This window comes from Quercus robur, chromosome 11 (genome assembly GCF_932294415.1).
Source record: "Quercus robur chromosome 11, dhQueRobu3.1, whole genome shotgun sequence".
Taxonomy (NCBI): Eukaryota; Viridiplantae; Streptophyta; class Magnoliopsida; order Fagales; family Fagaceae; genus Quercus; species Quercus robur.
In genome coordinates, this window is record NC_065544.1 from 41,458,725 (window position 1) to 41,602,903 (window position 144,179).

Here is a 144,179-nt window from a genome sequence, read left to right on the forward strand (position 1 = left end):
AGGGTAAGAACTTCGTCTCCGGTCACAATTTGCTTGAACAGAGTTTGCTCAATGCTTGTGCAACTTGTGAATTACTTGACGGCCCTTAAAATAATCATTTTATATGTTTAGGGTTATGAGAAAAGAAGACCTAAACACATAATCACGGATTCCAAAAAATCATATCAAAATTCTGAATTTCTTAAATCTCGACATATAAGCTGTCGAGCAAGTGTCGAGCCATGGGCTGAATAGCTTCCTTAAGCCTTGATAGATACAGCTGTCGAGCCAGCTATCAAGACTTAATGAATTTGCACTTCTCAGTTTGTTTCTTGGATAGACTTGATGACTTTAACACTTGATCTTGAAACCTTGTTTCTTGAAGTATTTAAACACATCCTAGAGCTACCCAATTACAAGTAAAGTGCGTTTTATCAAAGGATTAGCCAATTACATAAAATCATGACATATGTTCTTAACATGTGAACCACATATATCCTAACACCATGGTTGGTAGCTCTGAAGTTAGGATACTTTTCCCCTCTGTCTCATTTCTCTTTATGCATTTGAGGGCTTCTCTAAGAGTTTCTTGCACCTTTTGCCCTTTAGTTGAAGGTTTTATGTTTGGGGGTAGTAGCTTAAGTGTAGTGTTAGCTAATCTGTTCCCCTTACTCCGTTAATCTGTTGATTGGTTTAAGGAATTAGTGGGTGAGTAGAGAGTGATGTCGGAGGTGAGATCCAGTGAGCTTAAGATGGGGTTGTCGTCTAGCGACAACCTTGTTGAGGTAAGGGAAGACAATGTAGCTTTTGGCCTAAAGGAGGTCAGGGCCTTTTCTACCCTCAAGGAGGAGTATGGCCTAGACACTGAGACCCTCTCTAGGTTTAGGGATAGGTTTCAATTTCTCGAGATGGTTAGGATTCCGTGTCCTTATAAAGAGGAACGAGCCTGCCACTTTTCACCTGGGGAGGTGTGCTTCTACGAAGCTGCTTTCTAGTGCGGGCTTAGGTTTCCCGTCCACCCATTCATTATGGAGCTTTTAAGTCATTTCAACATTGCTCCTGGGCAACTTATGCCAAACTTATGGAGGATAGTGATCAGTTATTTGCAGATATGGCTGGCTACCATCGAAGGAGACATGATCAAGGTGGATGAGTTCACTTACCTATATCGTTTAATAGAGTCCAAAGAGTATGGGTACTATGAGTTGGTGCCCTAGGTCAGGAAGGCTAGGATCATCACTGATCTACCGTCATCCTTCAGATATTGGAAATCTCGATTCTTCTTTGTGTCTAAGGATGATTGGAAGACTCCTTCTGATGAAGTTTAGGGTGAAGTCCCTAGGTTGTTCCGTCGTTGGAGAGTTTCGAGTCTAGGTGCATTGTCTTTGTGCAAGTCCTCTTTCATTCTTTGTTCTTTTCCTTTATGTATATATATATATTATCGTTACTAACTTTCCTGTTTGTTGTGTCTATGTAGTTAAGAAGCATCCAAAGCTCAAGAGTAGGTACAGGCATTGTGTCGAGGCAGCTGTAAAGTACGCGAAGACGATTGACGATTTTGACAACTTGGTTGACCCACAAACCTTGGCTCGTCATTGCCTTGGTCCAAAGCCTTCTGCCTACGTTCTGCGTGCTATAGAGATTAAAGAGAAGAGTAAGTGTCCATTTGCTTTGTTGCTCTCTTCTCAATTTTTTTTCTTTTTTAACTAAGTGTTTCTCTTCCATAGAGATGACGACGAAATTCAACCAAGAGATGTTCACCAAGATGAGGGCGAAGAAGAACGAGCTTATTTCCAGCCTTTGGAAGAAGGTGGTGTGAATTGTGGAGAAAGGGACTCCTGCCACCCTTGCTACCTCCGTCCCTAAGGTGACAAGGACGACTTCTCCGGCTATGTCGGTGGAGGAAATTACCCCGCGGATGAAGAAGCCACACATGGCGGATAAGGGGAAGGAGAAGGCTTCCTCACAATCGTCCAGTGTTTGGGACGATGCTAGCCTTGCACCGTCGAGGGCGCAGGATGCCTTCACTACTGTCGAGCTGAAGGCCCTTTTTAGAGTGCCCTCCAACAAGTTAGTGGGTCATCACATCCATAAGCTCATCCAGGTAATACACTTGTGCAATTTGCTTTTCACTTTCTCTCTTTTCACATGGTTCTGAAAGTTGGAACTTCCTTTCAGGTTTTAGGGAAAACCATTCACATAACCTCAGAGTACACGAGCTAGGAGGCTAAGGCTTTATTCGCGGAGTCCAAGGTGAAGGGTATGGAGGTAGAGCTTTCAAAGTTGAGGAAAGACCTTATCTCAATCATGGATGAGGCCAATACTGCCAAGGAAAAGGCGAGGGTCTTGTCTAATGATTTGAGGGCGGAGAAGCAGCTGACCTTAGAGAAGGATGAGCAACTCTAGGCTGTAAGGGAAAGGGTGAAAACTATTGTCGTTAAGTCTGTCGAGGCTTTCCAACAGATTGACGAGTACAATACTGTGCTCTTCAGCTATTACAACAAGGGCTTCAAGCTCTTGTGGCGATATCTCGTCAAGCACCCTACTAACGTGGACCTGGAGAACTTGGACTTCGAGGCTGTGGACAAAGAGATGGCTACGAACGAGGCTGTCCAGGCTGCTCAAGTTGCTGTTGTTGCTCTCGAGGGAAATGTTCCAGAGCCTACTGAAGCTAATGGAGGAGAGCCTGGCATTTGAACCTGCAAATACTTATGGTTTTTTTTTTTTTTTTTTTTTTTTTTTTTTTTTTTTTTTTTTTTTTTTTTCTGGTGCCTAGTACATTTTGGGCTTTTCATTCTAATGCCAAAAAAATATTTCTTGCCTGGTGTTTTTGGGATTTTAATTCTATCTCCAGAACAATATTTGTTGCTCGGTATTTTTAGGCTTTTAATTCAGACAAAATATATTCATGTTTACCTGCTTACTTTCCTGCTTCCATTGGTTTGTTCTTCATTATGCTTAACACTTTTTATCCATATGTGGTTCATGCTTTTTGCATGCATCTTTGCCTGTTTAACCTTAGATTAGGCTTACATCTGTCTAGGCGGAATTTCATTACTTAGCCAGTTTTAGGTGAATTATAACCATTTAAGGGATTGTCACTTGGCCTCGTTAGTAATTTACATCCGTCTAGGTAGAATCTTATTACTTAGCCAATTTTTAGGTGACTTACACCCTTTTAAGGGATTGTCACTTGGCCTCGTCAGTAATTTACATCCGTCTAGGAGGAATCTTATTACTTAGCTAATTTTTAGGTGACTTACACCCATTTAAGGGATCTTGTCACTTGGCTTCGTTAGTAATTTACATTGGTCTTGGCGAAATCTTATTACTTAGCCAAATATATATATATATATATATATATTAGACTTCTTGACTTGTATACAGTGCATTGAAATGTTAACTAAATAGTACTTTTATTGCTTTGTTTCAAAACATGAATACAATCGTCCATTATATTTATTGATGGTACCTCTTCAAATGCTCAATATTCCATGGTTGTGGTAGTTTCTTCCCGTCCAGCGTTTCTAGGTGATAGTTGCCTTGCTTGGAATAATGGGTGACCTTATGAGGCCCTTCCTAGGTTGGGCTAAGCTTCCCTTAGGTCAGGTCCTTAATAGCAGGTCTGACTTTGCGTAGGACGAGATCTCCTATGTTAAGTCGTTTGAGCTTCACTCTTTTGTTGTAGTACTCTGCCATCTTCTATTGGTACCTCATCATCGTATGGGATGCTTCATCTCTAACTTTGTCCAAACAATCCAGGTTGACTCTCAGCTGATCATCATTGCTGCCTTCAAGGAAGACTTCTCGTCTCATGCTTGTAATTCCCACTTCTACTGGGATTACTGCTTCTATGCCATATGTGAGTCTGAAGGGGGTTTCTTATGTTGGGGTTCTTACTATAGTCTTGTATGCCCATAGGACATTGGGTAACTCCTCTGGCCAAGCGTCCTTTACATCTTCCAACCAAGTTTTGATGATCTTGAGCAGTGTTTGGTTTGTCACTTCCGTCTGACCATTGGCTTGCGGGTGACTTAGGGACGAGAATTGGTTCTTGATCCCTATCCTTGAGCAAAAGTCCCTGAAACTTTGACTATCAAACTGTCGCCCATTTTCCGATATGATCTTCCATGGTATCTCGAATCTGCAAACTATGTTCTTCCACACGAAGTTCTAGATCTTTGCCTCCGTGATGGTTGATAGTGCCTCTGCTTCAACCCATTTTGTGAAATAGTCAATAGTGACCTATAAAAATTTTACCTATCTCTTACCTTGGGATAATAGACCGATGATGTCAATCCCTCATTGGGCAAATGGCCATAGGGAGGCTATTGGTGCTAGTCTCTGTACTGGGATGCATTGAACATTTCCAAACCTTTAGCATTTGTCACATCTCTTGACGAACTCCATTGTGTCCTGCATAATAGGCCAGAAGTAACCTGTTCTAACAATCTTTTTTACCAGGGATCTTGGGCCTACATGGTCTCCACATATTCCTTCATGGATCTCTTCCAGAATGTATTTGGCTTCACCCTCGTCGTCGCACTTCAGGTAGGGCATGGAGAAACCTCTTTTATACAGGGCATTGTTTAGGATTGTGAACCTGGTTGCCCTCTTCTTAACTTTCCTGGCCTCCTCGACGTCCTGTGGAAGCCATCCATCCTAGAGGTAGGACGAGATTGGGGTCATCTATTTGCTTTTGCTCTGGATTGTGAAGGTGAGGACCTCTTCAATGTTGGGACGTTTCTGGACTTCCATTTTTAAGTCTGTACTCGTTGCTCCTGCTTTTGAAGATGCTTGCTTCGCTAGCTCGTCGGCCCTCATATTCTAGCTTCTGGTGACCTGTGTGAATTCTACCCAATCAAACTCCTATGCCAAATGCTTCTTTAGCCTCAAGTATTTTTTCATTCTTTCCTCTTTTGCTTCATACTCCCCCTTTATCTGCCTCACAAGCAACTTGAAATTGCTTTGAAGAAGCAAGTTTTTGGCTTCTAGCGCCTTTTTGACCTTTATTCCCATTAGTATTCCTTTGTATTTAGCTTTCTTATTGGTGGATGGGAACGTTAGCTGAACTTTGTATTTGAGCATCTCTCCTTTTAGGGTGATGATAATGACCCCTACTCCGCCCCTCTTCTAGGTTGACAAACCGTCAATCTAGATCATCCATCTTTCTGCTTCGTCCGATGGCCCATCCTCATCTGGGATTATGAATTCGACGATGAAGTCTACTAGTGCCTACGCCTTAATAGCTGTCCTGGGGTGGTACTCAATGTCGGACTGGCTAAACTTGATTTCCTACTAAATCATCCTTCCTGCAACCTCAGGCTTATTCATGGATTTCTTTATGGGTTGGTCCGTCATCATTAGGATAGGATTTGCTTGGAAGTAAGGGCGCAGCTTTCGTGAAGCTACAATTAGGGCAAATGCAATCTTTTCGATCCGTGGGTACTTTGCTTCAGCTCTTTGGAAGGCTTGACTGACATAGCAAACTGGGAGTTGCGTTTTGTCTTCCTCCTGAATCAAGGTCATGCTCACGGCTGTAACTGACACTGCCAAGTATAAATACAGGTTTTCTCCTTCTTTGGATGGGCTTAAGAGGGGTGCATTGCTCAGATATTGTTTGAGCTCCTGGAAGGCCTTTTCACACTCTTCCATCCAGGTGAAAGCTTGCTTCAGTGTCTTGAAGAAGGGCAGGCATTTGTCCGTTGCTTTAGAGATGAACCATGAACCCTAAGAACTTCCCTGACGCTACCCCAAAGGTGCACTTGCTGGAGTTCAACTTCATTTGATACTGCCTGAGAGTAGTGAATGTCTCTTGGAGGTCGTCCAAGTGAGCAGACTCTTCCTTGCTCTTGACAAGCATGTCATCCACGTACGCTTCCATCTTCCTCCTGATTTGTTTGCTAAACATTTTGTTTACTAACCTCTGTTAAGTTACTCCATTTTTTAGTCCAAAGGGCATTTCCTTGTAGCAGTAGAGCCCTTGGCTTATGATGAAGGTAGTTTTCTCTTGGTCTTCTTCCACAATTTTTATATGGTTTTACCCCGAGAATGCGTCCATGAATGTCAGGATTTTATGCCCTACTGTGGAATCCACCAGCTGATCTATCCTTAGTAGGGGAAAGTTGTCATTTGGGCAGGCCTTGTTTAGGTTCGTGAAGTCTACACACATCCTCCATTTTCCATTTGCCTTCTTTACCAGGACGACGTTGGCTAGCCAGTCCGGGTAATAGACCTCGTGAATGAAGTCCGCTACTAACAATTTGTTGACCTCGTCCATGATTGCCTGGTTTCGTTTTGGAGTGAAGACTCGTCATCTCTGCTAGACGAGCTTTCTCTCGGGATCTACATTTAGCTTGTGTTGGATGATCTTTATGGATATGCCTAGCATATCCTCGTAGCTCCATGCGAAGACGTCCAGGTTCTCCTTGAGGAATGGGACTATTTTCTTCCTCATCTCTATACTTAGGGTCATCCCCACTCTTGTAGTCTTCGTTGGCTCTTTGTCTACCAGCTCCACAGTTTCCAAGGCTTCCACATTCTCTTCCTCTTTCTCCTCGATCATCCACATATGGTTTTCCTTTACAGCTAAAACTGCTTGGTAGCATTCCCTAACTAGCACCTGATCTCTTATACCTTGCCTAGACGATTTGCCTTTGGGATCTTTACTTTCAGGCAATAGGTGGACGTGGATGCCTTCCAACAATTGAGTGTCGGCCTCCCAATGATCATGTTGTATGAAGAAGGAAAGTCTACCACCAAGAAGTCTAGTTGATGAGTCAGTTGTCATGGGTAAGACCCCACTGTAACCATCAGTGTCACTATGCCTTTGGGATACACTTTGTCCCCACTGAAGCTGACGATAGGGGACTTGAAGGGATGCAATCTTCCTGGATCCAACTTCAACTATTGAAAAGCAGAGAGGTAGATGATGTTTACAGAGCTATCGTTGTCTATAAGGATTCTCCTGATGTTGAACCCCTTTATCATAAGCATTATAACTAGGGGGTCGTCATATGGCTACTTCACTCCTCTAGCATCTTCTTCTGAAAAAAGGATGTCCCTGTCTCTCCATCTCTACTTCAGGGGTGGTATCCTATGGATGCTGTTCTCCTGCCTCTATTGTGATTTCTTGAGGGATCTGAACAATCCTCCTATGAATTGCCCTCTTGTGATCATCTTTATCTCCCCTATCGCACTCTGTGGACGATGGGATGTGTGGTCCTCGTCCCTTGGAGAGGCTTCGTGTTTGTCCTTATTATTATCTTTGGATTTGCTGGAGTCACCTTTCTTGACATATTTCTACAACTTCCCTTTCTGGATGAGTTCCTTTATTTGCTCCTTTAGGTCTCAGCAATTTTTTGTGTAGTGGCCATGATCCTTGTGGAAATGGAAATATTTCTTGTCACGTACATTGGGTGACGAGTGCAATGACCTTGGTCATTTGAGGTAATGTTTATCTTTAATCTGCGCCAAAATTTTATCAACAAGCATAACTAAAGGAGTGAATTTTACCTTCCAAGGGGTTTTATCATCCTTTCATTTGTTCCTGTCAGTATTTTGACAATTTGTTCGCTTTCTTTTTTGCCCTCGGCGTTCATGTACTTTTGTGCCTTCAGGAGCATCTCCACCATCGTCTTAGAGGGACTCTTCGCAAGTGAGACCACGAACTCCCTGGACTTCAAACCAGCCTTAAAGGTTGTTAGCTGTACTTTGTCATCCGCTTCATCCATCTCTAAAGTTTCTTGAGTGAAATGCTTCATGTTTGACCTTAGGGTCTCTTTTTCTCCTTGTCTAATGGTAAGCAAGTGGTCTGTCAACCTTTTTAGACGTTGTTCACTGACGAAGTGGCATAAGAAATGTTAAGGACATATTTTGTGTAATTGGCTAATTCTTTGACAAAACGCACTTTACTTGTAGTTGGGTAGATCTAGGATGTGTTTAATACTTCAAAAAACATGTTGTTTAATTCTAGTATTAAAGCCATAAAGATTGGACCAATAAACAAGTGAAGAAAAGCTGTTCACTAAAGCTGGACAGATAGCTCGACAACTGCTCGACACCTCTCGACAGCTAGGCTATGCATCGAGCTTTTTAGTTGATTGTTATCGCAATCTCGACACCTCTCGATAGCTGATGGATCGATCGAGAAAGCTCCTGTCTCCTCGACAGCTTCTTGATAGTTTCTCGATAGCTGTATCTGTCGAATTTTAAAGCTCGACACCTCCTGATCGGTTGAGGTTACGGGAATTCAGATCTTTCAAATCTGATTTTCGGCCCATGTTGACATGTATGTGTAGGGTTTCTTTTCTCATAACCCTAGACCTATATAAGGCTTATTTTAGAGGCCGTAACATAAGAGAATACAAGGAGAACATATACAAAAGGTGACCGATGCCTTATTCTCTTTGAAAGAAGCTACTGCATCTTTACACCTTAGGGTTTTGTAACCAAGTGCTTCTTGATCTTCATTATTGATGAAGTGAAGAACTTTGCAGCTAACATCTTCTTCTAGTTGGTGTGTTAGTCACGTACTGGAAGCCGTGCATCATTGGTTAGTCACGTACTGGGATTCGTGCATCAAAGGGTGGTGTTCATATATTGAAGAGTTCAGAGAAGCGGTAGAAGGTTTTTGCTATAAGTTCATCTATGGGGATTGTAAAGTCTAGAGACAAAGGTTTTGTACTAAATCTGAAACCTCTCTTTACTATAGTGGATTGCTTTTCGGGAAGGTTTCCCCCTAGGTTTTTATTGTAAAACTGGTTGGTTCATTGGTTTTCCTGGGTCATCATATCTTGTTTTATTTATTTTTCCGCTGCATGATTTTGACATGATATTGATGTTTGTTGATTTTAACAAGTTTTATTCATAATAAATCTAATTAACAACTTGGGTTTAAAAACTTGTTAATTCTATCAACTGGGGTCTATATTTCCTAACAAGAAGGAATTGCCCAACTGCTCAAAATTGTCGATGGACGATGTTGGTAACTTCATGAACCACTCCTTCGCAACTCCTTTAAGAGTGGTGGGGAAAGAACGGCACAATATCTCTTCAGGGGGTTGTTGAAGACCCAAAGTCGTCTTAAAAGTATTGAGGTGATCCAGAGGGTCTTTTAGCCCGTTGAATGGCTTGAGCTGAGGTAGAAGAAACTTTGACGACATTGGGCATTCCAGGACCACCGTCGTGAATGGTGAATCCGTCCTCCTAGCCATCCTATCTAGGCTTTGGTCTATTTTTTCCTTAATTGCACTCCTCAGCTCGTCCATCTCCTTTTTCATTTCCCTGATAAGGTGCAAGCTCGGTCCTTATAGAGTGGCGGGTCATCGACGAACATTCCTTCTTTGGCTATCTCCATTGTCATCCTGGTTGGTCCCAGACCGGTTCTCGTCTTGCTGCAATCGCAGCCTCATCTCTTGGTTCTGTCTAGTAAGCTCCTTCACACTAGCTGTGAGTGTCTGGATTTGTAGAGCTAATGCTGCAGAATCTTGGGGAATGTTGGACTCTGTCTGGACTTGTGAGTTGAATGGAACTACACTCTTGAACCTAAGTACGAAAATGTGTACCTTATTTGGTTTTAAGGAATGTTTATATATGGTTCCATTGCTTCTAGCTGTTGTGGCTTTAGTGCCATTTTTGTAACGCCTCTGAGCTCAATAATGTAGGTTTTGATGGGCTTTCAATGGTCTGACAGCTGGTTTTGTAATTGTTTGAGGTATTGAATATTCCATTTAAAGGCTTGCGTTCTTTCATCTATGACGTGGCAAGATAAACAAAGGTGTCTGATGGGTTCTTTTGGGCAAAAAGGTTTGTGATCCTATGATTGGGGTTTTTACTCTATAGCGTGGTACAAAATTCTGGGTTTATGATATTAATTTTATGCATATGACATTAATTTTAGTCTCTAGCTACGGGTCTATGTATCGTAAGTCGTAACAAATGCGTTGTATATAGGGCCCAGACTTCATTGACCTTAAAGCGTGACTGTCCCGATTGATCACGATTATTGACTATGACGTAAACCAAATAGTTGTGATATAAATGGGATAGTTAGGTGGATGCTATAAAACAGACAACAAACTCTTCTTTTCTTTTCTTTTTTTGAATTTTTTTTGAAAACGACAATACGAACTACTCTTAAACAGAAAATTCTTTAGTGCTAAGGAGTTCAAAAACTAGAAAAGTACTGGATAAATCATTGAAGCAAATGATGGAAATCTGTGAAATTTAGTAATATGAAGGAAATTGTCATGAAGATCAAAACTTATTAACCTACTTCGCTTTTTCAAGCAAATTGGTTTCATTTAGGGTTTTGTTTAGTCGAATTTGTTATTTATAATAAGTTTTCTTCCTATATCTTGGGATAATTTATTTTGTAATTTTTCTCAAAAATTTTTTTCTTCTTTTTGGAGCTTTTTCTTATTCACTAGCATAATTTTGTGTCTAACATGAATTAGGGTTTATTACGATTTCCTAAGGGTCTCATAGCCACCCTATGATTTCTTTACAATTTATATTGCAGTTGTAACTTATAAGATATATAATTCAGAATTTATTGTATAAGAGGTTTCTATACATTTCCTTTCTCATGGATTTCAAAAATTATCCTTGTGAATTAAAATGCTATTATTTTAAGACAGATATGTACTATTTCTTTCAACTTTTCTATCATCTGTATATAATGGATATAAATTATTTCATAAAGAGTCCGAATTTAGTAAGCATGGGGTGTAAAACTCATGTTTTATACCATTTAATGAAAGATTGTCACATTAGCATTTTACTTAAAATTCAATACATCTTATTACACTTAATAACATTTCAATAAACTCTCAATTTGTTTGGATTTATATATGGATATTGGAATTGATTGAGTGTAGTTATATTTATTCTTAAATATATGATAAGATAATGTAGCATGTTGGAATTAAAAGGATAAAATATGGGTTTTACACTACATTTTTACAGAATTTAATCTCTTCTATAAAGGGGCTAATAAATGAATAATTGTGCAATGGTATGTTTTACTCATATATTACTCAATCCAAAACCCAGCCATTTTCCACCACTATTTATTTTATTTGTATATTTCTTAATCTTTTCTCTTTTAATTTCAATTTTCAAACCATAGGATTCGACTTTTCTATTTATTTCGTAGTAATATCTCTTGCAACTGTTTTTTTTTTTTTTTTTTTTTTCTTAATCCTCTTGCAATTGAAGATTTAGGTTTTATGTAGAACTTTAGTACGTCTGTTTCCATGAGGAATAGAGTTTTGAATATTTGTCATTCTTTAAGGGTAACTTCACTCTAATAGAAACGCTGTGACCATGTTTTTTTTCTTGGACATTGTAGAATCTTTTTTTTTTTTTGTTTTTTAATTTTAAATTAATAATAGTGTGCAAATATGCATGTTTCATCTTTCCACAACTTCAAATTTTGTAAATCATGTAGTTTCACTAAATTTTGAATTTTAGCGAGTACAAATATATGTTGGCGTCTATGTTTATTTTTTTAGCCTGAGATATTTTGATCTTTTACCATAAGTCATAAATTTTTTTCATGGGGTCAAGCTGAATATATCAATAATTTTTAAATCAATAAAATAAAACACATAAATTAGGCAAAAAATGTAAATGACGCCCTCTAAGTTTAGCTAAAATTCATTTGGGTCCTCTAACTTTACTTTCGTTTAATTGAGTCTTCTAAATTTTAAATTTATTCAATTTAGATCTTCTGTCCAATTTTGTTGAAAATTTGTCCTTAAAAAATTATTTTCACATGAAAAAAATATATAAAAATATTTTCAATATTTTTTAAGTAAGAATTTTTTTTTCAATGTATATTTAAAGCATATCTTTAATATGATTTCTTATAATGTTACTTATCAAAAATAAATTTCATCTATCAATTCTATATATTGCAAGACAAACTCACTAGTTATGTATAATTTTCTTTCAATTTATTCTAATCACAATTAATATTCTTTGAATATTTTAAATTAATTATTTTTTGTTAAATAATTTAAAGATTACATATTATAATAAATTTTTCAAAAAATATAAAATGTATACAAATCAAATAATTTTAGAAAAATTAAATAATAAATGTGTCTTTTAAATGTCTTCACTTATAAAATGCAATATAAGAGAAATATAATACTAAAAATACTAAATAAATTTTTTTTTCCTGCAGATGGATGACAAATAGCTATAATTCTACTCAACATCTTATTATTGGATATAAATTTTAACAAATTCACCAATAGATTAAATTTTCTTCGTATATCCTCCATGCTTACAAAATTTCCATAAGATCAAAGATCAATAACTATGTCATCAATCAAATGTTAAAATTTCAAATTTCTGTAGTATAAAATTATTTATAAAAAATAAGTTTATGGATTGAATGATAAATAATATCCAATTGGCATGAAATTTGACATGAGAGTAAAAAAAAATACAATCCAATAATTTAATTTTCAAAGTATGTAATAATGTTAATTTTCATAATAGGAGTTGTAGCTTTCACAACATTCAAGTTGTTCTTCAAACTTTGTCCAAAGATAAAAAGAATTAATGAATACGAATCTCTAACTCTCTAATTAAATACAAAATAAAAAAAGACTTGGCCAAAATATACTGTTGGTCTAAACTTTAATTAACGAGAGATTTTAGTTCCTAGTGTTTAAAGTAATCTCTTTTAGTCCCATAGATAATGGCATGGCTAAACTTGAAATTGACATGTCATCACTCCACTACACATTAAGAACATAAAATAATCACATATCAACCTGCTTAATATTAAACTAGTTTAGTTGGCATAAATTCAATCCATTTAACTCATTTCTAAAAAAGCACTTGATTAATATTGTTATAAATTTTAATGAACAACTAATTTTATACAATCTCATTACATCAAAATACCTATTAAGCATTCAATTTGAAGTTTACTAATAACATCAAATACTTAAAACATATCGTCCAAAAGTTCAAAATAACATCAGAGCACTTTATAAATAATAAGTCCATAATGCAATACCATCCATCTAAAAATAAGTTTTTTACATTCCAGAAGTACATACACTTTAACTCAAATTCAAAATAATATAGTTCCACAAAATATAAGATTCATCTAGAAATACGTTTTTTACATCCCAAAATAAGTACATACACTTCGGCCCAAATTCAAAATAATATAATTCAACACAAATATAACATCTACAAAACTCGTCAATTGCTATGTATAAAAACTATAACATAGTTTATGTATTTCTTATTTTCTTTCTAAATTTAAAATATAGGTTTGATATAATAGGTATATGAAAAATCTAAAAATAATGAAGATTAATTTATTTATTATACGAGTTCAAACGGACTATGGTAAATGGGCAATTTCGAGTTGACACAAATAAATTGGCTGTCAAATGTGCCAATTACGGGTCATGTGAGTTGACCTACTTATGACACATTTCTTATCATGCCGCTTTTGAGTCTACCTATTTTTGGTCCAAACCCGCTAAGGTATAAGCTTAACCCATAAAAATTTGTGTCCTATTCGCGAATCTTGTCAAACATTGACACCCCAAACACGTTCTGCCTTAAATTTTTCAAAAAAATGTTGTATTCTCGTATCTATATTTGGTACCTGTATAGGTAACTGTGCAACTTTGTATACAACTCTCAAAAAACCAGTAAAAAGCTCTTCTAAATGCACAAAATTTTTAATTTCTTTAGCAACAAACTGTAAAAGCAATATCATGACAAAAAAAATTTTGTAGTTCAATTGGTAGTACTCTTTGATGTCTTCAACATTTATGGTTCTTGATGTTTTCAACATTTAGGATTCAAACCCTTCTTTTCCTAAATATTAATTGCAAAAAACAAAGGAAAAATGGACATCATTCTCGTAAGTATTGTATACATTGGGTGTGCCGTGAGTTGTGGGAGTAAAATTACTAAAGTTGCAAGTTGATGAGAGTAAACATCAAAGAGTCATTCCACAAGAGAGGGCAACGGTGCACCTATTTTTGAAACTTCCTTTTCATGAAAGATGGCTATATTGTTTGATCCCAAGATGTGCTGTGCGATAATGGTGATTTTGCCAGTCAATGAAAGACTGTGTGTGAAGAATATTCACTACAAGGACAAGCCAGTCCCGTCGCCTTCGCTAAAGGGGGCACCGAGATGGCTCCTATATGTTGACATTGAAAATTAGCCACGTATGCATCGTCACAATTGGCATTTATAGGGATTTATTTTATTGGTGTAGTCAAGCCATGATTGTATAAGCTTAACCCGTAAAAATATGTGTTGTATTCGCGAATCATGTCAAACATTGACACCCCTAACATGTTGTGCCTTAAATTTTTCAAAAAAATGTTGTATTCTCATATCTATATTTGGTACCTGTATAGGTAACAGTGCAACATTGTATACAACTCTCAACAAATCAGTAAAAAGCTCTTCTAAATGCACAAACTTCATTGACACCCCTAACATGTTGTGCCTTAAATTTTTCAAAAAAATGTTGTATTCTCATATCTATATTTGCTACCTGTATAGGTAACAGTGCAACATTGTATACAACTCTCAACAAATCAGTAAAAAGCTCTTCTAAATGCACAAACTTTTTAATTTCTTTAGCAACAAACTTTAAAAGCAATATCTTGAAAAAAATAATAATGTAGTTCAATTGGTAGTACTCTTCGATGTCTTCAACATTTAGGGTTCTTGATGTTTTCAACATTTAGGATTCAAACCCTTCTTTTTCTCAATAGTAATTGCAAAAAACAAAGGAAAAATGGACATAATTCTCGTAAGTATTGTATACATTGGGTGTGCCGTGAGTTGTGGGAGTAAAATTACTGAAGTTGCAAGTTGATGAGAGTAAACATCAAAGAGTCATTCCACAAGAGAGGGCAACGGTGCACCTATTTTTGAAACTTCCTTTTCATGAAAGATGGCTGTATCGTTTGATCCCAAGATGTGGTGTGGGATAATGGTGATTTTGCCAATCAATGAAAGATTGTGTGTGAAGAATATTCACTACAAGGACAAGCTAGTCCCGTCGCCTTAGCTAAAGGGGGCACCGAGATGGCTCCTATATGTTGACATTGAAAATTAGCCATGTATGCATCGTCACAATTGGCATTTATAGGGATTTATTTTATTGGTGTAGTCAAGCCATGATTGTATAAGCTTAACCCGTAAAAATATGTGTTGTATTCGCGAATCATGTCAAACATTGACACCCCTAACATGTTGTGCCTTAAATTTTTCAAAAAAATGTTGTATTCTCATATCTATATTTGCTACCTGTATGGGTAACAGTGCAACATTGTATACAACTCTCAACAAATCAGTAAAAAACTCTTCTAAATGCACAAACTTTTTAATTTCTTTAGTAACAAACTTCAAAAGCAATATCTTGAAAAAAATAATAATGTAGTTCAATTGGTAGTACTCTTTGATGTCTTCAACATTTAGGGTTCTTGATGTTTTCAACATTTAGGATTCAAACCCTTCTTTTTCTCAATAGTAATTGCAAAAAACAAAGGAAAAATGGACATCATTCTCGTAAGTATTGTATACGTTGGGTGTGTCGTGAGTTGTGGGAGTAAAATTACTGAAGTTGCAAGTTGATGAGAGTAAACATCAAAGAGTCATTCCACAAGAGAGGGCAACGGTGCACCTATTTTTGAAACTTCCTTTTCATGAAAGATGGCTGTATCGTTTGATCCCAAGATGTGCTGTGTGATAATGGTGATTTTGCCAGTCAATGAAAGACTGTGTGTGAAGAATATTCACTACAAGAACAAGCCAGTCCCATCGCCTTAGCTAAAGGGGGCACCGAGATGGCTCCTATATGTTGACATTGAAAATTAGCCATATATGCATCGTCACAATTGGCATTTATAGGGATTGATTTTAATGGTGTAGTCAAGACATGGTTGTATAAGCTTAACCCGTAAAAATTTGTGTCGTATTCGCGAATCATGTCAAACATTGACACCCCTAACATGTTGTGCTTTAAATTTTTCAAAAAAATGTGGTATTCTCGTATTGATATTTGGTACCTGTATAGGTAACTGTGCAACTTTGTATACAACTCTCAACAAATCAGTAAAAAGCTCTTCTAAATGCACAAACTTTTTAATTTCTTTAGCAACAAACTTTAAAAGCAATATCTTGAAAAAAATAATAATGTAGTTCAATTGGTAGTACTCTTTGATGTCTTCAACATTTAGGGTTCTTGATGTTTTCAACATTTAGGATTCAAACCCTTCTTTTTCTCAATAGTAATTGCAAAAAACAAAGGAAAAATGGACATCATTCTCGTAAGTATTGTATACGTTAGGTGTGTCGCAAGTTGTGGGAGTAAAATTATTAAAGTTGCAAGTTGATGAGAGTAAACATCAAAGAGTCATTCCACAGGAGAGGACAACGGTGCACCTATTTTTGAATCTTTCTTTTCATGAAAGATGGCTGTATCGTTTTATCCCAAGATGTGGTGTGTGATATTGGTGATTTTGCCAGTCAATGAAAGACTGCGTGTGAAGATTATTCACTACAAGGACAAGCCAGTCCCATCGCCTTAGCTAAAGGGGGCACTAAGATGGCTCCGATATGTCGACATTGAAAATTGGCCATGTATGTATCGTCACAAATGGCTTTTATAGGGATTGATTTTAATGGTGTAGTCAAGACATGGTTGTATAAGCTTAACCCGTAAAAATTTGTGTCGTATTCGCGAATCATGTCAAACATTGACACCCCTAACATGTTGTGCTTTAAATTTTTCAAAAAAATGTGGTATTCTCGTATTGATATTTGGTACCTGTATAGGTAACTGTGCAACTTTGTATACAACTCTCAACAAATCAGTAAAAAGCTCTTCTAAATGCACAAACTTTTTAATTTCTTTAGCAACAAACTTTGAAAGCAATATCTTGACAAAAGGAATTTTGTAGTTCAATTGGTAGTACTCTTTGATGCCTTCAACATTTAGGGTTCATGATGTTTTCAACATCTAAGATTCAAACCCTTCTTTTTCTAAATAATAATTGCAAAAAACAAAGGAAAAATGGACGTTGGGTGTACCGTGGGTTGTGGGAGTAAAATTATTAAAGTTGCAAGTTGATGAGAGTAAACATCAAAGAGTCATTCCACAGGAGAGGACAACGGTGCACCTATTTTTGAATCTTTCTTTTCATGAAAGATGGCTGTATCGTTTTATCCCAAGATGTGTTGTGTGATAATGGTGATTTTGCCAGTCAATGAAAGACTACGTGTGAAGATTATTCACTACAAGGACAAGCCAGTCCCATTGCCTTAGCTAAAGGGGGCACTGAGATGGCTCCTATATGTCGACATTGAAAATTGGCCATGTATGTATCGTCACAAATGGCTTTTATAGGGATTTATTTTATTGGTGTAGCCAAGCCATGGTTGTATAAGTTTAACCTGTAAAAATCTGTCGTATTCGCGAATCATGTCAAACATTGACACCCCTAACGTGTTGTGCCTTAAAGTTTTCAAAAAAATGTTGTATTCTTGTATCTATACTTGGTACCTTTATAGGCAACTGTGAAACTTTGTATACAACTCTCAACAAATCAGTAAAAAGCTCTTCTAAATGCACAAACTTTTTAATTTCTTTAGCAACAAACTTTAAAAGCAATATCTTGACAAAAAGAATTTTGTAGTTCAATTGGTAGTACTCTTTGATGTCTTCAACATTTAGGGTTCTTGATGTTTTCAACATTTAGGATTCAAACCCTTTTTTTTCTAAATATTAATTGCAAAAAACAAAGGAAAAATGAACATTATTCTCGTAAGTATTGTATACGTAGGGTGAGCCATGAGTTGTGAGAGTAAAATTACTGAAGTTGCAAGTTGATGAGAGTAAACATCAAAGAGTCATTCCACAGGAGAGGACAACGGTGCACCTATTTTTGAAACTTCCTTTTCATGAAAGATGGCTGTATCGTTTGATCCCAAGATGTGCTGTGTGATAATGGTGATTTTGCCAGTCAATGAAAGACTGTGTGTGAAGAATATTCACTACAAGGACAAGCTAGTCCCATCACCTTAGCTAAAGGGGGCACTGAGATGGCTCCTATATGTCGACATTGAAAATTGGCCATGTATGTATCATCACAAATGGCTTTTATAGGGATTGATTTTATTGGTGTAGTCAAACCATGGTTGTATAAGTTTAACCCATAAAAATCTGTGTCGTTTTCGCGAATCATGTCAAACATTGAGACCCTTAACGTGTTGTGCCTTAAAATTTTCAAAAAAATAATGTTGCATTCTTGTATCTATATTTGATACCTGTATAGGTAACTGTGCAACTTTGTATACAACTCTCAACAAATTAGTAAAAAGATCTTCTAAATGAACAAACTTTTTAATATCTTTAGCAACAAACTTTAAAAGCAATTTCATGACAAAAAGAATTTTGTAGTTCAATTGGTAGTACTCTTTGATGTCTTCAACATTTAGGGTTCTTGATGTTTTCAACATTTAGGATTCAAACCCTTCTTTTTCTAAATATTAATTGCAAAAAACAAAGGAAAAATGAACATCATTCTCGTAAGTATTGTATACGTCGGGTGTGCCGTGAGTTGTGGGAGTAAAATTACTGAAATTGCAAGTTGATAAGAATAAACATCAAAGAGTCATTCTACTGGAGTGGACAACGGTGCACCTATTTTTGAATCTTTTTTTTCATGAAAGATGGCTGTATCGTTTGATCCCAAGATGTGCTGTGTGATAATGGTGATTTTGTCAGTCAATGAAAGACTGTGTGTGAAGAATATTCACTACAAGGGCAAGCCAATCCCATCGCCTTAGCTAAAGGGGCACTGAGATGGACCATATATGTCGACATTGAAAATTGGCCATGTATTTATCGTCACAAATGGCTTTTATAGGGATTGGTTTTATTGGTGTAGTCAAGCCATGGTTGTACTTGTCCCGATTGTCACGATTATTGACAGATAGTTGAAAGCTTGTGCAGTGCTTGGAATAAAAAAATCATAATAACTTGAGATTTTGTAGGAAAATGTTATTTTTTATAATATTTCCAAATTAAAAGAACTTATATTTAATGTTAACCATTTATTATTACTACCTCACCATTATTGAGGTTTTTTTTTTTTTTTTTTTTTTTCTTCAAATTAAAGATAGATGTGATTTTGTGAAGATACCCTTGTATAAGTATTGACTTTTTAGTAACCTTGTAGTTTATAAAATAATGTAACTCATCATATGTCTATCTCTTTTTTCTCTTTTTATTTTTTATTGTTTATACAGATATAATATAAATTTAATTTATAAGGCTCGTTTCATGATAATTCATTTTTATCATTAAATCAAGATGTAAATTAAATTTTAGTATAGGCAAGTTTCGAATTTAAAATTTTTTATTTGACGATGAAAGATTTTGCCAATTAAATTAATTAAAACTCACAATTTTTATCTCTTTTATTGGATGAAAAACTGACCATATGGGTAGCACGTGACCCCAAAAAAAAAATTTTGCATAGTAAGGCCTAATTCATTTATTCACGTGCTTTTTTCTGCCCATTAAAGTGACATAAGAAGTTACACGTCAAAAGAATATTACTTTTTTGGTAAGTAATATAAACATAATTATTAACTATTTTAATAGTTAAGAAGTTACATGTCAAAAGGATATTACTTTTTTTGATAATAATATAAACATAATTATCAACTATTTTAACAATTAAGAAGTATCATGTCAAAAGAATATTAGTTTTTTGATAAGTAATATAAACATAATTATTAACTATTTTAATAATTAAGAAGTTACATGTCAAAAGGATATTACTTCTTTGATAATAATATAAACATATATTGAGCCAATTGGTTCAAACACAGTGTGGACGTAGCATGGAAATTTTACGATATTAAAACACAAATTATATTATATTATATAATCAAACTAATTAAAATAAATATTAAATTTTATTTTAAATTATTGAAGGTTTTGATAATAAAATTTGGTTGATGTACAATTTAGATTTCTTAAAACTTTAGCTATAATTTTTTCAAAATTATTCAATATTTGTGAAACTCTCTTTGATCTGACACGTAAGTATTAAGTCTCATCATTAATTTAATTACTGAAATATATACTTAGGGTCCGTTTGAGATTCACTTATTTTGTTGAAACTGAAAACTTTTTGGTGAAAGTACTATAGTTAAAGGTAAAAGTTAGTTGAAATAGTATAGCAGGACCATGAATAATACCAAAACGAGCAGTGAGGTCCATGAATAATAGCAAAAATAAGCTAAATAGTAAAATAAGTTGGCAAAAATAATTTTTGCCAAACATATTAGTGTTTGTTTGTGACAAGCTGAAAATTTCATCTTATTTGCAATTTTAACTTATTTTTGCTAATATTTATGAGTCCTACTGTATTTTTTGGTACTATTCATGAGTCTCATTATACTATTCAGTTAACTTTTACCTTTATGTACAATAGTTACATTTTAGCCATGACTTAATTTTTTGAAGCTTTTTTTTCCTTATATGTCTCTTTATATTACTTAAGGTACAATTAGAATTTAGAAGTAATTTGCCAAAAAAATAATTTAGAAGTAATTGTAAGGGGGAAGGCATTAATTTTCCTAAAATTGACTTACAAGTTTTATTAAGTAATAATGAATATAAGAACATTCACATCAATTTCCTCAAAAATATTTTCAAAAAGTTAGGGCCATGACCCCTGGATCCTGGGGTGCAACTTAATTTTTAATCTAATGAATGTAAACAATCATAAGCCACTAAGCAAACTGGTACCAAAAAAAAAAAAAAAATTGATTGAAAAAATAGCTATCACAAACCATCACTAAGAAATATGCTTATATGCTACAAAAACTAGGCGAAATAGGAGGTAGAAATAGAATTTATTTAACCATGTTGGTCAAGGTTTTGTTTGCCTATATGTTTCTTCTTTTTCTCCCATTTCAATTGTCAAACTATAAGTTTTCACCCAATAAAAACCATATAGCATCTCTTTATGTACAAAATATTTGGGAATTTAAAGAGAAAAATATTCGAACTGCATGTTAAAAATATATTGTAATTATCTTAAAAAAAAAAAAAAAAAAAAAAAAAAAAAAAAAAAAAAAACCTTATACACCTCAAATAATAGTATAATACCTTGCCGCATATTCATTTTTCTATTTTTTATAAAATAATTAAAGTTAAAAAAAAATAAAAATCATTCAGACGACAACGACATACAGTAATTATGTTACACCTGTCAAAAACAAAGAAAATTACGTTAAAGCCCTCAGAGGATTCTCCTAATTAACGTGGAGAATGTCTATATATACTACTTCATGCACCTACTGACCTACATAACCATAAAGCCATTAGTTCTCTGATCACCCAATTCCTTTCTGCCATCTACCAACAATCTATATCCTCGCATGCAACTTATAAAAGTCATGATGTCCTTAATAGAGAGATCGATTTCCCATTGCCTATTCACCGCGCCTTTCATTATCATTCTTGCCTTGGCTTCTTCTTCTTTCCATGTTGCTATTTCTTCTTCCCCTGCAACTTCACCTTCCAATATAGTAACAATGATGGGACGAGAAGCAGAGGCTCTTTTGGAATGGAAAGCCAACCTTGACAACCAAAGCCAGTTTCGGTTGTCTTCTTGGGTTGGAAACATCACTTGCCATTGGGTTGGAATTTCTTGCAACAACTTTAGCAGCATCTCTCATGTCAACCTCCCAGGTGCTGGTTTAAAAGGTACACTCCACACTTTCAGCTTCTCATTCTTACACAATCTCATAAGTCTTAATCTCAGCAACAATTTACTCTATGGTACCATTCCTTCCCAATTGGGAAACCTTTCTAAGCTGATATACCTTGATTTATCTACCAACCAACTCTCTGGAAGAATTCCATGTGAAATAAGCCAACTGACAAGCCTTCGTATATTAGATCTTCATGAAAATTACATCACCGGATCTATTCCTCATCAAATTGGAAAGTTACACTTGCTCAATGAGCTAAATTTGTCTAGTAACAGTCTCACAGGTTCAATCCCTGTAGCAATTGGAAACTTGAGCAACTTAATTACTCTGCGTCTTTATCATAACAAACTTTCCGGGTCTATTCCTCAAGAACTTGGAAAGCTAACATCTCTTGCTTGGCTTAATCTATGTAAAAACAATCTCTCAAGTTTCATTCCTACTTCTATAGGAAACTTAAGCAACTTGAGTGTTTTATACCTCAACAATAACACACTTTCTGGGCCCATACCTAAAGAAATTGGAAAGTTGGGATTTCTTAGTAAGTTTTCTTTGTACGTGAACAATCTCTCTGGTCCAATACCTGCTTCTATAGGAAACTTGAGCAACTTGTCTACTCTTTATCTATGGGAGAACAATCTTTGTGGATCTATCCCTTCTTCTATAGGAAACTTGAGCAATTTAGCCAATTTAGACCTTAGCGACAACAAACTTTCTGGATCCATTTGTCATGAAATTGGGATGTTGGGATCTCTTGCTTGGCTTAATTTGTATAAAAACAATCTCTCAGGTATAATTCCTACTTCTATAGGAAACTTAAGCAACCTGAGTGTTTTACGCCTCAGCAATAACACACTTTCTGGACCCATACCTGAAGAAATTGGAAAGTTGGGATTTCTTAGTGATCTTGCTCTGTACATGAACAATCTCTCTGGTCCAATACCTGCTTCTATAGGAAACTTGAGCAACTTGTCTACTCTTTATCTATGGGAGAACAATCTTTATGGATCTATCCCTTCTTCCATAGGAAACTTGGGAAATTTAGCCAATTTAGGACTTAACGAAAACAAACTTTCTGGACCCATACCTGAAGAAATTGGAAAGTTGGGCTTTCTTAGTTATCTTGCTCTATTCATGAACGATCTCACTGGTTCAATCCCTGCTTCAATTGGGAACTTGACAAAGCTCACTAAATTGATTTTGTACATGAATAAATTATCAGGCTATATCCCACCAGAAATAGGAAGGCTCAAACTTCTTACCTCTTTAAAGTTGTTTACGAATGAGCTTAATGGCTCCATCTCATTCGAATTTAATAATCTTACAAATCTGCAGTCTTTGGGATTGCATGAAAACATGTTGACTGGTTATCTTCCACGAAATGTTTGTAATGGTGGGTCCCTTCAAAACTTCACAGCATTTGACAATAATTTCATAGGTTCCATTCCAACAAGTTTGAGAAATTGCACTAGCTTAGTACGAGTAAGGCTTGAGAGGAACCAGTTAAGAGGAAATTTATCAGAAGACTTTGGATTATACCCAAATTTGACGTATATTGATTTGAGTCATAATCATTTCTATGGGGAACTTTCTCAAAAGTGGGGGCAGTGCCAAAGTCTGCAAAGCTTAAAAATCTCCAATAATAGAATTTCTGGTGTAATACCTCTTGAGCTTGGAAGATCCATCCAGCTAAATTTGCTTGATCTCTCCTTCAATCATATAGTTGGGCAGATTCCAAAGGAATTAGGAAGGTTGACGCCATTGTTTCTACTTAATCTGGGTGATAATAAACTTTCAGGTAGTATTCCATTGGAAATTGGAATGCTATCCAATCTACAATATCTTGTTCTCTCAGCCAACAATTTAACTGGATCAATTCCTAAACAAATAGAAGGGTGCTCAATGTTGTTGAACTTAAGTTTAAGCAAAAATAAACTTAGGGGGGCTATTCCCTCTGAGATTGGAAACTTAAACTCTATTGAAATACTCGATTTAAGTGAGAATTCACTTATCGGGAAAATACCCCCTCAACTTGGAGATATGAAAAGGTTAGAAACAATGAATCTCTCCCACAATGATCTGTCTGGCTCCATTCCTTACACTTTTGGTGAAATGTCAAGCTTGATCAGTGTTGATATATCATACAATCGATTGGAGGGTCCTCTTCCCAACAATAAAGCCTTTTGTGAGGCTCCCTTTGGAGCATTAAGAAATAATAGTGGTTTGAAGGCCTGCCCCTCTTCTATTCCCCGAAGCAAGAATTATGGTGAGAAAAGGAAAAATAAAGTTGTAATTTTCTTTATGGTTCCTATCTTAGGCACAATGTTTCTATCATTGATTGTATTTGGGATTCTTTACCATGTTCTCAAGTGCCAAGGTAAGAGGAACAAGCTAAACAATCTAAGAGAAGCTCAAGATGGTAATATGTTCGAACTTTGGAGCTATGATGGGAAAATGGTGTATGAAAGTATCATTGAAGCAACAGAGGGATTCGACTCCAAGCATTGTGTTGGAGTGGGAGGGTGTGGAAGTGTTTATAAAGCGGAGCTACAAACAGGTCAAGTTGTTGTTGTGAAAAAATTTCATTCAATACAGGATAATAGGATTGCCAATGCAAAGGCTTTTGAAAATGAGATTCTTGCTCTGCTAGAAATTAGGCATCGAAACGTAGTAAAGCTTTATGGCTTCTGCTCACATGCACGACACTCATTTTTAGTTTATGAGTTTTTAGAAGGGGGAAGCTTGAAAGAGATATTGAGCAATAAAAAAGAGGTAGTTAATTTTGAATGGGTCAAAAGGGTGAATGTGGTAAAAGGTGTGGTTGATGCTTTATCCTACATGCATCATGATTGCTCACCTCCGATAGTTCACCGAGACATATCAAGCAAGAACATCATGTTGGATTTGGAGTATAAGGCCTACATCTCGGATTTTGGCACAGCTAAGTTTTTAAATCCTGACTCATTGAATCAAACTTCATTTGCCGGAACATTTGGATACACAGCTCCAGGTAATTCATTTGTACCTTTCCCTAATTATTTTTTTTCCCTACTGGCATGCATATTCTTCTTGAAATATTTGCCTCTAGCTAGTTCATGTAATCATGTGCCAACCAAAGTGCATAGTGGTTGTTAAATTAAATGAATAAATTCACCATCTCCTAACTGCTTAACCTTTTGGAAGAATTAGTAATATAACCTGGTATCAGAGTAAAAGGTCTTTTATTTATATCACATGAGGATTATGGTTCACTCCAAATATGGCTATGTTTAGTTTATGGGCCAGTAAATAGCTAAGTGATCAATTTATGAATACCTTACAGCATCTTCAATATGTATGAAAAATCAACCCAGTTTATGATAATTAATCTTTACTATAAAATTAATTAGTCACTGAAACAAAAGAAGAGTCACAAAATTTTTCATGTACGGTAGTAAACTAAATATCTCACAAATTTTTAAAAATACAAAATAACACACACACACACACATATATGTATGTATGTATGTAGAATTTAGAGTTAAATCATGTTTTTAACATTATTATTATTGTCATCTCATATATAAAAAATTTCATCCACTCACTTCTATATAATTAAAGATAAACATTTTTTTCTCATTAGTTATATGTAATTCTCCCTTAAATTACATTAATAACAATTAATATATTCTTTGAACAATATTTTTTTTTTGATACATTCTTTGAACATTTTAGATTAAGCCTTTTTTTTTTAAATAAATTATAATTTACATATTTGAGTATAACATTTTTGAAAACATAAAATGTGTACAAATAAAATAATTTCTGATAAATTAAATAATAAATGTCTTTTTTCTTTTTTTGGCTTAATTTCTTTAATGTAATATATGATATACATAAGAATAACAATACTAAATAAATATATAAATATATATATATATATTTGGTTTATTGATAACAGCGTAAAACATGTTTACAAACTTATAAAGATCATAGCATCAATTCTTCTTAAAAATAAAAAACAAAAAAATAAAATAAAATAAAAACAAAAAATCTATGCATGCATATCCCTAAATCTCTAAATACAAAATGTGAGTGATTTTTAGTCACTAAGGTTTAAAGTAATCTTTTATAGGCACTTAGATGATGTAACCATACTAAAACGTCGCAGGTCATCTCCACGTTATACATTAAGAACTAAAACAATCATGTTAAATTTAAAGACTAAAAAGTTTGTTGGAGACAAAAATTATCATTTTAAAGTTTATAAAGAGTTAAAAATTATCACTTACGAACTAAAATAGGCTAAAGTTTAGGGACTAATGGTGTGTTTAAGCAAAGAGTCTGTTTACATTAAGAAAATAGTATTTATTGAAGACAATAGTTGGGTTTAAATGTGCCTTGTTCCCTAGATTTGCATGGTGCAAGAATATAGGTACCATCATTTTAGTCCAAAAGATGAGGAAAACTGTTGTTGAGATAAATTTTTCATTTTCAAGTTATCCACCGTCATAGTAAATGAAGAAGTCAAAGGGATGCAATCCAACAATAAGATATATAGCAACTAGAGGTTACCTTCTAACCATACTCGAAATGGATGAGCTGATTTCTTTTGTTTTGTAGAACTTGCATATACGATGAAAGGGAATGAGAAATGCGATGTTTATAGCTTTGGAGTGGTGACACTGGAAGTGATCATGGGAAAGCATCCAGGAGATCTCATCTCACTTCTCTCATCATCATCTTCATCATCAACAACAACTTCAACTGCCCATGGTATACTATTGAAGGATGTGTTGGATCAACGACTTGAACCTCCTAGAAATCAAGTCGCAAGGATGGTGGTGTCTGTTGCAAAGCTTGCATTTGCGTGCTTGGAAACTAATCCTCAATCTCGTCCAACCATGCAGCGAATTTCCCGGGAGCTATCTATCGAAAGATCACCTCTGTCAGAGATGTTTGACGAGATTACCTTGGGACAATTGTTGGTGTGATCATGCTCAAGTGTATTCCGCACTTTTTCTTTTTCTTTTTTAATTGTACTGCATTAGGATGAGTTATGCAAATTAGAATATTGTTCGTTTGGATCAAATTTATAATATAATAAAAAAAAATTAAAAACCTCTCAATATATGTTGAGATGATTAGTTTGGAATAGGATTGAATTGAATAACAAATGAATTTGAGGCGATTATTAAATAAAAATTAACAAAAAGATTCATTATTCTTTGGCCGGGAGATAGTCTTCTTTGTGTCATAATAATTGTTGTGCATGTATCGGTGGAGGAGCTAATAAATTTTTCTGGGGGGGCCAAACTAACTATAACAAAATTCTTGTGTGTGTACATATATATTCATATATGCAAATTAGAATATTGTTCGTTTGGATCAAATTTATAATATAATAAAAAAAAATTAAAAACCTCTCAATATATGTTGAGATGATTAGTTTGGAATAGGATTGAATTGAATAACAAATGAATTTGAGGCGATTATTAAATAAAAATTAACAAAAAGATTCATTATTCTTTGGCCGGGAGATAGTCTTCTTTGTGTCATAATAATTGTTGTGCATGTATCGGTGGAGGAGCTAATAAATTTTTCTGGGGGGGCCAAACTAACTATAACAAAATTCTTGTGTGTGTACATATATATTCATGTCCTAATCTCTAACCAAGTTTTAAGGTTTAAATCTTTGAGCATTTTTAGGGGTTCAAAAAGTTTTAACATTTGTGATAAAGGATTAAGAATACTTTTTCTTTATTAATATTCATCAAGTGTGAAATTTTTTCCACTTTAATTACTCATATTTTGAAATTTAAACTATTAAAATTTATAAATTACTTATATAGCAATTTTTAGTTTTTACAAAAGAAAGTGTTAACAGTGAAGTGTATGCAATCAAACAAAATTAAACAAGTAAATTGAATTCATCTTTATCTCTCAATACCTCAATATAATAGTTACACATTACAATTATCAAAACCTAATATAAAATAAAATAATAGAACATGAAGAGATTTAGCTGTAAAAGTAAAACAAAAATGGTTACAAAACATATACACAGGTAACACAACTTGGTTAACAAAACACTTTGCACATAAAATAAAATAATTGAAAAATTAATATCATCAAAGCATTTAAGTGCAAGCAAGCTGTAAAGCAAAAACCAAACATTTATCAACGTCTTTTGTGGAATTTCCCACTTTCACATATGCACACACGGTTTTATTTACAAACAAAACCAGAGAGTTGATTGCTGAGAGCGAGAGAGAGATAGCTTAGCAAAAAAAAAAAAAAAAAAAGAGAGAGAGAAAGAGAGTAAGAGAGATAGACCAAACCGTCATTACTGATTTGGACGGAGGTGGGCTGGAACTCAAAATGGTGACCACGTGTAAGGATTTTCCCTTTATTAGGAATACTTCTGATTTACATGAAAGAGGAGTCCTTGAAACAAAGGTGGTTTTTTTTTTTTTTTTTTACTAAATGGCTGATTTAGGAATTTATTAAAAAGTTGTTTTGTGATTTGTGTTTGGATAGATATGGGCAAGATGTTTGTTTGTTTCTATTTTTCTTTTAATAGGTTTTTTATAAATCAATTTGTAATTTGAGCCTAAATGAATTTTAAGAGACAACTAAACAATTTTGAGAGAAAAATAACTAGACGAATAGTATATTTTATATTCTCAAAATCTCTTGGGGTATGTATAACTTAGCGTTTACTACATATAAGCTTTTATTGGGTAATGCTACAGTCACAAACTATTTTACAATTGTAGAGACACAGGTCCAAATATATATTGGGCCCTAGGCTTGTCTGAGGAGGCACAGTGGTTCGAGAATAAATCAGCAGTAAGGAAGGAGTAAGACCAAGAACTTCACGAGCGAGCTATGGCTGTAAAGGCTGGGGGAGGTAAGCCAAGGAGAAGTATCTCCTCAGCTAAATAAAGAAAGAGTTAGAAGGTGAGTTCTATTATCCAGAGTGATATTCCAGGAAGTTTTGTTAATAAGGATATGCACTGTGAACGTATGGGGCAAAGTGGGAGTTGAGAAATATCTAAGAAAAAACTGCTATCACTGCATTGAATGCTTTGCAACTAACACCCTGACCATTTATGTGGAGAAGACACCTGAACAGTGCTGCCTTGGTCGCCCTAACTCACAGAGAGCCTATGAGGGTGTCTGATGGGACAAGTACTCAAGTGGTGGCTTAGATAATCGACAAGTGTGCAAAGTATTCATCTCTAGTTTAGAACTCATGGCCATGAGGTGGTTTGATGGCTTAGGAGCAAGCTCCATTGATTCTTTTAAGGAACTCACTCAGGCATTTGGATCTCACTTTATTACATGCAGCAGGGTTCCTCGGCCTTTAGATTCCTTGTTCTCTCTGTCCATGAGAGAAGGGAAGATCCTAAAAACGTATTCGGATAGATACTGGGAGATGTTCAATGAGATAGATGGGGACTTTGATGACGTAGCCATCAGGACTTTCAAGGTTGGCCTGCCTGTTGAGCATGGCTTGAGGAAGTCTTTGACTGGGAAGCCTACTACTAGTGTACACCATCTCATGGATCAGATAGATAAGTATAAGCGGGTCGAGGAGGACCAACAACAAGGCAAAGGGAAGGGTAAGGTTATCCCTTAAGAGAGGAGGGATTTCAGGTCAAACTGCTACAACAATAACTGACCCCAAAGGGATTTTGTTGGGCAATCTGGGCCTACGGCTCCTTAGATGGTTAACACGGTATTCCATGAACCAGTACATCAAGTTTTGAAAAAAATCAAGAATGAGCCATACTTCAAATGGCCAAACAAAATGGGAGGAGACCCCATGAGGTGCAACTAGAGTCTTCATTGCTAGTACCACCAAGAATGAGGACACACCATCGAGGACTGTAGAATTCTGTGGAACCATTTAGAGCAATTGGTTAGAGATGGAAGATTACAATAGTTTCTGTATCGGCCCAATGGGCGAGGAGACCAGGCAGGGTTGAGGGCTCATGGGAATGCTTCTTCAAGGCCCTTTTTGGGCACAATTAATGTCATCTTTGCGGCCTCAGGGAGAACCGACTCTCATCCCTCTAGGGTGATGTCTGTAGTCCGGTTACGTACCGTGGACTCAAAACCTAAGCCGAAGAGAGCTAAAGTGGAGAGCCAACTAGCAATGAGTTTCTCTAAGGAAGACAAGGTGGGAACCATAAAGCTGCATGATAATGCCCTAGTGGTCACCCTAAGGATAGGAGGATATGATGTTAAGAAGGTGATGGTGGATCAAGGCAGTGGGGCAGATATTATGTACCCCAATTTGTACAATGGGCTAGGCTTGAAGCCTGAAGACTTGACGGCTTCTAATTTGCCTCTAGTAAGCTTCGACGGGAAAGTAGTTATTCCCAAGGGCTAGATTCGACTGCCTGTACAAGCAAGATTGGAGGTGGTGGAGGTGAATTTCATTGTAGTGGATGCCTATTCCCCCTATACGGCCATTGTGGCAAGGCCCTGGCTCCACGCTTTGGGGGCCATTTCCTCCACTCTGCATTTGAAAGTAAAATATCCATCTAGGGACCGGATTGAGGAGCTAGTTAGTGCTGTTTGTGGCGAGGCAATGCTTAATTGCTGCAATAACGCATCAGCCAGGAGTGGAAACCTCGGCCTCCGTTGAAAGGAGCTTATAGCAATCAAAGACTTTGGTGTTACCCATGGAAGAGACATCCGAAGGGCTGAAATGTGAGGACTTAAAGAAAATTACTGTAGGTGATGATCTAGAGAAGTTTTTTCAAGTCGGGGCTCGGCTACCTCCTCAAGAGAAGGAAGAGCTGATAGAGTTTCTCAGAAGGAACCTTGACGTATTTGCATGGAGTACTTACGAAACTCTTGGGGTGGATTTGAGCTTCATCTGTCATCATTTGAACGTCAATCCATCTGTCTCCCCCAAAAAGCAACCACCTTGGTGCTCATCTAAGGACCACACTGATGCTGTCAAAGACAAGGTGATGAAGCTTAAGTAGCTTGGGCTATTAAGGAGGTTTTTTAGCCTAAGTGGTTGGCCAGTATAGTGGTGGTGAAAAAGAAGAATAGGAAGTGGCGAGTGTGTATGGACTTCATTGATTTAAATAAGGCCTGTCCAAAAGATCCATTCCCTATACCTCGGATAAACCAGTTGGTGGATGCAACTATAGGCCATCCTCAGATGAGCTTTTTAGACGCCTTTCAAGGGTACCATCAAATACCACTGGCCTTGAGTGATCAGGAGAAGACCGCTTTTGTCACCCCTATTGGAAATTACCACTAAAAGGTGATGCCTTTTTGGTTTGAAGAATGCAAGGTCCACCTATCAGAGGATGATGACTAGGATGTTCGAGTCATAATTGGGCAAGAATATTGAAGTCTATATAGATGACATGGTGGTAAAGAGTAAGGCAGTGTCCGAGCATGTGGGAGACCTCGAGGATATTTTTGAAACATTGAGGAAACATAAGCTGTGCCTTAATGCTTCCAAGTGCTCTTTTGGTGTGGGATCAGGCAAATTTCTAGGATATATGTTTACCCACTGTGGAATTGAGGTCAATCCTGATCAGGTGAAGGCCATCAACAATCTACAACCATCTCAGAATCCCAAAGAGGTCCAAAAGCTAACAGGGTTGATTGCTACCCTGAACCAGTTTATCTCTTGATCAACGGATAGATGTAGACCCTTCTTCCAATTGATGAATAAATGGAAGGGATTCAAGTAGACCGAGGAGTGTGCCTTGGCCTTTTAGCAGTTTAAGGAGTACCTTTCTCGGCCACTTGTCATGTCCAGGCTTGAGGTGGACGATTTCTTGTTTGCCTACATTACTGTGGCATCTCATGCTATAAGCTTGGTGCTGATCCAAGTTGATGATGGTGTGCAAAGGCCAGTTTACTACGTGAGCAAGTCATTACATGAGGCAGAAGTTCGTTATCTACCATTAGAAAAGGCTATTTTAACAATGGTACATGCTACACATAAACTCCCCCACTACTTCCAATCCCACACAGTTGTTGTTTTAACCTAACTTCTACTTCAATCACTACTTCGGAGTGCTAACTTCACAGGGAGGATTGCCAAATGGAGTACAATCCTAGGGGCTTTTGACATCAAGTACATGCCTCGCATCTCTGTCAAAGGTCAGGTCCTCGTAGATTTGGTGGCCAAGTTCACTGAATCCTCAACAGAAGAAGAAGTAGGGCATGGATGGAAAATGAGTTGGCATGGTCTCCTTGCGGGAGCCTTTATCCTGAAAGGTATATGTTGATGGCGTAGCAAATCAAAGGGGTTCTGGACTGGGTTAGTTTTGGTATCTCCTGAGAAGGTCACTATTAAGAAATCCTTAAGACTAGGCTTTGCAATCAGGGTTTAAGTCTTTCAGTTTGCTGCATGATAAGTGTAATTTTTACATGATTTTTATCGTCCTCTTCTTTATTAAAATTGATAGTTTTCCTTTATTTCTTTTGATTTGATTTGATTTTTATTTATATTTATCTATTCATTTTTGCTTTGAAGGAATGAGAAGATTTCAGATTAATCTACAAGGGCTTTACATGCAAAGTGGGGCTAGGCTAATTGAATCAAGTCAACTTACATCCAGCCAAGCATGACGATCAAGAGAAGACCAACCCAATTTAATTCAAGTCCAATTGGAGCAAGGAATCAAATGAAATTTGCACCAAATCCAAGTCCAATTTGGATTAGGATTCCAGCCTGCACATCAGTTAGTATTTTTAGCATAACTTTGGGTTCAGATGTCCAATCGAGATGATTCAAGTTAGGCTGGAAATTTAACTTAAAGGGCTACAACTTTGTAGTTTACCAAAAGTCCGAATTCTAAAGTTCCAAAATAGTCAGTTAAGTGAAGCCTAAAAATCTAGGATTTTCTCCAAACGGGAATAGGATTCCTTGACCTATTTAAAGGCTCTTTAGGGAAAAAAGAGAAAGGGGAAACCTGAGAGGAAAAGGGTGTGCTGCATTTGAAGAATTTTCTTTGGAGTCTTTTTTAGGACAAAGGGGCGCCGCTTCATGTTGATCAACCAATTCAGATGAAAGACATAAGTTTTATTTGTTTTCTCTTCAATTTTATTATGAACTAAATTTTATTTTCTAGAGCGTTGATGTAGTCTAGCAATGAACACACAATTTATATTCTGAGTTATTTTATTTTTAATATTTCTATGATTGAGTGTTTAATTCTTATTCTTAATGCCTAATATTTCTTTTTACGAATTATTGATTGATCAATTGAATGACAATGAGACCGAGAGGTGATTTGTTATTTTAGTTCTAGAATTAAACACCATTAGTTAAGCGAAATTAGAGATGCTTTATCACGATTAGTGTGATTTTTTCAGAAAATTCAAAGTATGTAATGAGTCTCCAATTAATTAAATTCACATAGAGATATGGAATTGTTATTTGAAGATATTTTTGATATTATTCGAGAGAAGATATTGAATAATTAAGGAATTTTTAATCATCAACGAGAGATTATTAGAATTTAATAATTAGGAAGAATAAATTGTGTGGGATTTGTTAGGTGAAATCAACTACTCTAGATCCATTCTTACTATATTTTTACACTGTTAAATTTTTATGCTTTGTTAATTCTTTTTATTCGTAGATTTATTTTTATTAAATATTTTAATTTAACTCAGATAGTAGAACATTCCATTTATTTTCGATTTTCCAAATAGTAATTAATTTAGTGAATTTTGGTATTCAATAACATAGTTAATCCCTGTGGGTTCGACATTCGTTTCTAAAATCACTTTACTACTTGTTACGATTCTGTGTGCTTGCAGATTATTTTTCGCGAACAAGTTTTTGTGCGCTTGCATATCCCTAGGAATGGAAACACACATGCTAACTCCTTAGCCACACTTGCAACCTCCTCGGCACAAGGTCTACCTCAAGTAATCCTTTTTGAAGACTTATACCAGCCTATTGAGGGGAAGAGAGAAATGGTCCATGTCCATCAGATCAGGGTGGGGCCTAGCTGGATGGACTCTATAGTGCTATTCCTTAAGGAATATATCTTGCCCGAGGATAAATCAGAAGCTAACAAGGTGCGAAGGAAGGCTCCTCGGTTTTGGATGTCCGAGGACCAAAAATTGTACAAACGCTTTTTCTCTGGGTTGTACTTGCTGTGTATACACCCTGAGGCATTAGAGCTGCCTTTGGAAGAGTTGCATGAAGGGATTTGTGGAAGACACACAAGAGACAAATCCTTATCTCACAGAGTCCTTACACTAGGATACGGGTGGCCGAACATGCAGAAGGAAGCACAAGAATATGTGAAGAAGTGTGACCAATGCCAAAGATTTGCCCCAAATATCCATCAACTAGGAAGGGCCCTTAATCCTCTATCCAGCCCTTGGCCCTTTACTTAATGGGGGTTGGATATTGTTGGATCTTTCCCTAAGGTAGTAGGGAACAAGAGATATTTACTAGTCGGCACAGATTACTTTACCAAGTAGGTTGAAACTGAACCATTGGCAAATATTAGAGACGTGGATGCCAAGAGATTTGTTTGGAAGAGCATCGTCACTTGGTTTGGGATCCCTCATACACTTATCTCGGACAATGGACTTCAATTCGATAGCAAAGCCTTCAGGAGGTATTGTTGTGACTTGGGAATTGTGAATAGGTATTCCACCCCAGCTTACCCACAGGGGGATAAGCTAAGGCTATAAATAATGTCATAGTGGGTGAACTTAAGAAGAGATTAGATGACGTGACGGGAAAATAGGTGGAAAATTTGCCACACGTCTTTTGGACGTATCATACTACGCCTCGTAGATCAGCAAGGGAAATGCCCTTTTCAATGACTTATGGTGCCGAGGCTGTTATTCCTCTAGAGACTGGGTTCCCAACACAGAGAACTAGTTCTTTCACTCTGAGCAACAACGATGAGTTGTTAAGGAAGAGCTTATACTTAATTGAAGAGCTAAGAGAAAGTGCTATGGTCCAATTGGCCTATTATCAACATAAGCTCAAGCAAGGGTATGATGCCAACATGAAGCTAAAACCACTAGCACCTAGAGACTTGATGTTGAGAAAATTTTTGGGCACTGCCAAGAACCTAGCCTGGGGAAAGTTAGGGCCTAATTGAGAAGGGTCATATCGCATTACATTAGTGGCAGGTATAGGTGCATATTATCTTGAAGATCTAGATGACAATGTTGTATACCTCTGGAATGTAAAAAACCTAAGAAGGTATTATTATTAATGAAAGCTATCTTTACCATATTTTTGGTTTATTACATCATATGTCATGTGTTCTACTATTTGTCAAATATCAAACAGAACCTTAGTCATGCCTGGTTCCTTAGACCATATACCTTGGGTAAATTGATATTCTAAGGCATCCTTCTAAGTATTAAACAAAACCTTAGTCATTCCTGGTCTCTCAGACCACATACTTTGGGTAAATTAATACTTCAGTCCATTTTACTAAGTATTAAACAGAACCTTAGTCATGTCTAGTTCTCCAGACCACATGCTTTGGGTAAATTAATACTTAATAACACTAAACAGAATATTAGTCATTTCTGGCTTCTCGGATCATATGCTTTTTGTAAACTAACACTCTATACTTATTTTTCTAAGTTTTAACCAGGTCCCAGTTTAAACCCAGCTTCTCAAATCACTTGCCTTGAGTAAGTTAATATTCTTGGTTATTTGCCTAAGTGTTGGGCAAAACAAAAGTTGTCTGCCCTGTTTATTTTTTACTAAGTGTGTTGTTCATGTCCATGAGATTCAGCCTTCCCTGCTAGAGGTCTAGTTCTCAGTAAAAGCCTGTGATCATTTTCCTTATTGTCTTTACTTGTTCAATTTATTGGAATTAGCAACAATATGTTACTATTAAGTCTTATTAAAGAAAGAGTAGCAGCAGTCTAATACTGTTTGCAACATCATCAATCTTAAATCTTATCAAAGGGCAAAATAATAACTACACCAACTAGGGAATAAACATTACAAGAAAGAAAAATAAAGACACATAAAGTGAAAAGTAAAGTCTTTTCATTAACGGAAAGGAAAGGTACATTATACACAATGGCAGAATGCCACTGTAAAAAAAAAAAAATATATATATATATATATATATATATATATATATACACAAGGAAAGCTACAAAGGAAAAAGAAAAAAAGAAAAAAATAAATAAAATCCTAATACTAAGCCTTGGCCTTGGGAGGAGAAGCATCTTCTTTCTTGCTTGGATGAGAGGCAGGAGCATCCTTGGCCTTAGGATCAGCCTCCTTGGATCTAGCCTCGGCCTCTTTCGCCCTTACTATAACATCCTCGGCCTCGGCAGCATTATGGGCCTCTAAGGGGGGCTTGGTCTCCTTGTCCTTGGCTCCTTTAACCCCTTGAACTTGGTCACCAGCTTGGCTGCATCCTTTGGAAGCCTCCCGGGGGGGGGGGGGGGGGGAGAAGGGCCTAAGCAATTTGGGTTTGCTCAGAGGATTCTAGAACGAGAGCAGAGGGAGATAGGAGGGCAGCTGAGGCTTGGTGGATGTCAGGGTGATAGAACACGCTCCCAGCCTACCTCCACTTTGAGTCAGTAGGGACCCTTGCAAGGTTAAGGGCCTCCTCCCATGTTTCCTTGCAGCAGTCCCTGCATACCTCAGCCAACTCCTTAACAAGCTGGATCTCGGTTTCTTCAGCCCCAAGGTTGTAAAAAGCATGCCTTGAGGCCTCTGCTGCTTCCTCAGCCATTCGAGTGGTAGCTTTGGCCTTCTCCATGTCAGCTTTTAGGTTCAGGACCAGCTGCTTCTATGTGGCGAACTCTATCTCGATGAGATAGAGCTTCTTGCACTGGTCTTCAGCTTGGTCCTGGGCATTCTTCAGCCCTGCCTCGATGCCTCTCCTCACCGTCTCCTCCGCAATTAGCTAAGCGGCCATCTCCTGGTTTTCTTGCTTCAAGGTTCCCAAGGACTTGGTGACCTCGGCGCGATGGTTAGCCTTAGCCCTGGCCTCATTCCAAGCATCCTTGACTCATTCCTTCGCTATAAAAACTTACTAGGCAACCTGCACAAAAATTACAAAGGAATCCCAAGTAAAAAAAAAAAAAAAAAAGGATACGATGGTTAACGTACTGTGGCAAGGTCCCTTTTCAAGGACATAAAGAGGTCTGGCTGCCTCATGCGCCTGACAGCCTCCATGTCCTTGGGCAGGAAGAGGGCTTGCTCTAGTGCCTCAGCGATGTAGGTAGAGTGCCCTCGTTGGAACTCCCTAATAGAGGCGTTCCACAGGATGGCAGCACCATCAATCTCCAACTGAGGAGCCCATGTGTGTTACTGTGTACGCACCTTGGCCCCACTTAGGTCCTCTTTACTCTCCACAGAGGGGGCCTGTTTATCTTTGGCAATTTTTTTGTTGCTTGGCCCCCTTCTGAAGGATTACCTCCCCCTCCTCTACTTCTGTCACCTTCCTTTTCTTCTTCAAGTCAGGATTAGGGAGCAGGCCGACTGAGGTTGTTAGGAGAGGAGAAGGAGGGGAGAGGTTGGCAGAAACCTAGGACTTGGAGACCTTCTTAGATGAGGACCTTTTATTCCTCCCAGCAAGGAGGTCCTTCAAGCCTCTCCTTGAATTCAAGTCCATTTCTTCGTCTTCCTCGAAGCTGAGGTCTACGCGGGTGACTATTAGTTTGGGGAAGCAAGCTGCGGAGGCTTTGTCAAGCTTGCCCTTAGAGTCCAAGATCTCAACAGGCTCTTCTTGCACCTTTCCTTCTTCCTTAAGGTGAAATTGATCTATCTCAGCCTCCAAGGATAAGCGGGAGGATGCAATCTCTTCCCTCGGGGTTGCTACATCAGGGAAAGCATGGGGGAGAGGAAGTTCAACAGGAGGGAGGTCTCCTTCAGCCAAAAAACCGGGCACAAAGATGTCTATTTGGCAGAGTCTAGGGTCGCCTACCTTTATTACTTGGCCCACGTTTTCACTCACAAAAATCTCGGACCTCAGCACCTTGTTGAGACCTGTAACGTTAACAAGGCTGAGTCTGAGAGCGACGTGCCTTTTATATGCAAAATCAGTCGAGGAGCAGATCATGGTCAGACCAACAAGACCCATTACCAAAGGAAAACGAAATATTAAAAGAAGGCATTGCAAAGCTAAGAGAACTAAGTCCCATGCCAAGGGACCTAATCCTAGGGTACACCACCTAGCTCTTCCTCTCGAGTTGGGCAATGAAGACAGTCATGCCACTCCTTGAAGGCAATCACGTAGTCGTCCTTCATGCCCTTGTTGGACTTGGGAAGACATGATACTTGCCTAACAACAATGGATCGGGACTTAAGGTAATCCTATATCGGCAAGAGAATGGCACTCATACATATGAATGACGTCGTGCCATGTAAGTCCCAAGTCCATCTGCTCATTGAGAACATCTACATTACCTAAGACCCTGAACAGGTTAGAAGCGCACTGGTGGGGACACAACCTATGGTTGATTAGATAGTCTCAGGTCATCCTACCCATAGGAAGTGTCATTCCTCCTTCTATGAAAGTGATCATAGGAATGACGACTTCCCCTTCCTTTCTATCTGTGACTATCTGGTCTGGAGCACAATACCACAAGGCTACTCCCTGCAGAATGCGGTACTTAGCCCTGAAGCCCTCCATACCGGTGGGAGAGTTTACAAGGTGCTTAAACCTAACCCATTTGATTAAGCTAAAAGGAAATGGATGAAGTTTTCAAAGAAAGGAAATAAAGAATGGAAGGTTGAGGAGACTGGCCAAGAAGAAAATAACCTAGAAAAAAAGAGACTTACGAGAATGAACACGTGTATTGCTTCTGGTACTTCTTGAAGATTCAAATTTTGTGAGAAAAGGACTTTGAGACTTTGGAAACTTAGAAAGCCTTGAAGGTTTAAGAGTTAGGAATTTCTTGAGAATGCTAAGATTTGTAAAATGAGGAAACGTGATTCCCTCGGGGGCCTTATATAGGAGGAAGAACTGAGTGGGAGTTATCCTACTCAAATTTCAAGGAGAAATGCCAGCCATAGGATCTACTTCTCACCGTAGGATACGGGGAATAGAGCACTGCCTAGAGCATTTAATGAGGTATCGCGGGTTTCGAAGCGTCAAGAACAGTTATGGGACACGCGAAACAACACTCTCACGTGCAGAAATCAGAGAAACATATGAGATTTGTTTTCAACATCAAAACCCCACTTTTCTCCTAGGATAGGAAGAGAAAAACGGAGTTTTGAGGGGCTATTGTGGGGACGCAAGGCCAAATATATATAAGGCCTTGGGCTTGTCCGAGGAGGCACAGCGGTCCGAGAATAGATCGATAGTAAGGAAGGGGTACCAAGAACTTCACAAGCAAGCTATGGTTGTAAAGGCTGGGAGAGGTAAGTCGAGGAGAAGTATCTCTTCAGCTAAACAAAGAAGGAATCAGAAGGTGAGTTCTATTATCCAGAGTGACATTCCAGGAAATTCTGTTGATAAGGATATGCACTATGAACGTACGGTACAAAGTGGGAGTTGAGAAATATCTAAGAAAAAGCTGCTACCACCACATTGAATACTTTATAACTAACACCTTGGCCGCATTTATGTGGAGAAGACTCTTGAACAGTGCTGCCTTCGTCGTCCCAACTCACAGAGAGCCTATGAGGGTGTTTGATAGGACATACACTCAAGTGGTGATTTGGATAATCGACAAGTGGAAGGCCAAGATCGTTCAAAGGAGGATATATAATGTAAGAGACCCCTGAGGAAAAGGGGATCGGAGATAAAAAGAAAAATACCCTAGCAATCAAAAACTGAAACTTGTAAGCGAACTTGGGAATCCATATACAAGAACTGATCTCCTTGGACTACACCGATGACAGTTTTCTTTAGATTAAACTAGTCCATTTACATTTTTTTGTCATCTGAATCCATTTCATTTGTGGACCGATTCATTAAAGCCTAGTTTTCCAACCCATTCTCTATAAATTCATTGTATTGAGCCTTTTGGGCCTAAGTCCATCCATCATTTGGGTGAGAAACCCAAATCTGGTCCTTACAACAGCATTTTTACAAATTGTTGATATGACTAACTTATTATTGGTTTTCATATAAGCCTACCATTAACATTACCTTTTCATATACCAATAAGGCAATAACTATTCATCACATCAGTAGTTTGTAAAATTTTTTATAAAAAAATTTGTATCTCTAGCATTATTCTTTCTGATTTTTTTTTTATTTATCTTTTTTTATTAGAAACTTTGAAACACTTTCATTAAACCAGAACATCATACAAGTTAGATACATTTTTAAGCACTTGTTTAGCTATAATGGGTGAGGTATCCTTAACCCAAACATTACAATCTGAAACATAGATAGCCTTCCTAGCCATCAGACAAGCTGCTACATTCTCCTTCCTACACATATGAGCTACATTCCATGCCTTGAAACAACGAAGGCTTAACTTAACCCCTTCAATCACTTTGGAGATGGACCACAACACTACTTCAGGGTTTAATAGAGTAGAAATCACCATTTGGGAGTCACTTCAAATTTCAATCTCCCTCAAACCCAAGTCCCAAGCTAATAGGATACCTTCCTACATTGCCAGAGCTTCTGTCTCCAATGCCTTCAGTGGGAGCTTAATGCGCTTACTCATTGCCCCCATCAGACAACCTTCATCATTCCTAATCACCACCCCAACCCCACAGTAGCCAATTTCTTTAAAAATTGCTCTATCTATATTGATTTTGTACCAGCCCTTCCTTGGGGGGGCGGGGGGGACCATTGAGGATTGGATGAGTTTAAAGACTTACCTAGATTGTGGTTTTCTTGTCTAATTTCCTTCATGTATTATGTTATTTCTTTTGTAATCCTGGCTGCATTCTTGAATTGCCCTCCATGCTTAACTGCATTCCTATGGTTCCATAGACTCCAAGCCGTGACAACAAAGAGCTCCCAGTCAATGTCGGGCTTTCTTTCCTTAATCTCCCAGACTAACTCCATGAACTCCTGCATTTGGTTAGGGAAAGATGGTAATTTTAGCCTTGATTCACTCCACACCTCTGATGCTAGTTTGCAACCCCACAGAATATGACCTGAAGATTCACTCAAGCCACATTGGTCATAGTAGTCCTCTATGCTTATTCCCCTAAACTTCAGGCGGTCCTTTGTTGGAAGGATATTTTTGCAAGAGCACCACATAAATTGTTTGATCTTATTTGGACAATTTAGGTTCCAAATCAATTTCCATAGAGTTTGCATCTGTGAGTTGTCAAAGGTTCCCCTAGCATCAGCTTTGATACTATGCTCCTTCAACCATTTTTGGGCCAACTTGTATGCACTTTTCACTGAGAATCTTCCATTATTGGTCCATGCCCATATTAAGGAGTCATCCAAGAGTCAGGGACTGATAGAGATCCATAGCATTACCTTAGCTTCATGAGGGAGGAAAGAACATCTCACTTTATCAACATTTCAAGACCCTATCTCATTATCCAAGAGGCAAGCAACCTTGTTTGAATCTAAAGGGACCTTCGAGCTGATAGGCTTGAAGGAATCCAGAGTGGGTATCCACCTATCCTTCCAAATATCAATATGCTCCCCGTTTCCAATAATCCACCTAGACCTTAAATCCACAATATCCTTGGCTGCCATTATGCTTCGCCAAATGTATGATGGTCTCCTTCCTAGTTGGGCTTCCTTAAAGGTCCTATCCACAAAATACTTTGCCTTAAGCACCTTGTGGACTAGGGAGTTGGTGTTTTGTTGGATTCTCCACCCTTGTTTGGCGAGAAGGGCAAGATTAAATGCTCTAAGGTCTCTAAACCCCATACCACCTTCTTCTTGAGGAGTGCAAAGCTTTTCCCAAGCTATCCACACCATTTTTCTCTCCTTATCCTTCTGCCCCCACCAAAAATTTCTTATCATTGGATTTAAGTCTTTGCAAAGTGAATCCGGTAGCTTAAAGCAACTCATCATGTATGTGGGAGTTGCTTGAGCAACTTCCTTGATTAAGATCTCTCTCCCCACACTTGATAGCAACCTATCCTTCCATCCAACTATTTTCCTCCCCACTTGGTCCTTAATGTGGTTAAAAGCCTTTCTTTTGCCTTTCCCCACTAACGGAGGCAAGCCAAGGTATCTTTTAAGGTGTTGGATGATTTGGGCCCCAAAAATCTACTTCACTTGGTCTTGGACTTCTCTCTTAGTGTTCTTGCTGAAAAATAAGGATGTTTTTTCCTTATTTAATTTCTACCTTGACTCGGCTTCATAGTCCTTTAGCACTTTAAGAACCCTTTTGCCCTCTTCCACTATTGCTTGACAAAAGACAATGCTATCATCCACAAAAAATAGGTGAGAGATCTGAGGAGACCCTGTACTAACTGAGATTCCCCGGATGTTTCCTTACTCTTATTCCTTTCTTAACATGGTGGATAGCCCCTCGGCACACAAAAGGAACAAATATGGAGAAATTGGATCTCCTTGCCTTAGACCCCTTGATGGAACAATATTACCTTTGGCCTCCCCATTAATTAGTACTAAGTAGGAGACGGTGCTAATACACATCATCATTAATGAAGTGAAGAACTTTGCAGCCAACATCTTCTTCAAATTGGTGTGTGTTGAGGTCTAAAAAAGGGTCATAGTGAAATAAGCCCAAAAAGAATAAGTCAAGCCCAAAAGGAAAATTCAAGCTAAGCCCAAAGTAATAGATACAGGAGACCCATAAGGGAATAAAAGAAAGGCCCAAAGGATCCTGAAGCCCAGAAAAAGAAGCATCCAAAAAAAAGTGACCACGGCAAAGTATAAGAAGCAAGGATCCTCAGGAACCATCAATAGGCATGGATCCCTTCAGGCACAAAGAAAAAAGGAAGACTGGGACAACTCGATAGAAAAAGACAGAAGAAGAAAACAAGAAACAAAAGCAAAAAGAACGCGAGCGACCTCTCATGGCACAGACAAAAAAGGCCTCGGGGAACCAGGACAGGGAAGAAGAATGATATCAAACGACTTTCAAAATGGCAGAATAGGATTCCGCCCAAATAGGAAAGAAAAGGGAAAAGTGGAAGACGCCAGAAATAGGGATGCCGAGAAGGGCAAACCTCAGCACGTCCCAAAGAAGATGGCCAACCAGGAACTTTCAAAAGAATCAGAGCAGAAGGAAGGAAAGAATGAGAAAAAACGGAAAAGGGACTTACCGAGACGATGGGAACAGGACATGCTCTGTTTGTAAAAAAGCAAAACAGGGGAACCAACGGTTCCCCGGGAAGACCAAAAAACTCCATTATAAAAGGAGGGGATAAGTTGTGAAGAAAAAGCAGCGAAAAAAGGAGAGAAACACCAGAAAGAAGAAATTCTCTAGGCCCGGGATCCTTGGGCCTGAGTGTCACAAAAAAGATCACTCTCACATTTTGGCGACTTCGCTGGGGACTGGGCAAAGAAAAAAGAAGAAGCAATCCCTTCGCAGAGAATGCCTCCAAGACAAAGAAACAGCAAAGGAACTAATGTGCCACCTACGGCCTCTGAGCCCGTAGGAGAAAACGAGGTAGCTTCCAGGCAAGGAGGTGGGATACCCTTGGTAGAACAGGAGGTTGTGTCAGAACAAAGACACGCAAGGCAGGAACCAGACCTCATGGCCAGGATGACAGCAATGTTGAAGGATCTGGAGCAAGAAGTTCGTCTTCTCAAAGAGGGCAGGACACAGGAAGTTAGAGACAATGTTCCCCTTACTGGCCACCAAGATGGGACGCAGCCAGAAAGAGGGTCAGCAGTGGGAGGAAGAGCCAACCCTCAGTACTTAACACTGGCAGATGTCAATGCCCTCCTGGAGCAAGAAAGAGAAAAACTCTCAGGGATCCCCAAGCAATTCTCTTGGGATCCCCCGTTCCCTCCAGAACTACTTGGCAAACCATACCCTAAGGGGTACGAACCCCCAAAGTTCCATCCTTTCGATGGAAGAAATGGGAGTGCCGTGGAACATGTGAGTAGGTTTGTCCACACTATGGGCCCTTATGCAGGAGACAGAGAATTATGTCTAAGGGAGTTTGCCAAGTCCTTAGTGGATAGGGCATACACTTGGTACACCACGCTGAGACCCGGGTCCATCAAAACCTGGGATGAGATGATGGAAAAATTCTGCGCCAAACATTACCGTAATGAAGACAAGATCACTTTCCAGAATCTGCAAATGGTGAGGCAGAGGCCTGGAGAGGATCCCGTCCAATTTATTAAAATATTTGAAGATGTGTCCCTAGACTACTACGGGGACCATGAAGAAAAGGAGCTCGTGGAAACCTGTATAGCCAACATGCTTTTTGATTACAGGCTCAACCTTGAAAATCTATGTATCACGCAGTTTGCTGACCTGCTACAGAGAACCAGAAGGACGGCGCAAACCATGAGGGTAAAAAGGCTGCCCGCGTCCCAAGCTATGACAGCATCAGTAGGAGAGAAAAGGAAGAGACCAGATGGGAAGGTGTTCGAGGAACCACCAGTAATCCCATGTACAAATGAAGAGTTAAGCCATGTCCTAGACAAATGGATCGGAGATGGGGTTGTTAGGCCATTCACTGTGTCCAGGCCACCAACTGAAGAAGAGAGGAAGAATCCTTTATTTTGCAGAATCCATAATTATGTCAAGCACTCCACCAAGGATTGCTGGACCCTTCGCAAACTCTTCCATAAAAAGTTGAGAGAAGGAACCCTGGAGCTCACTCAGAAGGAGCCAGAAGTGCAGAGGAACCCCTTGCCTAACCACAAAGGAAAAGGGGTGGTAGCAGTAGTAATACATGGGAACCCAGCAAAAGCAGGAGAATATGAAGGATCCTTCCACCCGAGCACAGTCAGGACCCTCCAGAAGAATCCTAAGTTCAGGTCACTATTCAATCAATTAGGATTCGGACCAGAAGCAAGAAGAGTGGCCACAGAGTCTCTCATGAGCATAGCAGCAGATTCAGGGATGGAATGCTTTACAGCAGAGTCACATGCTAGTCGAGTTTTCCTGGAGACAACCAATGCAATAACCTTCACTGATGAAGACATGGAGATTGAGCACCCAGACCACCGTAGACCCCTTTATCTAATGGCCACCATAAACGGCGTTCAAGTCAGAAGAGCACTGGTGGATACGGGGGCATCACTCAATCTCATAGCCTTGAGTACCCTGGAAGCTGTTGGCTTAGTTGACAGAAGGATCCTGGGGGCTCCCATGGAAATAACAGGATTTGGAGGATCGATGGAATCAACAGAAGGATACGTGCAGCTAGCCTTAAAGGTAGGGCCAATAGTAGCCCTGACAAGGTTTCATGTAATTAATGCAGAAGTTTCTTATCATGTGTTACTGGGACGCCCGTGGCTTCATAAACATCGCCTTATTCCATCCACGTTCCATCAATGCATTAAAGGGAGACTGAACGGGAGGCCCATAAGGATCCCTGCCAACCATAATCCTTTTAGCCAAGGAGAAGTGAACTTTGTAGAAACGATGTTTTATGATGAGTTGGAGCCAGATGATGAAAACCCCGCCCCGGGGACCCCAGGGGCACCTATCCTAAAAGAAGAAGAAGGAGGGAGGGGCACCCGTGACCTGAGGAACCTTCTAGAAAGAAAAAGACAAAAAAGGGAGCCTAGCTCTTCAGGATCCTGAGAATTTGTGGTGGTGCAGGAACCCGGGGGAAGGTTAATCTATCGTTTGTGAAGGTGCGCGGGACCCGAATGCATTGTGCAGGAAGGTCCCGGACCACCAAGCTGCATGATGGCCCAAGAAGAAATTCCAGAAGAACCAGTTAAGGAGGCCCAAATTCAGCCTGAGGAAGAATTAAAGGAAATAGATTTGGGGACAGAACCGGGATCCCGAAAGCCTGTCTTTATTAGCAGTCAATAGATGACACAAGAAAGAGAACAACTGGTAACCTTGCTTCAAAAATACAGAGATGTGTTTGCATGGATCTATGATGAGATGTCTGGTCTAGACCCAGGGTTGGTATTTCATTCTCTTAATGTAGACCCAGGGATGAGGCCAGTAGTCCAACCGGCTAGGGTCTTCCACACTGAGGTAGAAGCTCAAATAGTTTAAGAGGTCAAAAAATTGCTAATAGCTGGTTTTATCAAACCCATCCAACATCCAAAATGGCTTTCCAACATTGTACCTGTGAAGAAGAAAAATGGTCAGATCCGTTACTGTGTAGACTTTCGCAACTTGAACAAGGCATGTTCTAAAGATGAATTCCTCTTGCCCAATATCGACCTCCTTGTAGATTCAGCTGCAGGAAGCTCAATGTTCTGATTTATGGATGGGTATAGTGGGTACAACCAAATCCGCATGGCAGCCAAAGATGCAGAGAAGACGGCATTCAGAACTCCGATTGGGAACTTTTACTACACTGTAATGCCCTTTGGCCTCAAAAATGCGGGGGCTACGTATCAGCGGACCATGACAGCCATTTTCCATGACATGATGCATGAGGAGATGGAAGATTATGTAGATGATATTGTGGTCAAGTCAAAAACCAGAACAGGACATTTCCAAGTACTTGAGCAAGTCTTTGAAAGATGCAGGAAGTATAAGTTACGTATGAACCCCATGAAGTGCGCCTTTGGAGTGTCTGCTGGAAAGTTCCTTGGGTTCCTGGTACATCACAAAGACATAAGTGTGGATCCAGCCAAGGCCACAGCTATCGCCACGATGAGAAGACCGACTACTGTTAGGGAACTCAAAAGTTTCCTGGGAAGGGTCTCCTATATTAGGAGATTTGTGCCTGGTTTAGCCTCAGCTACAGCAGGCCTATCCAAACTGTTGAAAAAGGGGAATGAATTTACCTGGGGGACAGAGCAGCAAGAAGCTTTTCAAAGAATTCAGGGCATCATGAATCATCTGCCCACCCTCCAGGCACCAGTACGTGGGCGACCTCTGTTGCTATACTTAGCATCAAACTCCCAGGCAATAGGAGCTTTGCTGGCACAAGAAGATGACCAAGGAAATGAGCAGCCTGTATATTATGTAAGCAGAACACTCAAGGATACTGAGACCAGACACCCCAGAATAGAGAAAGCCTACCTAGTGATCATTTATGCATCCCAAAGGTTGAAGAGGTACTTCTCAGCTCACCAAATCCTCTTGGTAACCAAGTCCCACCCCATAAAAGCACTCCTGCACTAGCCCCTTCTCACGGGAAGGATAGCACAATGGCTAGTGTTGCTTTCACAATATGATATAGGTATAAGAACTCCCAAGGCTATCAAGAGCCAGGCCATAGCAGATTTGCTAGCTCAATTCCCAGGAAAGGAGGAAGGCCCGCTGAGGGAAGAAATCCCTGGTGAGGTAGCAGCGATGGAGATCCCAGGGAAGAAATGGACCATGAGGTTTGACGGGTTGGCTACAGCAACTTCAAATGGGGTAGGAATTGTACTAAGCTGTGAAAATGGGGATATCATGCCCTTGTCTTTCAAGCTTGGTTTCTTATGCTCTAATAATGCAGCTGAATATGAGGCATACTTGACTGGGTTGACTATAGCACTCAGCATAGGAGTCAAACATATGAGAGTGTTGGGAGATTCCAATCTTGTAGTCTCCCAAGTGAAAGGTGACTTTGCATTACGAGAACAAAGCTTAGCAGCCTACAGGACTTGGGCACAAAGGCTGGAGATGGAATTTCAGACCTTCAGCATAGAATACACTTAAATAAGTGAAAACAGGTTTGCTGATGCACTCGCCACCCTGGGATCCCAAATACCATTTAATGGGAGAGATACGCTGATAAAAATAGGAAGGCAAGAACATTCTATTGTAAGGATCCTCCAAGGGATGTACCCTGGAGAGTCCAAACAGTGGGATTGGAGGGATGAAGTCAAAGAAAAGATGAAAGAGGCAGGGCCTAGAGGGAACATCAAAGAACTAATGGATTACACTCAGATAGAAGGAGAATTGTATAGAAGGCTCCCAGGAGGAATACTGTCCAGATGTATCGCCAAGAAGGAAGGAAAGTCGAAACTAGAAGAATTACACGCCCAAGCATATGGAGTTGCAGAAAAGGTCAGCCTATATAGAAGAATGCAACGCATGGGGTATTACTGGCCAGATATGGACAAGGAAGCAGCAATCATACAGGAGAAATGCCAGAAGTGTCGTTTGGCAATTGATAAAGAAGAAAGCTACATAGTGTTTATTGCGGAAGATTGGTGGGTTCCTTTCATAAGATACCTGGCTTAGGGGATCCTGCTAACCGACAGGAAGCTGGCCCACAAGCTCAAAAAGCTAGCAGGCAGGTATTTCCTGCAGAACGACATCTTATTCAAAAAGGGATACCATGGGGATCCCCTCAGGTGCCTGGGACCAAAGGAAGCCAGAGAAGTACATTTTGGAGATTGTGGAAGTCACCCGGGGAAGAGAAGGCTGTACAAACAGTTACTGTTGTTGGGATATTACTGGCCAACGATGAAAGGAGACTCTGAGGAGTTGGTCAAAACATGTCATGCTTGCCAAGTCCTGGGAGATGCAATTCACACTCACCCAAATGTCCTACAGGATATGACGACGCCATGGCCTTTTCATACTTGGGGGCTTGATCTCATAGGGCCTATAAACCCTCCATCCAACGGTTATATATGGATCCTGGCAGCCACCGAGTACTTTACAAAATGGGTAGAGGCCATCCCTTTAAAGAAAGCCACTGGAGCAGCTGTAGCAAATTTCATTCGAAACCACATCATTACAAGGTTCGGGATCCCCAAAAGGTTGATCAGTGACAACGGAACCCCATTCATAAACAAAGATATGAAGGGGTTAACTGAAGCATACCACATCAAGCATGGGAGATCTACCCCATACTACCCACAAGGAAACGGCCAAGCTAAAGCTACTAATAGGGTAATGCTGAAGATCCTTAAGAAAATGAAGCATGAGTATGGAAGGAAATGGAGTGACCATCTGGTAGATGTACTTTGGGCATGTAGAAGCTCTGTAAAGACAGCCACAGGATTCTCCCCATTCTCCTTGGTCTATGGAACAGAAGCCATCAGCCCCGTGGAGTTAGTCATTTCTACACCAAGGGTAGTTCTGGAGGAAAATCAAGGAGAAAGTGAGGACACAAACAATGAAAGGAGGCTAGCAGATCTGGAAGGGGTAGAAGAAGGAAGAGAGCTGGCCAAGAAAAGGAGCCAGAGGTACCAGCAAAGAATGACCAGAGCACATGCACAAGCAGTACGCCCAAGAGTGTTCACTGAAGGGCAATTAGTACTAAGGATGGCGGAGCATGTAAGGAGGAACCTGCCAGGGCCTTCCAAGTTCACCCCAAAATGGGAAGGACCCTACATCATTAATGCAGCTTATGAGAGTGGGTATTATTACCTTACCAAAGAAGATGGGACAGTCCTGACGGAGTCCATAAACGGGAAATGGCTGAAGCAATACTATGCATAAGGACGCGGAGATCCCAGTACCTCAGGGTCCTTTTACCAGCTTCACTATCTGCTAAGTTCTTTTTTTATTTTTATCTTTTTATTTCAGCCTTTATCATAAATTCTGGTCTAAGATGATTTTGTTCAGGAACATGTGATAGATTGACACTTGGTGGTCAATGCTGCACTAAATGATTTTTTTTCTTTGTTCCTTAAAAATGACCATGTTTTAATGAAGTTCCTATTTCTTCAACACTTAAGTCTTTCTTTAAATACTGCAAAGACCAAGTTCGGATAAATTTAAGGAAGGATACCTGAGTAAAAAAAAAAAAAGGAGGTATGTAATACCCTTTTACATATGGCCCAGGATCCACCTCACAGATAATTTCAGATATCCCACAGACAGTTCCAAGTGCATAGGTCTAGGATCACAGATAAAAGTAAAGTACCTAAGATACCTAGCCTAGCACTTGGCAAAAGGGGAACCTGTCAAAGTTCATGAACTGGGACCGTATCTCAAAAATATGCATAGGAAAGGATACCAGTGTACCCAATTCAGTACTTGCATAATAGATTACCAAGTACCTGGACCAGAACTTACAATGAAGCCTGTGGAAATCATGGTCCAGGACGCAGGAAAGGAAAGAAAAAAAGTCATAGAAAAAAAAAAAGAAGGGCAATATATCAAAGAGAAAAGCAGATTCACATACTAAGAAATGAGAAGCAGTTTTGAAACACAAAAAAAAAAAAAAAAAAAACAAAGAGTAGAGCAATGTTCAAAAAAAAAATTTATACAACCCCAAATTGTTTATGTAAATCTAAAATAAGCTAAGGAATGAGGCTGGCCAACAGGGAGGCATCCGGGGAAATAACAGGCATAGTCAAAGTAGAAAGGATCCTCTACCGCTTGACCTTCAAGTCTTGTAAAACCTTGTGAGCATGAGCCATAGCTTCCTCAGCAGCAGCTATCTCAGTGTCTATACTCTTGAATGATTGCCTCTGAAACAGCATATGAGCCAGTAGACGCAAGTGATCCAGCAGAAAAGACAAATTGAACTTGGCCTCCAGAAGGTCTTGCACCACCCCTCTCCACTCCAGAAACTTTTCTTCAGACAAAGAATCTACAGAAGAATTCCTCAGGGAAACCAACACAGCACATAGCAATTCCATCAAAATATTGCCCAGAAAAACGCCTCCCCTGAAGCCATTAGTGAAATCCCCATGACTCTTAAGCAGACTCTCTAACAGCGGCAGGCCTTCAACAGGAACAGAGAAGCGCAGGAAGCTGTCATAGGAAGACCCAAAAACATGGAAATGGCTGGCAGGAAGACTGTTAAATTCCGTGAGATCAAAGCGAGCCAGGAAGGAGGAAAGTCTTGAATCAAGATCTGAGGTAGCCACTTTCGAGGCGTCCCCCATCACTGTGTCACCACTTGCAGAGACAGGAGGACTTGCAGCCTTTCTCTCTAGATGAAGGTCAACAACAAGAAAAGTGGGTAGAGGAGTTTTACCTCAAATACTCAACTGCCACGTCCCGTGTAAAGAGGAAGCTGCAAAAAGTAATAATTATAAGGGAACGCGACACGCAAAAAGGAGGTGACCAAAAGCAGCAGAAAAGGGCTGGGATCCCAAGTAAAAAGGAAGGGAACTCAGTAGAAGTTGAGAAAAAGGGGATCCCACGAAAATCTTAGGAAACCTAAATCACTCACGCGTGGGCTTCAGGCAACCCACGAGCTCGGGGGGCTAAATGTTGAGGTCTAAAAAAGGGTCATAGTGAAATAAGCCCAAAAAGAATAAGTCAAGCCCAAAAGGAAAATTCAAGCTAAGCCCAAAGTAATAGATACAGGAGACCCATGAGAGAATAAAAGAAAGGCCCAGAGGATCCTGAAGCCCAGAAAAAGAAGCATCCAAAAAAAAGGGACCACGACAAAGTATAAGAAGCAAGGATCCTCAGGAACCATCAATAGGCGCGGATCCCTTCAAGCACAAAGAAAAAAGGAAGACTGGGACAGCTCGATAGAAAAAGACAGAAGAAGAAAACAAGAAACAAAAGCAAAAAGAACGCGAGCGACCTCTCATGGCACAAACAGAAAAGGCCTCGGGGAACTAGGACAGGGAAGAAGAATGATAGCAAATGACTTTCAAAATGGTAGAACAGGATTCCGCCCAAATAGGAAAGAAAAGGGAAAAGTGGAAGACGCCAAAAATGGAGATGCCGAGAAGGTCATACCTCAGCACGTCCCAAAGAAGATGTCAACCAGGAACTTTCAAAAGAATCAGAGCTGAAGGAAGGAAAGAATGAGAAAAAACGGAAAAGGGACTTACCGAGACGATGGGAACAGGACATGCTCTGTTTGTAAAAAAGCAAAACAGGGGAACCAACAATTCCCCAAGAAGACCAAAAAACTCCATTATAAAAGGAGGGGATGGGTTGTGAAGAAAAAGCAGCGAAAAAAGGAGAGAAACACCAGAAAGAAGAAATTCTCAAGAGAAAACTATCAGAAAATCTGTGCAGAAGAGAAAATACTAAGGGAAAAACAAATATTGCTTCCCGGCATCCTGTAAAAGCCATTATTGCACATGCTCGGATTCAACGAGAATCAAACTTTGCAAGTTTTGAAGGCTGAAATAGTCATTCAAGAATGCAATTTTTGAGCTTGATTGAACCTTGTATCACGTCCTAGTGAGCTTCCTATAATCAAACAGATGATGTATTAATGAAACATTGCTTCATATTTCCCAGGATCCCCACAGCATTATTTTTTTTTATCACTTTGCTAATCCTACTTCTTTCCTTCTGAATTTACCTTGTTAATTTTTGGAACTCTTCGATATCCTTGCTTGTCACTTTTTTATATTGTCAGGAGCATCCTCTGCATCCCACTTGATTCTTAAACAGCTCGTTAGCTGCGGTGAGTCAAGGCCCGGTTCACCAAATCCCCCTTTTTATTTAGGCCTGGGATCCTTGGGCCTGAGTGTCACAAAAAAGATCACTCTCACAGTGTGTTAGTCACATACTGAGAGCCGTGCATCATTGGTTAGTCACATATTGAGATTCATGCAAAAGGGTGGCATTTATATATTGAAGAGTTCAGAGGTTCTGAAGCGGTAGAAGGTTTGTGTTGTAAGTTCATCTACGGGGATTGTAGAGTCTAGGAACAAAGGTTTTGTACTAGATTTGAAACTTCTCTTTACTATAGTGAATTGCTTTTCGAGAAGGTTTCCCCCAAGTTTTTTACTGTGAAACTAGTTTGTTTCATTGGTTTTCTTGGTCATCATATCTTGTCTTATTTATTTTTTCTGCTGCATGATTTTGACATGATATTGATGTTTGTTTGTTTTAACAAGTTTTATTCATAATAAATCTAATTAACAACTTGAGTTTAAAATTTGTTAATTCTTTCAACCGAGGTCTAAATTTTCCAACAAGTGGATTAATTTCCTAAGTGTGATCATTGACCCCTGTTGTCATGGATCGTGGACAATCTCTTTTGATTCCTCATTTATTTAATGGAACTAATTATGCGTACTGGAAAGTTCGTATGAACGTTTTTTTGGAGGCTCTAGGTGAACAGGTATGGCAAGCTGTTGAAGTTGGCTGGATTAAGCCAAAGGAAGCGCTGGTGAATTAGGATGATGCAACAATCATAGTGGCAAATTTCAACAATAGGGCTTTCAATGCCTTGTTTTGTGAGGTGACCAATGAGGAATTCAAGAAAATATCATCCACGGAAGTTACCAAGGAAGCATAGATCATTCTTGAAACCACCTATGAACGTACGAAGGTAATAAAGACTGTGAAGTTTCAAAGACTCACAAGTAGTTTTGAAGAAATAAGGATGGAGAAGGATGAGACCTTTGATGAGTTCTATGCTAAACTCATGGATATTGTGAATTCTGCCTTCAATCTTGGAGAATCTATAGCAAAATCCAAGATTGTTAGAAAAATCCTTAGGTCCTTACCTGAAAGATTCCATGCCAAGATCACTACCATTGAAGAAGTGAAGGACATTGATCAACTTCCTTTGACTGAGCTTGTAGGGAATCTTCAACCTATGAGATAGGATTAGGCTCAAGGGGAAATGGTGGAAAGAGTAAAAACTTAGCTCTTAAGGGTATAGAGCAAGAGATTGAGGACTTCGAAGATGAAGATGAAAGTGAAGAGATGATGATGAGGATGAGGATATAACCTTTATAACTGATGAGATTATCATTCTTCTTCAGTTCAGGAAAAAGGATAAGGGTAAACCTCCTAGGAAATCTAAATCCTCTAGGAAGGGTAAGAGTGAGAAACCCCTCATCCAATGCTATGAGTGCAAAGGTTTTGGCCAAATAAGGATAGAATGCCCAAACAACCTTATGAAGGAAAAGACCAAGGAGTCAAAAGATAAAAGGGTTGGTTGCTACTTGGAGTGATACTGAGAATGAGTCTTCTAATGAGTATGTGGATGAATGTAGTTACATTATGGCCTTTGCTTTCTCAACCGATAAGGTAATTGTGGAGAATGCTAATGACAATGAGGACTCTTCTGATGATGAAGTACCTAAGAAGATGACCCTTCAAGAAGCTTATGATAAGCTATGCATTGAATTTATAAAATCTGAAAAGACTTCTTATCTTTGTAAAAAAGAGCTTAATGAGGTAAAAACTAAAAAAACTGATCTATTAGTCAAACTAAATGAGACTACAAGGTTAGTTGAGACTCTTGTTGTGAAGAACACCTCATTAGAAGAGAAGGTCAAGAATCTTGAGGTTAAGCTTAGTCAAGCTAGAACTCAAATAAAGAGGATATCTAAGCTACGTTTGGATTGCGCTGATTTCCAGCGTGTTTGCATTTTTCCCCCCTTTTTTTTTTTCACACGTTTTTTAGACTTGCGTTACTGTTCATGTACTGTTCAATGAACAGTAACTGCAAATTTTGACTTTTCAAACTTTTTTTAGCTAATCAGTGCACATCGTGTACTGTTCACGGACCCACAAATTTCACTTTTCAGCAATTTTTTCATTAAAAATGGGTCCCACGGTATTATTCACACATTTAAAAATTATTTTGCTACAGTATTTTTCTGTTTTCAGTTTCAGTTTTCAATTTTCAACAATATCCAAACGGACCCCTAGTGCAAAGCTTGATGAGGTCTTGAGTGCTCAAAAGCCTAGTTCTGATAAGACTGACATAGGATATGTTGTTTCCTCTGGCCCCTCCTCTTCCACGGCTTTTGGATCAATGATTATCTTTGTGCCACAATCTAAGAAAGGTAATAAAGGTATGAAATCCAAAACTGATTTGACTAATTCTAAATCCTTTGCTAAACCTCATTTTTGTCACTATTGTGGTGTTTCTGGACACATTCGTCCTAATTGCTTTAAGTTGTATCCTCATAAGCAATTGTCTAAATGGTCACAGGTTTCCTTTCAAGGACCTACACCTTTGTTTGGAGAGTTATTAAAAGTCTTAAGCTTTTTAACTCAATTTCAGGAGAATTCTAATTCTTTTATATCCTTTAGTAGACATACTAAGACATGTGCCTTTTCATCTTCACGGCCAAAGACTCGTGCTGTGTGAGTGAGAAAGGAGTCTAAGACTTAATTGTCTTTTTTGTTTGTCCTCTGCTTTAATTCTTTCTGTCTAAAGTAGGACTCTCTTTGCTTGATTTCTTGTCTACTTTTGGAATCATGCTTTCATGCATTTGCACCCTTTTATCATGCCTTCATACATATGCATATTTCTTTCATGCTTTCATGTTGTTTTTTATGTTTTTGTTTGGTTGTTTAGTTTTATTTTGCTTTGTTTTCAAAATAAAAATAAAAAGGAAAAATCAGAAAAATACAAAAACAGTGTGTGTTTGTGTATATTGATACTTGTGTACCTTGGATGGCCATTGAAACAAAATTTTCTAAACTTTATATCTCTTGTAGCTTAGATAAGCATCTCTATGCACAACTAAGTAAGTGAACTTTGTGGCTCATGTTTGTGATGAGTAAGATTAAGTCATCTCTTGTACTTAACACTCGTATCACTCTTTTTGACAAGAAGGATTAGAAAATCCTAAGAGAAAGGCATAAATAACCATTTCACTACTATTGCCCGCCAATCATGAAATGACATCTGTATGCTTCGGCAAAGCAAAAGTGCAATGTCAATAACATTTGTGTGCTTAGGCATAGCAAAATTGGAATGTCAAATGCTTAACATAATTGGGTATTTCTTTTCTCTCTCTTATATGCCCATGCATAATTTGCTTAAAAAGAAAAATATGCAAAGCAAAATAAAAAGCAAAAAGAACAAAATGCTTTATATATGATTGCAAGTGTGTATTCTAGGAGATGTGAGAGTTATAGAATATACCTCGAAGGTGATAGTCCCCATCAAACAGTTATGATTGTGTGTGAGTTAAAGTATTTTTCTCATATCTCAAATCGTCATAACATGTACACACTTGTGCAATCTTGAGATGTTTTTCATACACAACACGCAATATTCTTTGCTACTCTTGATACATGTGCAGGTACAATATGATTTGGCCATTACAAGGTTTACATGTGTTAATGTATGCTCACTAAACTGTCTTAACTTATTTTTGATATATAAAATTGGTTAGACTTGTTTAGTGTGTATGTGTGTGTTTTGGGATCTATGTGCTTAAAATTGTTGTTGAGAAATGTTTTTGAGAGGTTAAAATGATGTTTGGATTTTTGGTTGTGTTGCATGCTTGATTGCATTCATATCTGTGTTTTTCTCTTCTTGAAAAATTGTTTTTAAGCAATCTCGACTCCTTCTCGACACCTCTCGATACCTAGCCTATCTGTCGAGATTTTCAATTGATTTTCTTTATCGTAATCTCGACACCTCTCGATAGCTAGGTCGATCGATCGAGCACCTTTCTGTCCTCTTGATAGCTTCTTGACAACTTCTCGATCCATCGAGATTTTTTTTGCATGCATTGTTTTTCACAAGTTTTGCATCTTTCTTTTCTCTTGTCATCCATAGCATCTTGTTTCATTACATTCATGCATTTATATGGATTTCTTGTGCCCCCTTGATCATCTTTATGTTTCTCGAGTAAAGCTTTTTAGTTTCTTGTACCTTTTGTCAATCATGACAAAGGGGGAGAAATTTTGGATAATATGTGGTTTTTTTTTTTTTTTTTTTTTTTTTTTTTTTGAAGATTCTACAAGTTAGGGAGAGAAATACATGCCTCTATAAGGGGGAGATGTGTTTCATCTTGTTAGGGGGAGTGCTTACCTCCTTTTTCATGTACATTGGTCTTGTGACCATGTTTACATACATTGTGCTCATCTTTGATATATTTATGATGATGTATGTCTTCTTCACCTACCTTTACATATGTTGTTTCTTTTCTCCCTTTATGCACATGCTTTTTATTCTTGTATGCAATCTTATATTTCCATTTCACACAAAGATGCCTTCATGAGTTTTGTTTAAAGTGTTTCAGAAATACAGGTTGTTAAAGTCTACTTGCCATAAACTCTCTTCTTGCAAAGTTTTTCAAGAGTTTGTGTTATGATAGATTTTATTGTATTCAACAAGTGAATATAAGTTGAGTGATTTATGACTTCTCTCATATGTTCATTTGTTTGTTGTGGTTTTGTCACGGACTGTCAAAGGGGGAGATTATTAATGACATATTTTGTGTAATTGGCTAATCCTTTGACAAAACGCACTTTATTTGTATTTGGGTAGATCTAGGATGTGTTTAATACTTCAAGAAACATGTTGTTCAAGTCTAGTATTAAAGTCATGAAGATTGGACCAAGAACCAAGTGAAGAAAAGATGTTCACTAAAGCTGGATAAATAGCTCGACAGATAGCTATCTATCAAGGTTTAATGAGGCTCGACAAATACTAGCTATCGAGGTATCTATCGAGGTTACGGAAATTCAAATTTTTAGATCTGATTTTCGGCCCATGCTGACATGTATGTGTAGGGTTTCTTTTCTCACAACCCTAAACATATATAAGACTTATTTTAGAGGCCGTCACATAAGAGAATACAAGAAGAACACATACAAAAGGTGACCGATGTCTTATTCTTTCTGAAAGAAGCTACTGTATCTTTGCCTTAAGCCTTGATAGATGCAGCTGTCGAGCCAGCTATCGAGACTTAATAAATTTGCACTTCTCAGTTTGTTTCTTGGACAGACTTGATGACTTCAACACTTGATCTTGAAATCTTTTTTCTTGAAGTATTTGAACACATCCTAGAACTACCCAATTACAAGTAAAGCGCGTTTTGTCAAAGAATTAGTCAATTACATAAAATCATGACATATGTTCTTAACATGTGAACCACATATGTGCTAACAATCTCTTCCTTTGGCAATCCATGACAAAACCACAACAAACAAATGAACATATGAGAAAAGTCATAAATCACTTAACTCATATTCACTTATTGAATATAATAAAATCTATCCTGACACAAACTCTTGAAAAACTTTGCAAGAAGAGTGTTTATGGCAAGTAGACTTTGACAACCTATATTTCTGAAACACTTTAAACAAAACTCATACAGACATCTTTGTGTGAAACAGAAATAATAGATTGCATACAAGTAATAAGAAGCATGTGTATAAAGGGAGAAAAGAAACAACACATGAAAGGATAGGTGAAAGAAACAACATACATCAACATAAAGAAAGAGATAAGTACAATGTATGTCATAAATGGTCACAAGACCTCATGTACAAGAATAATGTATCTATAAAAGAAAGGAAAGAAAAAGATACATAATATCCTCACTATATCCCTCAGCACTCAACAACATTCCCCCTAACCATAACTCTCCCCCTAAGAATGACTACTCTCATATCCAAAACTACTTCCCCTTTTTGTCACGAATGACAAAGGGTAAGAGTGTCAAGTAGACATCTAATCGGTAGAGCTAGCATCTCCATCATCATCATCTGAAGCATCATCGTCATCACTGTCATCATCATCCTCATCCTCAGAAGCCACGGGAGGAGGTGGTGGAGGAGAAGCCTCAGAAGGAAAACCGCCCATGGTCACCTGCCACCGTGCTATATGATCAACACGAACATTCACCTGATACAACTCCGTAGAGAGTGCATCGAGGTGAGCATCCATCTGCTGCAACTACGCCGTGATGTCTCCAAGAGTCACAACACCCGAAGAAGAAGAGGGAGCGGATGTGGGTCGAGCAGAACGAGATGGATTTGGATGGGAGGGAAGTGCAAAATCCTGTTGTCTGACCTAAATTGCACCTCACTACGTTTTACAGTAGCAGCGTCTATGGCACACATGAAAGTGAAGGGGTTGGACGCAGGAAAAGGGACGGAAAAGTGGTGTAAAATCCTTGTGATAGCAGAAGGAAAGATGAGCTTATCATGGGACGCCAAACCCTGAAAAACATCTATCAAAGACAAAATAAAGTGGGAGGGGAAGTCTACGGTAAGATGCTCAAGAAGGGATAACAAGAAACGAGCACGAGACTTCGTAATAGAGTTGTAGTGTGAGAGAGGATAAAGTACAAAGGTCATCACCATGTTCAAAAACCGCGGGCCTTTAGCAAAGGCCGAACAATAAGTGAACTAGCGCTCACTTTGAAGGATGCTCACAAAAAGCGGACATGAGCTCATCCTTAAACACAGTCCTCAGATGCTCACAGGAAGGATAGTCGGGAAACTCTATCCTAGGATCCCTAAGCACATCCACAACAAGCTGTGGTGTGACAGGAATAGAAACACCTCTAACACGAGTAGCGAAATGAGGTACGAAACAGTCAATCCCATTCATGTTGGAGTAGAACTCCTGAATCAACACAAGAGGACAAGTGACAGGCTCGTCACAAAGAGAATCCCATTCCTGACTGTGAATGATAGTGGGAAGGTCGGTGTCAACAAAATGACCCAAAATGACTCGGCGCTCTGAATGAACGCCTCATCGGGAAAAGTTCTTCGAAAATGCCTTGTGAGCATCATCATCACGGAACCAAAGAGAAAGAGGTGCATGATCAGAAGATGAAGAAGCACCAGAACGAAGAGGGTTTCGAGCCGGAGTAGATTTACACTTAGATGCCATAGACACGACTAACGTAAACAGAAAGAGAGGGAGAGAGAGGAAAAGACAATCAGAAAAGTCCCAAAATAGTTCACAATAATATGAATATGTGAAAAGAAGTACATCTGCATGGATAATGCATGAACATGTGACATGCAAAGTAAATACATCATGGGCTTAGCCCAATCCAATCCTATCAACACTCAAAGAGATTGCACACATCTAATGCATGATAATACTGTTATAATTGCAAATGTAATGCAATGCATGAAGTTTTTAAGATCAAATCTTCAAAAAACTAACCCAAAATTTCAACAATATCTCATCAATTTTGAAAATATCCCAGAACTTAGGTTTCAAAAACATGAATGCATGAAATGCAAGAGAATAGAAGCTTACCACGTGAAGAAAAGCTTGGTGAAGCTTGAAGAAACCTTAGAACAAATTTGAGGGAGAGAAGAGAGTGTTTGGGAGAGAAAACAGAGATCAATCGAGAGAGATATCGAGAAAATGACAGGCGGATCGCACAAGGAGCTTAAATAGAACCTTCAGTAAATCTCGACAAATGAGGTGTCTAGGTGGTGTTGAGGAATCTATCGAGTAGGTGTCGAGAAAAACAACATCGACAGATCATGTGTCGAGAAGCTGTCGAGGAAAGAAACACCAAAAGCAAGAGATGAAGCTCTATCGATCCACCAGGTGTCGAAAAGCTATCGAGGGGACAGAAACTTTCTCTATCGATCCACAAGGTGTCGAGGTGCTGGCGAGATTGCGATAAGAAAAAGCTTAGGAAGCTCGACAGATAGCTAGCTATCGAGGAGGTGTCGAGCCAGCTTTTCAAAAAAAATTTCAAGAAGAGAAAAACACAAATATGAATGCAATCAAGCATGCAACTCAACCAATGATCCAAACAGCATATTATGCTTTCAATTCAACAAAGATTTTTAAGCACATGGATCTCAAAAACACACACACACACACACTAAACAAGTCTCACCAATTTTATATTCCAAAAACAAGTCAAGACAGTTTAGTGAGCATACATTAACAAATGTAAAATCTTGTGATGGCTAAATCACATTGTACCTACATGTATCAAAAGTAGCAAAGAATATTGCGTGTTGTGTGTGAAAAACATCGCAAGATTGCATAACTGTATACATTTTATGACGATTTGAGATATGAGAAAATCACTTTAACTCACACGCGATCATAACTACTTGATGGAGACTATCACCTTCAAGGTACATCCTATAACTCCCACATCTCCTAGAATACATGCTTGCAATCATTTTTAAAGCATTTTTGATCTTTTTGCTTTTGATTTTTCTTTGCATATTTTTTCTTTTAAGCATATCATACATGGGTATATAAGAGAGAGAAAAGAAATACCCAATGATATTTGACATTCCAATTTTGCTATGCCTAAGCACACAAATGTCATTGACACTGCACTTTTGCTATGTTGAAACATATAAGTGTTATATTATGATTGGCGGGCAATAGTGGTGAGATGGTTATTTATGCCTTCCGAAGCATATAAGTGTCATATTATGATTGGCGGGCAATAGTGTTGAAATGGTTATTTATGCCTTTCTCTTAGGATTTTCTAGTCCTTCCTGTAAAAAAGAGTGATATGAGTGTTAAGTATAAGAGATAACTTAATCTTACTCATCCCAAATATGAGCCACAAACCTCATTTGCTTAGTTGTGCATGGAGATGCTCATCTAAGCTACAAGAGATACAAAGTTTAGAAGACTTTGTTTCAATGGCCATCCAAGGTACACAAGTACCAATGTACACAAAACACATTGTTTTTGTATTTTTCTAATTTTTCATTTTTTTTTATATGAAAAACAAAACAAAGAAAAACTAAAGAAAATAACTTAAAAAAAAACATGTTAAACAATCAAAGCATAAAAACTAGACTGACTCAAAACATGAAAGCAAAACACGTAAGTAATGCACACACAAAAACAAGAAAAGAGAGAGAAAAGTGACAGAATCACTTGGATCCTTTTTCCTTCCACACCCTAGAAGACCCTTTCCTTTGATTAAACCCTTGAACCGGCGGTGAAGGGGAAGAATTAAAACCGTTCAAGTTCGAAAGGAACATGAGGGCTTTGAGAAGATCTTCAAAGCGAGCAAGAGAGGATTGAAGTTGGTTCTGGTTCCCAGATGCTGTCTTGCCGTTGCTTTGTTAAGTGGCTAGCCACTTGTAGCAATTTGGTCGAGTATGACCGGCAATTCCACAATGGTGACAAAGATGCTACTTCTTCTGTTTAGGCTTTTGAAAGTTAGCCTTTTTAGCCCTAGGGTTCTTAGGTTCATTCTTATCTTGCTTAGGGGGTGCTCCTAAGATAGATTTACCTTTGTTTATGTTCTCACTAGCTAATTTAATTTTAATCTCATTATTCTCAATTTTAACATTATTAGCAGGAGGTACAAAAATAGTAGTACTAGAAGAAGCAATATTAGAGGAAAAGAGACCATACCCTAAACCTGTTCAGTTAGAAGCAGATTTCTAAAGGTTGAGTATCTCATCAAGCTTTGCACTTGAAGTCCTCTCCAATTGAGCTCTGACTTGAAATAGCTCCGCTTCAAGCTTCTTGGTCTTCTCAACCAGAAAAGTGTTCTCGAACCTCAATGCTCCAATAGTCTGATTAGCCTCATCAAACTTTGTGAAAAGCTCCTTACAGTCAAGTTCCACATCATTGAGCTTTTTGGTGGTTAGCCTATATAGTTTCTCATGCTTCTTAGAAAGCTTGTACAGTTTCTCATAGGCTGTATGGATGTCATCTTGATCATCCATCTTCTCAAACTTGGATTCCACCAATTCCTTTTCTTCAACCACATCTTCAACAATCCCATCAGTAGGATTAATAGTGGCAGTGAAGGCATTCAAGATTCCGTCATCCTTATTGTCAAAATCATCCTCAGGCTCGGTGTCACTCAAGGTAGCAGCAAGTGCCTTGCTCTTCCCAATGCTCTTGAGATATGTAGGACACTCATGTTTCATGTGACTGAAGCCTTGACACCCAAAGCACTTAGGTCCTACGGGAATAGTGTATTGACCATCTTCCTTAGCATCCTTCTTCCCTTTGTCTTGGCCTTTAAACTGAGAAGAACTGGATTGCCTGCGGTCCTCGTCGAAGCCCTTTCCATTTGTGTTCTTCATAAACTTCTTGAACTGCTTGGTGATGTAGGACTTCATCTTGGAATCTTCATCATCTGAAGACTTATCTGCCTCACTGTTGTTGGCCTTCAGTGCCATGCTCTTGCCATTACCCGTCTTGCCAATCCTTGTCAATCCTAGCTCGTAGGTCTACAAGTTTCCAACTAGCTCAATCAAAAGAATCTTGTCAATATCCTTTGATTTCTCTATTGTCGTGATCTTGGCATGGAATCTCTCGGGTAGAGATCTGAGCACCTTCCTTACAATCTTGGGTTTAGGAATGGTTTCCCCAAGATTGAAGGCTGAGTTCACTATGTCCTTAAGCTTGGCATAGAACTCGTCGAACAACTCATCCTCCTCCATCTTAATCTCTTCAAAGCATGTAGTAAGCCTCTAAAGCTTTGAGTCTTTGATAGCCTTAGTTCCCTCATAGGTTGTCTAGAGGATGGTCCAAGCCTCCTTGGCAGTTTCAGTTGAGGATGTCTTCTTGAACTCCTCATGTAGTAAGCCTTTAAAGCTTTGAGTCTTTGATAGCCTTAGTTCCCTCATAGGTTGTCTAGAGGATGGTCCAAGCCTCCTTGGCAATTTCAGTTGAGGATGTCTTCTTGAACTCCTCATTGGTGATCGCACTGAACAACGCATTCAATGCTCTGCTGTTGAAGTTTGCTGCCTTGATCTTGGCATCATCTCAATCGGCCGGCGCTTCTGTAGGCTTAGTCCAGCCAATCTCCACAGCTTGCCACACTTTCTCATCTAAAGATTACAAGAAAGCTCGCATGCGTACTTTCTAGTATGCATAGTTAGTGCCATCAAATAAAGGAGGTATAATTAATGATTGTCCTCTATCCACGAAAAATAGGGGTCAATGGATCAACACAACAAAGATTAAACCCTAATAAGAGTGTGCCTGCTCTAATACCCCTTGATAGGCCAAAAATGAATTGACCTCTTGTGATTGAATTAATTAATTAATTAGCCAAGTTATTAATTAATCAAATTAACATGTAAAGGCGTGGTAACACAAACAAATCACCAATAAACTAATTATGCAATGGAAAATAAATGACACGGCGATTTGTTTACGAATGGAGAAAACCTAACGGTGGTTTCAAGTAAAGGAATCCCAAGTACCTTACCAACCTACAGTTGAACCCTTACCCCAATACCCAATTTGACTTGTTCTGTAGTGACAGTTTCCCCCTTTTGATGCACGGCTCCCAAGTACGTGACTAACAAATTGTACAGATCCCAGTATGTGATTTCAATCACCAACTAAGAAGGTTGTTGGCTGCAAAGTTCTTTAGTTCATCCACACGATGAAGATCAAGAAGATGCTTGGTTACAAAACCCTACGGTGCACATACATAGCAACTTCTTCAAGAGAAAGAGATGAACTAAGGGTAAGAACTTCGTCTACGGTCACAATTTGCTTGAACAGAGTTTGCTCAATGCTTGTGCAACTTGTGAATTACTTGACGGCCCTTAAAATAATCATTTTATATGTTTAGGGTTAGGAGAAAAGAAGACCTAAACACATAATCACGGATTCCAAAAAATCATATCAAAATTCTGAATTTCTTAAATCTCGACATATAAGCTGTCGAGCAAGTGTCGAGCCATGGGCTGAACAGCTTCCTTAAGCCTTGATAGATGCAGCTGTCGAGCCAGCTATCGAGACTTAATGAATTTGCACTTCTCAGTTTGTTTCTTGGATAGACTTGATGACTTTAACACTTGATCTTGAAACCTTGTTTCTTGAAGTATTTAAACACATCCTAGAGCTACCCAATTACAAGTAAAGTGCGTTTTATCAAAGGATTAGCCAATTACATAAAATCATGACATATGTTCTTAACATGTGAACCACATATATCCTAACACCATGGTTGGTAGCTCTGAAGTTAGGATACTTTTCCCCTCTGTCTCATTTCTCTTTATGCGTTTGAGGGCTTCTCTAAGAGTTTCTTGCACCTTTTGCCCTTTAGTTGAAGGTTTTATGTTTAGGGGTAGTAGCTTAAGTGTAGTGTTAGCTAATCTATTCCCCTTACTCCGTCAATCTGTTGATTGGTTTAAGGAATTAGTGGGTGAGCAGAGAGTGACGTCGGAGGTGAGATCCAGTGAGCTTAAGATGGGGTTGTCGTCTAGCGACAACCTTGTTGAGGTAAGGGAAGACAATGTAGCTTTTGGCCCAAAGGAGATCAGGGCCTTTTCTACCCTCAAGGAGGAGTGTGGCCTAGACACTGAGACCCTCTCTAGGTTTAGGGATAGGTTTCAATTTCTCGAGATGGTTAGGATTCCGTGTCCTTATAAAGAGGAACGAGCCTGCCACTTTTCACCTGGGGAGGTGTGCTTCTACGAAGCTGCTTTCTAGTGCGGGCTTAGGTTTCCCGTCCACCCATTCATTATGGAGCTTTTAAGTCATTTCAACATTACTCCTGGGCAACTTATGCCAAACTTATGAAGGATAGTGATCAGTTATTTGCAGATATGGCTGGCTACCATCGAAGGAGACATGATCAAGGTGGATGAGTTCACTTACCTATATCGTTTAATAGAGTCCAAAGAGTATGGGTACTATGAGTTGGTGCCCTAGGTCAGGAACGCTAGGATCATCACTGATCTACCGTCATCCTTCAGATATTGGAAATCTCGATTCTTCTTTGTGTCTAAGGATGATTGGAAGACTCCTTCTGATGAAGTTTAGGGTGAAGTCCCTAGGTTGTTCCGTCGTTGGAGAGTTTCGAGTCTAGGTGCATTGTCTTTGTGCAAGTCCTCTTTCATTCTTTGTTCTTTTCCTTTATATATATATATATATATATTATCGTTACTAACTTTCCTGTTTGTTGTGTCTATGTAGTTAAGAAGCATCCAAAGCTCAAGAGTAGGTACAGGCATTGTGTCGAGGCAGCTGTAAAGTACGCGAAGACGATTGACGATTTTGACAACTTGGTTGACCCACAAACCTTGGCTCGTCATTGCCTTGGTCCAAAGCCTTCTGCCTACATTCTGCGTGCTATAGAGATTAAAGAGAAGAGTGAGTGTCCATTTGCTTCGTTGCTCTCTTCTCAATTTTTTTTCTTTTTTAACTAAGTGTTTCTCTTCCATAGAGATGATGACGAAATTCAACCAAGAGATGTTCACCAAGATGAGGGTGAAGAAGAACGAGCTTATTTCCAGCCTTTGGAAGAAGGTGGTGCGAATTGTGGAGAAAGGGACTCCTGCCACCCTTGCTACCTCCGTCCCTAAGGTGACAGGGACGACTTCTCCGGCTATGTCGGTGGAGGAAATTACCCCGCGGATGAAGAAGCCACACATGGTGGATAAGGGGAAGGAGAAGGCTTCCTCACAATCGTCCAGTGTTTGGGACGATGCTAGCCTTGCACTGTCGAGGGCGCAGGATGCCTTCACTACTGTCGAGCTGAAGGCCCTTTTTAGAGTGCCCTCCAACAAGTTAGTGGGTCATCACATCCATAAGCTCATCCAGGTAATACACTTGTGCAATTTGCTTTTCACTTTCTCTCTTTTCACATGGTTCTGAAAGTTGGAACTTCCTTTCAGGTTTTAGGGAAAACCATTCACATAACCTCAGAGTACACGAACTAGGAGGCTAAGGCTTCATTCGCGGAGTCCAAGGTGAAGGGTATGGAGGTAGAGCTTTCAAAGTTGAGGAAAGACCTTATCTCGATCATGGATGAGGCCAATACTGCCAAGGAAAAGGCGAGGGTCTTGTCTAATGATTTGAGGGCGGAGAAGCAGCTGACCTTAGAGAAGGATGAGCAACTCTAGGCTGTAAGGGAAAGGGTGAAAACTATTGTCGTTAAGTCTGTCGAGGCTTTCCAACAGATTGACGAGTACAATACTGTGCTCTTCAGCTAGTACAACAAGGGCTTCAAGCTCTTGTGGCGATATCTCGTCGAGCACCCTACTAACGTGGACCTGGAGAACTTGGACTTCGAGGCTGTGGACAAAGAGATGGCTGCGAACGAGGCTGTCCAGGCTGCTCAAGTTGCTATTGTTGCTCTCGAGGGAAATGTTCCAGAGCCTACTGAAGCTAATGGAGGAGAGCCTGGCATTTGAACCTGGGCTTTTTTTTTTTTTCTGGTGCCCAGTACATTTTGGGCTTTTCATTCTAATGCCAAAAAAATATTTCTTGCCTGGTGTTTTTGGGATTTTAATTCTATCTCCAGAACAATATTTGTTGCTCGGTATTTTTGGGCTTTTAATTCAGACAAAATATATTCATGTTTACCTGCTTACTTTCCTGCTTCCATTGGTTTGTTCTTCATTATGCTTAACACTTTTTATCCATATGTGGTTCATGCTTTTTGCATGCATCTTTGCCTGTTTAACCTTAGATTAGGCTTACATCTGTCTAGGCGGAATTTCATTACTTAGCCAGTTTTAGGTGAATTATAACCATTTAAGGGATTGTCACTTGGCCACGTTAGTAATTTACATCCGTCTAGGTAGAATCTTATTACTTAGCCAATTTTTAGGTGACTTACACCCTTTTAAGGGATTGTCACTTGGCCTCGTCAGTAATTTACATCCGTCTAGGAGGAATCTTATTACTTAGCCAATTTTTAGGTGACTTACACCCATTTAAGGGATCTTGTCACTTGGCTTCGTTAGTAATTTACATTGGTCTTGGCGAAATCTTATTACTTAGCCAAATATATATATATATATATATATATTAGACTTCTTGACTTGTATACAGTGCATTGAAATGTTAACTAAATAGTACTTTTATTGCTTTGTTTCAAAACATGAATACAATCGTCCATTATATTTATTGATGGTACCTCTTCAAATGCTCAATATTCCATGGTTGTGGTAGTTTCTTCCCGTCCAGCGTTTCTAGGTGATAGCTGCCTTGCTTGGAATAATGGGTGACCTTATGAGGCCCTTCCTAGGTTGGGCTAAGCTTCCCTTAGGTCAGGTCCTTAATAGCAGGTCTGACTTTACGTAGGACGAGATCTCCTATGTTAAGTCGTTTGAGCTTCACTCTTTTGTTGTAGTACTCTGCCATCTTCTATTGGTACCTCATCATCGTATGGGATGCTTCATCTCTAACTTCGTCCAAACAATCCAGGTTGACTCTCAGCTGATCATCATTGCTGCCTTCAAGGAAGACTTCTCGTCTCATGCTTGTAATTCCCACTTCTACTGGGATTACTGCTTCTATGCCATATGTGAGTCTGAAGGGGGTTTCTTATGTTGGGGTTCTTACTATAGTCTTGTATGCCCATAGGACATTGGGTAACTCCTCTGGCCAAGCGCCCTTTACATCTTCCAACCAAGTTTTGATGATCTTGAGCAGTGTTTGGTTTGTCACTTCCGTCTGACCATTGGCTTGTGGGTGACTTAGGGACGAGAATTGGTTCTTGATCCCTATCCTTGAGCAAAAGTCCCTGAAACTTTGACTATCAAGCTGCCGCCCATTTTCCGATATGATCGTCCATGGTATCCTGAATCTGCAAACTATGTTCTTCCACACGAAGTTCTGGATCTTTGCCTCCGTGATGGTTGATAGTGCCTCTGCTTCAACCCATTTTGTGAAATAGTCAATAGTGACCTATAAAATTTTTACCTATCTCTTACCTTGGGATAATAGACCGATGATGTCAATCCCTCATTGGGCAAATGGCCATAGGGAGGCTATTGGTGCTAGTCTCTGTACTGGGATGCATTGAACATTTCCAAACCTTTAGCATTTGTCACATCTCTTGACGAACTCCATTGCGTCCTTCTACATAATAGGCCAGAAGTAACCTGTTCTAACAATCTTTTTTACCAGGGATCTTGGGCCTGCATGGTCTCCACATATTCCTTCATGGATCTCTTCCAGAATGTATTTGGCTTCACCCTCGTCGTCGCACTTCAGGTAGGGCGTGGAGAAACCTCTTTTATACAGGGCGTTGTTTAGAATTGTGAACCTGGTTGCCCTCTTCTTAACTTTCCTGGCCTCCTCGACGTCCTGTGGAAGCCATCTATCCTAGAGGTAGGACGAGATTGGGGTCATCTATTTGCTTTTGCTCTGGATTGCGAAGGTGAGGACCTCTTCAATGCTGGGACGTTTCTGGACTTCCATTTTTAAGTCTGTACTCGTTGCTCCTGCTTTTGAAGATGCTTGCTTCGCTAGCTCGTTGGCCCTCATATTCTAGCTTCTGGTGACCTGTGTGAATTCTACCCAATCAAACTCCTATGCCAAATGCTTCTTTAGCCTCAAGTATTTTTTCATTCTTTCCTCTTTTGCTTCATACTCCCCCTTTATCTGCCTCACAAGCAACTTGGAATTGCTTTGAAGAAGCAAGTTTTTGGCTTCTAGCGCCTTTTTGACCTTTATTCCCATTAGTATTCCTTTGTATTTAGCTTTCTTATTGGTGGATGGGAACGTTCGCTGAACTTTGTATTTGAGCATCTCTCCTTTTAGGGTGATGATAATGACCCCTACTCCGCCCCTCTTCTAGGTTGACAAACCGTCAATCTAGATCATCCATCTTTCTGCTTCGTCCGATGGCCCATCCACATCTGGGATTATGAATTCGACGATGAAGTCTACTAGTGCCTACGCCTTAATAGCTGTCCTGGGGTGGTACTCAATGTCGGACTGGCTAAACTTGATTGCCTACTAAATCATCCTTCCTGCAACCTCAGGCTTATTCATGGACTTCTTTATGGGTTGGTCCGTCATCACTAGGATAGGATTTGCTTGGAAGTAAGGGCGCAACTTTCGTAAAGCTACAATTAGGGCAAATGCAATCTTTTCGATTCGTGGGTACTTTGCTTCAGCTCTTTGGAAGGCTTGACTGACATAGCAAACTGGGAGTTGCGTTTTGCCTTCCTCCTGAATCAAGGTCATGCTCATGGCTGTAACTGACACTGCCAAGTATAAATACAGGTTTTCTCCTTCTTTGGATGGGCTTAAGAGGGGTGCATTGCTCAGATATTGTTTGAGCTCCTGGAAGGCCTTTTCACACTCTTCCATTTAGGTGAAAGCTTGCTTCAGTGTCTTGAAGAAGGGCAGACATTTTTCCGTTGCTTTAGAGATGAACCATGAACCCTAAGAACTTCCCTGACGCTACCCCAAAGGTGCACTTGCTGGAGTTCAACTTCATTTGATACTGCCTGAGAGTAGTGAATGTCTCTTGGAGGTCGTCCAAGTGAGCAGACTCTTCCTTGCTCTTGACGAGCATGTCATCCACGTACGCTTCCATCTTCCTCCTGATTTGTTTGCTAAACATTTTGTTTACTAACCTCTGTTAAGTTACTCCATTTTTTAGTCCAAAGGGCATTTCCTTGTAGTAGTAGAGCCCTTAGCTTATGATGAAGGTAGTTTTCTCTTGGTCTTTTTCTACAATTTTTATATGGTTTTACCCCGAGAATGCGTCCATGAATGTCAGGATTTTATTCCCTACTGTGGAATCCACCAGCTGATCTATCCTTAGTAGGGGAAAGCTGTCATTTGGGCAGGCCTTGTTTAGGTTCGTGAAGTCTACACACATCCTCCATTTTCCATTTGCCTTCTTTACCAGGACGACGTTGGCTAGCCAGTCCGGGTAATAGACCTCGCGAATGAAGTCCGCTACTAACAGTTTGTTGACCTCGTCCATGATTGCCTGGTTTCGTTTTGGAGCGAAGACTCGTCATCTCTGGTTTCGTTATGGATATGCCTAGCATATCCTCGTAGCTCCATGCGAAGACGTCCAGGTTCTCCTTGAGGAATGGGACTATTTTCTTCCTCATCTCTATACTTAGGGTCATCCCTACTTTTGTAGTCTTCGTTGGCTCTTTGTCTACCAGCTCCACAGTTTCCAAGGCTTCCACATTCTCTTCCTCTTTCTCCTCGATCATCCACATATGGTTTTCCTTTGCAGCTAAAACTGCTTGGTAGCATTCCCTAACTAGCACCTGATCTCCTTTTACCTTGCCTAGACGATTTGCCTTTGGGATCTTTACTTTCAGGCAATAGGTGGACGTGGATGCCTTCCAACAATTGAGTGTCGGCCTCCCAATGATCATGTTGTATGAAGAAGGAAAGTCTACCACCAAGAAGTCTAGTTGATGAGTCAGTTGTCATGGGTAAGACCCCACTGTAACCATCAGTGTCACTATGCCTTTGGGATACACTCTGTCCCCACTGAAGCTGACGAGAGGGGACTCGAAGGGATGCAATCTTCCTGGATCCAACTTCAACTATTGAAAAGCAGAGAGGTAGATGATGTTTACAGAGCTATCGTTGTCCATAAGGATTCTCCTGATGTTGAACCCCTTTATCATAAGCATTATAACTAAGGGGTCGTCATGTGGCTACTTCACTCCTCTAGCATCTTCTTCTGAAAAAAGGATGTCCCTGTCTCTCCATCTCTACTTCAGGGGTGGTATCCTATGGATGCTGTTCTCCTGCCTCTATTGTGATTTCTTGAGGGATCTGAACAATCCTCCTATGGATTGCCCTCCTGTGATCATCTTTATCTCCCCTATCGCACTCTGTGGACGATGGGATGTGTTGTCCTCGTCCCTCGGAGAGGCTTCGTGTTTGTCCTTATTATTATCTTTGGATTTGCTGGAGTCACCTTTCTTGACATATTTCTACAACTTCCCTTTCTGGATGAGTTCCTTTATTTGCTCCTTTAGGTCTCAGCAATTTTTTGTGTAGTGGCCATGATCCTTATGGAAATGGCAATATTTCTTGTCACGCACATTGGGTGACGAGTGCAATGGCCTTGGTCATTTGAGGTAATGTTTATCTTTAATCTGCGCCAAAATTTTATCAACAAGCATAACTAAAGGAGTGAATTTTACCTTCCGAGGGGTTTTATCATCCTTTCATTTGTTCCTGTCAGTATTTTGACGATTTGTTCACTTTCTTTTTTGCCCTCGGCGTTCATGTACTTTTGTGCCTTCAGGAGCATCTCCACCATCGTCTTAGAGGGACTCTTCGCAAGTGAGACCACGAACTCCCTGGACTTCAAACCAGCCTTAAAGGTTGTTAGCTGTACTTTGTCATCCGATTCATCCATCTCTAAAGTTTCTTGAGTGAAATGCTTCATGTTTGACCTTAGGGTCTCTTTTTCTCCTTGTCTAATGGTAAGCAAGTGGTCTGTCAGCCTTTTTAGACGTTGTTCACTGACGAAGTGGCATAAGAAATGTTAAGGACATATTTTGTGTAATTGGCTAATTCTTTGACAAAACGCACTTTACTTGTAGTTGGGTAGATCTAGGATGTGTTTAATACTTCAAAAAACATGTTGTTTAATTCTAGTATTAAAGCCATAAAGATTGGACCAATAAACAAGTGAAGAAAAGCTGTTCACTAAAGCTGGACAGATAGCTCGACAACTGCTCGACACCTCTCGACAGCTAGCCTATGTATCGAGCTTTTTAGTTGATTGTTATCGCCATCTCGACACCTTTCGATAGCTGATGGATCGATCGAGAAAGCTCCTGTCTCCTCGACAGCTTCTTGATAGCTTCTCGATAGCTGTATCTGTCGAATTTTAAAGCTCGACACCTCCTGATCGATCGAGGTTACAGGAATTCAGATCTTTCAGATCTGATTTTCGGCCCATGTTGACATGTATGTGTAGGGTTTCTTTTCTCATAACCCTAGACCTATATAAGGCTTATTTTAGAGGCCGTAACATAAGAGAATACAAGGAGAACATATACAAAAGGTGACCGATGCCTTATTCTCTTTGAAAGAAGCTACTGCATCAATGCACCTTAGGGTTTTGTAACCAAGTGCTTCTTGATCTTCATTATTGATGAAGTGAAGAACTTTGCAGCTAACATCTTCTTCTAGTTGATGTGTTAGTCACGTACTGGAAGCCGTGCATCATTGGTTAGTCACGTACTGGGATTCGTGCATCAAAGGGTGGTGTTCATATATTGAAGAGTTCAGAGAAGCGGTAGAAGGTTTTTGCTATAAGTTCATCTATGGGGATTGTAAAGTCTAGAGACAAAGGTTTTGTACTAGATCTGAAACCTCTCTTTAGTATAGTGGATTGCTTTTCGGGAAGGTTTCCCCCCAGGTTTTTATTGTAAAACTGGTTGGTTCATTGGTTTTCCTGGGTCATCATATCTTGTCTTATTTATTTTTCCGCTGCATGATTTTGACATGATATTGATGTTTGTTGATTTTAACAAGTTTTATTCATAATAAATCTAATTAACAACTTGGGTTTAAAAACTTGTTAATTCTATCAACTGGGGTCTATATTTCCTAACAAGAAGGAATTGCCCAACTGCTCAAAATTGTCGATGGACGATGTTGGTAACTTCATGAACCACTCCTTCGCAACTCCTTTAAGAATGGTGGGGAAAGAACGGCACAATATCTCTTCAGGGGGTTGTTGAAGACCCAAAGTCGTCTTACCAGTATTGAGGTGATCCAGAGGGTCTTTTAGCCCGTTGAATGGCTTGAGCTGAGGTAGACAAAACTTTGACGACATTGGGCATTCCAGGACCACCGTCGTGAAGGGTGAATCCGTCCTCCTAGCCATCCTATCTAGGCTTTGGTCTATTTTTTCCTTAATTGCACTCCTCAGCTCGTCCATCTCCTTTTTCATTTCCCTGATAAGGTGCAAGCTCGGTCCTTATAGAGTGGCGGGTCATCGACGGTCATTCCTTCTTTGGCTATCTCCATTGTCATCCTGGTTGGTCCCAGACCGGTTCTCGTCTTGCTGCAATCGCAGCCTCATCTCTTGGTTCTGTCTAGTAAGCTCCTTCACACTAGCTGTGAGTGTCTGGATTTGTAGAGCTAATGCTGCAGAATCTTGGGGAATGTTGGACTCTGTCTGGACTTGTGAGTTGAATGGAACTACACTCTTGAACCTAAGTACGAAAATGTGTACCTTATTTGGTTTTAAGGAATGTTTATATATGGTTCCATTGCTTCTAGCTGTTGTGGCTTTAGTGCCATTTTTGTAACGCCTCTAAGCTCAATAATGTAGGTTTTGATGGGCTTTCAATGGTCTGACAGCTGGTTTTGTAATTGTTTGAGGTACTGAATATTCCATTTAAAGGCTTGCGTTCTTTCATCCATGACGTGGCAAGATAAACAAAGGTGTCTGATGGGTTCTTTTGGGCAAAAAGGTTTGTGATCCTATCATTGGGATTTTTACTCTATAGCGTGGTACAAAATTCTGGGTTTATGATATTAATTTTATGCATATGACATTAATTTTAGTCTCTAGCTACGGGTCTATGTATCGTAAGTCATAACAAATGCGTTGTATATAGGGCCCAGAATTCATTGACCTTAAGGGTCAGTTTGGGAGTTTATAAAGGAATGGAATGGAATGGAATGGAATGGAATGATCATTAAAGGAATGGAATGGAATGGAATAGAATGGAATGGATTTAGTAGGGAAATGAATGGAATGGAATGGAATGGAATGTGATTTAAAAATCTTGTTTGGATGTTATAAAATAAAGGAATGGAATGGAATGGAAAGTAAGTAACACCGTTTGGGAGTGACATTGGAAGGAATGGAATGGAATCATTTTATAATAACATTACTATTATACCCTTCATTTTAAAGAATATAAAAAATAATCAATGAGAACTTATAATTGCTTTGAAATGCTTAGTATTTAGTGGATGATGTGAAACTAGTTAGCCACAATTGGGTCTGTGTTAGATTATTGAATTACAATATTGTTTTGTCAAGGTGAATAGATTGTATCACGCTTATCAATAATTTAACAGATGAAGATAATGGCATGAAAAATTAACAATAGTACAATTTCTTTATTTCAATTTGCAAAATTTTTTTAGGAGTTGCTAGTTTTAGATTGGATCTTTTTTTGCTGGTATGCTTTACAATGGATTTGATAATTTAATACATCTCCATCTCCCAATTTCATTAAGGAAAAAAAAAATTATTGTAGCTAAAAAACAAGTTATGTATATTTCTATGTTGTAAAGCAATTCACGCATCACATATTTATTCTCAACAAAATAAATATTGTCTAACAATGCAAACAAATATCTTTTTTAAAAAAAACTCCGGTAATGAGTCATGCCAAAACAAGACAAAATAACATAATCCATTCCAAAACTAAGTTGGCCAAAAAATCCCACACTTTTTTAATTTTTAGGCCTAGACATCAGTGTCAATAAGACACATTTGCGCTCATGATCTGGGCAACCAAAGAACATCTCTTTATATGTTGGATTTTCCATAAAAAATATGTAGGCCTCAGGCATAAAAAAATTTATATTAAAAATAATCTACTCCAACTTATTAAAGTTCTAAACTACTATTATTTTAATTAAAATACTTTTCATTTTATTTTCTTCTCATTTTAAATTTTTTTTACTCTTGTTTTTTTCTTAACCACACACCTGTCCTTGTACACTAGCTTTAACATCTTAATAAGTTGTAAGCAAATGCATAAAATATATTATGTATATATTTTGTTTAGACAGAAAGGGAATTGACATTGATAAATTATAACATAGATTGATGGATAGAAAAGGGAACTATCTTGGTCTGATATTGGTTTTGTTATTTGCATTGCAAGAATTCTGTTGTGATTTCATGAATAAGTAGTGGGCAATAAATTTGTTTGAATTATTTTTGGCTAAGAATATATTCAATGAAATGCCTTGATTTGAATTTGGGCAGAGTCATGTTACTCGGTCCTAGGCTGAATCATTTTCATGTTCAACATTAATAGTAAAAAAATAATTTTCTATGCTAACTCAGTATATGATTTTCTGCAACAGTGCATTACTTTCTAGTTTCTTCTCATTTAATTTTTTTTTTACTCTAGTGTTTTTCTTAACCACACACCTGTCTTTTGTCTAAACTTGTACACTAGCTTTTGTAGACATTTCCTCTTAACCAGACACGTGGTGAAGCCTTGGAGCTATTAACTAATTGGATGGTTGACTTAAAACTGCAAGTGTACGTAACACACCACTTGCTTCGTAAATAATAGAAGAATCAAAGAGGAAATAAAGTAAAAAGCAAATTTGAGTTCTCTAGCGGTTCTCAGTTTCAAATTCACAGCAGTTCTATAGCAGTTTTCCAGCAATTCTCACTTTTAAATTTCTAAATACAATTTTTTTTTAGCTGTACAGGTAACAGCAGTTTTCGTTTCTTTTCACTTTCAAGGTTTTTTCGTTTCTTTTCACTTTCAAGGTTTTTAGTTGTACAGAATGAGTTTGTTTTGGTTTTTAGGAGTACAAAAACACTATATATCACTCTCATGAATCACTAGCAAACAGTTCATAAAAGTTAAAAAAAAAAGACTAGCAAACAACCGAAAAGAAAAAGAAAAAGATAGACATACTTGGTTTAAGCAATATCTGAAAATTGCAGCAGACAAAAAAAAAAAAAAAAAACACCAGCAGCAGCAGCTTCACTTTGTAGAGGACGGACAATATTGTGCAAGAATTATAGTTTTATTTTTCTTACGGCTGAATGAGAAAAAAAAGGCTGATATTAAAGGGGTATTTTAGGGATTTTAACAAAAATTTCATTAAACCTAAATTCATTCCCTCCCATTCCTCCCAATTTTGAGGGGAACAAAAATTTGAGGTTTTGAGGGAAAAGGGAGGAATGAGCATTCCCTCCTAACCATTCCATTCCCTCCCACTTAAACTCCCAAACAAGGGAATGGACATTCCATTCCCTCCGTTAAAACTCCCAAACAAGGGGAGGGAAGAATATTCTAAAAATATTCCTTTTATTCCATTCCATTCCATTCCATTCCCTCCTCCCAAACGGAGCCTAAAGCGTGACTGTCCGGATTGATCACGATTATTGACTATGACGTAAACCAAATAGTTGTGATATAAATGGGATAGTTAGGTGGATGCTATAAAACAGACAACAAACTCTTCTTTTCTTTTCTTTTTTTGAATTTTTTTTGAAAACGACAATACGAACTACTCTTAAACAGAAAATTCTTTAGTGCTAAGGAGTTCAAAAACTAGAAAAGTACTGGATAAATCATTGAAGCAAATGATGGAAATCTGTGAAATTTAGTAATATGAAGGAAATTGTCATGAAGATCAAAACTTATTAACCTACTTCGCTTTTTCAAGCAAATTGGTTTCATTTAGGGTTTTGTTTAGTCGAATTTGTTATTTATAATAAGTTTTCTTCCTATATCTTGGGATAATTTATTTTGTAATTTTTCTCAAAAAAAATTTTCTTCTTTTTGGAGCTTTTTCTTATTCACTAGCATAATTTTGTGTCTAACATGAATTAGGGTTTATTACGATTTCCTAAGGGTCTCATAGCCACCCTATGATTTCTTTACAATTTATATTGCAGTTGTAACTTATAAGATATATAATTCAGAATTTATTGTATAAGAGGTTTCTATACATTTCCTTTCTCATGGATTTCAAAAATTATCCTTGTGAATTAAAATGCTATTATTTTAAGACAGATATGTACTATTTCTTTCAACTTTTCTATCATCTGTATATAATGGATATAAATTATTTCATAAAGAGTCCGAATTTAGTAAGCATGGGGTGTAAAACTCATGTTTTATACCATTTAATGAAAGATTGTCACATTAGCATTTTACTTAAAATTCAATACATCTTATCACACTTAATAACATTTCAATAAACTCTCAATTTGTTTGGATTTATATATGGATATTGGAATTGATTGAGTGTAGTTATATTTATTCTTAAATATATGATAAGATAATGTAGCATGTTGGAATTAAAAGGATAAAATATGGGTTATACACTACATTTTTACAGAATTTAATCTCTTCTATAAAGGGGCTAATAAATGAATAATTGTGCAATGGTATGTTTTACTCATATATTACTCAATCCAAAACCCAGCCATTTTCCACCACTATTTATTTTATTTGTATATTTCTTAATCTTTTCTCTTTTAATTTCAATTTTCAAACCATAGGATTCGACTTTTCTATTTATTTCGTAGTAATATCTCTTGCAACTGTTTTTTTTTTTTTTTCTTAATCCTCTTGCAATTGAAGATTTAGGTTTTATGTAGAACTTTAGTACGTCTGTTTCCATGAGGAATAGAGTTTTGAATATTTGTCATTCTTTAAGGGTAACTTCACTCTAATAGAAACGCTGTGACCATGTTTTTTTTCTTGGACATTGTAGAATCTTTTTTTTTTTGTTTTTTAATTTTAAATTAATAATAGTGTGCAAATATGCATGTTTCATCTTTCCACAACTTCAAATTTTGTAAATCATGTAGTTTCACTAAATTTTGAATTTTAGCGAGTACAAATATATGTTGGCGTCTATGTTTATTTTTTTAGCCTGAGATATTTTGATCTTTTACCATAAGTCATAAATTTTTTTCATGGGGTCAAGCTGAATATATCAATAATTTTCAAATCAATAAAATAAAACACATAAATTAGGCAAAAAATGTAAATGACGCCCTCTAAGTTTAGCTAAAATTCATTTGGGTCCTCTAACTTTACTTTCGTTTAATTGAGTCTTCTAAATTTTAAATTTATTCAATTTAGATCTTCTGTCCAATTTTGTTGAAAAATTGTCCTTAAAAAATTATTTTCACATGAAAAAAATATATAAAAATATTTTCAATATTTTTTAAGTAAGAATTTTTTTTCAATGTATATTTAAAGCATATCTTTAATATGATTTCTTATAATGTTACTTATCAAAAATAAATTTCATCTATCAATTCTATATATTGCAAGACAAACTCACTAGTTATGTATAATTTTCTTTCAATTTATTCTAATCACAATTAATATTCTTTGAATATTTTAAATTAATTATTTTTGTTAAATAATTTAAAGATTACATATTATAATAAATTTTTCAAAAAATATAAAATGTATACAAATCAAATAATTTTAGAAAAATTAAATAATAAATGTGTCTTTTAAATGTCTTCACTTATAAAATGCAATAAAAGAGAAATATAATACTAAAAATACTAAATAAATTTTTTTTTCCTGCAGATGGATGACAAATAGCTATAATTCTACTCAACATCTTATTATTGGATATAAATTTTAACAAATTCACCAATAGATTAAATTTTCTTCGTATATCCTCCATGCTTACAAAATTTCCATAAGATCAAAGATCAATAACTATGTCATCAATCAAATGTTAAAATTTCAAATTTCTGTAGTATAAAATTATTTATAAAAAATAAGTTTATGGATTGAATGATAAATAATATCCAATTGGCATGAAATTTGACATGAGAGTAAAAAAAAATACAATCCAATAATTTAATTTTCAAAGTATGTAATAATGTTAATTTTCATAATAGGAGTTGTAGCTTTCACAACATTCAAGTTGTTCTTCAAACTTTGTCCAAAGATAAAAAGAATTAATGAATACGAATCTCTAACTCTCTAATTAAATACAAAATAAAAAAAGACTTGGCCAAAATATACTGTTGGTCTAAACTTTAATTAACGAGAGATTTTAGTTCCTAGTGTTTAAAGTGATCTCTTTTAGTCCCATAGATAATGGCATGGCTAAACTTGAAATTGACATGTCATCACTCCACTACACATTAAGAACATAAAATAATCACATATCAACCTGCTTAATATTAAACTAGTTGAGTTGGCATAAATTCAATCCATTTAACTCATTTCTAAAAAAGCACTTGATTAATATTGTTATAAATTTTAATGAACAACTAATTTTATACAATCTCATTACATCAAAATACCTATTAAGCATTCAATTTGAAGTTTACTAATAACATCAAATACTTAAAACATATCGTCCAAAAGTTCAAAATAACATCAGAGCACTTTATAAATAATAAGTCCATAATGCAATACCATCCATCTAAAAATAAGTTTTTTACATTCCAGAAGTACATACACTTTAACTCAAATTCAAAATAATATAGTTCCACAAAATATAAGATTCATCTAGAAATACGTTTTTTACATCCCAAAATAAGTACATACACTTCGGCCCAAATTCAAAATAATATAATTCAACACAAATATAACATCTACAAAACTCGTCAATTGCTATGTATAAAAACTATAACATAGTTTATGTATTTCTTATTTTCTTTCTAAATTTAAAATATAGGTTTGATATAATAGGTATATGAAAAATCTAAAAAAAATGAAGATTAATTTATTTATTATACGAGTTCAAACGGACTATGGTAAATGGGCAATTTCAAGTTGACACAAATAAATTGGCTGTCAAATGTGCCAATTACGGGTCATGTGAGTTGACCTACTTATGACACATTTCTTTTCATGCCGCTTTTGAGTCTACCTATTTTTGGTCCAAACCCGCTAAGGTATAAGCTTAACCCATAAAAATTTGTGTCCTATTCGCGAATCATGTCAAACATTGACACCCCAAACACGTTGTGCCTTAAATTTTTCAAAAAAATGTTGTATTCTCGTATCTATATTTGGTACCTGTATAGGTAACTGTGCAACTTTGTATACAACTCTCAAAAAATCAGTAAAAAGCTCTTCTAAATGCTCAAAATTTTTAATTTCTTTAGCAACAAACTGTAAAAGCAATATCATGACAAAAAAAATTTTGTAGTTCAATTGGTAGTACTCTTTGATGTCTTCAACATTTATGGTTCTTGATGTTTTCAACATTTAGGATTCAAACCCTTCTTTTCCTAAATATTAATTGCAAAAAACAAAGGAAAAATGGACATCATTCTCGTAAGTCTTGTATACATTGGGTGTGCCGTGAGTTGTGGGAGTAAAATTACTGAAGTTGCAAGTTGATGAGAGTAAACATCAAAGTGTCATTCCACAAGAGAGGGCAACGGTGCACCTATTTTTGAAACTTCCTTTTCATGAAAGATGGCTGTATCGTTTGATCCCAAGATGTGCTGTGCGATAATGGTGATTTTGCCAGTCAATGAAAGACTGTGTGTGAAGAATATTCACTACAAGGACAAGCCAGTCCCGTCGTCTTAGCTAAAGGGGGCACCGAGATGGCTCCTATATGTTGACATTGAAAATTAGCCACGTATGCATTGTCACAATTGGCATTTATAGGGATTTATTTTATTGGTGTAGTCAAGCCATGATTGTATAAGCTTAACCCGTAAAAATATGTGTTGTATTCGTGAATCATGTCAAACATTGACACCCCTAACATGTTGTGCCTTAAATTTTTCAAAAAAATGTTGTATTCTCATATCTATATTTGGTACCTGTATAGGTAACAGTGCAACATTGTATACAACTGTCAACAAATCAGTAAAAAGCTCTTCTAAATGCACAAACTTTTTAATTTCTTTAGCAACAAACTTTAAAAGCAATATCTTGAAAAAAATAATAATGTAGTTCAATTGGTAGTACTCTTTGATGTCTTCAACATTTAGGGTTCTTGATGTTTTCAACATTTAGGGTTCAAACCCTTCTTTTTCTCAATAGTAATTGCAAAAAACAAAGGAAAAATGGACATCATTCTCGTAAGTATTGTATGCATTGGGTGTGCCGTGAGTTGTGGGAGTAAAATTACTGAAGTTGCAAGTTGATGAGAGTAAACATCAAAGAGTCATTCCACAAGAGAGGGCAACGGTGCACCTATTTTTGAAACTTCCTTTTCATGAAAGATGGCTGTATCGTTTGATCCCAAGATGTGCTGTGTGATAATGGTGATTTTGCCAGTCAATGAAAGACTGTGTGTGAAGAATATTCACTACAAGAACAAGCCAGTCCCATCGCCTTAGCTAAAGGGGGCACCGAGATGGCTCCTATATGTTGACATTGAAAATTAGCCATATATGCATCGTCACAATTGGCATTTATAGGGATTTATTTTATTGGTGTAGTCAAGCCATGATTGTATAAGCTTAACCCGTAAAAATATGTGTTGTATTCGCGAATCATGTCAAACATTGACACCCCTAACATGTTGTGCCTTAAATTTTTCAAAAAAATGTTGTATTCTCATATCTATATTTGGTACCTGTATAGGTAACAGTGCAACATTGTATACAACTCTCAACAAATCAGTAAAAAGCTCTTCTAAATGCACAAACTTTTTAATTTCTTTAGCAACAAACTTTAAAAGCAATATCTTGAAAAAAATAATAATATAGTTCAATTGGTAGTACTCTTTGATGTCTTCAACATTTAGGGTTCTTGATGTTTTCAACATTTAGGATTCAAACCCTTCTTTTTCTCAATAGTAATTGCAAAAAACAAAGGAAAAATGGACATCATTCTCGTAAGTATTGTATACGTTGGGTGTGTCGCAAGTTGTGGGAGTAAAATTACTGAAGTTGCAAGTTGATGAGAGTAAACATGAAAGAGTCATTCCACAAGAGAGGACAACGGTGCACCTATTTTTGAATCTTTCTTTTCATGAAAGATGGCTGTATCGTTTTATCCCAAGATGTGGTGTGTGATAATGGTGATTTTGCCAGTCAATGAAAGACTGCGTGTGAAGAATATTCACTACAAGGACAAGCCAGTCCCGTCGCCTTAGCTAAAGGGGGCACCGAGATGGCTCCTATATGTTGACATTGAAAATTAGCCATGTATGCATCGTCACAATTGGCATTTATAGGGATTTATTTTATTGGTGTAGTCAAGACAGGGTTGTATAAGCTTAACCCGTAAAAATATTTGTTGTATTCGCGAATCATGTCAAACATTGACACCCCTAACATGTTGTGCCTTAAATTTTTCAAAAAAATGTGGTATTCTCGTATTGATATTTGGTACCTGTATAGGTAACAGTGCAACATTGTATACAACTCTCAACAAATCAGTAAAAAGCTCTTCTAAATGCACAAACTTTTTAATTTCTTTAGCAACAAACTTTAAAAGCAATATCTTGAAAAAAATAATAATGTAGTTCAATTGGTAGTACTCTTTGATGTCTTCAACATTTAGGATTCTTGATGTTTTCAACATTTAGGATTCAAACCCTTCTTTTTCTCAATAGTAATTGCAAAAAACAAAGGAAAAATGGACATCATTCTCGTAAGTATTGTATACGTTGGGTGTGTCGCAAGTTGTGGGAGTAAAATTATTAAAGTTGCAAGTTGATGAGAGTAAACATCAAAGAGTCATTCCACAAGAGAGGACAACGGTGCACCTATTTTTGAATCTTTCTTTTCATGAAAGATGGCTGTATCGTTTTATCCCAAGATGTGGTGTGTGATAATGGTGATTTTGCTAGTCAATGAAAGACTGCGTGTGAAGATTATTCACTACAAGGACAAGCTAGTCCCATCGCCTTAGCTAAAGGGGGCACTAAGATGGCTCCTATATGTCGACATTGAAAATTGGCCATGTATGTATCGTCACAAATGGCTTTTATAGGGATTGATTTTAATGGTGTAGTCAAGACATGGTTGTATAAGCTTAACCCGTAAAAATTTGTGTCGTATTCGCGAATCATGTCAAACATTGACACCCCTAACATGTTGTGCTTTAAATTTTTCAAAAAAATGTGGTATTCTCGTATTGATATTTGGTACCTATATAGGTAACTGTGCAACTTTGTATACAACTCTCAACAAATTAGTAAAAAGCTCTTCTAAATGCACAAACTTTTTAATTTCTTTAGCAACAAACTTTAAAAGCAATATCTTGACAAAAGGAATTTTGTAGTTCAATTGGTAGTACTCTTTGATGCCTTCAACATTTAGGGTTCATGATGTTTTCAACATCTAAGATTCAAACCCTTCTTTTTCTAAATAATAATTGCAAAAAACAAAGGAAAAATGGACGTTGGGTGTACCGTGGGTTGTGGGAGTAAAATTATTAAAGTTGCAAGTTGATGAGAGTAAACATCAAAGAGTCATTCCACAGGAGAGGACAACGGTGCACCTATTTTTGAATCTTTCTTTTCATGAAAGATGGCTGTATCGTTTTATCCCAAGATGTGTTGTGTGATAATGGTGATTTTGCCAGTCAATGAAAGACTGCGTGTGAAGATTATTCACTACAAGGACAAGCCAGTCCCATTGCCTTAGCTAAAGGGGGCACTGAGATGGCTCCTATATGTTGACATTGAAAATTGGCCATGTATGTATCGTCACAAATGGCTTTTATAGGGATTTATTTTATTGGTGTAGCCAAGCCATGGTTGTATAAGTTTAACCTGTAAAAATCTGTCGTATTCGCGAATCATGTCAAACATTGACACCCCTAACGTGTTGTGCCTTAAAGTTTTCAAAAAAATGTTGTATTCTTGTATCTATACTTGGTACCTTTATAGGCAACTGTGAAACTTTGTATACAACTCTCAACGAATCAGTAAAAAGCTCTTCTAAATGCACAAACTTTTTAATTTCTTTAGCAACAAACTTTAAAAGCAATATCTTGACAAAAAGAATTTTGTAGTTCAATTGGTAGTACTCTTTGATGTCTTCAACATTTAGGGTTCTTGACGTTTTCAACATTTAGGATTCAAACCCTTCTTTTTCTAAATATTAATTGCAAAAAACAAAGGAAAAATGAACATTATTCTCGTAAGTATTGTATACGTAGGGTGAGCCATGAGTTGTGAGAGTAAAATTACTGAAGTTGCAAGTTGATGAGAGTAAACATCAAAGAGTCATTCCACAGGAGAGGACAACGGTGCACCTATTTTTGAAACTTCCTTTTCATGAAAGATAGCTGTATCGTTTGATCCCAAGATGTGCTGTGTGATAATGGTGATTTTGCCAGTCAATGAAAGACTGTGTGTGATGAATAGTCACTACAAGGACAAGCTAGTCCCATCACCTTAGCTAAAGGGGGCACTGAGATGGCTCCTATATGTCGACATTGAAAATTGGCCATGTATGTATCATCACAAATGGCTTTTATAGGGATTGATTTTATTGGTGTAGTCAAACCATGGTTGTATAAGTTTAACCCATAAAAATCTGTGTCGTTTTCGCGAATCATGTCAAACATTGAGACCCTTAACGTGTTGTGCCTTAAATTTTTCAAAAAAAAAAAATGTTGTATTCTTGTATCTATATTTGATACCTGTATAGGTAACTGTGCAACTTTGTATACAACTCTCAACAAATTAGTAAAAATCTCTTCTAAATGAACAAACTTTTTAATTTCTTTAGCAACAAACTTTAAAAGCAATATCATGACAAAAAGAATTTTGTAGTTCAATTGGTAGTACTCTTTGATGTCTTCAACATTTAGGGTTCTTGATGTTTTCAACATTTAGGATTCAAACCCTTCTTTTTCTAAATATTAATTGCAAAAAACAAAGGAAAAATGAACATCATTCTCGTAAGTATTGTATACGTCGGGTGTGCCGTGAGTTGTGGGAGTAAAATTACTGAAATTGCAAGTTGATAAGAGTAAACATCAAAGAGTCATTCCACTGGAGTGGACAACGGTGCACCTATTTTTGAATCTTTCTTTTCATGAAAGATGGCTGTATCGTTTGATCCCAAGATGTGCTGTGTGATAATGGTGATTTTGTCAGTCAATGAAAGACTGTGTGTGAAGAATAGTCACTACAAGGGCAAGCCAATCCCATCGCCTTAGCTAAAGGGGCAGTGAGATGGACCATATATGTCGACATTGAAAATTGGCCATGTATTTATCGTCACAAATGGCTTTTATAGGGATTGGTTTTATTGGTGTAGTCAAGCCATGGTTGTACTTGTCTCGATTGTCACGATTATTGACAGATAGTTGAAAGCTTGTGCAGTGCTTGGAATAAAAAAATCATAATAACTTGAGATTTTGTAGGAAAATGTTATTTTTGATAATATTTCCAAATTAAAAGAACTTATATTTAATGTTAACCATTTATTATTACTACCTCACCATTATTGAGGTTTTTTTTTTTTTTTTTTTTTTTTTTTTTTTCAAATTAAAGATAGATGTGATTTTGTGAAGATACCCTTGTATAAGTATTGACTTTTTAGTAACCTTGTAGTTTATAAAATAATGTAACTCATCATATGTCTATCTCTTTTTTCTCTTTGTATTTTTTATTGTTTATACAGATATAATATAAATTTAATTTATAAGGCTCGTTTCATGATAATTCATTTTTATCATTAAATCAAGATGTAAATTAAATTTTAGTATAGGCAAGTTTCGAATTTAAAATTTTTTATTTGACGATAAAAGATTTTGCCAATTAAATTAATTAAAACTCACAATTTTTATCTCTTTTATTGGATGAAAAACTGACCATATGGGTAGCACGTGACCCAAAAAAAAAAAATTTTGCATAGTAAGGCCTAATTCATTTATTCACGTGCTTTTTTCTGCCCATTAAAGTGACATAAGAAGTTACACGTCAAAAGAATATTACTTTTTTGGTAAGTAATATAAACATAATTATTAACTATTTTAATAGTTAAGAAGTTACATGTCAAAAGGATATTACTTTTTTTGATAATAATATAAACATAATTATCAACTATTTTAACAATTAAGAAGTATCATGTCAAAAGAATATTACTTTTTTGATAAGTAATATAAACATAATTATTAACTATTTTAATAATTAAGAAGTTACATGTCAAAAGGATATTACTTCTTTGATAATAATATAAACATATATTGAGCCAATTGGTTCAAACACAGTGTGGACGTAGCATGGAAATTTTACGATATTAAAACACAAATTATATTATATTATATAATCAAACTAATTAAAATAAATATTAAATTTTATTTTAAATTATTGAAGGTTTTGATAATAAAATTTGGTTGATGTACAATTTAGATTTCTTAAAACTTTAGCTATAATTTTTTCAAAATTATTCAATATTTGTGAAACTCTCTTTGATCTGACACGTAAGTATTAAGTCTCATCATTAATTTAATTACTGAAATATATACTTAGGGTCCATTTGAGATTCACTTATTTTGTTGAAACTGAAAACTTTTTGGTGAAAGTACTATAGTTAAAGGTAAAAGTTAGTTGAAATAGTATAGCAGGACCATGAATAATACCAAAACGAGCAGTGAGGTCCATGAATAATAGCAAAAATAAGCTAAATAGTAAAATAAGTTGGCAAAAATAATTTTTGCCAAACATATTAGTGTTTGTTTGTGACAAGCTGAAAATTTCATCTTATTTGCAATTTTAACTTATTTTTGCTAATATTTATGAGTCCTACTGTATTTTTTGGTACTATTCATGAGTCTCATTATACTATTCAGTTAACTTTTACCTTTATGTACAATAGTTACATTTTAGCCATGACTTAATTTTTTGAAGCTTTTTTTTCCTTATATGTCTCTTTATATTACTTAAGGTACAATTAGAATTTAGAAGTAATTTGCCAAAAAATTAATTTAGAAGTAATTGTAAGGGGGAAGGCATTAATTTTCCTAAAATTGACTTACAAGTTTTATTAAGTAATAATGAATATAAGAACATTCACATCAATTTCCTCAAAAATATTTTCAAAAAGTTAGGGCCATGACCCCTGGATCCTGGGGTGCAACTTAATTTTTAATCTAATGAATGTAAACAATCATAAGCCACTAAGCAAACTGGTACCAAAAAAAAAAAAAAAAATTGATTGAAAAAATAGCTATCACAAACCATCACTAAGAAATATGCTTATATGCTACAAAAACTAGGCGAAATAGGAGGTAGAAATAGAATTTATTTAACCATGTTGGTCAAGGTTTTGTTTGCCTATATGTTTCTTCTTTTTCTCCCATTTCAATTGTCAAACTATAAGTTTTCACCCAATAAAAACCATATAGCATCTCTTTATGTACAAAATATTTGGGAATTTAAAGAGAAAAATATTCGAACTGCATGTTAAAAATATATTGTAATTATCTTAAAAAAAAAAAAAAAAAAAAAAAAAAAACCTTATACACCTCAAATAATAGTATAATACCTTGCCGCATATTCATTTTTCTATTTTTTATAAAATAATTAAAGTTAAAAAAAAATAAAAATCATTCAGACGACAACGACATACAGTAATTATGTTACACCTGTCAAAAACAAAGAAAATTACGTTAAAGCCCTCAGAGGATTCTCCTAATTAACGTGGAGAATGTCTATATATACTACTTCATGCACCTACTGACCTACATAACCATAAAGCCATTAGTTCTCTGATCACCCAATTCCTTTCTGCCATCTACCAACAATCTATATCCTCGCATGCAACTTATAAAAGTCATGATGTCCTTAATAGAGAGATCGATTTCCCATTGCCTATTCACCGCGCCTTTCATTATCATTCTTGCCTTGGCTTCTTCTTCTTTCCATGTTGCTATTTCTTCTTCCCCTGCAACTTCACCTTCCAATATAGTAACAATGATGGGACGAGAAGCAGAGGCTCTTTTGGAATGGAAAGCCAACCTTGACAACCAAAGCCAGTTTCGGTTGTCTTCTTGGGTTGGAAACATCACTTGCCATTGGGTTGGAATTTCTTGCAACAACTTTAGCAGCATCTCTCATGTCAACCTCCCAGGTGCTGGTTTAAAAGGTACACTCCACACTTTCAGCTTCTCATTCTTACACAATCTCATAAGTCTTAATCTCAGCAACAATTTACTCTATGGTACCATTCCTTCCCAATTGGGAAACCTTTCTAAGCTGATATACCTTGATTTATCTACCAACCAACTCTCTGGAAGAATTCCATGTGAAATAAGCCAACTGACAAGCCTTCGTATATTAGATCTTCATGAAAATTACATCACCGGATCTATTCCTCATCAAATTGGAAAGTTACACTTGCTCAATGAGCTAAATTTGTCTAGTAACAGTCTCACAGGTTCAATCCCTGTAGCAATTGGAAACTTGAGCAACTTAATTACTCTGCGTCTTTATCATAACAAACTTTCCGGGTCTATTCCTCAAGAACTTGGAAAGCTAACATCTCTTGCTTGGCTTAATCTATGTAAAAACAATCTCTCAAGTTTCATTCCTACTTCTATAGGAAACTTAAGCAACTTGAGTGTTTTATACCTCAACAATAACACACTTTCTGGGCCCATACCTAAAGAAATTGGAAAGTTGGGATTTCTTAGTAAGTTTTCTTTGTACGTGAACAATCTCTCTGGTCCAATACCTGCTTCTATAGGAAACTTGAGCAACTTGTCTACTCTTTATCTATGGGAGAACAATCTTTGTGGATCTATCCCTTCTTCTATAGGAAACTTGAGCAATTTAGCCAATTTAGACCTTAGCGACAACAAACTTTCTGGATCCATTTGTCATGAAATTGGGATGTTGGGATCTCTTGCTTGGCTTAATTTGTATAAAAACAATCTCTCAGGTATAATTCCTACTTCTATAGGAAACTTAAGCAACCTGAGTGTTTTACGCCTCAGCAATAACACACTTTCTGGACCCATACCTGAAGAAATTGGAAAGTTGGGATTTCTTAGTGATCTTGCTCTGTACATGAACAATCTCTCTGGTCCAATACCTGCTTCTATAGGAAACTTGAGCAACTTGTCTACTCTTTATCTATGGGAGAACAATCTTTATGGATCTATCCCTTCTTCCATAGGAAACTTGGGAAATTTAGCCAATTTAGGACTTAACGAAAACAAACTTTCTGGACCCATACCTGAAGAAATTGGAAAGTTGGGCTTTCTTAGTTATCTTGCTCTATTCATGAACGATCTCACTGGTTCAATCCCTGCTTCAATTGGGAACTTGACAAAGCTCACTAAATTGATTTTGTACATGAATAAATTATCAGGCTATATCCCACCAGAAATAGGAAGGCTCAAACTTCTTACCTCTTTAAAGTTGTTTACGAATGAGCTTAATGGCTCCATCTCATTCGAATTTAATAATCTTACAAATCTGCAGTCTTTGGGATTGCATGAAAACATGTTGACTGGTTATCTTCCACGAAATGTGTGTAATGGTGGGTCCCTTCAAAACTTCACAGCATTTGACAATAATTTCATAGGTTCCATTCCAACAAGTTTGAGAAATTGCACTAGCTTAGTACGAGTAAGGCTTGAGAGGAACCAGTTAAGAGGAAATTTATCAGAAGACTTTGGATTATACCCAAATTTGACGTATATTGATTTGAGTCATAATCATTTCTATGGGGAACTTTCTCAAAAGTGGGGGCAGTGCCAAAGTCTGCAAAGCTTAAAAATCTCCAATAATAGAATTTCTGGTGTAATACCTCTTGAGCTTGGAAGATCCATCCAGCTAAATTTGCTTGATCTCTCCTTCAATCATATAGTTGGGCAGATTCCAAAGGAATTAGGAAGGTTGACGCCATTGTTTCTACTTAATCTGGGTGATAATAAACTTTCAGGTAGTATTCCATTGGAAATTGGAATGCTATCCAATCTACAATATCTTGTTCTCTCAGCCAACAATTTAACTGGATCAATTCCTAAACAAATAGAAGGGTGCTCAATGTTGTTGAACTTAAGTTTAAGCAAAAATAAACTTAGGGGGGCTATTCCCTCTGAGATTGGAAACTTAAACTCTCTTGAAATACTTGATTTAAGTGAGAATTCACTTATCGGGAAAATACCCCCTCAACTTGGAGATATGAAAAGGTTAGAAACAATGAATCTCTCCCACAATGATCTGTCTGGCTCCATTCCTTACACTTTTGGTGAAATGTCAAGCTTGATCAGTGTTGATATATCATACAATCGATTGGAGGGTCCTCTTCCCAACAATAAAGCCTTTTGTGAGGCTCCCTTTGGAGCATTAAGAAATAATAGTGGTTTGAAGGCCTGCCCCTCTTCTATTCCCCGAAGCAAGAATTATGGTGAGAAAAGGAAAAATAAAGTTGTAATTTTCTTTATGGTTCCTATCTTAGGCACAATGTTTCTATCATTGATTGTATTTGGGATTCTTTACCATGTTCTCAAGTGCCAAGGTAAGAGGAACAAGCTAAACAATCTAAGAGAAGCTCAAGATGGTAATATGTTCGAACTTTGGAGCTATGATGGGAAAATGGTGTATGAAAGTATCATTGAAGCAACAGAGGGATTCGACTCCAAGCATTGTGTTGGAGTGGGAGGGTGTGGAAGTGTTTATAAAGCGGAGCTACAAACAGGTCAAGTTGTTGCTGTGAAAAAATTTCATTCAATACAGGATAATAGGATTGCCAATGCAAAGGCTTTTGAAAATGAGATTCTTGCTCTGCTAGAAATTAGGCATCGAAACGTAGTAAAGCTTTATGGCTTCTGCTCACATCCACGACACTCATTTTTAGTTTATGAGTTTTTAGAAGGGGGAAGCTTGAAAGAGATATTGAGCAATAAAAAAGAGGTAGTTAATTTTGAATGGGTCAAAAGGGTGAATGTGGTAAAAGGTGTGGTTGATGCTTTATCCTACATGCATCATGATTGCTCACCTCCGATAGTTCACCGAGACATATCAAGCAAGAACATCATGTTGGATTTGGAGTATAAGGCCTACATCTCGGATTTTGGCACAGCTAAGTTTTTAAATCCTGACTCATTGAATCAAACTTCATTTGTCGGAACATTTGGATACACAGCTCCAGGTAATTCATTTGTACCTTTCCCTAATTATTTTTTTTCCCTACTGGCATGCATATTCTTCTTGAAATATTTGCCTCTAGCTAGTTCATGTAATCATGTGCCAACCAAAGTGCATAGTGGTTGTTAAATTAAATGAATAAATTCACCATCTCCTAACTGCTTAACCTTTTGGAAGAATTAGTAATATAACCTGGTATCAGAGTAAAAGGTCTTTTATTTATATCACATGAGGATTATGGTTCACTCCAAATATGGCTATGTTTAGTTTATGGGCCAGTAAATAGCTAAGTGATCAATTTATGAATACCTTACAGCATCTTCAATATGTATGAAAAATCAACCCAGTTTATGATAATTAATCTTTACTATAAAATTAATTAGTCACTGAAACAAAAGAAGAGTCACAAAATTTTTCATGTACGGTAGTAAACTAAATATCTCACAAATTTTTAAAAATACAAAATAACACACACACACACATATATGTATGTATGTATGTAGAATTTAGAGTTAAATCATGTTTTTAACATTATTATTATTGTCATCTCATATATAAAAAATTTCATCCACTCACTTCTATATAATTAAAGATAAACATTTTTTTATCATTAGTTATATGTAATTCTCCCTTAAATTACATTAATAACAATTAATATATTCTTTGAACAATATTTTTTTTTTGATACATTCTTTGAACATTTTAGATTAAGCCTTTTTTTTTAAATAAATTATAATTTACATATTTGAGTATAACATTTTTGAAAACATAAAATGTGTACAAATAAAATAATTTCTGATAAATTAAATAATAAATGTCTTTTTTCTTTTTTTGGCTTAATTTCTTTAATGTAATATATGATATACATAAGAATAACAATACTAAATAAATAAATATATATATATATATATATATATATTTGGTTTATTGATAACAGCGTAAAACATGTTTACAAACTTATAAAGATCATAGCATCAATTCTTCTTAAAAATAAAAAACAAAAAAATAAAATAAAATAAAAACAAAAAATCTATGCATGCATATCCCTAAATCTCTAAATACAAAATGTGAGTGATTTTTAGTCACTAAGGTTTAAAGTAATCTTTTATAGGCACTTAGATGATGTAACCATACTAAAACGTCGCAGGTCATCTCCACGTTATACATTAAGAACTAAAACAATCATGTTAAATTTAAAGACTAAAAAGTTTGTTGGAGACAAAAATTATCATTTTAAAGTTTATAAAGAGTTAAAAATTATCACTTACGAACTAAAATAGGCTAAAGTTTAGGGACTAATGGTGTGTTTAAGCAAAGAGTCTGTTTACATTAAGAAAATAGTATTTATTGAAGACAATAGTTGGGTTTAAATGTGCCTTGTTCCCTAGATTTGCATGGTGCAAGAATATAGGTACCATCATTTTAGTCCAAAAGATGAGGAAAACTGTTGTTGAGATAAATTTTTCATTTTCAAGTTATCCACCGTCATAGTAAATGAAGAAGTCAAAGGGATGCAATCCAACAATAAGATATATAGCAACTAGAGGTTACCTTCTAACCATACTCGAAATGGATGAGCTGATTTCTTTTGTTTTGTAGAACTTGCATATACGATGAAAGGGAATGAGAAATGCGATGTTTATAGCTTTGGAGTGGTGACACTGGAAGTGATCATGGGAAAGCATCCAGGAGATCTCATCTCACTTCTCTCATCATCATCTTCATCATCAACAACAACTTCAACTGCCCATGGTATACTATTGAAGGATGTGTTGGATCAACGACTTGAACCTCCTAGAAATCAAGTCGCAAGGATGGTGGTGTCTGTTGCAAAGCTTGCATTTGCGTGCTTGGAAACTAATCCTCAATCTCGTCCAACCATGCAGCGAATTTCCCGGGAGCTATCTATCGAAAGATCACCTCTGTCAGAGATGTTTGACGAGATTACCTTGGGACAATTGTTGGTGTGATCATGCTCAAGTGTATTCCGCACTTTTTCTTTTTCTTTTTTAATTGTACTGCATTAGGATGAGTTATGCAAATTAGAATATTGTTCGTTTGGATCAAATTTATAATATAATAAAAAAAAATTAAAAACCTCTCAATATATGTTGAGATGATTAGTTTGGAATAGGATTGAATTGAATAACAAATGAATTTGAGGCGATTATTAAATAAAAATTAACAAAAAGATTCATTATTCTTTGGCCGGGAGATAGTCTTCTTTGTGTCATAATAATTGTTGTGCATGTATCGGTGGAGGAGCTAATAAATTTTTCTGGGGGGGCCAAACTAACTATAACAAAATTCTTGTGTGTGTACATATATATTCATGTCCTAATCTCTAACCAAGTTTTAAGGTTTAAATCTTTGAGCATTTTTAGGGGTTCAAAAAGTTTTAACATTTGTGATAAAGGATTAAGAATACTTTTTCTTTATTAATATTCATCAAGTGTGAAATTTTTTCCACTTTAATTACTCATATTTTGAAATTTAAACTATTAAAATTTATAAATTACTTATATAGCAATTTTTAGTTTTTACAAAAGAAAGTGTTAACAGTGAAGTGTATGCAATCAAACAAAATTAAACAAGTAAATTGAATTCATCTTTATCTCTCAATACCTCAATATAATAGTTACACATTACAATTATCAAAACCTAATATAAAATAAAATAATAGAACATGAAGAGATTTAGCTGTAAAAGTAAAACAAAAATGGTTACAAAACATATACACAGGTAACACAACTTGGTTAACAAAACACTTTGCACATAAAATAAAATAATTGAAAAATTAATATCATCAAAGCATTTAAGTGCAAGCAAGCTGTAAAGCAAAAACCAAACATTTATCAACGTCTTTTGTGGAATTTCCCACTTTCACATATGCACACACGGTTTTATTTACAAACAAAACCAGAGAGTTGATTGCTGAGAGCGAGAGAGAGATAGCTTAGCAAAAAAAAAAAAAAAAAAGAGAGAGAGAAAGAGAGTAAGAGAGATAGACCAAACCGTCATTACTGATTTGGACGGAGGTGGGCTGGAACTCAAAATGGTGACCACGTGTAAGGATTTTCCCTTTATTAGGAATACTTCTGATTTACATGAAAGAGGAGTCCTTGAAACAAAGGTGGTTTTTTTTTTTTTTTTTTCCTAAATGGCTGATTTAGGAATTTATTAAAAAGTTGTTTTGTGATTTGTGTTTGGATAGATATGGGCAAGATGTTTGTTTGTTTCTATTTTTCTTTTAATAGGTTTTTTATAAATCAATTTGTAATTTGAGCCTAAATGAATTTTAAGAGACAACTAAACAATTTTGAGAGAAAACTAACTAGACGAATAGTATATTTTATATTCTCAAAATCTCTTGGGGTATGTATAACTTAGCGTTTACTACATATAAGCTTTTATTGGGTAATGCTACAGTCACAAACTATTTTACAATTGTAAAGACACAGGTCCAAATATATATTGGGCCCTAGGCTTGTCTGAGGAGGCACAGTGGTTTGAGAATAAATCAGCAGTAAGGAAGGAGTAAGACCAAGAACTTCACGAGCGAGCTATGGCTGTAAAGGCTGGGGGAGGTAAGCCAAGGAGAAGTATCTCCTCAGCTAAATAAAGAAAGAGTTAGAAGGTGAGTTCTATTATCCAGAGTGATATTCCAGGAAGTTTTGTTAATAAGGATATGCACTGTGAACGTATGGGGCAAAGTGGGAGTTGAGAAATATCTAAGAAAAAACTGATATCACTGCATTGAATGCTTTGCAACTAACACCCTGACCATTTATGTGGAGAAGACACCTGAACAGTGCTGCCTTGGTCGCCCTAACTCACAGAGAGCCTATGAGGGTGTCTGATGGGACAAGTACTCAAGTGGTGGCTTAGATAATCGACAAGTGTGCAAAGTATTCATCTCTAGTTTAGAACTCATGGCCATGAGGTGGTTTGATGGCTTAGGAGCAAGCTCCATTGATTCTTTTAAGGAACTCACTCAGGCATTTGGATCTCGCTTTATTACATGCAGCAGGGTTCCTCGACCTTTAGATTCCTTGTTCTCTCTGTCCATGAGAGAAGGGAAGATCCTAAAAACGTATTCGGATAGATACTGGGAGATGTTCAATGAGATAGATGGGGACTTTGATGACGTAGCCATCAGGACTTTCAAGGTTGGCCTGCCTGTTGAGCATGGCTTGAGCAAGCCTCTCCTTGAATTCAAGTCCATTTCTTCGTCTTCCTCGAAGCTGAGGTCTACGCGGGTGACTATTAGTTTGGGGAAGCAAGCTGCGGAGGCTTTGTCAAGCTTGCCCTTAGAGTCCAAGATCTCAACAGGCTCTTCTTGCACCTTTCCTTCTTCCTTAAGGTGAAATTGATCTATCTCAGCCTCCAAGGATAAGCAGGAGGATGCAATCTCTTCCCTCGAGGTTGCTACATCAGGGAGAGCATGGGGGAGAGGAAGTTCAACAGGAAGGAGGTCTCCTTCAGCCAAAAAACCGGGCACAAAGATGTCTATTTGGCGGAGTCTAGGGTCGCCTACCCTTATTACTTGGCCCACGTTTTCACTCACAAAAATCTCGGACCTCAGCACCTTGTTGAGACCTGTAACGTTAACAAGGCTGAGTCTGAGAGCGACGTGCCTTTTATATGCAAAAATAGCCGAGGAGCAGATCATGGTCAGACCAACAAGACCCATTACCAAAGGAAAACGAAATATTAAAAGAAGGCATTGCAAAGCTAAGAGAACTAAGTCCCATGCCAAGGGACCTAATCCTAGGGTACACCACCTAGCTCTTCCTCTCGAGTTGGGCAATGAAGACAGTCATGCCACTCCTTGAAGGCGATCACGTAGTCGTCCTTCATGCCCTTGTTGGACTTGGGAAGACATGATACTTGCCTAACAACAATGGACCGGGACTTAAGGTAATCCTATATCGGCAAGAGAATGGCACTCATACATATGAATGACGTCGTGCCATGTAAGTCCCAAGTCCATCTGCTCATTGAGAACATCTACATTACCTAAGACCCTGAACAGGTTAGGAGCGCACTGGTGGGGACACAACCTATGGTTGATTAGATAGTCTCAGGTCATCCTACCCATAGGAAGTGTCATTCCTCCTTCTATGAAAGTGATCATAGGAATGACGACTTCCCCTTCCTTTCTATCTGTGACTATCTAGTCTGGAGCACAATACCACAGGGCTACTCCCTGCAGAATTGGATTTAAGTCTTTGCAAAGTGAATCCGATAGCTTAAAGCAACTCATCATGTATGTGGGAGTTGCTTGAGCAACTTCCTTGATTAAGATCTCTCTCCCCACACTTGATAGCAACCTATCCTTCCATCCAACTATTTTCCTCCCCACTTGGTCCTTAATGTGGTTAAAAGCCTTTCTTTTGCCTTTCCCCACTAACGGAGGCAAGCCAAGGTATCTTTCAAGGTGTTGGATGATTTGGGCCCCAAAAATCTACTTCACTTGGTCTTGGACTTCTCTCTTAGTGTTCTTGCTGAAAAATAAGGATGTTTTTTCCTTATTTAATTTCTACCTTGACTCGGCTTCATAGTCCTTTAGCACTTTAAGAACCCTTTTGCCCTCTTCCACTATTGCTTGACAAAAGACAATGCTATCATCCACAAAAAATAGGTGAGAGATCTGAGGAGACCCTGTACTAACTGAGATTCCCCGGATGTTTCCTTACTCTTATTCCTTTCTTAACATGGTGGATAGCCCCTCGGCACACAAAAGGAACAAATATGGAGAAATTGGATCTCCTTGCCTTAGACCCCCTGATGGAACAATATTACCTTTGGCCTCCCCATTAATTAGTACTAAGTAGGAGACGGTGCTAATACACATCATCATTAATGAAGTGAAGAACTTTGCAGCCAATATCTTCTTCAAATTGGTGTATGTTGAGGTCTAAAAAAGGGTCATAGTGAAATAAGCCCAAAAAGAATAAGTCAAGCCCAAAAAGAATAAGTCAAGCCCAAAAGGAAAATTCAAGCTAAGCCCAAAGTAATAGATACAGGAGACCCATGAGGGAATAAAAGAAAGGCCCAAAGGATCCTGAAGCCCAGAAAAAGAAGCATCCAAAAAAAAGTGACCACGGCAAAGTATAAGAAGCAAGGATCCTCAGGAACCATCAATAGGCATGGATCCCTTCAGGCACAAAGAAAAAAGGAAGACTGGGACAACTCGATAGAAAAAGACAGAAGAAGAAAACAAGAAACAAAAGCAAAAAGAACGCGAGCGCCCTCTCATGGCACAGACAGAAAAGGCCTCGGGGAACCAGGACAAGGAAGAAGAATGATAGCAAACGACTTTCAAAATGGCAGAACAGGATTCCGCCCAAATAGGAAAGAAAAGGGAAAAATGGAAGACGCCAGAAATAGGGATGCCGAGAAGGGCAAACCTCAGCACGTCCCAAAGAAGATGGCCAACTAGGAACTTTCAAAAGAATCAGAGCTGAACGAAGGAAAGAATGAGAAAAAACGGAAAAGGGACTTACCGAGATGAAGGGAACAGGACATGCTCTGTTAGCAAAAAAGCAAAACAGGGGAACCAACGGTTCCCCGGGAAGACCAAAAAACTCCATTATAAAAGGAGGGGATAGGTTGTGAAGAAAAAGCAGCGAAAAAATGAGAGAAACACCAGAAAGAAGAAATTCTCATGAAAAAACTATCAGAAAATCTGTGCAGAAGAGAAAATACTAAGGGAAAAACAAATATTGCTTCCCGGCATCCTGTAAAAGCCACTATTGCACATGCTCGGATTCAACGAGAATCAAACTTTGCAAGTTTTGAAAGCTGAAATAGTCATTCAAGACTGCAATTTTTGAGCTTGATTGAACCTTGTATCACGTCCTAGTGAGCTTCCTGTAATCAAACAGATGATGTATTAATGAAACATTGCTTCATATTTCCCAGGATCCCCACAGCATTATTTTTTTTATCGCTTTGCTAATCCTGCTTCTTTCCTTCTGAATTTACCTTGTTAATTTTTGGCACTCTTCGATATCCTTGCTTGTCACTTTTTTATATTGTCAGGAGCATCCTCTGCATCCTACTTGATTCTTAAACAGCTCGTTAGCTGCGGTGAGTCAAGGCCCGGTTCACCAAATCCCCCTTTTTATTTAGGCCCGGGATCCTTGGGCCTGAGTGTCACAAAAAAGATCACTCTCACAGTGTGTTAGTCACATACTGAGAGCCGTGCATCATTGGTTAGTCACATATTGAGATTCGTGCAAAAGGGTGGCGTTTATATTTTGAAGAGTTCAGAGGTTCTGAAGCGGTAGAAGGTTTGTGTTGTAAGTTCATCTACGGGGATTGTAGAGTCTAGGAACAAAGGTTTTGTACTAGATCTGAAACTTCTCTTTACTATAGTGAATTGCTTTTCGAGAAGGTTTCCCCTAAGTTTTTTACTGTGAAACTAGTTTGTTTCATTGGTTTTCTTGGTCATCATATCTTGTCTTATTTATTTTTTCTGCTGCATGATTTTGACATGATATTGATGTTTGTTTGTTTTAACAAGTTTTATTCATAATAAATCTAATTAACAACTTGAGTTTAAAATTTGTTAATTCTTTCAACCGAGATCTAAATTTTCCAACAAGTGGTATCAGAGCGAGTACACTCCGATTGGATTAATTTCCTGAGTGTGATCATTGATCCCTGTTGTCATGGATAGTGGACAATCTCTTTTGATTCCTCATTTATTTAATGGAACTAATTATGCGTACTGGAAAGTTCGTATGAACATTTTTTTGGAGGCTTTAATCTTGGAGAATCTATAGCAAAATCCAAGATTGTTAGAAAAATCCTTAGGTCCTTACCTGAAAGATTCCATGCCAAGATCACTACCATTGAAGAAGTGAAGGACATTGATCAACTTCCTTTGACTGAGCTTGTAGGGAATCTTCAACCTATGAGATAGGATTAGGCTCAAGGGGAAATGGTGGAAAGAGTAAAAACTTAGCTCTTAAGGGTATAGAGCAAGAGATTGAGGACTTCGAAGATGAAGATGAAAGTGAAGAGACGATGATGAGGATGAGGATATAACCTTCATAACTGATGAGATTATCATTCTTCTTCAGTTCAGGAAAAAGGATAAGGGTAAACCTCCTAGGAAATCTAAATCCTCTAGGAAGGGTAAGAGTGAGAAACCCCTCATCCAATGCTATGAGTGCAAAGGTTTTGGCCAAATAAGGATAGAATGCCCAAACAACCTTATGAAGGAAAAGATCAAGGAGTCAAAAGATAAAGGGTTGGTTGCTACTTGGAGTGATACTGAGAATGAGTCTTCTAATGAGTATGTGGATGAATGTAGTTACATTATGGCCTTTGCTTTCTCAACCGATAAGGTAATTGTGGAGAATGCTAATGACAATGAGGACTCTTCTGATGATGAAGTACCCAAGAAGATGACCCTTCAAGAAGCTTATGATAAGCTATGCATTGAATTTATAAAATCTGAAAAAACTTCTTATCTTTGTAAAAAAGAGCTTAATGAGGTAAAAACTAAAAAAACTGATCTATTAGTCAAACTAAATGAGACTACAAGGTTAGTTGAGACTCTTGTTGTGAAGAACACCTCATTAGAAGAGAAGGTCAAGAATCTTGAGGTTAAGGTTGGTCAAGAATCTTGAGGATATCTAAGCTGCGTTTGGATTGCGCTGATTTCCAACGTGTTTGCGTTTTTCCCCCCTTTTTTTTTTTCACACGTTTTTTAGACTTGCGTTACTGTTCATGTACTGTTCAATGAACAGTAACTGCAAATTTTGACTTTTCAAACTTTTTTTAGCTAATCAGTGCACATCGTGTACTGTTCACAGACCCACAAATTTTACTTTTCAGCAATTTTTTCATTAAAAATGGGTCCCACGGTGCTATTCACACATTTAAAATTTATTTTGCTACAGTATTTTTCTGTTTTCAGTTTCAGTTTTCAATTTTCAACAATATCCAAACGGACCCCTAGTGCAAAGCTTGATGAGGTCTTGAGTGCTCAAAAGCCTAGTTCTGATAAGACTGACATAGGATATGTTGTCTCCTCTGGCCCCTCCTCTTCCACGGCTTTTGGATCAATGATTATCTTTGTGCCACAATCTAAGAAAGGTAATAAAGGTATGAAATCCAAAACTGATTTGACTAATTCTAAATCCTTTGCTAAACCTCATTTTTGTCACTATTGTGGTGTTTCTGGACACATTCGTCCTAATTGCTTTAAGTTGTATCCTCATAAGCAATTGTCTAAATGGTCACAGGTTTCCTTTCAAGGACCTACACCTTTGTTTGGAGAGTTATTAAAAGTCTTAAGCTTTTTAACTCAATTTCAGGAGAATTCTAATTCTTTTATGTCCTTTAGTAGACATACTAAGACATGTGCCTTTTCATCTTCACGGCCAAAGACTCGTGCTGTGTGGGTGAGAAAGGAGTCTAAGACTTAATTTTCTTTTTTGTTTGTCCTCTGCTTTAATTCTTTCTATCTAAAGTAGGACTCTCTTTGCTTGATTTCTTGTCTACTTTTGGAATCATGCTTTCATGCATTTGCACCCTTTTATCATGCCTTCATACATATGCATATTTCTTTCATGCTTTCATGTTGTTTTTTATGTTTTTGTTTGGTTGTTTAGTTTTATTTTGCTTTGTTTTCAAAATAAAAAGGAAAAATCAGAAAAATACAAAAACAGTGTGTGTTTGTGTATATTGATACTTGTGTACCTTGGATGGCCATTGAAACAAAATTTTCTAAACTTTATATCTCTTGTAGCTTAGATAAGCATCTCTATGCACAACTAAGTAAGTGAACTTTGTGGCTCATGTTTGTGATGAGTAAGATTAAGTCATCTCTTGTACTTAACACTCATATCACTCTTTTTGACAAGAAGGATTAGAAAATCCTAAGAGAAAGGCATAAATAACCATTTCACTACTATTGCCCGCCAATCATGAAATGACATTTGTATGCTTCGGCAAAGCAAAAGTGCAATGTCAATAACATTTGTGTGCTTAGGCATAGCAAAATTGGAATGTCAAATGCTTAACATAATTGGGTATTTATTTTCTCTCTCTTATATGCCCATGCATAATTTGCTTAAAAAGAAAAATATGCAAAGCAAAATAAAAAGCAAAAAGAACAAAATGCTTTATATATGATTGCAAGTGTGTATTCTAGGAGATGTGAGAGTTATAGAATGTACCTCGAAGGTGATAGTCCCCATCAAACAGTTATGATTGTGTGTGAGTTAAAGTATTTTTCTTATATCTCAAATCGTCATAACATGTACACACTTGTGCAATCTTGCGATGTTTTTCATACACAACACGCAATATTCTTTGCTACTCTTGATACATGTGCAGGTACAATATGATTTGGCCATTACAAGGTTTACATGTGTTAATGTATGCTCACTAAACTGTCTTAACTTATTTTTGATATATAAAATTGGTTAGACTTGTTTAGTGTGTATGTGTGTGTTTTGGGATCTATGTGCTTAAAATTGTTGTTGAGAAATGTTTTTGAGAGGTTAAAATGATGTTTGGATTTTTGGTTGTGTTACATGCTTGATTGCATTCATATCTGTGTTTTTCTCTTCTTGAAAAATTGTTTTTAAGCAATCTCGACTCCTTCTCGACACCTCTCGATACCTAGCCTATCTGTCGAGATTTTCAATTGATTTTCTTTATCGTAATCTCGACACCTCTCGATAGCTTGGTCGATCGATCGAGCAACTTTCTGTCCTCTTGATAGCTTCTTGACAACTTCTCGATCCATCGAGATTTTTTTTGCATGCATTGTTTTTCACAAGTTTTGCATCTTTCTTTTCTCTTGTCATCCATAGCATCTTGTTTCATTACATTCATGCATTTATATGGATTTCTTGTGCCCCCTTGATCATCTTTATGTTTCTCGAGTAAATCTTTCTAGTTTCTTGTACCTTTTGTCAATCATGACAAAGGGGGAGAAATTGTGGAGAATATGTGGTTTTTTTTTTTTTTTTTTTTTTTGAAGATTCTACAAGTTAGGGAGAGAAATACATGCCTCTATAAGGGGGAGATGTGTTTCATCTTGTTAGGGGGAGTGCTTACCTCCTTTTTCATGTACACTGGTCTTGTGACCATGTTTACATACATTGTGCTCATCTTTGATATATTTATGATGATGTATGTCTTCTTCACCTACCTTTACATATGTTTTTTCTTTTCTCCCTTTATGCACATGCTTTTTATTCTTGTATGCAATCTTATATTTCCATTTCACACAAAGATGCCTTCATGAGTTTTGTTTAAAGTGTTTCAGAAATACAGGTTGTTAAAGTCTACTTGCCATAAACTCTCTTCTTGCAAAGTTTTTCAAGAGTTTGTGTTATGATAGATTTTATTGTATTCAACAAGTGAATATAAGTTGAGTGATTTATGACTTCTCTCATATGTTCATTTGTTTGTTGTGGTTTTGTCACGGACTGTCAAAGGGGGAGATTATTAATGACATATTTTGTATAATTGGCTAATCCTTTGACAAAACGCACTTTACTTGTATTTGGGTAGATCTAGGATGTGTTTAATACTTCAAGAAACATGTTGTTCAAGTCTAGTATTAAAGTCATGAAGATTGGACCAAGAACCAAGTGAAGAAAAGATGTTCACTAAAGCTGGATAAATAGCTCGACAGATAGCTATCTATCAAGGTTTAATGAGGCTCGACAAATACTAGCTATCGAGGTATCTATCGAGGTTACGGAAATTCAAATTTTCAGATCTGATTTTCGGCCCATGCTGACATGTATGTGTAGGGTTTCTTTTCTCACAACCCTAAACATATATAAGGCTTATTTTAGAGGCCGTCACATAAGAGAATACAAGAAGAACACATACAAAAGGTGACCGATGTCTTATTCTTTCTGAAAGAAGCTACTGTATCTTTGCGTCTTAGGGTTTTGTAACCAAGTGCTTCTTGATCTTCATTGTTAATGAAGTGAAGAACTTTGCAGCCAACATCTTCTTCAAGTTGGTGTGTTAGTCATGTACTGGGAGTCGTGCATCATTGGTTAGTCACATATTGAGATCCATGCAAAATGGTGGCATTCATATATTGAAGAGTTTAGAGGTTCTGAAACGGTAGAAGGTTTCTGCTGTAAGTTCATCTACGGGGATTGTAGAGTCTAGAGACAAAATTTTTGTACTAGATTTGAAATTTCTCTTTACTATAGTGAATTGCTTTATGGGAAGATTTCCTTCCAAGTTTTTTACTGTAAAACTGTTTGTTTTATTGATTTTCCTGGGTCATCATATCTTGTCTTATTTATTTTTTCCACTACATAATTTTGACATGATATTGATGTTTGTTTTAACAAGTTTTATTCATAATAAATCTAATTAACAACTTGGGTTTAAAACTTGTTAATTATTTCAATCGGGGTCTAAATTTCCCAAAAACCACCACGATCTCTAATCTCTACTGATCCACGTCGATCCCAAACCCAAAATCAACAACTAGCTCCATCATGCCGATCCCAAATCCAAAATCAACACCCAAGTCCAAAATCTCTAATCCACGCCTAGATCAACACCTAGCTCTATCACGCCCAGATCAACCCAAATCCAAAACCTAACCCATAATCCATAACCCACGGCCCACCATGCCGATCCATCACCTGACCCATGATACACCAATCGGAGCAAACCACACCCACATCGAAGCAAACCCATTGAAGCCACATCGAACCCATCAGAGCAAACAACATTGAGAGAGAGGAAAGGGAGAGGAAGAAATCTAAAAGAGAGAGAGAGACAAGGAGGACAGAGTTGAAAGAGTGGGAGAATCAGAGTAGACGAGAGAGAGAAGGAAAAAAATCATATTTTGATTTTTACAATTGAATTACAGTGCAATTCTACATGTAGAATTGCACTGTAGCACAATTGTAAAATTTTTTGCAATAGTGTACATATACAATTCCGAATGATGAGAAATTTTGGGCCTAAAATGCCAAATTTTCTTTACATTTGGCATTTCATAGGCCCAATGCGAATGCTTTGACGAAGATAGTTTTGTGTTAAATGGTGTTGCTGATTGAAATTCTCGGACATTTACTTGGATTTCAAGATAAATTTAGTGGGAGCTGGAGAGGAATATTGTTGTAAATCCATTACTTGCGTTGACTTGACAATTGAAGAAAAACGACTTGTGTCGTCTGTTGCTGACAGGAACTCTGAGCTCAGATGCAAGAACTTTTTCATAGACTAGAGGGTTTATTTTATTTTATTTTATTTTAATTTATTTATTATTTTTTTTTTGGGGGAGAGTGTTAAACTAGAGGTTTTGTAAGTAGTATTGTATCACAACTATCTTAATAGGGGAATCATTTTTATTTGTTTTTATTCTAATGTTAAAACTTCAACTTCTGATTCCCAAAAATAAAAACTTCAACTTCCAATTAATGTATTTCAAATAATATAGGAGCCGTTTGGTAATGTTGTTCTAATAACGTTGTTTGTATGTTTTGGAAATATGTGTGGATAAAAAAGTGTGTAAAAATACGTATAATATTGTTTAAATATTGAAAACTATTGTTTAAAACACCCTACCAAACAGCCCCACACTTTTTGTAATACTCAATAAGTTAGTATAAAGTACTAAATTTGTGCATTGAATTGTCTTTGTAGTTTATAGAAAGAAAAGAGAATTTAGTCATCTCATTTATTATTGGCCCTTCCAAAGACAAATTTTTGGCTCCACCACTGGAATGTGACCTGAAAGAGGTTTTCTCTGTTGTATTTTCTATTCGTCAATATATGCTTGTCTCTATGCACGCGTGGTGGTGATTTATCTACCATATTAATTATCCAGTTTATATTTTTTTGAATATTAACTAAATAACTACTTGGTTTAAGTCTTTATCCATTAAAAATAAGTTCTAAACATGTGACTTTCAACTAGCCATAAACCAAAGGCCCTTAGAAGTGTCCAAGGGGACCGAAATAGTGAGTAGTGACCACGGGTCAACACTAAAAATTGCCCATATATCATTACAAATAATAGGATAGGAGCCATATTAATTGTATTGACGAAGTCAAGCACATGGTTGTCTCAATTGTCACGATCACTGACAAAGTTGAGCTAGCTAGTAAATAGCTTTGTGTAATGTATTTGATTAAAAAAAAAAATTGAATTTTTGTATGGAAAATATTATTTCTGATAACCTTATATTTAATGTTAACAATTCTTACTAGTACGTGCTTTTATATATATATATATATATATATAGCGTGGTTGTAGGAAAAACATACAGCCACTTTGTGCATTTTTGCTCAAAAGTTGATAGTTTCGCCACTCAATTATTTATATGGACACCACTATATATATATATATATATATAAACAGAAATTATGTCAAAGCTCTTCTATAACTACCCTCTAAGCAATATATTAAATTTTGAACAAATTATATTTTGAACAAATTATCCATGTTGGGTGATGACATGGTAATCGTCAATTGAGTAAGTTTCTCCAAATGAGTCAACAACCTCATCCCTATGCCTGCAATTGTCATAAAGAGCCCTCCTTAGGTGGTCACCGGTGTGGTGCCTACCACAAAGTCTCTGATGATAAAGTTAGCGTATAGAAGCTTTAAGAAAATATGAGAGCTTAGGATATCAGAGCTACGGGGTATTTGTATATCAGAATGTGTACCTTATTTGGTTTTAAGGAATGTTTATATATGGTTCCATTGCTTCTAGCCGTTGTGGCTTTTATTGTGGCTTTAGTGCCATTTTTGTAACGCCTCTGGGCTCAGTAATGTAGGTTTTGATGGCTTCCAACGGTCTGACAACTGGTTTTGTAATTGTTTGAGGTACTGAATACTCCATTTAATGGCTTGCGTTCCTTCGTCCATGATGTGGCAAGATAGACGAAGGTGTCTGATGGGTTCATTTGGCAAGAAGGTTCGTTGGTCTTATCAGCTACCCCCCTTCCCCTAGGTTCTATGGTCATCCTTGTGTGTCATGACGACCACCAAAAGGTAAAAGGTTTCTTGCACAGACATGACTCTTGGGGTTCTGTTCCGCATTTAATGTGTAGTGGCAGCGCCGTACACATCGTGGCCATGTGGCATGTTCTAACTGGTGGAGTTAATGCCCCGCTTGTTTGTCTCTTGGGTTTCCCACTGATTTTCAATTTTTTATGCCTAGTTTTTAAACCTCCTTGCTTTTCTCTTTCTTCTTCACTTTCTCTTTTCTTCGCCATTGTTACTCTGTACTTCTTCTTCTTTGAGCTATTCTTTCTGTGATTTCCTGCGTTTTTCCTTTTTGGGGTTGCTTTTTTCTGAGATATGACTTCTTCTCACCTTCTTTACCCTTTGTAGCTTAGGTAATTTGTAAGGATTTCTGATTTTTTTCCTTTCCTGTTTTGGGATTTTAGGACTTTGCCTTTCTTTTTTCGTTTCTTAGGTTCCATGTGATGGGCCAAAAACAAATTTACCCCTGTGATTGAATTAATTGATTAATTAGCCAAGTTATTAATTAATCAAATTAACATGCAAAGGCGTGGTAGAACAAACAAATCACCAATAAACTAATTATGCAGCAGAAAATAAATGACACGGTGATTTGTTTTTGGATGGGGAAAACCTAACAACAAAAACTCCACTGGGTGATTTTCAGGTCACCACTCCCAAAACTCTATTATTATCACAACAAGCGGTTACAAGTAAAGGAATCCCAAGTACCTTACCAACCTACAATTGAACCCTTACCCCAATACCTAATTGGACTTGTTTTGTAGTGACAGTTTCCCCCTTTTGATGCACGGTGCCCAAGTACGTGACTAACAAATTACGCAAATCCCAATACATGATTTCAATCACCAACTAAGAAGGTTGTTGGCTACAAAGTTCTTCAGTTCACCCACACGATGAAGATCAAGAAGATGCTTGGTTACAAAACCCTACGGTGCATATACATAGCAACTTCTTCAAGAGAAAGAGATGAACTAAGGGTAAGAACTTCGTCTCCGGTCACAATTTGCTTGAACAGAGTTTGCTCAATGCTTGTGCAACTTGTGAATTACTTGACGGCCCTTAAAATAATCATTTTATATGTTTAGGGTTAGGAAAAAAGAAGACCTAAACACATAATCACGAATTCCAAAAAATCATATCAAAATTCTGAATTTCTTAAATCTCGACATATAAGCTGTTGAGCAAGTGTCGAGCCATGGGCTGAACAGCTTCCTTAAGCCTTGATAGATGCAGCTGTCGAGCCAGCTATCGAGACTTAATGAATTTGCACTTCTCAGTTTGTTTCTTGGATAGACTTGATGACTTTAACACTTGATCTTGAAACCTTTTTTCTTGAAGTATTTAAACACATCCTAGAGCTACCCAATTACAAGTAAAGTGCGTTTTATCAAAGGATTAGCCAATTACATAAAATCATGACATATGTTCTTAACATGTGAACCACATATATCCTAACACCATGGTTGGTAGCTCTGAAGTTAGGATACTTTTCCCCTTTGTCTCATTTCTCGTTATGCGTTTGAGGGCTTCTCTAAGAGTTTCTTGCACCTTTTGCCCTTTAGTTGAAGGTTTTATGTTTGGGGGTAGTAGCTTAAGTGTAGTGTTAGCTAATCTGTTCCCCTTACTCCGTCAATCTGTTGATTGGTTTAAGGAATTAGTGGGTGAGCAGAGAGTGATGTTGGAGGTGAGATCTAGTGAGCTTAAGATGGGGTTGTCGTCTAGCGACAACCTTGTTGAGGTAAGGGAAGACAATGTAGCTTTTGGCCCAAAGGAGGTCAGGGCCTTTTCTACTCTCAAGGAGGAGTATGGCCTAGACACTGAGACCCTCTCTAGGTTTAGGGATAGGTTTCAATTTCTCGAGATGGTTAGGATTCCGTGTCCTTATAAAGAGGAACGAGCCTGCCACTTTTCACCTGGGGAGGTGTGCTTCTACGAAGCTGCTTTCTAGTGCGGGCTTAGGTTTCCCGTCCACCCATTCATTATGGAGCTTTTAAGTCATTTCAACATTGCTCCTAGGCAACTTATGCCAAACTTATGAAGGATAGTGATCAGTTATTTGCAGATATGGCTGGCTACCATCGAAGGAGACATGATCAAGGTGGATGAGTTCACTTACCTATATCGTTTAATAGAGTCCAAAGAGTATGGGTACTATGAGTTGGTGCCCTAGGTCAGGAAGGCTAGGATCATCACTGATCTACCGTCATCCTTCAGATATTGGAAATCTCGATTCTTCTTTGTGTCTAAGGATGATTGGAAGACTCCTTCTGATGAAGTTTAGGGTGAAGTCCCTAGGTTGTTCCGTCGTTGGAGAGTTTCGAGTCTAGGTGCATTGTCTTTGTGCAAGTCCTCTTTCATTCTTTGTTCTTTTCCTTTATATATATATATATATATATATATATATTATCGTTACTAACTTTCCTGTTTGTTGTGTCTATGTAGTTAAGAAGCATCCAAAGCTCAAGAGTAGGTATAGGCATTGTGTCGAGGCAGCTGTAAAGTACGCGAAGACGATTGACGATTTTGACAACTTGGTTGACCCACAAACCTTGGCTCGTCATTGCCTTGGTCCAAAGCCTTCTGCCTACGTTCTGCGTGCTATAGAGATTAAAGAGAAGAGTAAGTGTCCATTTGCTTCGTTGCTCTCTTCTCAATTTTTTTTCTTTTTTAACTAAGTGTTTCTCTTCCATAGAGATGACGACGAAATTCAACCAAGAGATGTTCACCAAGATGAGGGCGAAGAAGAACGAGCTTATTTCCAGCCTTTGGAAGAAGGTGGTGCGAATTGTGGAGAAAGGGACTCCTGCCACCCTTGCTACCTCCGTCCCTAAGGTGACAAGGATGACTTCTCCGGCTATGTCAGTGAAGGAAATTACCTCGCGGATGAAGAAGCCACACATGGCGGATAAGGGGAAGGAGAAGGCTTCCTCACAATCGTCCAGTGTTTGGGACGATGCTAGCCTTGCACTGTCGAGGGCGCAGGATGCCTTCACTACTGTCGAGCTGAAGGCCCTTTTTAGAGTGCCCTCCAACAAGTTAGTGGGTCATCACATCCATAAGCTCATCCAGGTAATACACTTGTGCAATTTGCTTTTCACTTTCTCTCTTTTCACATGGTTCTGAAAGTTGGAACTTCCTTTCAGGTTTTAGGGAAAACCATTCACATAACCTCAGAGTACACGAGCTAAGAGGCTAAGGCTTCATTCGCGGAGTCCAAGGTGAAGGGTATGGAGGTAGAGCTTTCAAAGTTGAGGAAAGACCTTATCTCAATCATGGATGAGGCCAATACTGCCAAGGAAAAGGCGAGGGTCTTGTCTAATGATTTGAGGGCGGAGAAGCAACTGACCTTAGAGAAGGATGAGCAACTCTAGGCTGTAAGGGAAAGGGTGAAAACTATTGTCGTTAAGTCTGTCGAGGCTTTCCAACAGATTGACGAGTACAATACTGTGCTCTTCAGCTAGTACAACAAGGGCTTCAAGCTCTTGTGGCGATATCTCGTCAAGCACCCTACTAACGTGGACCTAGAGAACTTGGACTTCGAGGCTGTGGACAAAGAGATGGCTGCGAACGAGGCTGTCCAGGCTACTCAAGTTGTTGTTGTTGCTCTCGAGGGAAATGTTCCAGAGCCTACTGAAGCTAATGGAGGAGAGCCTGGCATTTGAACCTGCAAATACTTATGTTTTTTTTCTTTTTTTTTTTTTTTTTTTTTTTTTTTTTTTTTTTTTTTTTTTTCTGGTGCCCAGTACATTTTGGGCTTTTCATTCTAATGCCAAAAAAATATTTCTTGCCTGGTGTTTTTGGGATTTTAATTCTATCTCCAGAACAATATTTGTTGCTCGGTATTTTTGGGCTTTTAATTCAGACAAAATATATTCATGTTTACCTGCTTACTTTCCTGCTTCCATTGGTTTGTTCTTCATTATACTTAACACTTTTTATCCATATGTGGTTCATGCTTTTTGCATGCATCTTTGCCTGTTTAACCTTAGGTTAGGCTTACATCTGTCTAGGCGAAATTTCATTACTTAGCCAGTTTTAGGTGAATTATAACCATTTAAGGGATTGTCACTTGGCCTTGTTAGTAATTTACATCCGTCTAGGTAGAATCTTATTACTTAGCCAATTTTTAGGTGACTTACACCCTTTTAAGGGATTGTCACTTGGCCTCGTCAGTAATTTACATCCGTCTAGGAGGAATCTTATTACTTAGCCAATTTTTAGGTGACTTACACCCATTTAAGGGATCTTGTCACTTGGCTTCGTTAGTAATTTACATTGGTCTTGGCGAAATCTTATTACTTAGCCAAATATATATATATATATATATATATTAGACTTCTTGACTTGTATACAGTGCATTGAAATGTTAACTAAATAGTTTTATTGCTTTGTTTCAAAACATGAATACAATCGTCCATTATATTTATTGATGTTACCTCTTCAAATGCTCAATATTCCATGGTTGTGGTAGTTTCTTCCCGTCTAGCGTTTCTAGGTGATAGCTGCCTTGCTTGGAATAATGGGTGACCTTATGAGGCCCTTCCTAGGTTGGGCTAAGCTTCCCTTAGGTCAGGTCCTTAATAGCAGGTCTGACTTTGCGTAGGACGAGATCTCCTATGTTAAGTCGTTTGAGCTTCACTCTTTTGTTGTAGTACTCTGCCATCTTCTATTGGTACCTCATCATCGTATGGGATGCTTCATCTCTAACTTCGTCCAAACAATCCAGGTTGACTCTCAGCTGATCATCATTGCTGCCTTCAAGGAAGACTTCTCGTCTCATGCTTGTAATTCCCACTTCTACTGGGATTACTGCTTCTATGCCATATGTGAGTCTGAAGGGGGTTTCTTATGTTGGGGTTCTTACTATAGTCTTGTATGCCCATAGGACATTGGGTAACTCCTCTAGCCAAGCGCCCTTTACATCTTCCAACCAAGTTTTGATGATCTTGAGCAGTGTTTGGTTTGTCACTTCCGTCTGACCATTGGCTTGTGGGTGACTTAGGGACGAGAATTGGTTCTTGATCCCTATCCTTGAGCAAAAGTCCCTGAAACTTTGACTATCAAACTGCCGCCCATTTTCCGATATGATCGTCCATGGTATCCCGAATCTGCAAACTATGTTCTTCCACACGAAGTTCTGGATCTTTGCCTCCGTGATGGTTGATAGTGCCTCTGCTTCAACCCATTTTGTGAAATAGTCAATAGTGACCTATAAAAATTTTACCTATCTCTTACCTTGGGATAATAAACCGATGATGTCAATCCCTCATTGGGCAAATGGCCATAGGGAGGCTATTGGTGCTAGTCTCTGTATTGGGATGCATTGAACATTTCCAAACCTTTAACATTTGTCACATCTCTTGGCGAACTCCATTGCGTCCTTCTGCATAATAGGCCAGAAGTAACCTGTTCTAACAATCTTTTTTACCAGGGATCTTGGGCCTGCATGGTCTCCACATATTCCTTCATGGATCTCTTCTAGAATGTATTTGGCTTCACCCTCGTCGTCGCACTTCAGGTAGGGCATGGAGAAACCTCTTTTATACAGGGCGTTGTTTAGAATTGTGAACCTGGTTGCCCTCTTCTTAACTTTCCTAGCCTCCTCGACGTCCTGTGGAAGCCATCCATCCTAGAGGTAGGACGAGATTGGGGTCATCTATTTGCTTTTGCTCTGGATTGCGAAGGTGAGGACCTCTTCAATGCTGGGACGTTTCTGGACTTCCATTTTTAAGTCTGTACTCGTTGCTCCTGCTTTTGAAGATGCTTGCTTCGCTAGCTCGTCGGCCCTCATATTCTAGCTTCTGGTGACCTATGTGAATTCTACCCAATCAAACTCCTATGCCAAATACTTCTTTAGCCTCAAGTATTTTTTTCATTCTTTCCTCTTTTGCTTCATACTCCCCCTTTATCTGCCTCACAAGCAACTTGGAATTGCTTTGAAGAAGCAAGTTTTTGGCTTCTAGCGCCTTTTTGACCTTTATTCCCATTAGTATTCCTTTGTATTTAGCTTTCTTATTGGTGGATGGGAACGTTAGCTGAACTTTGTATTTGAGCATCTCTCCTTTTAGGGTGATGATAATGACCCCTACTCCGCCCCTCTTCTAGGTTGACAAACCGTCAATCTAGATCATCCATCTTTCTGCTTCGTCCGATGGCCCATCCTCATCTGGGATTATGAATTCGACGATGAAGTCTTCTAGTGCCTACGCCTTAATAGCTGTCCTAGGGTGGTACTCAATGTCGGACTGGCTAAACTTGATTGCCTACTAAATCATCCTTCCTGCAACCTCAGGCTTATTCATGGACTTCTTTATGGGTTGGTCCGTCATCACTAGGATAGGATTTGCTTGGAAGTAAGGGCGCAGCTTTCATGAAGCTACAATTAGGGCAAATGCAATCTTTTCGATCCGTGGGTACTTTGCTTCAGCTCTTTGGAAGGCTTGACTGACATAACTGGGAGTTGCGTTTTGCCTTCCTCCTGAATCAAGGTCATGCTCACGGCTGTAACTGACACTGCCAAGTATAAATACAGGTTTTCTCCTTCTTTGGATGGGCTTAAAAGGGGTGCATTGCTCAGATATTGTTTAAGCTCCTGGAAGGCCTTTTCACACTCTTCCATTTAGGTGAAAGCTTGCTTCAGTGTCTTGAAGAAGGGCAGGCATTTTTCCGTTGCTTTAGAGATGAACCATGAACCCTAAGAACTTCCCTGACGCTACCCCAAAGGTGCACTTGCTGGAGTTCAACTTCATTTGATACTGCCTGAGAGTAGTGAATGTCTCTTGGAGGTCGTCCAAGTGAGCAGACTCTTCCTTGATCTTGACGAGCATGTCATCCACGTACGCTTCCATCTTCCTCCTGATTTGTTTGCTAAACATTTTGTTTACTAACCTCTGTTAAGTTACTCCATTTTTTAGTCCAAAGGGCATTTCCTTGTAGCAATAGAGCCCTTGGCTTATGATGAAGGTAGTTTTCTCTTGGTCTTCTTCTACAATTTTTATATGGTTTTACCCCGAGAATGCGTCCATGAATGTCAGGATTTTATGCCCTACTGTGGAATCCACCAGCTGATCTATCCTTAGTAGGGGAAAGCTGTCATTTGGGCAGGCCTTGTTTAGGTTCGTGAAGTCTACACACATCCTCCATTTTCCATTTGCCTTCTTTACTAGGACGACGTTGGCTAGCCAGTCCGGGTAATAGACCTCGCGAATGAAGTCCGCTACTAACAGTTTGTTGACCTCGTCCATGATTGCCTGGTTTGTTGACCTCGTCCATGATTACCTGCTGCTTCAAAGGATACAGATGACCTCTTTGCTGATGATGATGCCCTTGGTGACGGGGAGTCTGCACCAGCCAAAGTTGCACCTCAGCCTGATACAGAGACGGTTCCTCAGCCTGTCGTTAATGAAGACAAAGTTCGGTAGCTAGGTTTTTTTTATTTTTTATTTATTTTTATTTATTTTTTTTATGTACTTGGGGAACAATTTTCATCCGTCTGTTGATGATATGTAAACATTGCCTTTTAAGGGACTATTTTTTTGTCGAATGCATCCGTTCACTTTGTTTTATATGTTGAATTTTCTAATTCTGCGCTTGAATTCTGTCATTGTGGAGCCCATTTACACTCATCCAATTATTTGTCATCATTGGGTCTAGCATGTATAGGTATATTTTTCGGCCTAACTTATTTTTTGGAAACCCGTCCTAGTTAATAATTGAATTTTCATCCGTCCACTTTTGGACTTGCTTTTATACTCGTCCAGTTTGGACTATAATTCGTCACCCTCGTGCGATGATCCGTCCACTTTGTGGACTTATTTGGATTCGTCCACTTTGGGGTGATCCTTCCTAATTAATAATTAAATTTTCACCCGTCCATTTTTTTGGACTTGCTTTTATGTTAGTCCAGTTGGGACCATATTCGTCACCCTTGTAAGGTGATCCGTCCACTCTGTGGACTTGTTTTGGATTCGTCCACTTTGGGGTGATCCGTCCTAATTAATAATTAAATTTTTACCCGTCCATTTTTTTGGACTTGTTTTAATGTTAGTCCAGTTGGGACCATATTTGTCACCCTTGTAAGGTGATTCGTCCACTCTGTGGACTTATTTTGGATTCGTCCATTTTGGACTTCCAATCGTCATCCTCGTGGGATGGTCCGTCCATTTTATGGACACATTTTATATCCGTCCATTTTGGACTATATCCGTCCATTTTGGACTACATTCGTCACCCTTGTAGGGCGATCCGTCCACTTTGTGGACTGATTTTGGACTACCAATCATCATCCTCGTGGGATGGTCCGTCCATTTTATGGACATGTTTTATATCCATCCATTTTAGACTACATTCGTCACCATCGTGAGGTGATCCGTCCATCTTGTGGACTTGCTTTTATATTCGTCCTGTTGGGACTATACTCGTCACCCTCGTGGGATGATCCGTCCATCTTGTGGACTTATTTTGTGTCTGTCCCTTTTGGACTTCAAGTTGTCACCCTCGTAGGATGATCCGTCCATCTTGTGGACTATAATAATAACAAATCCATGTAGAAAATCAAAATTGTATCTGATTATTATTCTAAATAGAAATGCGTAGGGAAAAGTGCCTGCCCCCTTGGGCTTTAAAAAGGCACTACTAGATTGTAGCAAAAAAATAGTTGAAGAAAAACTAATAATTAAAAAACTTAAAATAAACTAGTCAATCGGGGGCTCGTTGCTGTTCGCCGTGTTACTATTACTGGTAGTACTTTCTCAAGTGCTCGGCATTCCATGGATGAGGCAGCTTCTTTCTGTCTGTCGTCTCCAGGTGATAGGTTCCTTTCCTTTGCCATGACGTAACTCGGTAAGGTCCTTCCCAATTGGGGCCGAGCTTTCCCTGTGTAGGGTTTCTAGCTGTACCCATGACCTTCCTGAGCACTAGATCTCCTACTTGGAAGTCTCTGTGTCGGACTCGAGAGTTGTAGTGTCTGGCCATGCAATCCTGGTATCTAGCGAGCCTTTGCTCCGCCGCTGACCTAACCTCGTCTATCAGGTCCAGCTGTAGCCGCATTGTTTCGCCATTCCTGCTCTCGTCATGGTTGTGAACCCTGTAACTTGTGAGCCCAACTTCAGCTGGGATGACCGCCTCGCTCCCGTACATTAGTCGGAATGGCGTCTCTCCTGTTGGGGTCCTCGCCGTTGTCCTGTATGCCCATAGTATGCTTGGCAATTCTTCAGGCCATATGCTCTTTGCCCCCTCGAGCCGAGTCTTGATAATTTTAAGCAGGGATCGGTTCGTGACTTCAACCTGGCCATTAGCCTGAGGATGGGTGGGTGACGAGTAGTGGTTTTTTATTCCTAGCTGGGAGCAAAACTCTCGGAAGTAGTCGTTGTCGAACTGCCTCCCGTTATCTGAGACAAGGACTCTAGGAATACCAAACCTGCATATGATGCACCTCCAGACAAAACTTCTAATGTTCTTCTCTGTAATGGTGGCCAAAGCTTCCGCCTCTACCCATTTTGTAAAGTAGTCAATACCCATTACCAAGAACTTCAGCTGTCGTACCGCCGTTGGGAAAGGTCCCATAATGTCTAGTCCCCACTGAGCGAACGGTCATGGAACCGTCATCGGGGTCAGCTCCTCGGTTGGCTGTCTAATAATATTGCTGAATCTCTGGCATTTGTCGCAGCTCTTAACGTAAGACTCGGCATCCTTCTGCATGGTTGGCTAGTAATACCCAGCTCGTACTAGTTTGTGCACCAACGACCTCGATCCAGAATAGTTCCCGCATATCCCTTCGTGTACTTCCCTCATTACATAGTCTGCCTCTTCAGCTCCCAGGCATCTCAGATATGGACGGGAGAAACCTCTCTTGTACAGGATGTCTTTTATCAAGACGAACCTCGCCGCCTGGACCTTTAGTTTCCTTGCCGCCTCCTTCTCGTCCGGCAATAACCCGTTCTTCAAGTAAGAAATTATCGATGTGGTCCAGTTACTTTCGGAGCATATCTCCTGCATATTACCGGGGTCTATTAGTGGAGAAAGTTGAACAAAAGAAAGTACATTACCCGGTGTTATCATATGATCTGCTGAAGCGGTTTTGGCCAACCGGTCGGCGAGCTCATTTTCTTCCCTGGGAATTTGGATGACCTTGGCTTCTAGGTCGTCGATTCTCGCCCTTACTTGATCAAGATATCTCTTCATCCTTTCCCCCTTGCATTCGTAATCTCCGTTCACATGATTGGTCACGACCTGAGAGTCGTAGTAAATGATTACGCTTTTGGCTCCTGCGTCTTTGGCTAGGTCAAGGCCTGCTACCACTGCTTCGTATTCCGCTTCATTGTTGGTGGTGGGGAAGTCTAGACGAACCATACATTCAATCCTGTCTCCTTCAGGTGACAGTAATACGATGCCGGCTCCCCCGGCTCGCCTATTGGATGATCCGTCGGTATATATGCTCCACTGAGGGGACTCTTCTGCCCCCTTGTCTTCGCCACGAGTAAATTCTGCTATGAAGTCGACTATGATCTGTCCTTTAATGGCTGCACGTGGGCGTTACTTGATATCAAATTCGGTCAACTCTATCGCCCACAGCGTTAGTTGACCCGCAGCTTCAGGATTGCTCAATGCCCTTCGCAAGGGTTTGTCGGTCATTACGTTCACGGTGTGGGCTTGAAAGTAGGGCTTGAGCTTGCGAGCCGCCGTGACTAACGCAAAAGAGAGCTTCTCCATAGGTGGGTATCTTTCTTCGGCACCGCGGAGAGCCCGGCTGACATAGTATACAGGCTTTTGTACCCTGTCCTCTTCTCTGATTAAGGCCGTGCTGACTGCAACAGGGGAGACAACCAAGTAGAGGAAGAGTTCTTCACCTGGTTGCGAGGGACTCAGTAGAGGTGGTGAGGATAGATAGGCTTTCAACTCCTCGAATGCTCGCTGACCCTCGTCTGTCCACTCGAAAGATTTCTTTAACGTGCGAAAGAAGGGCAAACACTTATCCGTGGCACTCGACACAAATCTATTTAATGCCACTACCTTTCCGTTAAGGCTTTGTACTTCCTTCACATTTCTCGGGGGGGCCATCTCTATTATGGCTCGGATTTTGTCCGGATTAGCCTCAATCCCCCTTTGAGATACCATGAATCCTAGGAATTTTCCTGCTGTTACGCCGAATGCACATTTTCCCGGATTGAGCTTCATGTTATAGGATCGCAGCGTGCCGAATGTTTCCCTAAGATCTTCCAGGTGGTCTTCCTCCTTCCGGCTCTTCACTAGCATGTCATCGACGTAGACCTGGACATTCCTCCCGATTTTCTGCGCGAACATCTTGTTCATCAGCCTTTGGTATGTCGCTCCCACATTTTTTAGGCCGAATGGCATTACTTTGTAGCAGAAGAGGCCTTGACTGGTCACGAACGAAGTCTTCTCCTGATCAGCCTCGTTCATGCGAATCTGGTTATAACCTGAGAAAGCGTCCATGAAGCTCAGTAACTGGTGTTGAGCCGTCGAGTCTACTAGGACGTCGACCCTTGGGAGGGGATAGCTATCTTTGGGACACGCTTTGTTAAGATCGGTGAAGTCCACGCACATCCGCCATTTGCCGTTCGCTTTTTTAACCATTACTACGTTCGCCAGCCAATCGGGATAGTAGACTTCCCTAATGAAGCTTGCCTTTTGTAGTTTGCGGACTTCTTCCGCTATTGCTTGGTCTCGTTCTGGAGCGAACACTCTCTTCTTCTGTCGGACGGGTGGAAAGGAGGGCAACACATTCAATTTATGTACCATGACCGAGGGGTCGATTCCTGGCATGTCGTCATAACTCCAGGCGAACACATCTTGATTGCTCTTCAAGAAAGTTATGAGCTCTTGACGGATTGCGGGTTTGGCAAGCGTTCCGATCTTGGTTGTTCGATTCGGATTGGAGCTGTCGAGAGTTATCTCCTCTAGCTTCTCTGTTGGTTCCGCCACTGTTCGGCGCTCTTCTAACGCCGGATAGTACAAGATATCGGCTGAGCTGCCGTTGTCGACCAACACCCGGTGCATGTTGTAGTCTCCTACCCGCATGCTGACGACGAGGGCATCATCGTGTGGATGGTGTAGGCGCCGTGCATCCTCTTCTGAGAACCCGATAATGGGGCCTTCTCTCCTTGCTATCTTCGGCACGGTGCCCGTCAGCTGGACGTTCTGTACCATCCGGAGATATGTTTTGCGAGCCTTTTTTGAAGACCCGGCCGCAGTTGTTCCTCCGATTATCATCCTTATGTCCCCTATGGGGGGTCTTGGTCGCTCGTTCTCTCGCCGGGGGTGTTGTTCTTGTGGGGGTGGATCCGTTCTCTCCTTACTGACGAACTTTTGCAGCTTTCCTTGTCGGATAAGGGCTTCAATTTACTGCTTCAAGTCGTAGCAATCGGCTGTGTCGTGACCATGGTCACAGTGGAAGCGGTAATATTTGTGCCTGGATCGTTTGTTGGGATCACTCTTCAGCTTTCCCAGAAACGTCAAGGCCCCTTTGTCCTTAATCTGCATTAGGACTTGGTCTATCGGGACGGTTAATGGGGTGAAACTTGTGAACCTTCCCCCCATGGGTTTAGGGCGTCTCTCCTCCCTTCGGTCTCCCATCCTGCCTTTCTTCTGCCCCTGGTCTTCTCGGGGGTCTTCTTGCCTGTCTCTTTTCTTGGGCCTATCTTCTCGGGCCAATAGCGCGTCTTCAGCGTTCATATATTTGGTGGCCCTATAAAGCACCTCTGACATGGTCTTTGGGTCGTTTTTGTATAGGGAGAACAAAAACTTACCCCCCTTCAGCCCATTCGTGAATGCTGCTACTAGTATCTTGTCGTCGGCTTCGTCGATCGAGAGTGCCTCTTTATTGAAGCGTGATATGTAGGCCCTTAATGTCTCCTCCTCTCGCTGCTTGATATTCATTAAACAAGCTGTGGACTTCTTATACCGATGTCCTCCAATGAAGTGCGTAGTAAATTGAGCTCTTAGCTCCTTGAAGGTGCTGATGGAGTTGGGTGCTAGCCGGCTAAACCAAATCCTTGCTGCGCCCTTTAGGGTTGTAGGAAAGGCCCTGCACATAATCGCGTCTGCCACTTCCTGAAGGTGCATCAGGGTCTTGAAAGTCTCTAGGTGATCTAAAGGGTCCTTGACCCCGTCATAACTATCCATATTTGGCATGCGAAACTTACTTGGCAGGGGGAAGGAGTTGATAGTTGTCGTAAATGGCGAGTCAGTCCGGTTGACAAGGTCGTCAAGATCACTGGACACTCGTCCCTTGAGAGCGTTCATCATCACTTCCATCTGTTCCTTCATCGCCTACATCTCCGCGATGATGGGTGGCGGAGCCGTATTTGCCAGAAAAGGAATGCTAGTGTCCCGTCGCTCTGATCTGCTTGGGGTGTTGCTGGCCTGTGGTCCTTCGTGATTCCTCCTTCAGCGTTGGTCCCTTCTTGATCTGCTCCTTGGTTATTGGGAGCCACATTTTTCTGGTTCAGCTGCTCTTCTAGGTCGTGGTTTTGTTTGGTGAGGCGCTCCACGGCTGTGGCGAGCGTTCTGACCTGTCTCTCAAGAGCAGTCGTAGGGGCTTCTTCTTCTTGAACGTCGTTAGTGGTCGCCATTGAGCGAGTGAGTACCATGTAACTCTTTTGTCTAGGAAGCGATAATGTGCTACGTTTCCCACAGACGGCGCCAACTGATGATGTCGAAAATATCACCAATAGGTCACACAGCACTCGCGACTCAAAGCGAACCTACACAACAAAAACAATCGAAATAAAACCTTAGAGAGCACCAGTGTGGTGCTGGCCAAATACTCTCCGAAGGTCAAGTTAGAACTATTCTCACAACTCTAGAGTGCTAGAGAGGGTAAATTATGCGTACCTTGATTCGCGAGAGTATTAGGGCTTTTATAGTAGTAGAGAGTCGACTTTTTCCTTCTTGGTCTAGAAGTCTTTTCCATATGAGACTCTACTTTAAGTCTTTCCGAGCGTGGTGAGCAGGGTTTTCCTTATAGAGGAGATCTATTTTCAGCGTGCGTGTCTTCTAGAATCACCCTTGTACTCGGATTTCCATATTGGGATTCTAGGGCGTTTCTAGGCAATGAGCGATAGAGATCTCAGATCATGGGCCCTTACTGTGCCTTTCAGCGATGGGCCTTCAAAGTGCATTGGATCATCTTTACACAGGCCCAACAGTTCCTATCCGTCAGGCCCATTACCATAGGCCCGTCAGGCTCATATTTTATCCTCTTCATAAGGCATTAAGCTCTCTTTATCACTCTATTTCATTATTCTTATCCTAAAATTTGAAGACACAAATATTAGATTAAGATATTTATGAGTGAGGAAAACAATTTTTTTGAGTGATATCACACTTTTCTTTGGTTTTCTCAATTATTTCATATTGCTACTTTTCCCATTATTTTGACTTAAATTTTATTTATTTTTTTATTTTTTTATATTGATTATTGTTGTTTATCATAATCTTTTTGCCACTGTGTTTTAGATTATATTTTTGATCTTTATTCTCCCCCCGTACCTACTTGCCTGACTTTTTTCTTTCTTCAAATAATTTTTTCTAAAATAATAATGCAGTTTTTTTTTTTTTTTTTTTTTCTCCTAGCTTGGATTTTGTGCTTCCCAGTCTGCACTATTAGGATTTATTTAATTGTAGGGGTGCTGCATTTGGTTGCGGTGGACCTAAGGTTGATTTGGCTTTTTTGCTTGTGAATGAAACATGCTTTTAAGTACTATTATGTAATTTAATGTTGCCTTGAACTGTGTGGTTAGGACTCTGTATTTTCCAGTTTGGTCATGCGGGAAGTCAATGCCAATGCCACCAAGGGTATGAGGTTCCTACATCCGTCTTCTTGTCTTGTTCTTGTTTATTTTTTTGGCTTTAAGGGGAACTGATCATCCACCATATCCAATTTGATTTGAGACTTATTGTGTTTATGCAGGAAGCAGGTTATATATATATATATATATATATTGGTACTTAGCAGATTAAGCCGTGGAATCTAATTTGGCAATAGGCTTTCCTTTCCTCCTTTTTTATTTTATTTCTGCTACAATGATAAGATTTTGAAGGATATTTTTTTTCTTGTTTTAATTCTTTGTAATACTTGGGTCTGTGACTGGCTTTCTTAGGAGGATTATAATTCTAGTCTCATTGAGTGAGGGTTTTCAACTTCTATTGCAATTTTTGTTTCTTTTTCATGATGGCTTATTTAAATTTTTGGTCATTCTGCATTTGCAACCTCAATAATGAATTCACAGGCTAATCCGGCAATGCCTCTTATTGGATTGGGGCAAGAATATAACTATGTGTGACTTGAATATGGTTGTAGAGGGAAAACAATATAGGTTCTTTCTCTTCTCCTAGATTAGTTTGACTTTTTGGGAATTACGTGGAATTAACATTATATTTGTGTCATTATTGTGAACTTGGATTGTTGTTGATTGATATCGCTGTCATCAAATATTTGGCAATAGAGAAGACCGGGGCTTTTATAGTTAGAATAGTTTATCTTTATAATTGTTGGTTTCTATTGAAATATTGTAGTTTTTTTATTAGTTGTTTTGCTTAGTGTATGACAAAAGTCTATTCCTCATATGTCTACAGGAATTATTTTTTGGTCCTCAGTCTCTTGCAATCATTAGAAATATACAATTTTTGGCTTGTCTTAATTTTCTAATTCATGGACCTATAATTGCTTTTCTCAGGCTTTGGTTTTTTAGACTGCTATAAATTTTGTCTTACGTAGTGAGGGTTTGAAATTTCCCTTGCATTTCTTGTTTCTTTGTCTTGACTTGTTCAATTTGAATATGGTAATGCCTCTTATTGTTGTGGGATAGGTAAATGACAAAGTTTGTGACCTTAAGATGGTTGCTGAGGGTAAATAATACAAATTTTTGCTTTATCTTGTCTTTATGCCTTGAAAATAGCCGTTCTCTAAATACAAGAGAAGCTTTTTATGATTTTGTTACCCCTAAATTAATTTGTTTAATATATCTACTTTGGATGGAGTTTTATGAGGAACTAAGGAAATAATCTCTCTTTATCAATTTATTTCACTATTCTCTTCGTAATAGCTGAATGATAGTGTTTCTGCTTGTGTGTTTTTTTAATTGGTCGGCCTGTGGCTTCATTTTGTTAATTGAAGTCTTGCTATTTGTTGTCTATTTCATCATCAATGTCATTTTCGTCAACCTGCAACTGGAGGTTTATTATATCTTGCTATTGTTGGTAGTTAGAATGATTGAAGCTTGATGTTTCTACAGATGGGGAAGTTGTGATTTATAAGTGTTTCTATAGCAGGGGAAATGGTGATTTAGTTTAAAACAGAGTGCATAGAAGTCTTGAATTTTTATTTAAGTACCTATGGCAATAGTCTCTTTTTATCAATTTATCTCATCATTCTCTCCCCAACATGTGAAGATTAATGTTTCTGCTTGAATATTTCTTTAGTTTGTGCTAAACTTTGGAGTTTCATTATTTCTCGCTATTTATTGCTAGTTCAAAGGCTTTGATCATGATGTGTCTACAGGAGGAAAAATTATGATTTACTTTTGCAGCAAGAGTGTGTAGAATTCTTTTGATTATCATTCTCTTTTTATTTCACATTTTTTACCCTTGAGCATGATCTTGTCCCTTGTTCAATTTATTTTATGGACTTTGTTTCTTTGCAGATTTTTTAAGGCATGTGTGTTGGATTGATGTCTACTTTTCTAGATCAATTTGATCCTCTTTATTAGGAGCACAAATATATATACTGTCTCTTCCCTTAGTGTTGTCTGCAGGTTATTTTGTGTTCCAAGTATATAAAATTCAATTTGTAAATAAAAATTGCTGTTTGCATTGTGTGTATGTTAAATTGCATTTGATTGGCTTTAATAAACTCCAGCACTGCTCAACATGATTGTCCTGGTTCCTTTTTCTATTGCTATCAGCTTGCACTCATGGCAACTTTAGAACTTAAGATCATCTTTGTTGCACCTATTATGTCTGTTGGAGCTTTGGTCTATATTGTGAAAAATAGATATAATAAATTGTGATTCATTATTGGGCAATCATATAGGTTAAACATGGCTGCTCTTTAAATTCTAGAACAGTACTGGTTTATGCTTCCTTGTATGTTCTGTATAGGTTTCAAAGTTATAACTTCAATGGATGTGGTTTGTATAGTTGGATTTTGTGGGGGTGATATTTTGGGGCTTATGGCTCTGTGCCCCAATTCTTGTGTTTAAAAAATTTCATGCTGTATATCTACTTGGGTGGCAAAGTTTGATGGGAGACCTCGGGTAATAAGCTCTCTTTATGTCTTGATTTCATTATTCTTTCTCTATAATTTGAAGTTTTAAGTGTTGAAGATATATATGAGTTTGAAAAAACAATTTGTTGGACCAAAATTGAGTTGAGAACAGGCTTCTATTGCCAAGTTTTTGCTACATTATCAGATACCCAAGTGAAAGGCTTGACTGTGAGTCTTTTAGCCTAGTTATGTTTGCATTCTTAGATTTTATAGAGAGTAATTATTTAGTTGATTTACCATTAGAGGTGGCTTCTTTCACCTGGTTCAGAGATTCTGGTATCCTCTATGTTAAGAATTGACAGGTCACGACCTTACTTGAATGGGATCTGTTCTATAGGATTGTACCTCTAGTAGCCTTGATCACCAAGAATTGACAGGTCTTTATAAGCTGGTGGTGCTCTCTTTGTGGTTTTTTTGAACACAATGTTGATAATTTAATTTCGATTGTTTACAAGAGGCGAAAGTGATTCCAACTTTCTTGTATTTATCTTGTAGCACTTTGGCTTTATGTGAATTAAATGGTTTTAATTTGAGTCTTGGTATTTGCATCATAATTCATAACATTAGTACTGGTTCCTATTTCTACTTCCATCTACTTGTACTTATCAATACTTTTTATAACTTGAGATTTCAATCAGTGAATTTGGTCATTTGCTCTACCTCTTTTGATTTTTGTAGTTTTTGTCAGTATAGCAATTTGTTGTCATTGGCAGTCATATAAAATATAAGATCTGCATGCTTTAAAGACTTGCTGTTCCCTAAATGCCTGAGAAGTGTGGGGCTGTGCTTCCTTATGTCCGCTCTATAGGTGAGTTGGTAGGGTCTCAAAGTTATATAATTTTCTCTTATATTGTTGGATCTTTATGTCCTGCGGTTTGTTGTTGGTCTAAAGTCTTGAATCTCGATGTGTTTACAGGAGGGGAAGTTGTGATTTAGTTGCGCAACAGTGTGTGTAGAAGTCTTTAATCTTTCTTGCTCTTAGGTTATAAGAAAGGTTTTTTTTTTTTTTTAATCATTCTCTTTTGATTTCATGTGTTGCTTATGAGTATTTTAATGTAATGATCCTTTGAACATGATCATGTCCCTTTTTCAGTTTATTTAATGGATTATCTTGCTTGGCAGTTTTTGAAGGCCTGTATGTTGCAGTAATAGATCGATTTGGTTCTCTTTATTAGGAGTACAAATATGTAAACTTTCCTTTGCCTTGTTGTCTAGCAGGTTATTATGCGTTCAAGAATCTAAATTCATTTTGTAAATGAAAATTGGTATTGCATTGTGTGCATTTCAAGCTACATTTATCTGGCTTTAATTAACTCTAGCACTGCTCAGCATGATTGTCCTGGTTCCTTTTCTATTGCCATCGGCTTGCACTTATGACAACTTTTTCATACTAATCAATTTATGATTCATTGTTATTGGCAATAATATGATGAGCAGTTGTATTCTTTCAACATGGCTGCTCTTTAAATGTCAGAAAAGGTCTGTTCTTCCTTATGTGTTCTGTATAGGGTTTCAAAGTTATATGGATTTTTATTACTTGAAAAAAAAAATGTTTGGTAGGACTGTGCAAGGGGATATTTTGGGGTTCTATGACTTGTTTAACTTAATTCTTGTGTTCAAAAAAATTTAATGCTATATATCTTCTCAGGCAACGAAGTTTGATGGGGACCTCAGGCAATAAGCTTTCTTTATTTCTTGATATTTTTGTACTTTCTCCTAAAATTAGAAGGTTTAAGTGTGGAATTAAGATATGTATGAGTTAGAAACAATTTGTCAGGCTTCTGTTTTGTTTTCTCAATAATCTTATATTGGTACTTTTCCCATTAGTATGACTGACTTTTATATATTTTTTTGAAAGGAAAGAATTTTATATTGATTGTAGTTACTTACCATAACATTATTGGCTTTGCTTCGCAGTTTTTTTTTTTTTTTTTTTTTTTTTTTTTTTTTTTTTTTTTCTCGCTTATATATATTTTCTTTGTTGTCATTTAAAAAATAATAATTTTGCATATTTTTAACTTAACAATTTTTATATATAAAAAAAAATCTATATTACTATTAGTGTAGCTTGGATGTCTTCTCAGGCTGCAATGTCTGGTTTTATTTACATTTAGGGGTAATGGTGCTTTGGCTATGTTTGATTTGGTTTTGCTCCTCTTTCCTTCTTCTTTATAATTTAAAGTACTCCCGAACCATGTAGCTGTGATTCTATGATTTTCAGTTTGCTCATGTGGGAAGTCAATGTTGGAGCCATCAAGGATTTGAGCTTTCATCTAGTGCCTGTACATCTATATTATTTTCGTGTTTTTATTGATGTTTTCTTGCTTTTCGGGGAACCCAGTTATCATGTATTGGCAGTTCCATTTCCAGTTTGGATTGCCACTTAAATGTTGGTATTTTGAAGCATGATTTTTTTTATTTTGGTGCCTTGCAGCTTAAGAAACATAGTTTGATTTGGTGTTAGGCTCTCTTTTCCTCTTGCTTTCATTATTTACTCTTGCAATCATAAGAACTGTAACTGCTTTTCTTAGGCGTTGGTTTCTTGGACAGTTATAAATTCCAGAATTACTCAATGAGGGCTTGAAACTCTCAGTGCTATTCTTGTCCTTTTATCTTGCGTTTTTGTTTGATTTTTAGTTTTTCTCTGTTGGCAAGCTCATATCTAATTTGTATGTTGTAATGCCTTTTATTGGTGTGAGGAAGGTAGGTTAACAGAGATTGGGACTTAAATATGATTGCTGAGGGTATCCTGTCTCAGCAGCTCACAGAAACCACGTATTTAATTTATTTACTGGAAATCAAACGCTTGATCAAAGAGAGAAAAGTTTCAAGGTTCTAAGCTTCATCTTAATATATTTGACTTGGTCTAGGGCAATAGATGCTCATTCTCATTTAAAAGATGAATTGAAATACAGAACTCTCTTGAATTTTTTGTGGAAACTGGAAACTCCTTTAACCATAAGACGTGATGAATTTTGAACCCTATACATATACTGAAATTATTTTCCTTGTATGCTAGGCATTGCTCATTTCATTAGAAATTTTTTTACTTACAGGTGAATGAAATTGCTGTGGTACATTGTGATTTTTACTGTGACTATGGAGGGTTTAAAATTTCTAATGAAGACAAAAATTACATGGAACGTTGTGAAGTAGTCGTGTCTTCTTGTGCATTTGGTGGTGGAGATAATTTTCATCAACCTATTTGTAAGGTTGAATTTAATCAACCATCTTGTTAGTTTTATTCCGTGTCAAATTTGCTTGTATTTCAGCAATTAGTAACCTTGTATTTAGGTGGGATTGTTGTAAGGGTAGTGAGTGAGATAGAATGTTGAAATGCTCAAGAGTGTGTAAGAAAACAGAGACTCGCGACTGGATCTCGCGGGTGACTCGTGGCTGTAAGCCGCTAGAAGATGCACACGTGTCAGGCATGCCAGAAGTTGAAGCGTCATGCTAGCTGGAGCACTACAGGACAAAATAGGACAACTGGCCGTTCTGTTATCTCACGGCTGGATCTCGTGACTCAGTCAAGCCGCGAGCCAACCCTGTTTTGAAAAACCTGACTCTTCACATTCCATTCTCACCACAGTATAAATACCCCTTATACCCACGAAAGAGAGAGAGCTTCCAGAGAGAATTTTGAGAGAGAAACCCTAGAGTAAAACAAGATTGATTCATTCACAATCTTCACATAAGAGACTCTTCAAATTCCTTAACTCTCTTTCTCTCCATTGTTAAATCCTTGAAAGGCTTTTTTACCAAAACCTTTTCTCACCATATCCATTACTATGAGAGGGCTGTTTGGTGTTTTGGGAAGCAGTTAGGAAGGAACCAATTTACATTGGTTGATGCTATGGTCAAGTAGCGGAATCCGAGAAATTAAAAAAGAAATAAGTTCGGCGCAACCTCGTTGGAGCAAGAAGCTTGAAGAGCTTAGGTAAACTGGGTAGATTAGGCTTGGAGGGTTTATTGCTGTTCATGTATCCCAATAACATTTTCTAGTGGATTACTTACTGCTTGGAGGACGGCGGAGAGGTTTTACGCCGAGGGCTTCAGTTTCCTCTTCGATAACACATCGTGTGTTGTCCTTGTGTTTGCATCTTCCTTCCCTTTATCTTTACCTTTTATTTTTTGCTGTGGATGTGTTTTTAATTGGCTTAGATTGTTTACCAATTCTGTGTATAGTTTATGTTCATTTTCCGCACACTAGTTGTTTGTCATAAAGCTTGAATTGGTTATTTTGTAATTGAGGATCTAAATGTTTGTGAGAGTGCCTTTTTCGTGACACTCAGGCCCAAGGATCCCGGGCCTAAATGAAAAGGAGGATTTGGTGGACCGGGCCTTGACTCACCGCAGCTAACGAGCTGTTTAAGAATCAAGTGAAATGCAAAGAATACTCCTGACAATATAAAGAAAATGACAAACAAGGATACCGAAGAGTGCCAAAAATTAACAAGGTAAATTTAGAAGGAAAGAAACAGGATTAGCAAAGCGATAAAAATTAGTGCTGTGGGGATCCTGGGAAATATGAAGCAATGTTTCATTAATACATTATCTGTTTGATTACAGAAAGCTCACTAGGACGTGATACAAGGTTCAATCAAGCTCAAAAATTGCAGTCTTGAATGGCTATTTCAGCCTTCAAAACTTGCAAAGTTTGATTCTCGTTGAATCCGAGTATGTGCAATAGTGGCTTTTACAGGATACCGGGAAGCAATATTTGTTTTTCCCTTCGTATTTTCCTTTCTGCACAGATTTTCTGATAGTTTTTCCTACATAATTTCTTCTTTCTTGTGTTTTTTTTTTTTTTTTTTCGCTGCTTTCTTCACAACCCATCCCCTCCTTTTATAATGGAGTTTTTTGGGCTTCCCGGGGAATCGTTGGTTCCCCTGTTTTGCTCTTTTGCAAACAGAGCATGTCCTGTTCCTATCGTCTCGGTAAGTCCCTTTTCCGTTTTTTTCTCATTCTTTCCTTCTTTCAACTCTGATTCTTTTGAAAGCTTCTGGTTGGCCATCCTCTTTGGGACGTGCTGAGGTATGCCCTTCTCGGCATCCCCATTTCTGGCGACTTCCACTTTTCCCTTTTCTTTCTTATTTGGTCGGAATCCTGTTCTGCCATTTTTGAAAGTCGTTTGTTATCATTCTTCTTCCTTGTCCTGGTTCCCCGAGGCCTTTTCTGTCTGTGCCATAAGAGGTTGCTCGCATTCTTTTTTGCTTTTGTTTCTTGTTTTCTTCTTCTGTCTTCTTTCCATCGAGCTGTCCCAGTCTTCCTTTTTCTTTGTGCCTGAAGGGATCCGCGCTTATTGACGGTTCCTGAGGATCCTTGCTTCTTATACTTTGCCGTGGTCCTCTTTTTTTTGGATGCTTCTGTTTTTCTGGGCTTCAGGATCCTCTGGGCCTTTCTTTTATTCCCCCATGGGTCTCCTGTATCTATTACTTTGGGCTTAGCTTGAATTTTTCCTTTTGGGCTTGACTTGTTCTTTTTGGGCTTATTTCACTATGACCTTTTTTTAGACCTCAACATTTAGCCCCCCGAGCTCGTGGGTTGCCTGAAGCCCACGCGTGGTGATTTAGGTTTCCTAAGATTTTCGTGGGATCCCCTTTTTCTCAACTTCTACTGGGTTCCCTTCCTTTTTACTTGGGATCCCGGCCCTTTTCTACTGCTTTTGGTCACCTCCTTTTTGCTTGTCGCATTCCTTTATAATTATTACTTTTTGCAACTTCCTCTTTACACGGGACGTGGCAGTTGAGTATTTGAGGTAAAACTCCTCTACCCACTTTTCTCGTTTCCCGTTACTTCTCATTAATAACCACTGATTAATCCCTTCTTCAAATTAAATTTTTTTGGCAACTGGCGCGTCTTTCCATAAACTGTTTTCCCCAACTGCTATTTGCGCCTTTATTGTAGCCGTTTCATCTTATCACTTTGCTTCTCTGAGTCTTTCACTCTTTGCGTTTCTCTTTCTTTTTCTCTTCTTCTCTGTTACTCTGGTCTTCCCCCTTTTCGCACTTTCAATCTCCTTTCTTCTCATAGTACGTGTTGTTCCGATGGCTTCTTCTTCTTCTCGAAAGAGAAAAGAGCGTACTCCCAGTCCTTCTGAGGGTGAAGGTTCTTCAGGTTCTGCTCCGAGTGATTCTCACGAGGTTACCGAATGTCCGGCCTTCCCTTTACGAGATCCTTGGTATTCTCCCAGTTTATTTTTCCCTCATATATCTCATGGTGAGGCTCCTCCATCCCCTCATGTTTGGATGTTTTCTAGCCAAGCGGGTTTCGCTGGTTCCGCCCAGGTTCCTGATCCTAGAGAGATTTTTGATTTTCAGATTAGACAAGGAATTTGAGAGGCGGTTCCTATTTTCTTTGATTTTGTTCCGAGAAAGATTCAAGGCTGGCCTATATAGGTAGACAAGGAACTGTCTGATGCTAAGTTTGTGGGTCGCTTGGAGCACGCCGGTATCCTAAAGGCAGTGGCTATTTCCAGAAACCTTGAGGGCTTCAGAGACGCCAAAGGGCTTAGGCATCTGGTACGTCGTTGGTGCCTTTCCCTTCATACTTTTTTCTTTTCTGCTGGTGAATTGACTCACATTGGAAGATGTGGTTAATAACTTCCTCCTCCCGGTGTTTGGTGAAGAGAGCCCCTTTGATATTAATCTTTCTGGTGAGGATCTCGTGGTAGAAGACAAATTGTTTGGTCATTTTGGTGGCCGCGCTGCCTCTTCTGGTGGTAAGCCGGCTAGGATGGGGAGATGGGTGATGACCCTCTCTCGTGAGAAGGATAAGGAAGTGAGGTGGGCCGGTTTTCTGGCTTTTTGGCTTAGTAAGTTTTTGTTTAGTAAGTTCCCTGGGTACGGAGTTAAGTATTCCTTTTTTCCGTTGGCAATCAAGTTGGCTCGAGGTACCCAGTATCCTTTGGCCCCTCTGTTTTTGGGTCATGTTTACTCTCAATTGGACCAACTTCATGGAGATGAGACTGAGGGTGATTCTTGTTATGTGATCACTTCATCTCTTCACTATGCTATTCTTCAGATTTTCATGTGGGACCGTTCTGCAGCTACTTTGGCCAAGTGCAGGAATTTGAAATTTGTGAAGGACAAGTTCCAAGGATCCCCCGACATAGTGAAGGGTCTTTGTGGCAATTCTACCGATGCCTTTCCCATCATCTTTCGTTGGATTAGCTTGAAAGGTGGTGGCCTCAATCTTGTGGAGTTATTTGACCAAGCAGGGAGCTTACATTGGAGATCCCCTCGTGAGTTTGGTCTTGGCTTTGCGTGTGATTCTGTGTTGTCTTCTTTTTTATCTTCTACAGGTAATACCTTTGACTTGCGCCGTGGTGATGAAGGCAGTCTGGCTTATCTTACCTGCATTAGCCCCTCCTGGCTTCCTGTGCCTTCTTCAAGTGGCCCAAAATATACTCATTATTCAGCACATCGGGTGCTCCGACAATTTGGTTTTGACCAAGACATTCCTCCAGTCTTTAAGGACGTGGTGCCATCCCTTCCTTCCTTGGATCCTTTCTTGAGGCTACAGGCCTTTTCTTATTGGTCACGGAGTAGCCCCCAATTTGCAGTGCCTAACTCCCAGAGAGGAGTCTTTGCTTCTAGTGGTTACACCAGTTATTGGAGAAGAGTACAAAAGTCTTTTGTTGACTATGTTGGCTTTGGTACAGTTCGAGAAGCCCCGAATCTTAGCATTGTTTCTGCTTCGACATCCAATAGGCGTTTATCCCTTCCTACTGCTGGGATTGTTTCTGCTGCTGCAAGCAGCAAGACTGGGTTTGCAGAGTGGCATGCCTCCAGGGGAGGTTAGGTGACTTATGGACAGGATTTTCCTGAGACTTGGCTAGGTGATAGTCTCATCATTGGCGCTTCCTCTGGAGTGCCCATCAAGAGAGGTGCAGTGGAGACGATAAGTGCTGCCACTGCTCCGAGTAAAGGTAAGGATGTCAGGCCGAAGAAAATGAAAGCTGTTGATGTTGATGAAAGTATAGGGCTGTGGAGATAGGTTCTGAGACGAAAAGAAGAAAAACTGGGAAATCTCAAGCACACTTGGCATCTCAAGAAGGCAAAGATGTCAGGGAACCTTTGGTTTCAAGGACTCGGAAGAAGACCAAGGTAGAGTCTTCTTTTTCCCAGGTTCCTGTGACTGCTTCAGTCCATGGTTCTTTAGGATCCTCTGGTTTGGTATCCCAGCCTCCTTTAGGACCCTCTGGGCGTACTCGTAGTAAACAAAAGACTTCCAGAGAATCTGTAGAAAGAGAGAGAAGGGCAAGACTTCTTTCCTTCTTCTCTTTTTTTTTTTTTTTTTTTTTTTCACCTGTTCACCTTGTTGCACTTATTTCTATTTCGCTGATGAGTGATGATTTCCTTTGCAATCCAAGCGCAAGTCTGATCACAAGAAGGGTAAAAGCCAATCTTCTGGTGACGACGTGGTATGTGTGTTCCCCTTTTTTTTGTTCTCTTCCTTTTGTTCTGACATTGTGCTGTTAGCATTTCCCATTGTTGTTTTTTTTTTTACTTGGCACTGCCTTTTTCTCTTCTTCTTCCTTTAGGTGGAGGTATCCCCTCCTATGACTGGCAAGGCTCTGGGAGAGGAAACTGTCACAGCTCTTTCTGTTGTTTTTCCTGCTGTGGGGCAGGAGCCCCCTACTGGTGGTCCAACTGAGGAAACCGGGCAACCGATGCAAGGTTCCCAAGATTCTCAGGATCCCAAAGCTTCTAGGATCCCTTCATCTCAAAGTCCCCATCTTGAACACACTCTTAGTCCTATCAGGACTATGTTTCCTCAATCCTTGTCAGATAAAGGTGCTTTGGGAGACACTCATTTATCCAAACAAACAGGTAAGCCTTGTTTCCTTGAAATAGCGTTATATTTTTATTTTCTTTTCTAGTTTTTTTTGAGTTCCTCCTTTTCTTTCTCCTTTTAGGTCAAACCAGTGAGAAATCCGCTCCCAGTGTTGCCTCTTCTCTAGAATCAGAAAACTCAGAAGGTGAGTGCGAGCTGCTCCCATTGTGTTTCCTTTTCTTCTCTTTTTCTTCCCTTCGCCCTTCTCTTTCCCTTTTTTTTATGGCGAAGCCCCCTGCATCTATTCCTTCCTTTAGCCACTTTGCCATTGGTCCTTCACCTTTTCTTCAACTTGCCTTATGTTCTTTCCCAGAATCCTTGGGGAAGTCAGGGGATCAAGAAGAAGAGGCTCTGCCCCAAGAAGCCGGAACTGGTTTGTCCTTCTTTTTCCCATTTTTTTTTTTTAAGAATAAATCTGTTCTTCCTTTTTTTTTTTTTTTTAATATTGATGCAGACTTTGCAGGTTCTGAGCCTGTTATCCCTGAAGGAATTGTGAGACCCGTTCAAGTTGTTGACCTTCATCCAGAGCGAAAGGCTGCAAGTCCTCCTGTCTCTGCAAGTGGTGACACAGTGATGGGGGACGCCTCGAAAGTGGCTGCCTCAGATCTTGATTCAAGGCTTTCCTCCTTCTTGGCTCGCTTTGATCTCTTGGAATTTAACAGTCTTCCTGCTAGCCATTTCCATGTTTTTGGGTCTTCTTATGGCAGCTTCCTGCACTTCTCTGTTCCTGTGGAAGGCCTGCCACTGTTAGAGAGTCTGCTCAAGAGTCACGGGGATTTCACCAGTGGCTTCAGGGGAGGCGTTTTTCTGGGCAATATTTTGATGGAGTTGTTGTGTGCTGTGCTGGTTTCCTTGAAGAATTCCTCTGTAGATTCTTTGTCTGAAGAAAAGCTTTTGGAGTGGAGAGGGGTGGTGCAAGACCTTCTGGAGGCCAAGTTCAATTTGTCTTTTCTGCTGGATCACTTGCGTCTGCTAGCTCATATGCTGTTTCAGAGGCAATCATTCAAGAGCATAGACACTGAGATAGCTGCTGCTGAGGAAGCTTTGGCTCATGCTCACAAGGTTTTACAAGACTTGAAGGTCAAGCGGCAGAGGATCCTTTCTACTTTGACTGTGCCTGTTATTTCTCCGGATGCCTCCTTGTTGGCTGGCTTCATTCCTTAGCTTATTTTAAATTTACATAAACAATTTGGGGTTGTATAAGTTTTTTTTTTTTGAACATTGCTTTCCTCTTTGTTTCTTTTTTTTTTTGTTTTTGTTTTAAAACTGCTTCTCATTTCCTAGCATGTGAATCTGCCTTTTTCTTTGATATATTGTCTTTTCTTTCCTATGACTTTTTTCTTTTCCTGAGTCTTGGACCATGATTTCCACAGGCTTCACTGTAAGTTCTGGTCCAGGTACCCGGTAATCTATTATGCAAGTACTGAACTGGGTACACTGGTATCTTTTCCTATACATATTTTTGAGATACGGTCCCAGTTCATGAACTTTGACAGGTTCCCCTTTTGCCAAGTGCTAGGCTAGGTATCTTGGATACTTTACTTTTATCTGTGATCCTAGACCTATGCACTTGGAACTGTCTGTGGGATATCTGAAGTTATCTGTGAGGTGGATCCTGGGCCATATGTAAAAGGGTATTACATACCTTTTTTTTTTTTTTTTTTTTACTCAGGTATCCTTCCTTAAATCTATCCAAACTTGGTCTTTGCAGTATTTAAAGAAAGACTTAAATGTTGAAGAAAATAGGAACTTCATTAAAACATGGTCATTTTTAAGGAACAAAGAAAAATCATTTAGTGCAGTATTGACCACAAAGTGTCAATCTATCACATGTTCCTGAACAAAATCATCTTAGACCAGAATTCATGATAAAGGCTGAAAAATAAAAAGATAAAAATAAAAAAGAACTTAGCAGATAGTGAAGTTGGTAAAAGGACCTTGAGGTACCGGGATCCCCTTGTCCTTATGCATAGTATTGCTTCAGCCATTTCCCGTTTATGGGTTCTGTCAGGACTGTCCCATCTTCTTTGGCAAGGTAATAATACCCACTCTCATGAGCTGCATTGATGATGTAGGGTCCTTCCCATTTTGGGGTGAACTTGGAAGGCCCTGGCAGGTTCCTCCTCATGTGCTCTGCCATCCTTAGTACTAATTGCCCTTCAGTGAACACTCTTGGGCGTACTGCTTGTGCATATGCTCTGGTCATTCTTTGCTGGTATCTCTGGCTCCTTTTCTTGGCCAGCTCTCTTTCTTCTTCTACCCCTTCCAGATCTGCTAGCCTCTTTTCATTGTTTGCGTCCTCACTTTCTCCTTGATTTTCCTCCAGAACTACCCTTGGTGTAGGAATGACTAACTCCACGGGGCTGATGGCTTCTGTTCCATAGACCAGGGAGAATGGGGAGAATCCTGTGGCTGTCTTTACAGAGCTTCTACATGCCCAAAGCACATCTGCCAGATGGTCACTCCATTTCCCTCCATACTCATGCTTCATTTTCTTAAGGATCTTCAACATTACCCTATTAGTAGCTTCAGCTTGACCGTTTCCTTGTGGGTAGTATGGGGTAGATCTTCCATGCTTGATATGGTATGCTTCAGTTAACCCCTTCATATCTTTATTTATGAATGGGGTTCCATTGTCACTGATCAATCTTCTGGGGATCCCGAACCTTGTAATGATGTGGTCTCGAATGAAATTTGCTACAGTTGCTCCAGTAGCTTTTTTCAAAGGGATGGCCTCTACCCATTTTGTAAAGTACTCCGTGGCTGCCAGGATTCATATATAACCGTTGGATGGAGGGTTTATAGGCCCTATGAGATCAAGCCCCCAAGTATGAAAAGGCCATGGCGTCGTCATATCCTGTAGGACATTTGGGTGAGTGTGAATTGCATCTCCCAGGACTTGGCAAGCTTGATATGTTTTGACCAACTCCTCAGAGTCTCTTTTCATCGTTGGCCAGTAATATCCCAACAACAGTAACTGCTTGTACAGCCTTCTCTTCCCTGGGTGACTTCCACAATCTCCAGAGTGTACCTCTCTGACTACTTCTCTAGCTTCCTTTGGTCCCAGGTACCTGAGGGGATCCCCATGGTATCCCTTTTTGAATAAAATGTCATTCTGCAGGAAATACCTGCACGCTAGCTTTTTGAGATTATGGGCCAGTTTCCTGTCGGTTGGCAGGATCCCCTGAGCTAGGTATCCTATGAAAGGAACCCGCCAATCTTCTGCAATAAACACCGCGTAGCTTTCTTCTTTATCAATTGTCAAACGACACTCCTGGCATTTCCCCTGTATAATTGCTGCTTCCTTGTCCATATCTGGCCAGTAATACCCCATACGTTGCATCCTTCTATATAAGCTGACCTTTTCTGCAACTCCACACGCTTGGGTGTGTAATTCTTCTAGTTTCAACTTTCCTTCCTTTTCAGTGATACATCTGGACAGTATTCCTCCTGGCAGCCTTCTATACAATTCTCTTTCTATTTGAGTGTAATCCATTAGTTCTTTGATGTTCCCTCTAGGACCTACCTCTTTCATCTTTTCTTTGACTTCGTCCCTCCAGTCCCACTGTTTGGACTCTCCGGGGTACATCCCTTGGAGGATCCTTACAATAGAATGTTCCTGCCTTCTTATTTTTATCAGCGTATCCCTCCCATTAAATGGTATTTGGAATCCCAGGGTGGCGAGCGCATCAGCAAACCTGTTTTCACTTCTTTGAGTGTACTCTATGCTGAAGGTCTGAAATTCCATCTCCAGCCTTTGTGTCCAAGTCCTGTAGGCTGCTAAACTTTGTTCCCGTAATGCAAAGTCACCTTTCACTTGGGAGACTACAAGATTGCAATCTCCCAACACTCTCATATGTTTCACTCCTATGCTGAGTGCTATAGTCAACCCAGTTAAGTATGCCTCATATTCAGCTGCATTATTAGAGCATGAGAAACCAAGCTTGAAAGATAGGGGCATGATATCCCCATTTTCACAGCTTAGTACAATTCCTACCCCATTTGAAGTTGCTGTAGCCGACCCGTCAAACCTCATGGTCCATTTCTTCCCCGGGATCTCCATCACTGCTACCTCACCAGGGATTTCTTCGCTCAGCGGGCCTTCCTCCTTTCCTGGGAATTGAGCTAGCAAATCTGCTATGGCCTGGCTCTTGACAGCCTTGGGAGTTCTTATACCTATATCATATTGTGAGAGCAACACTAGCCATTGTGCTATCCTTCCTGTGAGAAGGGGCTGGTGCAGGAGTGCTTTTATGGGGTGGGACTTAGTTACCAAGAGGATTTGGTGAGCTGAGAAGTACCTCTTCAACCTTTGGGATGCATAAATGATCACTAGGCAGGCTTTCTCTATTCTGGGGTACCTGGTCTCGGTATCCTTGAGTGTTCTGCTTACATAATATACAGGCTGCTCATTTCCTTGGTCATCTTCTTGTGCCAGCAAAGCTCCTATTGCCTGAGAGTTTGATGCCAAGTATAGCAACAGAGGTTGCCCACGTATTGGTGCCTGGAGGGTGGGCAGATGATTCATGATGCCCTGAATTCTTTGAAAAGCTTCCTGCTGCTCTGTCCCCCAGGTAAATTCATTCCCTTTTTTCAACAGTTTGGATAGGCCTGCTGTGGCTGAGGCTAAACTAGGCACAAATCTCCTAATATAGGAGACCCTTCCTAGGAAGCTTTTGAGTTCCCTAACAGTAGTTGGTCTTCTCATTGTGGCGATAACTGTGGCCTTGGCTGGATCCACGCTTATGCCTTTGTGATGTACCAGGAACCCAAGGAACTTTCCAACAGACACTCCAAAGGCGCACTTCATGGGGTTCATATGTAACTTGTACTTCCTGCATCTTTTAAAGACTTGCTCAAGTACTTGGAAATATCCTGTTCTGGTTTTTGACTTGACCACAATATCATCTACATAATCTTCCATCTCCTCATGCATCATGTCATGAAAAATGGCTATCATGGTCCGCTGATTCGTAGCCCCCGCATTTTTGAGGCCAAAGGGCATTACAGTGTAGTAAAAGTTCCTAATCGGAGTTCTGAATGCCGTCTTCTCTGCATCTTTAGCTGCCATGCGGATTTGGTTGTACCCACTATACCCATCCATAAATGAGAACATTGAGTTTCCTGCAGCTGAATCTACAAGGAGGTCGATATTGGGCAAGGGGAATTCATCTTTAGGACATGCCTTGTTCAAGTTGTGAAAGTCTACACAGCAACGAATCTGACCATTTTTCTTCTTCACAGGTACAATGTTGGAAAGCCATTTTGGGTGTTGGATGGGTTTGATAAAACCAGCTGTTAGCAATTTTTTGACCTCTTGAACTATTTGAGCTTCTACCTCAGTGTGGAAGACCCTAGCTGGTTGGACTACTGGCCTCATCCCTAGGTCCACATTAAGAGAATGGACTACTAACCCTGGGTCTAGACCAGGCATCTCATCATAGGTCCATGCAAACACATCTCTGTATTTTTGAAGCAAGGTTACCAGTTGTTCTCTTTCTTGCGCCACCAATTGACTGCTAATGAAGACAGGCTTTCGGGATCCTGGTTCTGTCCCCAAATCTATTTCCTTTAATTCTTCCTCAGGCTGAATCTGGGCCTCCTTAACTGGTTCTTCTGGGATTTCTTCTTGGGCCATCATGCAGCATGGTGGTCCGGGACCTTCCTACACAATGCATTCGGGTCCCGCGCACCTTCACAAACGATAGATTAGCCTTCCCCCAGGTTCCCACACCACCACACATTCTCGGGATCCTGAAGAGCTGGGCTCCCTCTTTTGTCTTTTTCTTTCTAGAAGGTTTCTCAGGTCACGGGTGCCCCTCCCTCCTTCTTCTTCTTCTAGGATAGGTGCCCCTAGGGTCCCCGGGGCGGAGCTCTCATCATCTGGCTCCAACTCATCATAAAACATCGTTTCTGCAAAGTTCACTTCTCCCTGGCTGAAAGGATTATGGTTGGCAGGGATCCTTATGGGCCTCCCATTCAGTCTCCCTTTAATGCATTGATGGAACGTGGATGGAATAAGGCGATGTTTATGAAGCCACGGGCGTCCCAGCAACACATGATAAGAAACTTCTGCATTAATCACATGAAACCTTGTCAGAGCTACTATTGGCCCCACCCTTAAGGCTAGCTGCACGTATCCTTCTGTTGATTCCACCGATCCTCCAAATCCTGTTATTTCCATGGGAGCCCCCAAGATCCTTCTGTCAACTAAGCCAACAGCTTCCAGGGTACTTAAGGCTATGAGATTGAGTGATGCCCCCGTATCCACTAGTGCTCTTCTGACTTGAACGCCGTTTATGGTGGCCATTAGATAAAGGGGTCTACGGTGGTCTGGGTGCTCAATCTCCATGTCTTCATCAGTGAAGGTTATTGCATTGGTTGTCTCCAGGAAAGCTCGACTAGCATGTGACTCAGCTGTAAAGCATTCCATTCCTGAATCTGCTGCTATGCTCATGAGAGACTCTGTGGCCACTCTTCTTGCTTCTGGTCCGAATCCTAATTGATTGAATAGTGACCTGAACTTAGGATTCTTCTGGAGGGTCCTGACTGTGCTCGGGTGGAAGGATCCTTCAGATTCTCCTGCTTCTGCCAAGTTCCCATGTATTACTACTGCTACCACCCCTTTTCTTTTGTGGTTAGGCAAGGGGTTCCTCTGCACCTCTGGCTCCTTCTGAGTGAGCTCCAGGGTTCCTTCTCTCAACTTTTTGTGGAAGAGTCTGCGAAGGGTCCAGCAATCCTTGGTGGAGTGCTTGACATAATTATGAATTCTGCAAAATAAAGGGTTCTTCCTTTCTTCTTCAGTTGGTGGCCTGGACACAGTGAATGGCCTAACAACCCCATCTCCAATCCATTTGTCTAGGACATGGCTTAACTCCTCAGCTGTACATGGGATCACTGGTGGTTTCTCGAACACCTTCCCATATGGTCTCTTCATTTTCTCTCCTACTGATGCTGTCATAGCTTGGGATGCGGGCAGCCTTTTTGTCCTCATGGTTTGTGCCGTCCTTCTGGTTCTCTGTAGCAGGTCAGCAAACTGCGTGATACATAGATTTTCAAGGTTGAGCCTATAATCAAAAAGCATGTTGGCTATACAGGCTTCCACGAGCTCCTTTTCTTCATGGTCCCCATAGCAGTCTAGGGACACATCTTCAAATCTTTTAATGAATTGAACAGGATCTTCTCCAAGTCTCTGCCTCACCATTTGCAGATTCTGGAAAGTGATTTTGTCTTCACCAGGGTAATATTTGGCGCAGAATTTTTCCATCATCTCATCCCAGGTTTTGATGGACCCGGGTCTCAGCGTGGTGTACCAAGTGTATGCCCTATCTACTAAGGATTTGGCGAATTCCCTCAGACATAATTCTCTGTCTCCTGCATAGGGGCCCATAGTGTGGACAAACCTACTCACATGTTCCACGGCACTTCCGTTCCTCCCATCGAAAGGATGGAACTTTGGGGGTTCGTACCCCTTAAGGTATGGTTTGCCAAGAAGTTCTAGAGGGAACGGGGGATCCCGAGAGAATTGCTTGGGGATCCCTGAGAGTTGTTCCCTTTCTTGCTCCAGGAGGGCATTGACATCTACCAGTGTCAAGTACTGAGGGTTGGCTCTTCCTCCCACTGCAGACCCTCCTTCTGACTGCGTCCCATCTTGGTGGCCAGTAGGGGGAACATTGTCTCTGATTTCCTGTGTCCTGCCCTCTTTGAGAAGACGAACTTCTTGCTCCAGATCCTTTAACATTGCTGTCATCCTGGCCATGAGGTCTGGTTCCTGCCTTGCGTGTCTTTGTTCTGACACAACCTCCTGTTCTACCAAGGGTATCCCACCTCCTTGCCTGGAAGCTACCTCGTTTTCTCCTACAGGCTCAGAGGCCGTAGGTGGCACATTAGTTCCTTTGCTGTTTCTTTGTCTTGGAGGCATTCTCTGTGAAGGGGTTGCTTCTTCCTTCTTCTTTGCCCAGTCCCCAGTGAAGTCGCCAAAATGTGAGAATGCATTTTTCGTGACACTCAGGCCCAAGGATCCCGGGCCTAAATGAAAAGGAGGATTTGGTGGACCGGGCCTTGACTCACCGCAGCTAACGAGCTGTTTAAGAATCAAGTGAAATGCAGAGAATACTCCTGACAATATAAAGAAAATGACAAAAAAGATATCGAAGAGTGCCAAAAATTAACAAAGTAAATTCAGAAGGAAAGAAACAGGATTAGCAAAGCAATAAAAATTAGTGCTGTGGGGATCCTGGGAAATATGAAGCAATGTTTCATTAATACATTATCTGTTTGATTACAGAAAGCTCACTAGGACGTGATACAAGGTTCAATAAAAAATTGCAGTCTTGAATGGCTATTTCAGTCTTCAAAACTTGCAAAGTTTGATTCTCGTTGAATCCGAGTATGTGCAATAGTGGCTTTTACAGGATACCGGGAAGGAATATTTGTTTTTCCCTTCGTATTTTCCTTTCTGCACAGATTTTCTGATAGTTTTTCCTAGATAATTTCTTCTTTCTTGTGTTTCTTTTTTTTTTTCGCTGCTTTCTTCACAACCCATCCCCTCCTTTTATAATGGAGTTTTTTGGGCTTCCCGGGGAATCGTTGGTTCCCCTGTTTTGCTCTTTTGCAAACAGAGCATGTCCTGTTCCCATCGTCTCGGTAAGTCCCTTTTCCGTTTTTCTTCATTCTTTCCTTCTTTCAGCTCTAATTCTTTTGAAAGCTTCTGGTTGGCCATCCTCTTTGGGACGTGCTGAGGTATGCCCTTCTCGGCATCCCCATTTCTGGCGTTTTCCACTTTTCCCTTTTCTTTCCTATTTGGGCGGAATCCTGTTCTGCCATTTTTGAAAGTCGTTTGTTATCATTTTTCTTCCCTGTCCTGGTTCCCCGAGGCCTTTTCTGTTTGTGCCATGAGAGGTCGCTCGCGTTCTTTTTTGCTTTTGTTTCTTGTTTTCTTCTTCTGTCTTCTTTCCATCGAGCTGTCCCAGTCTTCCTTTTTCTTTGTGCCTGAAGGGATCCGCGCTTATTGACGGTTCCTGAGGATCCTTGCTTCTTATACTTTGCCGTGGTCCTCTTTTTTTTTGGATGCTTCTTTTTTTCTGGGCTTCAGGATCCTCTGGGCCTTTCTTTTATTCCCCCATGGGTCTCCTGTATCTATTACTTTGGGCTTAGCTTGAATTTTTCCTTTTGGGCTTGACTTGTTCTTTTTGGGCTTATTTCACTATGACCTTTTTTTAGACCTCAACAATGTTCAAGGGTGTTTTATACACTATTTGAACTTTCACTATTGGAATGTCAGGAGCATAAATTAGAAAGGTTACATCTAGAAGTCTGTCTTAATAGTTATGTAGCTTGCAATTTCATTTAACTTATATGCAGAATGTTTTGAATGGATTCAGGTTTGCTATGTTGCTTTCTGGAATGATATTACTCTTGAGTGCTCAGGAATCAGAGAGGAAGAAAATTGGTTAGGATTGATTTATTGGGAAATGATGTGTTGTGGTTGTTAAGGAACTTCCATTCACATATCAAAGCTTGAATGGTAAAATCCCAAAGGTAGGAAGTGCAAACATTGGCCCTGAATTTTTATTGAAAATATAGTGTAAAGTGGTGCATTCTTTGTTGATATACAAAGACACAGATACACACACAAACATGCACACATATACATATAGCTGTCTTCCTTATTGTAGGCGTTACATATTATCTCATTCCATGTTTTGCCTTTTATTTCCTTTCTATCTATTTGCAGTGCTGATATATATGTGTTTAGTTAGTTAACTTTCAGAAGTTAATGTAGGAGTCACAAAGTAGGTACCAACTATGTGGCTATACATTTGTTTTGAGCCATTTGGACTCGCTTCTCTAGCTAGTGAAACTTACAGGCAACTGATCCCACCTGCTAGAACCAGTTGTATATGAATGTTTAAGTCCATTTAATCATGCCTTCTTGCTTTCGTAGCTAGGCAATTCTTAAGTTAATTTAGTCATTGAGTGATTGGTTAATACCATTTTGTTATCTTGATAACAAATGAAAATGCAAAAAATTATCTTCACATAAGGTATTTTTTTTTTTAATGAAACAAACGGAGCGTTAAGGAAAATAATATATGAATTTTCAGTCAGAAAAGGTTTGGCTCCAAATATGTTTGGAGCTTTGAGCTCCAACCACCAATAGAAAAATGATGTGTCCTGTCATGTGCAGTGCATATGGTTCACTTGATTGGTTGGGTTAAATAAGTAATGTGTATTGCACATATAAGTGCTTGGAGCCAAACTTGTCTCATTCAGTTGATTATTTATTCCATATACTACATGTTTGTTCTTTAAAGTTTTCTTTAATATTTTAATTTCGTTGTAGAGTTTCAAAAGCATAAATAGGTCCTTATATAATATGGACTTAGAAATAAGATTTGAAACTTACAAAGTTGTGTGGTTCTTTTTCAACCCGTTTGGTTTCAAAATATTAAGTAAGTAGATTATAGATTAACTTTTTACATATAATCTAATTTACTTTTAATAAAAATCATGCATATTCCACTAGAATCATCCACATAAAATAAATGTAATACATTAAAATAAAAACAAACTAGCATAGGTGAAAAAAAATGCAATAAAATTCAAACCTTCTGATAATACTTTTTATATTTATTAGGAAATACATATAAAAAAATATCTTAGGTGTCTAAAGACTAATATTTACAAATTTAAAAATAAATTTTTTTTATGCATTATTCCATTCCCATTTCTTGCCGATATCTCCTAAGGAAAATCCCAAATTGGATCCCAAATTGACGGGTTAGTGTGAGCTTATCCACATGGTAAATCTCTGTCTAGCGAATCCTAAATTGATGGGTTAGTGTGAGCTTATCCATGTGACCAATCTTTATCTAGCCCGAGGAAACCTTTGCACGCCTTCGTCACATTTTGGGAGGCTTACGCTCCATATAAACTGTCTACCTGAGATTGTCCCTTGGCCCATAGGTCTTGACACAAGGTTAGAATTTTAGCTCTTTAATAACTAATATATTGTAGTATACACTCTAACGAGCCATACTAGCCTAGTCTTTTGGTCTATTTGGTTCATTTTGGTCCTATTTCGTCCACTTCAGTCCTATTTGGTCCCTTTGGTCTTATTTGGTCCACTTTGGTTCTACTTGGTTCATTCAGTCCACTTTGGTTCTATTCAGTCTGCTTTGGTCCTATTCAGTCGATTCGGTCTTATTTGCTCCAATTCGGTCTTATTCGGTTCTATTTGGTGCACTTCATTCCATTTTGTCCACTTCATTTTAATTTGGTCCATTTTGATCTACTTGGTTCTATCCTGTCAATTTCGGTCCACATTGGTCTAATTCTATCTATTCGGTCCATTTGGGTCCAATTTGGTCCATTCTGTCTACTTTGGTCCTATTTGGTCTTATTCAGTCCACTTTGGTCCTATTTTGTCTTATTTGGTCCACTTTGGTCCTATTAGGTCCATTTGTGTCAACCTTGGACCATTTGTTCAATTTGGTCCATTCGGCATTTTTGTGCACTTACATAATAGGAAAAGATAGGTTTGAGTTGAAAGTATTCTAAATCCAATATTTAAAAAGAAAATATCTCAAATTTGTAATATCTAAAATGTTAAAAGCATATTCTTCTTAAAAAAAAAAAAAAAAAAAAAAACTTAAGCATATTATTTATTGTTATTATGTTCTTGTTGAGTCATATTAAAGTAGCATTTTGGTCTACTTTGGTCCGGCTAAATTTAATTGAAAGTCTAAGCATGAAAGCTATGAATATACAAATGTAATCTTTAAGGTAATAACCCACTTATTTTAACCTCATTGCTTTTAAATGAATTGCATGAGGTTGATTCAAAATAAATAAATAAATATATATATAATTTTTATTTAACTATTCTGTGCAAAAAAATGGATAGTGACTAGTTTATATTAAAAGAGGAAGTTGGATAGAATTTGGTTATATGTTCATTATCGAATCTGTTAATTGTAGTTTCTCAAAAAAAAAAAAAAAAAAAAAAATCTATTAATTGTAAAATTTTTATCATAAAACGTACTTTCTCCGTTTCAAAGCAAATGGAGGAGATGATCATTTTCAAAGCTTTTTAACTCGAATGATTAACAAGCTTTCTTCTAAAAGTCTAGTTGCAGCTCAGTATGATTTGAAGCTCAATGCGATAGAAGAAGTTCAAAGTTCTTTGAAGCTCAAAAATATTTATGCTGGTCAATGGGAATTAGAATTATTTTTAAATACAACATACATTATATATACATTTTTATCTG

At 38.4% G+C, this 144,179-nt stretch overlaps 1 protein-coding gene across 3 annotated transcripts; it reads left to right on the top strand.

Moving 5' to 3' along the window:
• The first annotated feature begins 21,338 nt into the window (after nucleotides 1–21,338).
• On the top strand, nucleotides 21,339–92,829 carry LOC126705978 (probable leucine-rich repeat receptor-like protein kinase At1g35710). Of its 3 annotated transcripts, XM_050405219.1 has the most exons (3): nucleotides 21,341–22,723; nucleotides 88,347–90,773; nucleotides 92,369–92,758. In XM_050405219.1, the coding sequence occupies exons 1-3, from the start codon at nucleotides 21,448–21,450 to the stop codon at nucleotides 92,737–92,739; spliced, it is 4,074 nt and encodes a 1,357-aa protein (XP_050261176.1). In that variant the 5' UTR covers nucleotides 21,341–21,447; the 3' UTR covers nucleotides 92,740–92,758. The 3 variants fall into 3 exon arrangements, with proteins under 3 accessions (XP_050261175.1, XP_050261174.1, XP_050261176.1); XM_050405218.1 differs by lacking the exon at nucleotides 88,347–90,773 and having other exon boundaries at nucleotides 21,339–24,790; nucleotides 92,369–92,829; XM_050405217.1 differs by lacking the exons at nucleotides 88,347–90,773; nucleotides 92,369–92,758 and adding an exon at nucleotides 26,383–26,843 and having other exon boundaries at nucleotides 21,339–24,790.
• Nucleotides 92,830–144,179: the final 51,350 nt, after the last annotated feature.

What these genes read in the sequence shown, in the direction of transcription:
- LOC126705978 (XM_050405219.1), top strand. Translation starts at nt 21,448, where the DNA reads ATGCAACTTATAAAAGTCATGATGTCCTTAATAGAGAGATCGATTTCC. An exon ending in CAATCTCTCTGGTCCAATAC is followed by an intron (nt 22,724 to 88,346) that starts CTGCTTCTATAG and finishes CTGGTCCAATAC; the next exon opens with CTGCTTCTATAGGAAACTTG. An exon ending in ATTTGGATACACAGCTCCAG is followed by an intron (nt 90,774 to 92,368) that starts GTAATTCATTTG and finishes TTTGTTTTGTAG; the next exon opens with AACTTGCATATACGATGAAA.